The 102,313-nt window shown below is 42.0% G+C and overlaps 1 protein-coding gene across 1 annotated transcript; it reads right to left on the reverse strand.

Annotated features, from left to right (window-relative positions):
• Nucleotides 1–18,994: 18,994 nt before the first annotated feature.
• slc5a9 (solute carrier family 5 member 9) lies at nt 18,995–72,644 on the reverse strand. The gene is made up of 13 exons (XM_041934831.1): nt 72,579–72,644; nt 68,815–68,886; nt 55,417–55,521; nt 47,255–47,419; nt 47,060–47,165; nt 44,533–44,613; nt 44,098–44,303; nt 37,680–37,815; nt 35,745–35,852; nt 25,715–25,865; nt 21,476–21,644; nt 19,718–19,933; nt 18,995–19,285 (listed from the first exon to the last, which is right to left on the reverse strand). Exons 1-13 carry the CDS (start codon nt 72,642–72,644, stop codon nt 18,995–18,997), a joined length of 1,872 nt encoding a protein of 623 aa, XP_041790765.1.
• Nucleotides 72,645–102,313: the final 29,669 nt, after the last annotated feature.

Raw genomic sequence — 102,313 nt, forward strand, 5'->3', positions numbered from 1 at the left:
TGGAAAGCATTTTTTCAGAGTGACTCACATAAAACCATGTTATCCTTGTAAAACATCCATATTTGAGTGTTTCTGAGCTGGAAACTTGATTTCCAGGGCTTCTGGCTCTGAATAACAGCTTTAGTAAAATTACGCATTTCACTGTGCTGCAGTTGTCAAAACAGCGTTTTCACAGCGAGAGAACGCCAAAATGAACATTTTCTGTGTGGAAAGCATTTTTTCAGAGTGACTCACATAAAACCATGTTATCCTTGTAAAACATCCATATTTGAGTGTTTCTGAGCTGGAAACTTGATTTCCAGGGCTTCTGGCTCTGAATAACAGCTTTAGTAAAATTACGCATGTCATTCTACTGTATGTGTGAAAACAGCGTTTTCAGAGCCAGAGAACGCCAAAATGAACATTTTCTGTGTGGAAAGCATTTTTTCAGAGTGACTCACATAAAACCATGATATCCTTGTAAAACATCCATATTTGAGTGTTTCTGAGCTGGAAACTTGATTTCCAGGGCTTCTGGCTCTGAATAACAGCTTTAGTAAAATTACGCATTTCACTGTGCTGCAGTTGTCAAAACAGCGTTTTCACAGCGAGAGAACACCAAAATGAACATTTTCTGTGTGGAAAGCATTTTTTCAGAGTGACTCACATAAAATCATGTTATCCTTGTAAAACATCCATATTTGAGTGTTTCTGAGCTGGAAACTTGATTTCCAGGGCTTCTGGCTCTGAATAACAGCTTTAGTAAAATTACGCATGTCATTCTACTGTATGTGTGAAAACAGCGTTGTCAGAGCCAGACAACGCCAAAATGAACATTTTCTGTGTGGAAAGCATTTTTTCAGAGTGACTCACATAAAACCATGTTATCCTTGTAAAACATCCATATTTGAGTGTTTCTGAGCTGGAAACTTGATTTCCAGGGCTTCTGGCTCTGAATAACAGCTTTAGTAAAATTACGCATTTCACTGTGCTGCAGTTGTCAAAACAGCGTTTTCACAGCGAGAGAACACCAAAATGAACATTTTCTGTGTGGAAAGCATTTTTTCAGAGTGACTCACATAAAACCATGTTATCCTTGTAAAACATCCATATTTGAGTGTTTCTGAGCTGGAAACTTGATTTCCAGGGCTTCTGGCTCTGAATAACAGCTTTAGTAAAATTACGCATGTCATTCTACTGTATGTGTGAAAACAGCGTTTTCAGAGCCAGACAACGCCAAAATGAACATTTTCTGTGTGGAAAGCATTTTTTCAGAGTGACTCACATAAAACCATGATATCCTTGTAAAACATCCATATTTGAGTGTTTCTGAGCTGGAAACTTGATTTCCAGGGCTTCTGGCTCTGAATAACAGCTTTAGTAAAATTACGCATGTCATTCTACTGTATGTGTGAAAACAGCGTTTTGAGAGCCAGAGAACGCCAAAATGAACATTTTCTGTGTGGAAAGCATTTTTTCAGAGTGACTCACATAAAACCATGTTATCCATGTAAAACATCCATATTTGAGTGTTTCTGAGCTGGAAACTTGATTTCCAGGGCTTCTGGCTCTGAATAACAGCTTTAGTAAAATTACGCATTTCACTGTGCTGCAGTTGTCAAAACAGTGTTTTCACAGCGAGAGAACGCCAAAATGAACATTTTCTGTGTGGAAAGCATTTTTTCAGAGTGACTCACATAAAACCATGTTATCCTTGTAAAACATGCATATTTGTGTGTTTCTGAGCTGGAAACTTGATTTCCAGGGCTTCTGGCTCTGAATAACAGCTTTAGTAAAATTACGCATGTCATTCTACTGTATGTGTGAAAACAGCGTTTTCAGAGCCAGAGGACGCCAAAATGAACATTTTCTGTGTGGAAAGCATTTTTTCAGAGTGACTCACATAAAGCCATGTTTTCCTTGTAAAACATCCATATTTGAGTGTGTCTGAGCTGGAAACTTGATTTCCAGGGCTTCTGGCTCTGAATAACAGCTTCAGCAAAACTAAGCATTTCACTGTGCTGCAGTTGTCAAAACAGCGTTTTCACAGCGAGAGAACGCCAAAATGAACATTTTCTGTGTGGAAAGCATTTTTTCAGAGTGACTCACAAAAAACCATGTTATCCTTGTAAAACATCCATATTTGAGTGTTTCTGAGCTGGAAACTTGATTTCCAGGGCTTCTGGCTGTGAATAACAGCTTCAGCAAAACTAAGCATTTCACTGTGCTGCAGTTGTCAAAACAGCGTTTTCACAGCGAGAGAACGCCAAAATGAACATTTTCTGTGTGGAAAGCATTTTTTCAGAGTGACTCACATAAAACCATGTAATCCTTGTAAAACATCCACATTTGAGTGTGTCTGAGCTGGAAACTTGATTTCCAGGGCTTCTGGCTCTGAATAACAGCTTCAGCAAAACTAAGCATTTCACTGTGCTGCAGTTGTCAAAACAGCGTTTTCACAGCGAGACAACGCCAAAATGAACATTTTCTGTGTGGAAAGCATTTTTTCAGAGTGACTCACATAAAACCATGTTATCCTTGTAAAACATCCATATTTGAGTGTGTCTGAGCTGGAAACTTGATTTCCAGGGCTTCTGGCTCTGAATAACAGCTTCAGCAAAACTAAGCATTTCACTGTGCTGCAGTTTTCAAAACAGCGTTTTCACAGCGAGAGAACGCCAAAATGAACATTTTCTGTGTGGAAAGCATTTTTTCAGAGTGACTCACATAAAACCATGTTATCCTTGTAAAACATCCATATTTGAGTGTTTCTGAGCTGGAAACTTGATTTCCAGGGCTTCTGGCTCTGAATAACAGCTTTAGTAAAATTACGCTTTTCACTGTGCTGCAGTTGTCAAAACAGCGTTTTCACAGCGAGAGAACGCCAAAATGAACATTTTCTGTGTGGAGAACATGTTTTCAAAGTGACTCATATAAAACCATGTCATCTTTGTAAAACATCCACATTTGAGTGTTTCTGGGCTGGAAACTTGATTTTCAGTCCATCTGGCACTTCAAAACAGCTTCAGCAAAACTAAGCATTTCAGTGTGCTGCAGTTGTCAAAATAGCGTTTTCACAGCGAGAGAAGGCCAAAATGAACATTTTCTGTGTGGAAAGAATTTTTTCAGAGTGACTCACATAAAACCATGTTATCCTTGTAAAACATCCATATTTGAGTGTTTCTGAGCTGGAAACTTGATTTTCAGGCAATCTGGCACTTTAAAACAGCTTCAGCAACACTAAGCATTTCAGTGTGCTGCAGTTGTCAAAACAGCGTTTTCACAGCGAGAGAAGGCCAAAATGAACATTTTCTTTGTGGACAATATGTTTTCAAAGTGATTCACATAAAACCATGTTATCCTTGTAAAACATCCATATTTGAGTGTTTCTGAGCTGGAAACTTGATTTCCAGGGCTTCTGGCTCTGAATAACAGATTCAGCAAAACTAAGCATTTCAGTGTGCTGCAGTTGTCAAAATAGCGTTTTCAGAGCGAGAGAACGCCAAAATGAACATTTTCTGTGTGGAGAACATGTTTTCAAATTGACTCACATAAAACCATGTTATCTTTGTAAAACATCCACATTTGAGTGTTTCTGGGCTGGAAACTTGATTTTCAGTCCATCTGGCACTTCAAAACAGCTTCAGCAAAACTAAGCATTTCAGTGTGCTGCAGTTGTCAAAATACCGTTTTCACAGTGAGACAAGGCCAAAATGAACATTTTCTGTGTGGAAAACATTTTTTCAGATTGACTCACATAAAACTATGTTATCCTTGTAAAACATCCATATTTGAGTGTTTCTGAGGTGGAAACTTGATTTCCAGGGCTTCTGGCTCTGAATAACAGATTCAGCAAAACTAAGCATTTCAGTGTGCTTCAGTTGTCAAAACAGCGTTTTCACAGCGAGAGAAGGCCAAAATGAACATTTTCTGTGTGGAGAACATGTTTTCAAAGTGACTCACATAAAACCATGTTATCCTTGTAAAACATCCATATTTGAGCACTGTAAAAACTCAAACTCTTCCCAAGTGTATTTGTCTAATTTCTAGTCAAATCATTTCTTTACACTTAATATAAGACACAATCACTTAGAAGGTAAAATTTCAGTCAGCTTTTTGGACTTGTTTTTAGACAATATATCTTAAATATCTTAATAAGTGGAAGAATCTTAAAAACATCTTGCTTTGAGTCATATCTCATATGAAATAAGCTTTTCTGACATGTCAGAAAGTTTTTAAGCTACTGTTGTATTTCTTAAAGATGAACAATCTTGTTTCAAGAAAACAGACTCAACTTGAATTAAGACAAAGCTGCTTTAATGAAAACTGCAGGTCAACAGCATACCCAAGACACATGGCTAATAATGACTTTTGCTATAGATAACTAAAGTACAGTGTGGCTATTTTTTCTTACATTTTCAACAGACCATGTCCATGTGATATGAAATAAAAACAGAGGATAAAAAGCTGTACTTATGGTTTCTTCTCTGTTGCATTCTGTGCTGAGACTACACCACGTTAGTTCAAAAGTAAAAGGTAAAAATAAATACTGGCATCAACTGGAGTGTGTGCAGGTGACAAAACATTGATTCAGCTGAAATGCCGTCACTTGCTACAGACTCAAGAGTGATGTGTGATGATGTCTGTAAGATCATACTTCACTGGAATGTACTTGCTATTATTAAGTTGCACATAGTCGTATGGTGTATGATCAACAAGATTTTCAGCATCCACAAAAAGATTTGCTTGAGCAAGGTAGGGAACCTCTACTTCATAAGATAAATACTGCTCATTCCACCCAAAAGTAGAGAGAGGCTGACATTCAAAACAATACACTGACGCATTAACAATATAGATGTTTTTCACAAGTGCAAACTCTGGAGTATTATTGATGACATTAGAAATAATCAAAGATTTTCCACATGTGTGCTTATTCCCATGTTGCATAATCCACGGTACAGAAATGACATGTTCAACATGCTCCATTCCTAAGAAGTCTTTAATTTTCCCCTCTACATAGTGAACATTTTTCACCTCAGAGGCTGGGCCCATTTCAACCTCCCTTGAAAAAATTGGATGTTTCTCATGCACATTCTGACTACATTCATACAGTTGGTTGTGCTTCACCAGAGATTTACAAATATTCTTAAAACTACTTTTCAAAGCCCACTGTTTGAAAAAGCAATGCTTTGACTCAAAGCGCATACACATATGCCTCACTGTAGGACCTAGTGCCTTAATCTGAGAGGGAAGATGCAGCAGGTAGTGCTGTTTAGGAATAATATTTGAATCTGGAAACAGCTGTTTGAAATGTTTTAAATGCTGCTCTATTAGAAGCTTCAGCCTGGGAAGAGTTGAAAAAGCAATTATTGGTGAAAACAGAATTTTGACTACCCGTAAGAAGTTAAGTAGCATTTGTGTGTAATCATTTTCTCCAATTTTGTCAATGACAAATGGCAGGATCTTTAACAAAACAAGCATCTGTCCTGCTGACTGTTTAAGTTTATTGTCATTTGATGACAGTGTACTGACAGATATGGGGCAAGGCTTATCCCTTGCATCAATAGGAGAGTAAGGGAAACCAATTATTGCACTGTTGAATGTGTCTAAGTCCATATGTCCTGTAAGAACAAGATGCTTTAAAACACATTTGATTTCATATGGAGCAACACCTTCAAGAATAATATGCGTGATGTCCTGTGGGGTTTGATTGATTATATCAAAGTGAGGAAATTCTGTTAATTTGCTCCTCCTGTTTATACCATATGTGAGATAGCCATCGTCCTTTTAACAAACAAATCTTCATTAAATTGTTCCTGCATGTCTTCAAAGTTGCATTTGCAGTGCCTGCATTTACTGTAGGCAAACCCCACTCCTTCTTTAAATCCAGCCACTTCATGTTGAGCCAGAGTATCTCCACACACTGACAAAAGTGCGCCATAAATTGTCCTCTCACCATTTGCAGTGGCAACCTGAACACCATTATTCAGCTCAGTTAAGTCATTGTTAATCCTCTCAAATATCTTATCAATGCCACAATGGGAGAGATCTTTGATTTTACCATGGCAAGCAGACGAATGGCAGCAAGTCTTGATCTGTATTTAGGATTGATGTTACCTAAGGTGTAATAAATCAATAACAACTTGTTTTTGTTTCCAAGAGGATTGCATAGCTCAATTTCATCTGTATATAAAATTAACTGCATTGCTGTGGGAAATTTCAAAAACAGTGGGTGCAACTTAAAAATGTCCCCATCAGTGAAATCATACAAAAATCCATCCTTGCATGGCTGTGGCCCCTCGTCAATCATTGCTAGAATTTGTGGATGTGATAGCAGCTGCTCCAAACTTTTCACTAATGGTATATAGTGAAAACAATGGTCCATAATGGCAAGAACTCTGGAGTCTCCACGCTTCATATAAGATACTGTTTGTTTTGAGATAATAATCTCTGGTTCAACTGGTTGTAACAGTTCTTTGATGGTCTTATCCTGCAAATGGGTTGTAGCAATTTGACTGAAAGGGTCAACAAACTGGTCAAATACCCCCATTGCATCACTCTTTAATTGATCCAGGTCTCCAGAATGTCTCTCAATCACGTTATTCATTTGATGTCTTAGGTGCTCCAACAGTGCCGCTTGATATTGCTGCACTCCACTCACCATCTGGTTAACAGCTCTCTAAAGGAGAAGGAAAAGAACATCAAATATACAACAATACCAATAAATTAAAGGGGCACTACATTGTAAACCTCAACAAAATTCCAGTCAGCATGCAAACCCTTCCAATAAATATTGCTGGGTACATACAGCTCTAAAATTATCAATGTTTACCAAAACTTCAATGAAATAATACTGCCTTCTGCAGCTCTTACAGTTGGTTTTATAATGCGTTTACACTAGTTGGATCACAAGTGGACAGTGCTTGACACAAGTGAGTTCTGAGTTCATGCTGAGAAAATACACTGGATGAGCAGAAATATGTTTACTTGCAAATACAGCAGTCAAGTGAGAACCAATCCCAAGTGGTCACTTGAGAAGCACGTGGAGACATATTCTGTCAGGTGTTCAACTGCCAAACGTAAAGCTGTCCCCTTGTGAACAGATTAGCTTCATTGCTTTAAAGGTCACTATAATAATGCAGAACAATTCATTGTAAAACAATTGCACAATAACAGTACCTGTGTCAGTCTTTGGGTTTCTCTGGCTTGAAGAAGAAATGCAGTTGCATGTTTCGAAAGGTCAACATTCATGCAACCCTCTCCATGTTTTTGAAGTCCACTCTGAAACAGACAAACAAATATATCTGTTTAAACAGGGAAAATATTGGCATTGGTAGCTAGCTTTCCTCCAACGAAAGATATTGATATTTCCTATAATTAAAGATACAAGAGGTGTATTTTGAGTGATTGAAGTCTTTATTCCAGTCATGTAAAGCAACTAAAAAACAACACAGTGATTTAAAAAAATGAATTTATAATTTACATGCACTAAAAGGAGTAGGGAGAGCTATAAACTTATTTAATCTTATCCTTATTCACCACATACTTATTATTAAGAGTTCCCCTACTCATATCCTGAGCTTGTCTTATAATTACCAGTATAGTATTTTAACTTCTATAAATACATTTACATTTTTTTAATCCAATGACAGCACTTCTTCAAATCTATGCAAAGCCCATTTTCATCATTGTACTGCCTGAAATTTAAATCCTTATACATTTTTTTGAACTGAATTATGTGTGAACATTGCTTTTGCTCCATATTCAGTCTGTTCCACAATTTTCCCCCACATATCGTAATACAAAACATCTCATGGTCATTTGATTACTAGGAATTTGTAGATTTTTCATTTAATTTAAAATCCCCATCACATAATCTGTACTTCAAGTGTGGTAAAACACACATCCTCAATGCTTGTTTAAGAGTGTTAAAGGATATCTAATGTTTTTAAATTTTATTTGTATTTATTTACTCTTCATAATTTCGGGGTTTAAATGACTATCTATTAAGTGTGGTGGCTTTGAAAACTTAAAAACAAACAAACAAACAAACAAAAAACGACTTACTGTTTGAGTGAGGATGCTTGAGCCCTCCTCCATCACTGTTGGATGTCCTGCATCAACCTCAGCCACAAGGCTTTTTGCATTAGTTTGGTTGCTTGTGGCTGTCCTCTCATGTGCTCCTGGTAACCCATGGCGAGTCGATCCGACCTCCGTTTCATGAACTTGGAGAAGATGATGCGCATGTGTTCGCTTTATGTGATAGTAGAAGGAGTTATAAACCCTGTACTCATTTGAACAACCATCAATCCCGCACACCACGCGAAAGTCAGGGCTGCGACTGTGCATGGTGTTAATGTGACTCAGCAGTTGTTTCAAAGTCACTGCCACAAATATATAGCATAAGAAGCACCGCCAAATCATGATGGAAACAAGGACGTTACCCGATGGAGGAAAAAGACCGCGGTTCTGACTGCCGCAAACAACTCTGTTACTATGGTTACGGGTCACACTTGCCGGCAAAGGCATGAAGAAGACGGAACTTCAGGTGCTGCGATCCGTCTTGCGCATGCGCAGTTGGACCTTAGCAGCGACATGCAACGTCCATCTACGTGAGATTACGTCTGTTTCATGTCCTCGTGGAAAGAACTGACGCTAACCTTGAACGAGACTAAGACTGCAAGTAAGTTAAAACGCTATACCCAGTGTTTCATATTTTCAGTTTACATCATATAAGTTACCCTTTGAATGTTATGGACGTTTCAGTGTGTATTTTTTGCGTAACATTGCAGCCGAACAGAGATAGCAGAAGGCAAAGTAACGTTGGCTAAGCTAGCTTGCTCGATAAGCTAACAGCATGGAGGGAATTGACGATGTCACCCTGTCGGTTTTAAGGGGTAATGTATGCAAATATTTTTTTAAACAAGTTTGTGTAAAGGCTGAGGCTTGTAAATTCTATTTGCTTCTTATTAAGCCGTCTTGCAGTTTATTCGAATTTTAAGTCAGTAAACCGTATTTCACAAAGGCACAAGTCTAATTTTTGTGAAGTTAACAGTGAGTTAATTTTAATTTCAAAGTATAAACGACATTTTGAATATAATTCATAGTGCAGTTTGCTTGATATTAGACATTGTCTTCATAAAGCTGCGTGCCTGGTGTGTGTTGGAGAGTAAACAGTCTGTGACTGCAGTGAAAATAATCTTATTTAAAAGTTAACATAAATAAACAGGGATTTGAAGCAGAATAATTTGTCAGATAAATTTATGTTGTCAATTAGGAAATTTATAGTTCTCTTTTCAATTTTTGGACCTTTCAAAGCACTTAACTTATTGGAAATGTTCACATGCAGTTGCATAGGGCACACAGCGCTATTAGCTTGGTGATAAATGTGTAACTTTCAGAAGTAGTATTCACATTTGTTCATGGATATTTATTATTTTCAGTATTAAAAAATAACAAAATGTGCAGTTTCTCCTTGCTGGTTGTACAGATACATTCACAATAATTGCTTCTTTGCTACCCTTGTAATAATTAATTTGATACCATAAACATTTGGAGACTAGTCAACTTATGGCCCCAAATGATGACTGTTGGTGGACTAACATCAAAACAATACACAGCAACAGCCAAGGAGGTATCTACATTTCTATATGAATGGTTAATCACTTAAAGGGTTAGCATGAGGTAGCTATTTTAAATGAAGTGTTAATTATTAATAGTCTCATGCAGTTTCATTTCAGGGCACTAATTCATCTTGTTATGTGTTTCCTCCACAGCTGCAAACATTAGTGAGGAAATGATGGGCACCTTGTCTCGTGAAGACTTGCGGGATCTTTTCCCAGGCCCTGAGAACTTCTTACGGAGAAAAGCTGTCTGGCATTCCTGTCATGGTGTTGTGGAGGAGGTCAGTTTCTCACTGATATGACTTTAACTAGCCACCTAAATAACTTTGCAGCAGCACAGTGAGCTAATAGCACAGTCTTTTGATGGCATGGTGATTCAATTTAGATAGATTAAGTTTATCATTGTTGTTATTTTTTGTTTTTTGGAGCAGTTATTATTATTGTTGTTGTTCTTAAAATTTGGGATTTTATATTAATATACATTTTCTGTTTGGCCTCAGCGCATTCAATGTATAATAACACACAAATTGTGTTTGTGAAAATATTTCACATGTTTAAAACTAATGAACAGTAATTTCTCTTTCACAAAATAAAGTCTGGTTTATAGATTCATTTATAGGTATTAAGCGTCTTGATGCTGAGCTGCCATATCCACATTGCTGTTTTTATTTACAAAGTAAAAAGAAAATGATGCATTTTGCAGTTCATAATCTTTTATATCACAGGATCCTGGCTTGGAAGACTCAAAATCATCATGCTGTTCTTCAGTAAATGAATCACCCATGCAGCAGACATCCACTCCTGTGCACTCAACTCCTGTAAAGTACGCAACTCCTAAAAAGGTTGTGAAGTTATCCTTCCCAGAATATGTCTTGCACACCGACACCGAACTTGAGCAAGTCCGACAACAGTACTTCGAGTTGTCGAAGAAAGGTGAAGAGCGCACCTGCCACATGTCAAAGGACCTCAGATGCCGGCTCATCCGGAACACCATGACCAGTATGATTGCAATCTTGAGGGCAACAGGTGATGCAGAATCACATAGATACCCATCAAAACCAGAAATTACCGCAATGGCAAAAAGAATTGTACAGTACTACCCCATGCTGCAGGACCAAGGTATGAAGAATACATGGGTAAGTGAAATGCATCCTGTTGATGACCAAAGTGTGTCATGTTGGACACTTCGAGTAGCAGTTTGACAAATGTTTTAAATCTGTCTTGTGCAGGTCACTGTGTACGCACAACTATCCAAAAGATTGCAAAATGTGAGGTCCCCCCAGAAAAAAAAATCCAGATGGGAGACATTCAAAGAGGTAGGGCTGTGAATAATAGTTACTTTCATTAAGGATTCAGTAGTTTATCATTTTTTAGATGAATTAATCAGTTGTTTGGTCCATAAAATGTCATTATTTTGAAAATTGTTGATAACCTTTCCCAAAAGCTCAAGGTTACATTCTCAGAGTTCTTGTTTTTTTTCACAATCTTAAGACATTCAGTTCACTGTCATAAAGGACTACAGCAAGAAAAGACTTGCAGAAGCTAAAATCACATTTTGACATTTATGTAAAAAAAGAAAAAGATGACTCAAAATAATCAATAGTCTCAAAATACTTGGTGATTAGTTAAACAGTTGCCAAATAATTGATTAATTAACTTATCTTTGCAGCTCTACAAAGAGGTCTTGAGCAGTCGGACGACACTGATGAAATTAACTCAAGCGACTCAACAATCATACTGGATCGCTCCACAGAAGGGAGTAGTAGCTCAGACTCAGGCAGTAAAGAAGGAGGTAAGTTTTAACTTAAAAATTTCCCCACGTAAGGTATTTATTTGTGATGAATTAATAGATCGACATTATTGAGTTATTTAACAGTCTTTCGTTTCCTTGCACTTGTTAAGTAAGATTTGCCAGTTATCAGTCAGTATGGTATTGGCCCATATACTTGGGGCATCAAAACAAATTGCAGCTGAATCTGAAGCACTTAGACTCTAGCAGGCAACTATTTTTTACCATAACTGCTCATTCATATCAACAATGTTATGCATTAATGAATGATATTTTTTATTTAGGTTCCAGAATACCAAAATTATCCTAAGTGTGCTAATTATTCTGACAGTGGCATGTCTATGTTATGTTTTTAAGGAAAAAGAAGACCCCAGTGCTCATTTGAAGAAATTCCCTCTCCTCCCTCCAGTTCTGATTGTGAGTTTGTCCAACTGCTTTTGGCTGTGTGTGAGGGTGTGTGAATTTTATTACTTTTTTTTAAGTGAGGCAGATTGATGACAGTATGTACGCTCTATGCTCTGACAGCTATCAAGCCTGCAGATATTGACAGTCCAGATGCAGATAGTCCAGCAACCTTGGCCAAGCACTACAAGACCCTGCAGACCATGTGTAAAAGAAAAAATCCAAACCACCAGGATGTCGCTCATCTCCTAGATTTGGAATTTGGAGCCAGAAGAGCATTCATTGACTCGAATACTGTTCGTGAGGAAGACAGACATGTCAAGATTCTAGAGGCATATCCTTGTTTCAAGGACATTGGACACGTAAGTCATTATTGACTGTGCATAATTAAAAACATTGTACCACACACAATGTTTTATATAGCAATAACCTCCTCTTAAGTGATGCAATTATATATGTGTGTGTTGGTATATTTCATATCTTAAATGTTATATTCAATATTTCATAAGCGATGGATGAGCTTCGACGCATTCTGGACAAGGATAATGGCAACTTCATTGATGAACTGAAGGGAAGATGGCACGACTTCTGCCAGAAGGTTCAGTTTTTCGGTGTATGGAAAAAGATGCTGAAACCTCCAATGGGAATGGACAAAGGTAAACAATTATGTTTTTATTGTTGTTTGTTATGGTGATCACGGTCAGGGCAGACCTTCAGGCATGTCAGTCAAGTTCATTTGCTAGTGTCTTCTCTTGTCATCTTCTTTTTCCATCTACGATGGCTATACCATCAGTTTGTTTGTATTGTTTTAAAGGAAAATACTGTATGTGTTGTATACTGTTCATCAGATTTTACTTTGTGCATTTTGTCCAAGTGTTTAAGTAATGAATCTTTTGCCTCAACAGCTGAACAGGCTGTTGAAATCCTACACCAGCTGCCATCACTGTTCCCCTCCACGTCTGCTCCTCCAAAGACGGTACGAGATGCGAGTGAGGCTCTGGTGCATGTCCTACAGGTGAGCTGTGTGAAAAATACAGGACCATTTTAACTGAAGTGCTGAAAATGCTCCCAATGCATTTCCTATTCCCATACTATATGTTCTTAGCCTTCAAAGACACATTTGTTTTTGAAAAAAGGACCACTGGGGTCACATAAAGTGTCACAGTATGTACAAAAATGAATGCAGTACATGGCAGCAGGTTTTGACACTTTATTGAAAATCTAGCCAGACTAGCCTAGCCCTGGTTTTTTTAGGGTTTTGGAGAGCTAGACATATGTGAACAGTAAATGTGCTGGGGTGGTTAGAAGCAGTGATTTCAGATAAAGCATTCTCCATACTCCAATTTTCATTACTTTTGCTTTGGAAAGTTGTATTTGATTAATAACAACCCTTTTGCTTTCCAGCTTAGGTTCAAAAGTACCAGAATGATCCTTGAAACAAAAGTGCACCATCCTGATATAGGGATGTCTTTGTTATGTGTTTAAGGAAAAAGAAGACCCCAATGCCTACTTGAAGAAGCGTCCTCTCTCTTGTCCAATCCTGATCGTGAGTCCATCCAACTGCCTCCTAGCGGTAGGAGATGTGCCAATAACTACATTTTCAAAAGACAAGGTCACCGAGGGTGCCTTATACCTATTGGCATACTATTACACACTACACCTTATGTACCCAAAGTGTGTAGCCACTCTGCTTTCAGTCATAGAAACAGAAGTCCTCTTGGACAAAATCCATGAGCAAGATCTCACGTCATCTTACAAAAAGAGCATGGCTGAGTGGAAAGCTTTTATTGGCCAATAAGGCATGGACTGTAGGATAGCGCTCGCCTTCTCCCTCTGATGCTGCTACAGCCCACATTCATTGCCATTGATTGTTTCTTGAAAGTTACCCCAGTGTTCATGTGAGAGTGGTCAATGGTGTTTACAGATGTTCATGTTAATGAACATTTCCAATAAGTGTTTGACCAAAACTTGTTCTAATGTTACAATTATCAGCACTTTGTATTGAGGATGAATATTACAGACTGAGCAAGAATTGGTGTGTCTGTGCTGTGAATTTGCCTGTGTAAGAAAAAAGATATAAATGCCAATGTAAAACTGTATCTTTTATACAGACCTGTGCTTATGGGACATTTTATTGTCGGGCAAATAAATTTGTTTGTTCAATGCAAGACTAGTTTTAATTTTTTCTGTCTTAAATTCAACACAGTTTTACTATTCTAGAGCTTACAATTGGGTAAATAGACTTGAGTTATGGATTAGTATGGCACTAAAAGTATTTCTTAATAATAGTCAGGAATGCAAACTTCAAGACAAAATGCCACTTTCTAATCTCATTTCAAGTAGCTTGCGGTCTTAAATCTAGATGAATGTCAATATTATTGGACTTAAAATGAGTCAAATACACTTGGAATGAATAGGATAACGTGGATGGTGCAGAGCAAAAAATGCTACTTTTGAGGGGAAAATACTACTTTAAAGCATTAAAAGCTTATAATGAGACACTAAATCAGCAAAATAGAACTTAGAATAAGTTTTCCTAGCTAATTTCAAGATCTCTCTTACCTTGTAAGGCTTAAAAATCGTGTCTTATTTTAAGAAATCTTATCAAGAGAATTTTCACTTGTTCCATTGGCAGATTTTTGTGTTTTGTGTTTCTGGGCTGGAAAACTTGATTTTCAGTCCATCTGGGACTTCAAAACATCTTCAGCAAAACTAAGCATTTCAGTGTGCTGCAGTTGTCAAAATAGTGTTTTCAGAGCGAGAGAACGCCAAAATGAACATTTTCTGTGTGGAATGCATTTATTCAGAGTGATAACATAAAACCATATTATCCTTGTAAAACATCCATATTTGAGTGTTTCTGGGCTGGAAACTTGATTTCCAGGGCTTCTGGCTCTGAATTACAGCTTCAGCAAAACTAAGCATTTCAGTGTGCTGCAGTTGTCAAAATAGAGTTTTCACAGCGAGAGAAGGCCAAAATGAACATTTTCTGTGTGGAAAGCATTTTTTCAGAGTGACTCACATAAAACCATATTATCCTCGTAAAACATCCATATTTGAGTGTTTGTGAGCTGCAAACTTGATTTCCAGGGCTTCTGGCTCTGAATAAAAGCTTCAGTAAAATTTAGCATGTCATTCCACTATATGTGTGAAAAAGGCGTTTTCACAGCGAGAGAATGCCAAAATGAACATTTTCTGTGTGGAGAACATGTTTTCAAAGTGACTCACATAACATAATGTTATCCTTGTAAAACATCAATTTTTTGAGTGTTTCTGGGCTGGAAACTTGATTTTCAGTCCATCTGGCACTTCAAAACAGCTTCAGCAAAACTAAGCATTTCAGTGTGCTGCAGTTGTCAAAATAGCGTTTTCACAGCGAGAGAAGGCCAAAATGAACATTTTCTGTGTGGAAAGCATTTTTTCAGAGTAACTCACATAAAACCATGTTATCCTTGTAAAATATCCATATTTGAGTGTTTCTGAGCTGGAAACTTGATTTCCAGGGCTTCTGGCTCTGAATAACAGCTTCAGCAAAACTAAGCATTTCAGTGTGCTGCAGTTGTCAAAATTGCGTTTTCAGAGCGAGAGAACGCAAAAATGAACATTTTCTGTGTGGAATGCATTTATTCAGAGTGATCACATAAAACCATATTATCCTTGTAAAACATCCGTATTTGAGTGTTTCTGGGCTGGAAACTTGATTTCCAGGGCTTCTGGCTCAGAATTACAGCTTCAGCAAAACTAAGCATTTCACTGTGCTGCAGTTGTCAAAATTGCGTTTTCACAGCGAGAGAAGGCCAAAATGAACATTTTCTGTGTGGAAAGCATTTTTTCAGAGTGACTCACATAAAACCATATTTTCCTTGTAAAACATCCATATTTGAGTGTTTGTGAGCTGCAAACTTGATTTCCAGGGCTTCTGGCTCTGAATAACAGCTTCAGTAAAATTTAGCATGTCATTCCAAAATATGTGTGAAAACAGCGTTTTCACAGCGAGAGAAGGCCAAAATGAACATTTTCTGTGTGGGGAAAATGTTTTCAGAGTGACTCAAATAAAACCATGTTATCCTTGTAAAACATCCATATTTGAGTGTTTCTGAGCTGCAAACTTGATTTCCACGGCTTCTGGCTCTGAATAACAGCTTCAGTAAAATTAAGCATGTCATTCTACTGTATTTGTGAAAACAACGTTTTCAGAGCGAGACAACGCCAAAATGAACATTTTCTGTGTGGAAAGCATTTTTTCAGAGTGACTCACATAAAACCATATTATCCTTGTAAAACATCAATATTTGAGTGTTTCTGGGGTAGAAACCTGATTTTCAGTCCATCTGGGACTTCAAAACAACCTCAGCAAAACTAAGCATTTCAGTGTGCTGCTGTTGTCAAAACAGCGTTTTCAGAGCGAGAGAACGCAAAAATTAACATTTTCTGTGTGGAATGCATTTATTCAGAGTGATCACATAAAACCATATTATCCTTGTAAAACATCCATATTTGAGTGTTTCTGGGCTGGAAACTTGATTTCCAGGGCTTCTAGCTTTGAATAACAGCTTCAGCAAAACTAAGCATTTCAGTGTGCTGCAGTTGTCAAAATTGCGTTTTCACAGCGAGAGAAGGCCAAAATGAACATTTTCTGTGTGGAAAGCATTTTTTTAGAGTGACTCACATAAAACCATATTATCTTTGTAAAACATCCATATTTGAGTGTTTGTGAGCTGCAAACTTGATTTCCAGGACTTCTGGCTCTGAATAACAGATTCAGCAAAACTAAGCATTTCAGTGTGCTGCAGGTGTCAAAATTGCGTTTTCACAGCGAGAGAACACCAAAATGAACATTTTCTGTGTGGAAAGCATTTTTTCAGAGTGACTTACATAAAACCATGTTATCCTTGTAAAACATCCATATTTGAGTGTTTCTGGGCTGGAAACTTGATTTTCAGGCCACCTGGCTCTGAATAACAGCTTCAGCAAAATTAAGCATGTCTGTCTACTGTATATGTGAAAACAGCATTTTCTCAGTGGCAGGTCAAAATGAACATTTTCTGTGTGGACACCATGTTTTCAGAGTGAATCACATAAATCCATGTTATCCTTGTAAAACATCCATATTTAAGTGTGTCTGAGCTGGAAACTTGATTTTCAGAGCTTCTGGCTCTGAAAAACATCTTCAGCAATACTAGGCATGTTAGTGTGCTTTTCTTGTCAAAATCTCACTTCCTCAATAAGAGAAGCACAACATGAACATTTGCTGTTATTAGTAAGTATTTGTAAAGGGAATCACATAAAACTATGATTCTTCCAAAACATCCACATTTGAGTGTTTCTGAGCTGTGAACATAATTTTCAGAGCTTCTGGCACATAAAAACAGCTTAACCAATATTAGTCATCTTAATGTCAGTTCAATGTGAAAATTGCAGTGTCTCAGCAAGAGAAGCACAAAATGAACATTTGCCGTGAGTAAAAAATATTTGCAAGTGAATCACATAAACCTGTCGTGTCTTCCCATAACATCCACATGTGTGTGTTTCTGAGCTTGAAACATGATTTTAAGAGCTTCTGGCATCATAAAACAGCTTCAGCAAAACTATGTTCCTTCGCTGTTAGTGTCAATATCAAAGTATTTCAGTCAGAGAAGCACAAAATTGTCAGGCCGGGACTTAGATCAGGACTCAGACGCAGAGATTTGAATTCACAGATCTTTATTAACTCAACCCAAGTTCCACTTCGCTGAGTGTCAAACAAATAGGCTATATAAATTATACTTGGCACAAAGGCTATAACTAGGAATGTAAAAGATAAGAAGCTAACAAAGAAACACAAAACGCTCACTAAGAGGATAACTATAGAAAATACTATGATAATAAAATAACAAACGAAAATCACTCCAAACGGAGGAAAACTCAAAGAACTATGATAGCGAATCTAGGTAAGGAAAACTAAGAAATCAAATACACTCCTGAAAAACCGAGGAACTAGAAAATAAACACAAAAACAGAAACAACAGAAAATCATTCTAATAAGAGGAATACAATTCGGCTAAGGTCTATGACAGGAAAATAAATCAGAAACTAGAATATCAAATTTACAAAACAAAAAACACTCACGAGGAGGAAACAAGAGCTTACGTAACAAGACTGTGGCTGTGGCAAGGACAAACGAGGAAGACAGGCTCGGGTGAATCGCCGACGGACAAAGACACACTGGCACAAGACATGGGAGACGCAGACTATTTAACAAGTGGAGGGTAATCAGGAACAGGTGGAGACAACAGGTAATCAGGGCGGACACACAGGACACATGAGGAAGGGCAGGAGAGTTAGACCTTCAAAATAAAACAGGAAATGACAAGACAAAAAAACCCATGGTGTGACAAAAATGAACATTTGCTGTGTTTTAAAAGTATTTGTCAAGTGAAGCAGATAAATCTTGTCCTTCCAAATCAAATTTCACAAACAGTCAGCTCAGAAGCATTCAAATGCGGAATCCTAACCCCTTTTAATATGGCATATGGTGTAATTACACAGGTGCTTTTTCTTGTTTTACTTTAAATGTGTGCTAAACTTCCCAAAGGAGCTTTCTAACACTTCTTGGAAGCTGCACTTTGCTCACTGGAGAGTGGTGTCAAAACAGGCATTTTTTTTCTTGGTTTGATATTGTACTTTTGTCTGTTGTGATAATATTTCAGAGGGATGAGAAAGTAGTGGATGATGGGTGAGGAATGGAAAGATGAGGGGAGAAATCTGGGTCATGGATAGATGGAAGGAGTGCAATGAGAGAACAGTGTCAGTTAAGACTCAAAAATCAAATCTTCATGGGGTAAGGTCCCAGAACACCCACTTTGCCACCTGATCAATTCTCAAAAGATCTAGTTATATTAGGGCCGTTCCTGGATTTTTTGGACCCTAGGAAGGCATCAAAGAACAGTTTTTTGTCCCATTTTGAAGTATTCAAATCTGACAACACATTTTCCCAATTCCCTGAAGGAGAGAATAAAAAAATCTCTTAGGTTTAGTTAGCTACTGACTGTAGTTATACATTAACAGACTGTTGATGCATAGAGTACTCATTCAGCATCGCAGGTGATTGGTCTAACCTCTCATTTAATCAAATTTTTTTCAACAAATGACCAAATGTCAGTCCAGTACATCAGTCTCACCTTACTGATTAACTTCTTCAGGATGTTGTGAAACCTGCACATTAGGCAAAGTATCCCCAGAGAAAAACATTAACAGCCAGCAGTAGCAGGGCATTAATATTGCAGACTCTTCTCCACAGTGGCTCCTCCTGCAAAGAGTTTAGTTCACTGTTTTCAGTCACTGGAGATACAGAGCCAGAGCTCGAACCAGTTAGACCACACAGCCACAGAACAGCTCTCCACCACCCAGAATCTGGCAAGCAGTCAGGGCTGAGGTCAGATGTACTCTGGGGCCCTCTGAGGTCGATCCGAGGTTCTTGGCTATATCTGGACCACCAGGTCAGCCTGTACAGCTGGACAGATGAGGAGATGATCCAACACATAAATGTGCATTAGTGTTTTGCAATAGTAACTGTTATGTTTAAACCCTAAACCTTATAGAAGTTGTGACTGTAATTGAGAGCAGCTCATGGTGCTTGTGTTGGAGTGCTGAATAATTCTATTTATATTTGGCAGTCTGGGTATTGTGTACAGATTATTGATTCTTTGTAAACAAAGTACTTGCAAGGTTCCACTCTGCCTTTGCAAATTTAGAGGAGGCATGCATTACCAACAGCCTTCATTTAAGATCGTGTGTCTCAAACATGACAAAATATGAATTGCAATTGTCAGACAGAGTTTTTATTCTCCAGTAATCTGTACTTATGTGCTTCTGTTTCTCATTTCATACTTTCATTAAAGGTGAGGACATAAATTAAATTAATAAATGACTGAATGTTCCTTACATGTTCTTTAGATATTGGGGGAGTGGCCAAACTGACAGCAACAATGATAATGCAGGTGATAGCCAACAGGATAAGAGCAAAGTACAAGTAGTGGACATCTGCCAGGATAGCAGGACGATGATCAGGCTGACCACAGGAAGGAGCTACAAAGGAGAATTCAAGAACCATGCGGCTCAGTCCCACCACTAGTCCAGTCATCAGACCCCAGAATGCACCCTGAGACACACATACACAAACTGTTAGCTGCACATGTTAATCATTGTTGCCATGATCACTGCTCTTTATATACACATGGGGACTGTGTAGGAGTGGAATAGGACTCCTGTTATTTTTCAGATGTTTACAAGTGTAAAGTGTAAGTGTAAGGTGTATGTGCAGCAAGTAATTTTAAGTCAACTATGGCATTTGTGCCTCACACCTGAGCAAGCAATGGTAGATTTGGAGTACAAAGAAATAGATTTTTCAAGCACATAAATTACATTTTGAAGACAAATTATATACATGCAAAAAATAATTTCGCTTCAACAAACCAAAATCATTTTATTGAGCATAGAATTATGCGCAATAAATATATTTGCATGTTTGCTATTATCCATATAAACGTGCAACACTAACTCCTCTCACTCAGTTTTACTCATATGCCCTCTCATAAACTGCACAGGAGCTCACGTTGTCACTAACACAGTGTCAGACAATGTCATCTGAACAGCGGCACCAAAATGTCACACCACAGCCACATGTAAGTAATATATATTGCTTTGGTTCACTAACATTCTGTGTTCCATTAACATTAATGAAATTCTGTTTGTAATTTAGTCTATAACATCACATTATTAGCTTGTCAACTGGCTACCTTGGTAGGTTGCTAACGATAGCTAATTGACAAAAATAGTAATTTTACCTTGCAGAACGCGCCAGTTCCATATAAATTGCAAGAACACAAACAAACTACGAGATCGAGGCAGCAGTAGAAAAAGCAACTCCCATGTTCTGCACGTAAAATTACTGTTTTTTCAATGGAGTCTGGTGGTTTTTATACTGTCAGAAATACTGACCAAAAATGTTTTTAATCGAGTCGTAATCGAACAACTCCACTATAGTCAGTTATTTTTTCATAATGCTTCCGGAATGCCGAAGTTCTACCAAAGATGGATCTAAATGGAGATGAAACAGCCAATCAGCATTTACCCTCTCCAGTTCTCTGATTAGCTGATTTTATGGCACATTGTAATGCTGTGCCAGGTTGAGCGCGTGTGCAGGCAAAGTTAAGCGTGCACGGACACAGAATAAAGAGGTTGAGAGAGAGAGAGGTGCAACATGTGTGCAGGGGTCTGCCTGTGCACCGAGCAAGAGTTTGTGAGAAGGCGTATGAGTAAAATGAGTTAGAGGAGTTATTGATCATTAATATGGATAACAGCAAACATGCAAATACATTTATTGAGAACACAGAACAGAATTTTTTGTTTGCTTAAGCGAAATTATTTTTTGCTTGCATATAATTTCTCAAAATGTAATTTATGAGCTTGCAAAATCTATTTTTCTGTGCTCCAAATCTACCATTGCTTGCTCAGGAATGAGGCACAAATAAAACGCCATAGTCCACTAATTATCTGCACACATGCACTCTCCTAACAAAGTGACTGACACTCAGCCCTGTGAATTTTTTTTCATTCTTAGGTTAAGGTCGGGGAAAGTGCCATGTAAGAGATTTGTTCTGTTGTGTGTATGTGTGTGTGAGAGAGAGTGTGCGAGACCTACCTGTTCATTGGCACGTGGCCAGAAGATAGCCATGAGGAATACAGCGGTAATGGGTGGAGCTAAAAAACTGGTCACTGACTGGATATAGTCAAACAGCTGTCCACTATTGGCTGTTTGGATGACTGGAATCCACAACAGACTAACACACACCAAGACCAGGATGAACACCCTGAAAATAGATGGAACGTTATTATTATGACATGTTTGGATAAGGTGACAAAGAAAGCAAAGCTTCAGGATGTTGTGTCTAGTCATTGCAAATGGCAACTGAAAGATAGAACCATAATTTGGCAAGTCTTTTGGCTCAATTTGTTTGAAATAATGTTTGGATTTTAGGAACTTCTTTAAGGAAAACTATGCATCAGACAGCTTAATATGTAATAAAATGGCTGAATCCCGCATTAAAACACTTTGAGAACTCAGATTTACCATTCAAACACCTAACTTATAAAAACTGACTGTCTTTGCTACACCAGCTATACCTAACATATAGCTCACTGGATGTCTTTGTGGTCATCCCAAACCCGAGACCCGACTGGGGACCCATATGAGTTTGGCTCCAGGTTTTATGTGGTCAGTCTGGTCTGGGTCAGTTACTGTTCTATCACTGCAGCTCTCGGCTCTGTTACACAGTATGTGTACCTGAGTACATCTGAAAACACCTGGCCATTATCAGACAGTGCTTGTCATAATGGAAGTGCTCTGTGTGTGCGGGTGTGTGTGTGTGTGCGTGCGGGTGCACTTTTCTCCGATGAGTTAACATCATGTCTCCAATTAAAATTTTACCCAAAATTGACAGAATAATATTAACACAAGACTAATTTAGTGCAATCAACAAAAAGGGAAAAAGACCTGTGAATCACTCCCAACACCAACTTCTGGCCCCAAAAATTCTCTATTATAGTGCAGTCAGGACACCTGAAAACTACATCAACTGGGCACTTTCTCTTTTTTTTTCTCAAACAATTTTACATTTGTAGTTAACATTATACAGGATTTCCAATACACTCTAGGGGCTGCCCGAACAAATAAAAGAAACACCAAATAAGGGGAAGCCTCAAAGCCACTTCTACATGAAAAAGTATAATTATATGTTAAACAGACTTTGTCAGTACACCGGAAAAAGTCTGAAAACCAGGCTTTAGTTGAGTTGAGTTAGAGAACTAGACCCTAATAATAAAATAACTAAAGATTCATGCTATAATACATTTATATGAATCTAGAACACTATAATACAATAACTGATAATTCTTTTTAAGCAATATGACATGACCATAGCAACATTTCGTCATGTGTGTTTCATATTGCCGTCCTGCCATTCTGTCAGACTGTTTGTTTGTTGTTCCCCTCCCTTCAAGTCCTTCAAGTGTTGTCTGTCTGCTGTGTATCTGTTGCCTGAACCCATGTAAATACAGCATAAGCTTGGATGTCCATTGACCTTAGAACCAACCATCGCTCTCACTGACAATCTATATGGGCTGGCACATCCTACTACCACCATGACTTTGCCTGCTTGGATGTACTGTCGGGTCCATAAATATTGGGTCATCGACACAATTCTCATCTTTTTGGCTCTAAACACCACCACAATGGATTTGAAATGAAATGTAACAAAATGTGCTTTAACTGCAAACTGTCAGCTTTAATTTGAGGGTATTCAAAATACAAATATTATCCAGATCAGGTGGACGGTGTAGGAATTACAACAGTTTGTATATGTGCCTCCCACTTTTTAAGGGACCAAAAGTAATGAGACGATTGGTGCTCAGCTGTTCCATGGCCAGGTGTGTGTTATTCCCTCATTTTCCATTATAAAAGGTCTACAGTTCATTTGTAGACCTCTGTCTACAAATGTTGTTGCTGTCATCTGTTGCTGTCATCTCCCAATATGAGATCCAAAGAGCTGTTACTATCAATGAAGCAAGCCATTATTACACTGAAAAATCAAAACAAACCCATCAGAGAGAGAGCAAAAACATTAGGTGTGGGCAAATCAACTGTTTGTTGATTTGCCCACACGAAATGTCTGAACATTTCCAAAAAGACAGGACCCACTAGTGAGCTCAGCAACAACCCAGAAAACCATGGAAAACAACTGTGGTGGATGAACGAAGAATTTTATTCCCTGCTGAAGAAACCCCTCTTTACAACAGTTGGCCAGATCAAGAACACTCTCCAGGAGGTTGGTGTATGTGTGTCAAAGTCAACAATCAAGAGAAGACTTCACCAGAGTGAATATAGAGGTTTCACCACAAGATGTAAACCATTGGTGAGCCTCAAAAACAGGAAGGCCGGATTAGAGTTTGCCAAACAACATCTAAAAAAGCCTTTACAATTCTGGAACAACATCCTCTGGACAGATGAGACAAAGATCAACTTGTACCAGAGTGATGGGAAGAGTGTGGAGAAGGAAAGGAAGTGCTCATGATCCAAAGCATACCACCTCATTAGTGATGCATGGTGGTGGTAGTGTCATGGCGTGGGCATGTACAGCTGCCAGTGGAAGTGGTTCCCTTGCATTCATTGATAACGTGACTGCTGACAAAAGCAGCAGGATAAATTCTGAAGTGTTTTGAGCAATATTATCTGCTCATATTCAGCCAAATGCTTCAGAATACTTCAGCGCTTCACAGTGCAGATGGACAATGAACCGAAACATACTGTAAAAGCAACCAAAGAGTTTTTTAAGGAAAAGAAGTGGAATGTTATACAATGGCCAAGTCAGTCACCTGACCTGAATCCAATTGAGCATGCATTTCAGTTGCTGAAGACTAAACTTAAGGGAAAATGCCCCAGGAACAAGCAGGAACTGAAGGCAGTTGGAGTAGAGGCCTGGCAGAGCATCACCAGGGATGAAACCCACCATCAGGTGAAGTCTATGTGTTCCAGACTTCAGCCGCCTGCAATTGAGTGCAAAGGATTTGCAACCAATTATTAAAAAGTGAAGGTTTGATTTATTATTGTTAATTTCTCCCATTACTTTTGGTCCCTTAAAGAATGGGAGGCACACATACAAACTGTTGTAATTCTAATACCGTTGACCTGATTTGGATGTAAATACCCTCAAATTAAAGTTGAAAGTCTGCAGTTAAAGCACATCTTTTCTTGTTTCATTTCAAATCCATTGTGGTGGTGTTTAGAGCCAAAAATATGAGAATTGTGTCAATATTTATGGACCTGACTGTATATCCACAATTACATTTTTTTTTTAAAAAAACAGCACAACAAGTACTTTTCTTGGCACTCACTGCCAAGAAAAAAATCATGAACGGGAACTCAAAAATATCCAAAAGCATTACACAATGGAAGTCCTGTCTGCCCAGTTTGACTCAACCAGGCCTCTGCACATCACAGGGACATGCACAGATGTTTTGAGGGGCTGTTGCTCTAACCTGAAAAAACCCTAACCAAAACTCTTCTATCTATATGCTAGCCAGCTAAAGAATCTTTCACACATAGTTTCCAGTCAATTACTGGGATAACATTTCAGGCACCTGCTAGTGATTGTCATGATTCACTCATGCAGCTAAATTGCTACATTAGGAACATTATAAAATATAGGGCAAGATCCAGTCCAGCAGATGGTGGTAATGCAACACTTTTGGATTCCAACCACCAAAACTCAAAACTCAAAAAAAAAAAACTCAACAGAAGAAGAAGATAGGTCAAGACTGGACGTGCGTATACATCAAATCAAATATTTCATAAGCTGAGTTTTGTGATCAGTTCATTCACTCTATAAAAGCATCTTTCATTACATGGACATAATCATTTAAATGCTTGTCCCAGCAATGTTATGGCTTTCACTCATGACATAGCTAGCGTTTTTCTTAATTGTTGCTAGGTCTCGAGGTGGGAAATTGGTGGTGCAGATTTCTCTGAATATTGATCTCTGCTCGAATCCACATGACCCCATGCAGGAAATGTTCCTGATCATCTCAGGGATTGACTGCATGAGCAGTTCTTTTCAGAGTGGGAATGTTGTTGATGGTTTGTAGCGGATTGGGAAATGTAGTGAGCCAGCCACAGAGGAGCAGGACGCACACAGCAACACACAGAGGCTACAGGCACAGTAGTACAGCAAGAGAGTACTTTAGAAGAGTTTTTTTTACACTCATATCAGTTTTTCAAATTTTGTGCAGGATTTGAGTCAGATCTTCTGGTTGTGTATTTTAAAGTGAAATCTCTGACCCCTTTATTGGTTTTCCAAAATGTATTAGTTAGTGTTTACTCCCCTACCTTCCAACAATCATAAGTTCCCTCTCTGATGCTTTAGGCCTTGCTTTGTGGTAGAGATCTAGTGTAAACAGAGTGGAGCTGCTGTTGAAGATTGAGGTCAGAGATGACATCAGAGCAGCTAACATCACTGCTAGCATCAGACCACGGAGACCTGTGCAGAGAGAACGGTCAAAAAGATGCTGCAGTCATGGTGAAACATCAGATTAATAATTTAGTTTACATGCAGCTATTCAGGCTTGTAAAGGTGTATTACTTTATTATTAAATAATCAATTTATAAAAAACAGTAATAATGCAGAAGCAAATAAAAGAACAGGAAACACTGACTGCTTTGGTTTGACTAATCAACCAAACAATTAAGTTCAATCCAATTTTATTTATATAATTCCAAATCACCGCAGGTTGTTTCAGGACATCTTCCATAAAGAGAGGGATGCACAGCAATGGCAATCATAATGACTAATAACTATAATAATAGACATGACTAATAATGAAATAGTAAATGATAGCAGACATATGACATACATGGTATGTTTATGTATATAGTATAAGTGTATATTAATGAAAGATTGTATTGTTATTATGTTAATATACGATCTAATAATAACAGAAATATGCCAGGTTGCAGTTGGTTTCTGGCAGGACCACTGCAGCAGGCAGAACCATGAACCACAATCCAGGTGTAGCCACGATGGATCAAGGTGTGTTGTCTATGTATGGATGTGTCATGTCCAAGAAATCTTGTTAGGTTATGTTTAGTTTTTGTCCTGTGTCTATGTTGTCTTGTGGCTTCCCGTCCTCTCGTTTCAGGCCCTTGACTTCCTGGTGTCCTTCCCGCCTGTCTGATTGTCTACCCCGCCCTGATTGTTTCCACCTGTTCCTTGTTACCTCATCTGTATATACAGACCTGATCAAAATCTTAAGACCAGTTGAAAAATAGCTAGGATTTACCTTTTGCACATTTGGATTTTAATGAGTTTTAAGTAGAGCTACAATATGCAAAAGCAAGAAGGGGGAGTGTGACAAAAAGCACTTTGAAAAAATAAGTCATTGAAAACAACAAGGCTGTTTATCAGCTGATCAAAAGTTTAAGACCATCGCTCAAAAAATTACAAAACAACTCTCCAAACCAGAACCAAAAATTTTCTCAGTAGGACTCAGTAATGAGTAGCTCCACCGTTCTTGTTAATCACTTCAAAAATTCGTTTGGGCATGCTTGATGCGAGAGTTTCCAGGAAGCTATTGGGAACATTGCTCCAAGTGGTAAAGATGGCTTCACAAAGGGCATCAACTGTCTGGAACTGATGGCCATTATTATAAACTTCCCTTGCCATCCCTCCCCAAATGTTCTCTATGGGATTTAAATCAGGGGAACATGCGGGATGGTCCAAAAGAGTGATGTTATTCTTCCTGAAGAAGTCCTTCGTTAAGCGAGCACTGTGAACTGCAGTGTTGTCCAGTTGAAAAACCCAGCTGTTACCACACAGACGAGGGCCATATGTCATGATGGATGTCCGCTGCAACATCTGCACTTAACCATCCACAGTTTAATGACCCTGCACCACCTGAAGCTCCAGTGCTCCACTGAATGAAAAAGCACCCTAGATCATGATGGACCCCCCTCCACTGTGCCGGGTAGAAAAACATGAATTCCATCATATGTGCCTTCAAAGTTCACTGTTATGAATTCCGAAAAATGCAGCCATACTCCCTTAAAGGACTTATAGCAGGTATTCAGTTTCACCTGCCCTGTTTGGATCCATCATAATCAGCCCACTCGAAAACCCATGTGTTCATCTTCTGCTCCCTTAAGAGGGAGAAACCACAAGGCAATGACATACCCTTTCACTCTCCCACTCTTAAGAAATATGATCACTTACTTAAGGAAAAGGTTCTTATACAGGTTTACTATTAGAAACAGTTCTCACAGTTTTTTATTATTTTCTCAGAAGTGGTGAGTTCACTACACGCACAGAATATTTTGATGCTTCACAAGACCTCTAAGTCTGCTTTTTATCATGTGCTATCTGAGGAACCAACATCAGGCCAGCCAACAAGAGCCTCTCTTTGCCACTGAGGAGGGAAAAGCCATGTCCGAGGCAAGTCTCTGCCAATCCTGTTGGCTTCCGCCAGAACACTACACCAATCATTCTCTTAACATAGGAGCAGCAACAACTGCAGTATGCAGAGCTCCCATTCCAACTCTCAAGGCTGTGGGCCGTTGGTCGGCTGCAGACGAATGTTATATTTGGCTTGAAGTGCAAGACATATTCTGTGTTCAAAAAGCTATACGTAACTTGTGATTGCTAATTTGTTCTCATAAATGTCATAGGTAACCACATGGACTCTTTTAAAAGTTATTAGTTAACAACAAATAACAAATTGGTCTTGCTGCATTTCAATTTGTCTATTTTGCCCTTAGCAACTTCTACTCACACTTCCCTGTAAGCACGGTGTAGGTCAGGAAGGCTGTTTGTGGGTCTCTGCTTATAGCCTTTCCATGTAGGCACATGAAACAGCAGAGAGGTGCTCTGTTTGCTTAAGGCTTTTCACATAAGCATGTGAAAGGATGCCTGAATTTACTTTGGATTATATAAAAAAATAATAATTCTTTGCGTTTTTGCTTTCAAATTGATCCTAAATTAAGAGGAGTTTGTCACAGCGTTATTTCTTGTAAGCCTTGTTCCTCTTTGTGAGTGTTTTTTGTTTGTAACTTTGATAATTTAGTTTTCTGTTTTCTTTTTTTACATATACCTTGCCGAATTGTTTTCCTCGATTACGAGTGGTTTTCTGTTAGCTTGTTTTGTTTGTTAGTATCTTGCTCCTCCAGTTTTATAGGAGTGTATTTTGCTTTGATAGGTTTCCTAGTTAGATTCGTGTTCTTGCCCAGGTAACTTTTCATAGCCATTGTTTTCCTCCTCCTTCGGGAACGTCTTTGTTTTACGTTTCATAGACGTAGTGTTTTTTCCTCCTTCAGGAATGATTTTGTTTTCCTTGTTCTTAGAGAACTGTTTATTAGCCTCATTTAGAGCGTTTTCTGTTTTCTTGTTCATTTATATACTTAGATATATATCAATAGCGATACCCTTTATAGAAAAAGTCTCATAACCTATTTGTTTGACACCTAGCGAAGAGGTTACTTGGTTGCCTGAATAAACATCTGTGAGAAACATCTCTGCGTCTGAGTCCTGTCCTGACAGTACACACTGGCCAGTATGGACTCAGCAGAGACCGACCAGCTCACCACCGCGGTGCAGGATCAGGAGGCTCGCCTCTCCCGCCAGGAGGAGTTCCAGGCCGCCATGGCATTGCAAATAGGCCAACTGTCGTCGCGGGTGAGAGAATTGATCGATCACCTCCGTCAACCAGCCCGAAACTCCGTGCCACCACAGTTCAGAGTTTGCCCATCGCTGGAGCGGGTACCAAGCTTGCTCCACCGGAACGATATTCCGGGGAACCGCGTCAGTGCAAAGCATTCCTGATAGACTGTTCCATTCATTTTGAACATTCTCCCTTTGCATTTCCCACAGAGCGATCTAAAGTCGCATTCATGGTCTCCCACCTGACCGAACAAGCAAGGGCATGGGCTACGGCTGAGTGGGATCGAGAATCAGCACACTGCTCCTCCCTCTGAGAGTTTAAGGAGGCTTTAAGTAGAACCTTAGACCCTGTGACAAATAGCCGAGAGAAGGCTAGAGAACTGAGCGGGCTAAAGCAAGGGCTGAGCTCGGTCAGTGACTTTGCCATTCACTTCCGCACACTGGCAGCGGAAAGTGGATGGAATTCCACAGTCTTGTATGATGTGTTCCTGAAAGGATTGTTGACATCCAAGAGATGCTGGATCTTCCCCCGGACCTGGATTCATTGATCGCCTTGGCCATCCGAACGGAAAATCGGCCCTCGAACTCAAGCAACGCCGAGCCTGCCGATTGCCAGAGGTCATCTGGTCGAACGGAGCTTCGACACTCGCCATCGGCCCCTTTTCCGTCCTCCTCCACCGAGGGGAGTAACGAGCCCATGCAATTGGGTCGGGCTCGGCTGATGCCTGAGGAGCGCCGACGCCGACTGATGGAGGGTCGGTGTTTTTACTGTGGGGAGTTGGGTCATCTCAATGCTGCCTGTCCCTCCAAGAGACCCAAACTCTGCTCCCGCCAGCAGCAGCGCCACGAACACTCACGCCGATGCAGGTACCGCACCACCACCACTGACTTAAACACGCTCGTGGACTCAGGGGCGGATGAGAGCCTGATGGCCTGGGCTTTGGCTGCGAAGCTGGGGCTCAAGTCCGAGCCCCTGGCTACTCCTGTCCGGGCAAGGGCCCTTGATGGCAAGGAACTATTTAGTATTACTCATGCCACAGAGCCCCTGGAAACACATATCCAGGGCTACAAAGACACTGTTTCTGTTTCATTCTCCATCACAGACTCTCGTTTTGGGTTACCCTTGGTTGTGCAAGCACAATCCACACATAGACAGGAAAATGGGATTAATTAAGGGGTTGGGTGAAGACTGTGAAGACAGAAATGTCATCTGATTTCGGAAAATAACGTTCCAACAATTAACCATGTTTCTCTTCATGTTGCCACAGACCCAGAAACCAATCTGAACAACGTACCTGCCTGTTACCACCACCTAAGAGAAGTTTTTAGCAAGTCTAAAGCCTTGTCACTACCCCCTCATAGACCTTACGACTGCGCCATCGATCTGATCTCTGGTTCAACCATTCCCAAGGGCCGTCTGTACTCGGTCTCCGGACCCGAGAGAGCTGCCATGACCGACTACATCCAGACATTGCTTAAGGCAGGTCTGGTACGCCCCTCCTCGTTTCTGGCTGGAGCGGGTTTCTTTTTTGTGGCTAAAAAAGACGGGTCCCTTAGACCGTGCATAGACACTATAACAATAACAATATTACTATAAAGAACCGCTATCCTCTCCCGCTCATGTCTTCCGTATTTGACCAGCTCCAGCAGGCTAAAGTTTTCACCAAGTTAGATCGGAGTCCCACCGGACCAGTTAGTCAGAGAGGGAGATGAGTGGAAGACAGGATTCAATACACCCAGCGGTCACTATGAATACCTGGTCATGACTTTCGGACTCACCAGTCTTTCAGGCTGTGATTAATGGTGTACTAAGAGATTTCATAGATCTGTTTGTTTATGTGAACCTTGATGACATCCTAATCTACTCTCCAGACTTAGAAACTCACAAGAAGCAGGTTACAGCAGTACTCCAGCGCCTGTTATCTCATCAGCTGTATGTTAAAGCAGAGAAAAGTGAGTTTCATGCTGAAACCATCTCCTTTCTGGGCCTCATTGTAGCCCCTGGAAGAGTACAGATGGACCCAGCTAGAGTCAGCGCTGTGGCCGATAGGCCCACCCCCGATAGGCGCAGGAAGGTTCAGCAATTCCTCGGATTTGCGAACTTCTATAGGGGGTTTATCAGAGGCTTCAGCGCAATAGCGGCTCCTCTGCATGCTCTCACCTCCTCCAAGGTCCAGTTTTCCTGGTCACCCGAAGCTGAGGCAGCATTCCAGAGACTCAAGACCCACTTCACCACAGCGCTGATCCTGACCATGCCTGATCCCCAGCAGCAATTCGTCACGACTCTACGACCCTGAGCCCATTGCCAAAGAACCTGAGCCCATCCTTCCACGGACCTGTGTGGTAGGAATTGGCAGATAGAAAATGAGGATAAGCAGGCTAACGGAGTGATGCCGCCACCTAGTGGGTGCCCCAAGAATCGGTTATTTGTCCCAGTTAATCTGAGCCCACAGATGATCCACTGGGCTCACTCTTCCCTGCTTTCATGCCATCCGGGGGTTCGGTGGACGATGTTCGCCATCTCCCGGAGATTCTGGTAACCTAGCGAAGAGGTTACTTGGTTGCCTGAATAAACATCTGTGAGAAACATCTCTGCATCTGAGTCCTGTCCTGAGTCCTGGCCTGACACCGAGGTGTGTGTTGAATATGCACAAACCGGCATTAGAGGAATGCATGCGCGATTCGGCTGCTCCAAAGCAGTATGATGCGAATTCGCGACAATCGGCATTAAGGGGTTAACAGAGCCAAACTGCCAAATGTAATGTATACTGTGTATTAACCTTCCCATCGCCCTTTGTATCCCGTATACACCCAGTGTCCTTGCACTGGGTCAAACTGACCCACACTCCAAGGATAATACGGATGAGTATAATGATCATGAAGAAGAGGAGAAGGCATTGGCACAAGCCGGGAAGTACAGGACCTCTCGCTCCCGATCGCTCTTCTCCCGCTGCTGTCGTGTAGAGTTCTCCTCCTCTCGCTTCTGATTCCTCTCCTCTTCCTTCCTTTGCTGTTGCTTCATCCTCCCGTCCCCTCGCTCTCGCCGTAGTGAGGCGCTCTCCTCCTCCTCCTCTCGCTCATGATCACTCTTCTCCTGCTGCCTCGTCCTCCTGTTACTTCTTATTATTTTTCTTCTTCATCATTTTCTTCTCCTTCTTCTTCGCACGGCAAACTGGAAAAAAGCTGTTGTAGGAACCTTTGAAGGGTGAAACCTCACACTGTCATGGTTGTAGGCTGTAGGCTTGCAGTGCGATTGCAGAGATGGGTATTGTGGAAGGTGGAATGTGGAATGGGTACCGTTGGTAGGAAATGTTAGTACGTTTTTCCACTCCCTTTTTTTTTCTCCTCCTGTCCTTTCCACGACAGCTACTTGGAAATGTGCTAGGAGAAAGAGCTCTCCAAAAAAAGAAAAAACACAGAGCCAAGACAAAAAAGAACACAGAGCCAAAAAAAGATGAAAAATATGTCCTCCTCCCCCTGCCATCTCTTGGTCCTCTCATCCTCCACTTCCTCAGAGTGAGAGCGGGGTTTGCCTCGTGACAGAGATGTTGTTTGCGGCTGCTGGCCGCTTCATGCTCTCCTCCTTCTCCTCTTCTTGCTTCATACTCACCTCTCATTGCTTTTGCAGTTTCTCTGTCCTAGTTCGCCTCGGGATGGAGATGTTGTTTGGGGCTGCAGGCCGCTTCATGTTCCTCCTGTTTGGAGAAAGAGTCCCAAAAAAAAAAAAAAAAAAAAAAACAACACCGAGCCACAAAAACAGAAAAAAAAAACATCCATTTCCTCTGGCTACCGCTTCCTTGTCCTCTCATCCTCCGCTTCCTCAGAGTGAGAGCTGGGTTCACCTCGTGAAGGAGACGTGGTTTGTGCTGGCCGCTTCATGCTCTCCTCCCCCTCCTCCTCTTCTTGTTTCATACTCACCCTCGTTGCTATCCTCCTCCACCTTCTGCCTCTTCATCTGAGTCAAAGCGATCTCTTCTAAGACCTTTTTTTTGGCAGGGGCAGAGAAACGCCTCGCGGTGGAGACGTTTACAGCCGCTGGTTGCCTCGTGTTCCTCCTCCTCCTGTTTCGGTTCCTCCTGTTCCTCCTCCTTCTGCATGTGCTGTGCGTCAGCGCCTTCTTCGAGCCACAGGGAAAGAACCTTTTGGAAAGGGTACCCGAGAACGCTAAGGAAGTCTTTGCCTGAGACGACGAAGAGAAAGACAAAGACAGAGTCGGGCCTCATCCGCCGCCGAGGCGCTCCGATGCTTTCGGCCTTGACCGTGCCGTCCTCATCCCCCTTCTGTACGGAAGCGGAATAGTTTCACAATAGACTGAAGAAAAGCAGGTTGATGTGCGTTTTTTTTTTTTTTTTTTTTTTTCAGAATTGTATTCCCAACACTTGGTGTGATTAGTTGAATATTCAAGGTTTTGTGAAATCCTTTTCTCTGTCTTCTCTTGTGAGATGGGTTTGGCTTCTTCAGAAGCCAGTGGGAAGGACTGGATAATGTATCAGGAAAATACTTTCATTTGGTCAGTTCAAGCATCAGTCTATTTGGGATTCCTTGTTAACTTCTTTCTCTACTCTTCCTAACAGGCCTCCACCATTGCCTATGCTATTTCTGCAATTTCCAAGCTCAAATTCACAATATCCTATTACAAATACATAATAATTATTATAATTTCTTGGTTCATAGGCTCATATCATGACACTTGTTAACCTCAAGGTTATGCTGTAATAATAAAGTTTATGTTTTCATAATTTTCTTGAAAATTAATTATTTTATCATTTCACCATTTTTAATCTCTCAAGTTAACTACATCTGGTCTTCTGCTCTAAAAATATCAAATTTTGTAATCTGCTTGGACACTGATTATTGTTTTTGTATATATATATATATATATGTATATATATTGAGTACTTGAATGATCCTAGGAGCTATGTTGTTCAGGGCTTATTGCCCCTGGTAGGGTCTCCCAAGGGAAACAGGTCCGAGGTGGCGTTATCAGGGCTGGGGTTGGGGCTCGCAGGCGAGTGCCTGGTGGCCTGGGAACAGGTGCAGAGTACCTGCCCTTCTTGGAGTCCGTGGGAGGGGTGCTGGAAAGTGCTCCGACTGGGGACTCCATTGTTCTACTGGGGGACCTCAACACTCACGTGGGCAGCAACAGTGTTACCTGGAGGGGCCTGATTGGGAGGTAAGGCTTTCTGGATCTGAACCCGAGTGGTGTTCTGTTATTGGACTTCTGTGCTAGTCACAGTTTATCCATAACGAACACCATGTGGCACCAGGACACTCTAGGCCGGAGGTCAATGATGGACTTCTTGGTTGTGTCATCTGACCTTCGGCCGTATGTCTTGGACACTTGGGTGAAGAGAGGGGCTGAGCTGTCAACTGATCACCACCTGGTGGTGAGTTGGCAGAGGAGAAAGCTGGACAGACTTGGCAGGCCCAAACGGGTAGTGAGGGTCTGTTGGGAATGTCTGAAACCCTCTGTCAGAGGGGTTTTCAACTCGCACCTCCAGGAGAGCTTTGACCAGATCCCGAGGGAGGTTGGAGACATTAAGTCCGAATGGACCATGTTCTCCACCTCCACTGTTTTGGGGAGAGTCTGATTTGGGGACCACAGGATCTCATCTCTGCTTTTTGCGGATGATGTTGTCCTGTTGGTTTCTTCGAACCAGGTCCTCCAGCATGTGTTGGGGCAGTTTGCAGCCAAGTGCGAAGTGGCTGGGATGAGAATCAGCAACTCCAAGTTCGAGGCCATGGTTCTCGACCAGAAAAGGGTGGCCTGCCCCCTCTGGGTTGGAAGAGAGCTCCTGCCTCAAGTGGAGGAGTTCAAGTATCTTGGGGTCTTGTTCACGAGTGAGGGAAGGATGGAGTGTGAGATTGACAGGTGGACCAGTGCGGCAGCAGCAGTAATGCGGTCGTTGTACTGGTCCGTCATGGTGAAGAAGGAGCTGAGCCAAAAGGCAAAGCTCTCGATTTACCAGTCAATCTACGTTCCTACCCTCACCTATGGTCATGAACTTTCGGTCATGGCCGAAAGAACGAGATCTGAAATGACTTTCCTCTCCAGGATGGCGGGGTGGTCCCTTAGAGATAGGGTGAGGAGCTCTGTCACTCAGGAGGAGCCCAGAGTAGAGCCACTGCTCCTCCACGTCGAGAGGAGCCAGCTGAGGGAGCTTGGGCATCTTTTTCGGATGCCTCCTGAATGCCTTCCTGGGAGGGTGTTCCGGGCATGCCCCACCAGGAAGAGGCCCCGGGAAAGAGCCAGGACACGCTGGAGGGACTATGTCACTCGGCTGGCCTGGGAACGCCTCGGAGTCCCCCCGGAAGAGCTGGAGGAAGTGTCTGGGGAGAGGGAAGTCTGGGCATCCCTGCTTAGACTGCTGCCCCCGCGACCCGGCCTTGGATAAGCGGAAGAAAATGGATGGATGGATATACTGTATGTATATATATGGCCAGTCCTTGGTTTTGGACAAACCTTCAAAGGGTTGTTTAAGGGTTTAACAGTTAGGTTAGAATTAGGTTTAGACTAGGGTTAAGGTACGGGTTGCGGTTAGGCATTTACTTGTGATGGTTAAGGGTATGGTAAGGTGCTAGAGAATGCATTGTCATTAAGTGCCCACCCAAGAATAGTTCAAACAGAAGTTTAAAGTTCAAACATATGTGTGCGTATGTATGTGTATATGCGTGTGTGTGTGTTTGTGTGTGCGTGCATGCGTGACTTACCCACAGGCATTAGCTCCACAACTAGTTTAGGATAGGCGATGTTGGAGCAACCAACTGATGCTCCACACACACTCTGACACACTGCTGGATCCACACAACCTACCTCATCTACAAACACACATGCACACAACACAAGAAAAAGAAAAAACAAGAAAAATGGGCAATTACTAAGATTTACTTTTGTAAGATACCCTGCCACCATGGATGCCATCCTACAAAGTGAAGATTATGTCTGGTTTTAAATATATTACTTTTGTCTGACAATTATATTTACCAACGTATCTGCACTGAAAGCTGTTAAAGAAAACATCAGTGCATTGATTTCTAAGTGCTTTACATAGGCAAATGGATTGCTTGAGGCTCTCAAAGTTATTTTGCCTTTCATCCAAAAGGTTTCTTTTGCTGTAAACACTGGTGGGTAGTCCCAGACATGTATCCTCTTGCAGGATTATTCACACCTTTGTCGTTGAGGTCACATGTGAGTCTTTGATCCCCTCAGCCTTCATGTGAAATATTACAGTCACAAGTCATGGTGTGAATGAATGTTAAGCCACTTGGGAAGGGATGTCAGGACTGCATAGTAAGCGAATTACAAGTGGTCTCCTTTGTTGAGTGATCGTTGTAGAAGGCTTCTTTCACTCCTCTTTCAACCCATTGGTCTTCTTTGGCTAAAGTCTTTACATTACTGTCCTCAAATGAGTGTCCCTTGTCCTTCAGATGCAGGTAGGGTCTAGACCTGAGGTGCTGGCTATCCTGTGTTGTGCTATGCACAATAAAGCAGTTGTTTTGTTTGCCTAATGGACAAGTCTGTTCATTCCTTGATGCATTGGACTATGTACACTACATTGCTCTACTTACTGAGTACTGAGTAAGAGTATTAAATACTGATCCATATGTGGGTGTTTTACTTTTCAGTGGCACAAGGCAAGGCACGAGCCACTTGCCTCTATAGCTCAAAGAGCTATAGAGCCACTATTGTAATCTCTCGCATTTTTTCTTCTTATTTTTCATATTCCGCCAGAATTTCGGCACGTAACTTGTCCCGCAGCTTTGAGAAAACCCTCGCAAACTATATATCAAAACGTGCAGCTCGATCAGGAATGGTGTGCTATGTACTTATGACAGGATTCGTTAATAATTCGCAAAGTTATTCGCTAAAAAATTTTAAAAATGAGTGGGAAATTTCCTCAAATTTCAGCCTTTTTCAAGTTTCCGCTGCCATACTTTCTCTTAGAGGCTTCATTCAAACTTTAAAACGTAGATAATTTTGTTTGCTCACAATGAACCTCAGCTCACTTTTTGATATCTCTTACGGTTTTCGATACCTGACCATCTGAAGACCATAAAGTTCCTGGATCAGGGCTCTGCTCTTTACTTCTTCCATATAGATGTATATGACACAACACAGGAGAGCCAACACCTCAGGTCAAGACTCAGAAGTCCACCTACATCTTAAGTACAAGGGACACTCTCTTAAAGACACAAAGAGTGAACTGATGGTTTGAAAGAGAAGTGAGAGAAGCCATCTGGCTTAACACCCGATTTACACCATGACTCATGACTATAACATTTCACATGATGGCTGGGCGGGTAAAAGACTCACATGTGACCTCAACAACTCCCAAGTTGTGAACAATCCTGCAAGAGGATAAATGCCTGGGACTCCCCCTCCAGTCAGTTAGAAGAAGAAGCCTCTTGGATGAGAGATGAAGCGTCTTCTACAGTCCCAAGCAAGTCTAGTTGCCTTTGTAAAGCATTTAGAAGTATCATGACTGAATGAGAATCTTCACAGACATCAGTGGATTTAATTTCATGCTCAGTTCAAAGAATTTGGGTGAAAATATGTTTGGGTACATGAAAGTATTTTGGTTGGTTAAATGAGGTCATGATCAAATCAAAATGCATTTGATATTACACTCCAGAAGGCAGACTGACCTGGGAACAGTGCTCGGCTGATCATGCCTGGCATGACAATGAAGAACATGGGCAGCAGTTTTAGGTAGCCTCCCAACACACTGCCTGCTTTGGCATGAGAAAAAGACTTGGCTGACAGAGACCTCTGCACTATAACCTGCAGACAAACACAAACATACAGGATTTGTCTTTGACATAATGCATTCCCTAGTCTGCACCCCTAACAAGCACAACATACCTTATCTGAAGCTTTACCCTAATCTCATCTTTGTGAGGACCAATTTCAGTTTTAAACCACTGTATTGATGACATTTGTGCACTATGGTCACTCCACTCCACACTTTTTAAAAGGACACTTTGAAGGCAAAGATTCGGTTTTAAGGTTAGGGTTTAAGGTTAGTTTAGGTTTAATTTCGGATGAAGCCCACGCATCATTATGATGTCATGGTTGCAGTCATCATTATTATTATTACATTGCAGTTCTCTCTCTCTGGCTCTCTCTGTTTCAAACATTCACTCAGTATCTCACCATGGGGGTACGTTGTCCTCAGGAGTCCAGTACCATTATACCAACCCTATTGGCTGGAAGTTAATAACTGTACCAAGAGGAGGGACTTCCTATCCTTACAAAACGGGATTATGCAGCATCATCATCTTATTCAAAACTCTCTTCTCTCTCTTTTCACTCTGAGAAATCTTTGTGCCGAGCAGCTAGCAGGAGTGTTCCTGTTCTCTTCAATCTGCTCCTGCAGCTGTCTATGGTTCCTGAGTGCCTCAAGTCCTCTACCATCATGCCAGTACCTAAGAAGACATCCATCACCTGCCTGAGTGATTACCAGCTTGTGATGAAGTGATTTGAGCGGATTCTTCGCAGGTACATCAGAGGCTTCATCCCCAGGGACCTAGACAGCCTTCAGTTACAGAAGATGCTGTCTCCATCATCCTGCACACAGTCCTGACCAACCATCACCCTGCACACAGCCCTGACCAACGTGCAGCTGCCCAACACCTACGTCAGGATGCTATTTGTAGAGAGGTCAGCTTTTAACACTGTAATCCCAGACAAGCTGGCGCTGAAGCTACACGCAGCGGGTCTGCCTGCATCACTGTGCCACTGGATCAGAGACTTTCTCACCAACAGGCCTCAGGTGGTGAGAATAGGGAACACACCATCATCCCCTCTGGTCCTCAGCACGGGCAAGCCACAGGATTGTGTGTTCAGCCCAGCCCTCTTTTCCCTGTTTACTCATGACTGTGCTGCCACACATCCCACCAACACAGCCGTGAAGTTCGTGGACAACACTACAGCAGTGGGTCTCATCTCAGATAACAACAAGACCCACTACAGAGAGGAGATACACCAGCTCACCCAGTGGTGTTCAGCCAACAACCTGGTGCTGAACACAGGGAAGACCAAGGAGGTCATTGTGGACTTCAGGAGGTCCAGAAAGACAGATCACGCCCCCTTCTTACGGACAGAGGAGTGGTGGAGCGTGTGGACAACATCATGTTCCTGGGCCTTCACATGTGATCTCTCCTGGTCCATGAACAGCCTTTGTTGAGCCTGCTGAAGAAGGCTCAACAAAGGCTCTTCTTCCTCAGGAAACTGAAACGAGCTGGACTCTCCTTACGGTTGCTTATCAACTTCTACTGGGCCACAATTGAAAGTATCCTCTGCCTTAGTATGACAGTGTGGTATGGCAGTTGCACGGCACAGGAGAGGAAACAACTGGCACGGGTGGTTAAAACTACACAGGACATCGTGGGCTGCCCCCTCCCTGACTTAGACTTTATATATGCAGGCCAGGTCAGGAAGAGGGCAAGAGCCATCCCCACAGACCCCAGCCATCCGGGCCACAGACTGTTTGTACCGCTTCCATCAGGAAAGCAGTACAGGAACATCTGCACCACCACCAACAGACTGAGGGACAGCTTCTTCCCCAGAGCATCAGAGCTATCACCCCCAGCAGCCCCTCACCAGAGTGAGAGACTGTGAGGACTATTAGCCACTGCACACTGCACTTTGTCCACCTTCACCTCCACTTTCACCTGCACCTTCTGAGTACTTAACATTTAAGGACACACACACTTACCTAATAAATAAAAGCTAAAAAATAAAAGCACGTCCTGTCAGTGCTGTCCACATGAATTCTAAACTTGCCATTAGCAGGTATTTCTCACTTAAATACTCTAACTGGCATGTTTAAACTTCTGTAAACCAACTCACAAAATAAACATACACCATTTCAAGAACTGTAAAACTTAACACACACACAATCAGAATGGGCTTTATTGGCCAAGTATGATTGCATACACAAGGAATTTGACTGATTTAAACATGCAGTGAATATACTTGCATAGAAAAAAGGAGAATGGAAAAGACAAAAAACAAGAGACTGAATAATAATTTTAGTGCAAAAATCTAGAATAAACTATATAAAAATATATCAAAAGAATAATGAGGCAATAAACAATATACACCAAATTAAAATTTACAGTGATAGGTGTCAGGAAGGTTGGGGTTTTAAGGGGGAACTAAGGGGTAACCCAAACGCAGACACAATAGGGCACTGATATAACTTAACAAATTTATTTAACAAAAAAAAACCAAGGAAAACCAAAATTCAGAAACTACTAAGAAACATAAACTAGGGTAAATGGGCTTATTCAGAGAACGATGACCTCACAGGGAAACATAGAACAAACACAACACACTAACACAAAAACACAAACACGCAAATACAACGGGGCATGGGTAAGACAAAAACAACACTAGGAAACACCGGCAATGAGGCATAATGGGTCTGGGGGAAAAAATTAAACAAATATTCCATAATACCTGAAACACACTAGGGTCTGTGGAGAAACATGAAGGGACAAGACATGGGAAGGGAACTGAGTTTACACAAGAAAATGGTGGACAAACATTTACAGGACACGGGGCATGGTTAAAGACAAAGACAAAACAAGAATCACTCTTACGTGGGCTGTGGGTTGACTAGTGACAAAGACAACACTAAGAAACAAAGGACAACACTCACTTGGCTCGTGGCAGGGTTAGAGACAAGGACAGAACAAGGAAACACTCACATAAAACATGGCATGGATTTGAACAAGACAACACAAAAGAAACACTTACATAGACTGTAGAATGACAAGGGACAAAGACAAAACTAGAAGCAAACTTACATAGACGGTGGGAAGGCTTGGTAACAGACAATACGCAGGACAAACATTTACACAAATGCAGCAAAAGCAAGAACAAAGACAAACCAAAGCGACACTCACATGAAACACGGCACGGATATGAACAAAGATAACACAATGAAGAACACTCAATATAGGGCTATGGCTATGGCTATGACTATGACTATGACTATGACAAGGGAAGCGCAGACAGCAAGGTGACGAAGACAGCGAGGTAGCACAGACAACGACCCGACAAAGACAGGGGGGAAGACACAGACTTAAATACACAAGGAGAGATCGCAAATGACACACGGGTGACACACATCAGACAATCACAAGGGAGGGAAAACACAGGAAGTAAAGTAAACCAAGAAACATAACATAACCCTTCAAAATAAAACAGGATGTGACAAAAACCAGGCAAAGACAACACACAATGGGAAACTTAACAAAAAACTGGCTTGCAAAGCACGGGTCATGACAACAGGAAATTACCCCGCTTTTATTGGTGCAGTTGGTGAGAGGCAGGGGTAGATGATGGGAGAGAGACGTGTTAGGAATCACCACTCTTTGGCATGTATAGAGGCAGATTAGGGCTCCAAGGTTCTTCACTGAGAATGAATCCTCTTTTTGAGCACAAGTATTGTGTTTAAATTAACTATGTTGACAGTGAGTAATGAATGTACAGTGCATCAGGAAAGTTTTCATAGTGCTTCACTTATTCTACATTTGGTTATGTTACAGCCTTATACCATAATTGATTAAATTCATTTTTTCCCTCAAAATTCTATACTCAATACCCCATAATGACAACATGAAAAAAAGTTTTGATTTTTGCAAATTTATTAAAAATAAAGATCTAAGAAATCACATGTACATAAGTATTCACAGCCTTTGCCATGAGGCTCAAAATTAAGCTGGAAAGGTACACATATGTCTATATAAGGTCCCACATTTGACAGCACATGTCAGAGCACAAACCAAGCATGAAGTCAAAGGAATTGTCTGTAGACCACCGAGACAGGATCGTCTCCAGGCACAAATCTGGGGAAGGGTACAGAAAAATTTGTGCTGCTTTGCAGGTCCAAATGAACAAATTGGCCTCCATCATACGTAAAAGGAAGAAGTTTGGAACCACCAGAACTCTTCCTAGAGCTGGCTGGCCGTCTAAACTGAGCGATCGGGGAGAAGGCCTTAGTCGGGGAGGTGACCAAGAACCCGATGGTCACTCTGTCAGAGCTACAGTGTACAGCAGAACATTCCAGAAGGACAACCATCTCTGCAGCAATCCACTATTCAGGCCTGTATGATAGAGCAGCCAGATGGAAGCCACTCCTTAATAAAAAGCACATGGCAGCCAGCCAGAAGTTTGCCAAAATGTACCTGAAGGACTCTCAGATCATAATGAAAACCTGCCCCAGAGTGCTCTTGACCTCAGAATGGCCCGTCTTTCATGTAACCTGAACCTGATCCAGCCAGCAGCTGGCCCTTGAGGGACTCTGATCCACCTCAGCTTCTCCTGAAGTCCACTGTCATCACAGTTTTGAACCTGTTCAGCTCCAGGTTGTGCACCAGAGGACCAGTTGTTTGTAGTCCTGTCTGTTTGATGGGTCTCCTGAGGGTGTTGCTGGTGTAGAAGGTGGTCTGGTTGCTGTATGTGCTTTTCCCTAGCGTCACCTGCTGCTTCCTGTCAGAAAAATTGGGTTCCACTGGCACATGGAGGCTGGCAGAGTGAGCTGGGTGAATTTTGAGTGGGATGATGGTGTTGAATGTAGAGCTGAAGTCCAGAAACAGGATTGTTGCATATGTCCTTGATGTCAGACAACAGGGTGCAGGGCCTGTAATCTTTAATTCTGACACTCATCAGTGTTGTCAGCTACAAAGCTGTCCTCCATCTTTTTGGTGTAGCACCACATTGCTACTTTAATCTCCTTTGTCAGTGTGTTTCTGGCATGGTTTTCCAGGACTTTGTCTCTGCTTCTGTAGGCCTCCTTCTTAGCTCGGCGAAGCTGCTCAAGTTTAGCCAAGAACCATGATTTATTGTTGTTGTACGCGTAGGCTTTTATTTGGCACACACAAGTCCTCACAAAAACTAGTGTTTGATTTCACAATTCATCCAAAACAAACACTCCAATCAGTGCAGTCAAAGCAGACCTGTAGTTCCAGCTTTGTGTCAGTGTCCTCTTTTCACAGTCTTAGAGGAGTTATATATATATATATATATATATATATATATATATATATATATATATATATATATATATATATATACACATATATACATATTACTGTGCAATAGCTTCCTTGCTGTAGTCACTTGATCTCATCATTGCAGTTGCTACCCGTGTGCAATTTGTCTGTTACTTTATCCGTTTCTGGCAGTATATTTTATTGCCATTTTTTTTTAGTTCTTGTGGGAATATGTTTGTTTTTGTATATATTTTCATTTTCCTTATATATAGCCCCTTGTATAATATGTAAGTATATATATATATATATATATATGTATGTATATAGTTAGCTTTTATTTTGTTTTTTGAATTTCTCTATTTCTGTTGCTATTTTCTTTTCCAACTGCTATTACCTGTTGCTGTAATACCCAAATTTCCCCGGCTGAGGATTAATAAAGTCTTTCTTATCTTATTTTGGCAGTTCGTGGCTGAGATTTGCTATGTTGAGGAAGAATGAGCAGAGACTCTGGATGTTTCAGCTTTCTGTTTGTAATCCCATCAGCCCTGTAACGCAGTAAGGCAGTGCTGAGGTGGGATGTGAACACTGACCAGAGTGAATGAGGAGAACTCCTGTGGTGAATGAAAGCATTTATGAATATTGTCTCTGGGTGAGGGCTGCATTATTTCTTCAACACTGTGACATATACACCAACTTTTATTAATGTAGAAGCAGATTCTGCCTCCCCTTGTTTTCCCTAAAAGCTGTTACACAACAAAGCCCAGAAGGTGTAACGCAATGTGTGGTGATTTGCTATGTTGAGGAGGTCTCAATTAAGCACATATATATCCATATATTCTATGGACTACATGCATTAGTGTATGAGGTGAAGTCAGAAGCACTGACCAGGGCAGAGTTGTGCACTCTTTTAAAATGACTGAAAACAGGATTTTAATGTGATTTAATTTATTTCTAATCTATTATTCATTGCAGCAGTAGCAATGCTCATGATTACTTTTTAAGATCCCCACCTTCAATCCATAATTTTATGGAGTACATGTATTAGTGTAGGTAAAGTCACCTGATCTGTGCACCAGACCCATGTAGCCAGAACAGTGAGCCCAAACACCAGACCTGGCCAGGGTAAATCCCCTAACACTGGGTCTCTGAACAAGTGGAAGGCATCAGTGCGAGGTAGGTGGCACGTGGTGTTGGCAAGTGTCACTGAGGGAACAGCTGACATATAGTGCTCCACAAGGCCCTCATACCAGCCAACTTTGGAGAATGCTGGAACACACACACTATCAGTTATCATCAGTCATTCGAAAACATAATGCTTCAATCAGCATCATTATCAGTCACCATAGGCCCAATATTTAGTCATAACTTCTTTAACAAAGGCCAAACAAAGGACTGAGAATCCTTCATTAGGCTACTAGTATTTTCACAAAGACTGTTTCAAACACGTTGGAACCTTTATTGACCATGTGTGTGTGAGAGAGAGTGTACACCTTACCTATGAACATTAGTGCAAAGGCTCCTCCAACCATGATCAAAGTCTGGAGTGCATCAGTGTAGATCACCGCTGCCAAACCACCTACAGACACACACACACACACATTGTTGTGCACAATGTGTCTGAGTATTAGGACAATTCAAACAGGCCTATATGAAGCAGCATTCAACAAGAAACTGACAGCAGTTTATTTTTATTTTGGAAAACCATTCATTTCACATTCATCACTTTACATAGCATCCCGATTACTGCAAGTGGATTCACATTGCACTGTTAAATTAAAAAAATTGCTGTACATTCAATAGCCATTTTATAGCTTCACTCTTCCACAGGCTCTCTTTTATAAAAGTAGTTTTAATATAATCACATTATATTCTCACTCATGTATTCTATCAAGTCATCTAAACTCTGACATTATAGTTTTAATGTACTCGGTCACTCATGTCCAAATTCTTTTTGGTATCCTTTATTTCATTTATCATTTTTATCCATCCATTCATCATCTGATTTTTCCTTCAGAATGCACTGTGGAGGTGCTGCTACATAATCTAACATGCCTATGGCACAGATTCTGCCGTCAGTGTTGCTGGTGCAGTTTTGTTAATGAGATATCGTCCAAAGTAGAAAGCTGGAGAGTCTTGCATGGAAGCAAAGAACAATCTGGCACTGAGTGAGTGTGGAGTGGACAGGTGGGCGTGGCTGGCAAGGCCAGGGACAGTGGAAAAGTATTGGCTGGGCAGGTGAACAGAAAGGAAGGGCAGCAGGTAAGAGAATGAGGACACTGTGACAAGGTCATACCTTGTGGCCCTCTCAGGTTACAAGTATATAAGAACCATCTGGCTGCAATAGACAAGTCTGGCCTTCCAGGCAAGTTTAAGGCATGGATCAACCAGCATGCAATTCTCCCGCTGAGCCTGTGGCCCTTGCTGGTGTATATCATCCAAGCGTCAACAGTTGAGGGCTTTAAGCGGAAGTATCTGGTGCTGGTACTGAGGTCAAGACAGGAAGAAAGTGGAATGGCCAAGTTGTGGTGGAGCAGGCTGAGTCCCACCTCCGACAGAGGATGCTTGTGGGCCAGGTGGCCTCTTGGTAGAACAGAAAGTGAGAGCAGGTATGGAGGAGGTGTGTGCCACTAGAGCTGTGGGAATGCATCAACAAAGAGCTTGGACGTGATAGCAACAGGAACTGGACCACTGGATATCTTGGTCCGAGCTAGACCCCAGTGTATCAGGTTCCTTGTCCTTTCAGTCACATGCTTCCAACTCCATCAAACCTCTTCTGCTGGGGCACAATTGAGACTCCTGCTTGAGCCCTGTGTTATTGGGCTAGGACACATTCTCAGCTGCTGCCCGAAAGCCCAGGGAGAGGGCTGCTATTGTTGGCGGCATGACCAGGTGCTGAAGACCATAGCTGAAACCATCTGCTTCATTGCCCATTCCAAATGGCAGAAACCAGCACAGCAATTCATCCCTTTCATTATGGCTGGAGAGAGGCCTATGTTATATACATATACTATACACAAATACACCATCTACGTATGTACTATGCGATATATTCTATCATATGCCGTTTTTTATTTTTCCATAAACTGTTCAGTCGGTCACAGTTCAGTCACTGGAAGAATGTGAAAAAGATAGCATTTGTATACTGATTTTAATTGACTCTCCTTACAAAATTAATCTAAAAAATGTAACAATATTCCATCCTTATTTGTAATTTTTCATTATTATACTAACCTTAACTTAATCTTCTAGGTTAATAACATTATTGATCAAAAGCTATATTGACTGACCCTTTGGACTTTTAGAAACAAATTAACGGGTTATCCTTGAGAGGAGCAAAACAAGCAAAAAAGTATGTTGACTCCTTTATGATGTGGATGTTGGGCACAAACGTTGGCAGTTTCTCTTTGAAGTTTGCCTGTCTTGTAGTACGGGATGCATGTTTCCCAGCTCTCTGTACTTCTCTCCCAGGTTTGCTGTGGCAGTTGCTCCATCAGTGTCTCTGGGGGCCTGATGATCTCCAGGAACCCCTCCTCAACAGGTCCTTAATCACCTCCTCCACAGTCTCAGGTTTCATCAACGTCTTTGACTCTTGGTCGTGCTGGATACAGGATTTGGAAATGGATTTGTCAGTCTTTCAGAACCTTCCAGACCTCTATGTATTCCCTTCACTTTTGAGAATGCAAGGAGTATAGTGTCCACTGTATCCACTGTTACCCCCTTTCACTTCACACTTTTTGGGGGTTTTAAATCATCTAGACGCTGCAGCTGATTGGACTGGTCTGATACGACATCATACAGTTTTATATCAGAACAAATAACAGATTCAACTGAGATTGTATTTGTGTTCTGATTCACCATTCAGTAAATGTAGGTCTAATTAATGAAGGAAATATAAAACAACTTTCAAGAGTTTTTTCTTTTCATTGTCATGATAATGAATTAAAGGACAAAGAATTGTGTGTGTGTGTGTGTGTGTGTGTGTGTGTGTGTGTGTGTGTGTGTAAGCATGTATGTGTGTTTACCTGCCACTGTGTAAGCAGCAGTGACCAGCAGCAGTATGCCTGTGGACAGATAGAGATCCCAGCCCAACGACACTTGGATGAACAATGCCCCCGAAAAGATATCTGTCTGTGTAATGCACACATATTTCAATTGTACACATGCCGCTTATATAATAAACGTAAATATCTTTGTGTGTGTGTGTGTGTGTGTCTTACAGATATTTTAGTGAACATGTAGAGGATGAGTGACAAAACAGACATGTATATGCGTATTCTCTGGCCTCCAAAACGTTTGGCCAGATATTCAGGCATGGTCACGACTCCACCAGAGATGTAGACTGGGATAAAAATCCAACCTAGAGCCACCAGGATCCATGCTGCCTACACAAACACACAAACATTCAAGTTACAACAAATTATTGTCAGCAATATCTGCCACTGAATAGTTTTTTACTTCATTGTCAATTTATTGAATAGTGTAGTGATTGTCACATCTGCCTCTCTGTCCTCCTTCTAACTACATCCCCCAGATCATCAGTGTTGCTTTGTGCATTTGCTTTCCAGCCTCTGTAATGCAACCTGAATCTGTACCTGGCTGCCACTACTGTTCACCTGATACTGTGCATATAACAGCAACATATAAAAGTGGCCAGGTTTTTCACCAATTCCATCTTTATAGGAGGGTGGCAATATTGTCAGAAGGCACGTGGGAGACACTGAAGTCAGTTGGAAGAAGGACCTGCGGTCTGACAAGACCTAAGATGGGCTTTCCACCCATAAAATTGAACACCATGTTTGGCCTAATCCAATCATCATAAAATGCCATTCCCAGCATGAAGCATGGTAGTGGCAGCATCATTCTGTGAAGGCACCTGAACCTAACCTTGGCAGCAGGTGCTGGAATGGTTGTGAGGGTACAGAGTAAAATGAGTGCAGCAAGATATAATAAGGCTTTTCACTCATGATCACCCCTTCCTTGTGGTGGAGGGGTTTGTGTACGCAAATGATCCTAGAAGCTTTGTTGTTTGGGGCTTATTGCCCCTGGTAGGGTCTCCCAAGGCAAACAGGTCCTAGGTGATGGGTCAGCCCCCAATGATGGAAAAAACAACTACAAGGAAGACTACGTCGCCAGGACTGGCGTTACTGGGGACCCACCCTGGAGCCAGGCCTGGTGTTGGGGCTCTCCGGTGCACCTGGTGGCCGGGCCTTTGCCCATGGGGCCCGGCCGGGCACAGCCCGAAAGAGCGTTGTGGGCCCACCCTCCAGTAGGCCCATCACCCGCAGGAGGGATCAGAAGGGGCCGATGCGGTGGGATTTGGGTGGCAGTCGTGGGCGGGGGCCCCGACGGCCCAATCCCTCGACTCTGAATCTGGCAATGGGGACACGGAATGAAAGGAAAGTACAGTAGTACCGGCTAGAGTCAGGCTCACCTCCGCACACAGTCTGGGTTCTGGAACCCAACTCATCGAGTGAGGCTGGACTCTCTTCTACTCTGGAGTTGCCCGCGATGAGAGGCAGCAGGCTGGTGTGGGCCTGCTTATAGCCCCCGACCTTAACTGCCATGTGTTGGAGTTTTCCCCGGTAACGGGAGGGTCGGAACCTTACGCCTTCGGGTTGGGGACAGATGCCTCACTGTTGTTTCGGGCTATGGGCCGAGCAGCTGTGTAGAGTAACGTGGGAGTCCATGTGAGGGGTGCTGGAAAGTGGTGTGACCATCATTCTAATGGGGGACTTCAACACTCACATGGGCAGCAACAGTGTTACCTGTTGGGAACATCTGGCGGAACCCTCTGTCAGAGGGGTTTTCAACTCGCACCTCTGGGAGAGCTTTGAACAGATCCTGAGGGAGGTTGGAGACATTGAGTCCGAATGGACCATGTTCTCCACCTCCATTGTGGATGCAGCTGTTCAGAGCTGTGGCCATAAGGTCTCTGGTGCCTGTCATGGTGGCAATCCCTGAACCCGGTGGTGGACACCGGAAGTAAGGGATGCCATCAAGCTGAAGAAGGAGTCCTATCGAGCTTGGTTGGTTCGTGGGACTCCTGAGGCAGCTGACGGGTACCGGCAGGCCAAGCGTGCTGCGGCCTGGGCGGTTGTGGAGGCAAAAACTCGGGTATGGGAAAAGTTTGGGGAGGCCATGGAGGAGGATTACTGGTTGGCCTCAAAGAGATTCTGGCATACCATCAGGTGCCTCAGAAGGGGGAAGCAGTACCCTGCCAATACTGTTTACAGTGGAGGTGGGGAGCTGTTGACCTCAACTGGGTATATCGTCGGGCGGTGGAAAGAATACTTTGAGGATCTCCTCAATCCTGTTGTCACACCTTCCGTGGAGGAAGCAGGGGTTGGGGACCCAGAGGTTGGCTCATCCATCACTCAGGCTGAAGTCACTCAGGTAGTTCGGAAGCTCCTCGATGGCAAGGCAACGGGGGTGGATGAGATCCGCCCTGAGTACCTCAAGTCTCTGGATGTTGTAGGGCTGTCTTGGCTGACACGCCTCTGCAACATTGCGTGGCAGTTTGGGACAGTGTCCCTCGTTGCATGTGGGAGGTGGTTTGGGAGTATGGAGTTCAGGGCCCTCTACAATGGGCTGTCCGGTCTCTGTATGACCGGAGCAGGAGCTCGGGGTCCCCCCGGAAGAGCAGGAGGAAGTGTAGAGGCCAGCTCTTTGTGGCCGCTATAGCCGCGGTAATTTATTGTTATTATTGTATTGTCACATCAAAGTGGGCGGGTCACGTGGTAGTGGTACGTCAGCATCAGAGGTGGTATAGTCAGCTGTTCACCTGCTATTGGGTTTTTTGAACTGAGAGGGGGTGAACGGGAAGTGCTACTTTTTGCCGCTTGATTTTGTCATTGATAGAATTCTTGCTTTCTGATGTAAGTGCTGTTGTAATCACTAATAAAAGCACGAAACAGTATACTTTTGGAGCAGGTGATTCATTCAACATAAACTTCAGCCAGGCGTCGGGCATGGTATGTTTTTTCCCTAATTCAGCCTCTCGGCGGCTACGTGGATCAGGATAGTCACCTATATTTGTCAGCAAAAAGCCGCAAGACAAAACGACGGATTGGAGCCTCAGGATCGCTTTGGGACGCACCTCATGGAGCAATTGGATAGTTGGATTCATTGATCCCATCGCGCCCGCGGCCACGTCTGAGAACGCAACAGGCGGACATCCTTCGCTGTGTCTGTGTCTTGTGTGTATGTAACCCGTTCTGTTTGGCTGTGATGTTGGCTTGTTGGAACGGTTTGAACGAGTTAGTGCCGTGTGGAAATCAGCGTTGTGGATGAGGTGTGTTGGTGCGCGACGCTGAATTGGCTTGTGTGATGTAGTGCCGTTTCGCTGGAAGGCTGCGGCCTGGTGTGGCTTTTGATTTGGCTGGTTTGGCTTGGATTTTCTTTGTAATTAATTTGTGTGTGGTAAAATGAGTGGTGTTGAGAAGACTGGTGGAACTGGTGGCAAAGAGGAGAAAAGAAAACCGATCCTCACTGAGAAAGCCCTTATGAATAAAATTGAATCAATGCAAAAGGAGTGCAAAAGGAAAGTGGATGATATAAAACGTTTGATATTGTCCACAAAAGAGCTCATGAAGGATGGGAAAAATGTTTCACTTGTGAAATCACAGATTGATGTAATTGTGCAATTGTCTGAAAATGCCACTGCTTTGCATGACTCTTTGTTGCCTTTAATTTCAAGTGATGAACAAAAAAGGCAAAATGAATGGTTTTCAAGAATTTACAAATGGAAAGAAGGATTTGTTCAGGAAGCCTGGTTTAAACTGAACACTGGATGCTTAAGCAAAGCTCTGTCAGAGACCCAGGTAGCTGGAACACTCCAGCAGGAGGAGGCCTTGGAAATGGAAACACAGCTGGATATGGAAGGTGGAGGAGAGCATCAACTTAACCAAAACCTGAATCCTCAAATTGACGATCAAGAGGAAATGGCTTCTCTGCAGCAAAATTGCCAAAATGATGTCGAGGATGAAATGATACAGCTTCACCAACATCCTCAAACCGATTACCAGGATACAGTAGCACCCACGGACAGCATATCAAATCTGAGCAGCAAGTTGAGTGGTTCAAGATCTAGGGGTTTCTTCTGCTGCTTCTGCGCGTCTCAAAGCTGAGGCCGAAATGGCTGCCTTGTTGGCTCGGCAAAGGTTGTTCAAAGAAAAGCATGCTCTTGAAGAACAGGAAGAGCAATTAAGAAAGCGGAAAGAGCAACTTGAGCTGGAGGCTGAGATAGCAGCATCAATGGCAAAAGTAAAGGTTTTCGAATCCTCTAGCTCAAGCGTTCACAGTCGTAGGGATCGGAAAAAGGATGGCATGGAGTCATATTTTAAAAAAGGTCTCAACATTCCTGCAGAGCCCTTCGTGCCGAATAAGGGTGGACAGTATGGACAGATGCTGCCTGTAACTGTGAAGCTAAGTCCACACTTTGGAGGTGCAAGGCCAAAGTCACCTATCAGAAACAGAGTTAGTTATCTCCACCAGGGGCCCCCAGTGCTCCTAAAACCAGACACTGCAGTCCCTAATGCTGCAGCGCCCCCTGTGTCTCAACATGAAGATGTGCATGGCCATTTTTCCAGCCACAGCAGTGAACACAATATTATGTCTATATTGGAAAACCAGAACAAAATGACATCAATATTAGTGCATCAGCAAACTCTTGCCTCACTGCCAAAGAGGGATATTCAAATTTTTTGATGGCAATCCTTTGCAGTACTATGCTTTTTTGCAGGCCTTTGAACACACCATAGAAGCAAAGACTCAGGATCCTGTGGACCGCCTGTTTTATCTGGAGCAATACACCAGTGGGCAGCCACAACAACTTGTTAGAAGCTGTCATCACCTAATTGATGGTACAGGATATGCCACAGCGAAGGCTTTACTACATGAACATTTTGGAAATGAGCATCATATAGCATCTGCTTACATGAATAAGATATTTTCATGGCCACAAATTAAGTCAGAGGATACAAAGGCTCTACAAGCATATAGTTTGTTCCTGTGTGGATGTCGTACTGCCATGAAGGATGTATATAATCTGTGTGACTTGAACACACCAGCTAATATGCTTGTTGTCGTCAAGAAACTGCCCTACAAGTTGAGGGACAAGTGGCGAACAGTGGCATATGATATTCAGGAGAAGTGCAGCAGAAGGGCCATGTTTTCTGATATTGCTTTCTTTGTTGAATGGCAAGTGAAGGTGGCCATCGACCCCATATTTGGAGATATACAGGATCCTCCGACAGTTGGTGCAAGTAAAGACAGTGGCAAAGTAAAACCTGTTCATCGACCAAAGTCTAGAGAGGAGTAGTTTTTCCACGACTGTTACGACACTTGAAAAAGGGCCTCATTCAGAGAAGAGTAGTGTCAAAGATGGAACTGAGAAGACTTGTCTCTACTGTAAGAACAGTAAACACACGCTGGATTCGTGCACTCTATTGGAGAGAAAAGCGCATAGTGAGAAGATGGAGTTCCTGAAAACTAATGGAGTTTGCTTTGGCTGTCTGTGCATTGGGCATGTCAGTAAAGAGTGCAGGAAACGTCTCTCATGTAAATTATGTGGCTCACGACATCCCAGCATGCTGCACATCCATCGGAAGGAAAGAGAAGCAGAGGCAGAGAAAGACAAGACCGAATCAGCAAGTGCTGTGGACAGTGTTCTTGTTAAAGTGAACACCGGTGGTCTCACTGGGGCCGGTGATCGGGACTGCAAGCTTGCCATCGTGCCAGTCAAAGTGAAGTCGGCAAAGGTCAAAAGGTTGTGGAAACCTATGCCTTTTTAGACCCAGGAAGTTCAGCCTCTTTCTGCACAGTGGGTCTGATGGAAAATCTGAATCTCTCTGGGAGGAAAACGAAGATTCTTTTGCGCACTATGGGCCAAGAGAAAGTTGTGGAGAGTTGCGTTGCCTCTGCCTTGGAAGTTGCTGGATTGGACAGTGACACATACTGTGAAATGCCAAATATTTTCACACAACGAGAAATGCCTGTTAACAGAAGCAACATTCCACGTCAGAAGGACCTGGAGAAGTAGCCTCATCTGAGACATGTCCATCTACCAAAAATAGACATGGATGTGGAGATGTTGATTGGTATGAATGTGCCCAGAGCGTTGGAGCCCCTGGAGGTCATCAGGAGTGTGGATGGAGGGCCATATGCTGTGAAGACCATGCTTGGCTGGACTGTAAATGGACCACTTGGCGACTGTGGTGATCCTCTAATGTGTCAGCCTGGAGTTTTCATCAACAGAATTGCTGCTGTCACACTAGATGAGCTCTGGAACCAACAGTTTAAGACAGACTTTCCTGAAAGTAGTCAGGAGGAGCAAGCAGGGTTGTCAAGGGAGGACCACAGGTTTCTGGAAATGGCTGGAAAAACTGTGAAGCTGGTGGATGGCCATTATAGTGTCGCCTTACCTTTGAGGGACAGGAAGGTCAGCATGCCGAACAACCGCAAAATTGCTGAGCAACGCACCACCAGCCTGAAAAGGAGATTCATCAGGGATGCATCATTCCACAAAGACTACACTGCATTCATGAATGACCTGATAAAAATGGATATGCTGAGAGAGTGCCACACTCAGATCTGGACCGCAGTGACAGCAAGGTGTGGTATACCATCCCCAGAAAAGGAAGATCCGCGTTGTTTTTGATTGTGGGGCATCATACAAAGATGTGTCGCTTAATGTGCATCTTTTGCAAGGAGCACGCTGATTGGTGTCTTGACCAGGTTTAGGAAGGAGCCCATTGCTCTGATGTCTGACATTGAGGCTATGTTCCTTCAGGTTCGTGTGTCAGAGGAAGATGTGGACTTGTTGTGCTTCCTTTGGTGGCCCAATGGAGACTTCCAAAGAGATATGGCAGAATACAGGATGGTCGTCCATTTGTTTGGCGCTACATCATCCCTGAGCTGTGCTAATTTTGCTCTACGGAGGTGCGCCGAAGATAACAAGGAGCTTTTTAGCCAGCAGGTGTTTGAAACCATCATGCACAGTGTTTATGTTGACGACCTCCTGACCTCGGTAGCTTCAGAACAGGAAGCTATGTCTCTGTATCAGACTTGAGAACCATCTGTGCCAGGTGAGGTTTTCATTTGACTAAATGGAGCAGCAATGGTTGTGGTGTGCTGACAGCAATACCAGAGGAGGAAAGAGCAAAGGAGGTTAAGGATCTGGACCTGGATCAGGACGTCTTACCAGTGGAGAGGGCCCTGGGGGTGAGATGGTGTGTACAGTCTGATATCTTTAAGTTCAGTGTAACCATCAGAGACAGACCGTTGACCCGAAGAAGAATTTTGTCAACCGTCAGCTCTTTCTATGATCCTCTAGGGATGCGTAACTTCATCCCTGGGGACATAGTGCTTATAGTGGATGATTCTGCACCTCGGAATTCCTGGATTATTGCAAGGATTAAAGAGGTAGTGCCAGATCGAAAAGGATTTGTATGGCAGGTACGCATCAAGCCCCGGACCAGCACTCTCTGCAGGCCTGTGACCAAGATTTGCCTTCTTCAGGAGTCTGAATTGTGAAGTCTGTTTTTTGTTTTTTTTGGCTTCACCTTAGTATGTTTTTGCTTGTTTGACTTGACTTTAGTGATTATTCACTCTAAAGAAAGGACAAGTGCTAGTAACCTCTGTCCTGACATGACTTTTCTTGACTTAAAGGGAGAATGAATCAAAGAACTCACATAATTGATGATCAACAATTTGGATTCAGAAGAAAATCATCTTGTGTTGAAAAGAGCAAATACTGTAAGAAAGAGGGAATTGCATTGTACTGTTTATTATTTTTTATATTATATGAATTTTGATATGGTTAATATTCTGTAATTATTACTCATTGCTATGTATTGATGGTAATAATTAGGGGCCTGAATGTGGCATGGCCAGCTCTTTGTGGCCGCGGTAATTTATTGTTATTATTGTATTGTCACATCGGAGTGGGCGGGTCACGTGGTAGTGGTACGTCAGCATCAGAGGTGGTATAGTCAGCTGTTGGGTTTTTTGAACTCAGAGGGGGTGAACGGGAAGTGCTACTTTTTGCTGACCGCTTGATTTTGTCATTGATAGAATTCCTGCTTTCTGATGTAAGTGCTGTAATCACTAATAAAAGCACGAAACAGTATACTTTTGGAGCAGGTGATTCATTCAACATAAACTTCAGCCAGGCGTCGGGCATGGTATGTTTTTTCCCTAATTCAGCCTCTCGGCGGCTACGTGGATCAGGATAGTCGCCTATAGGAAGTGTCTGGGGAGAGTGAAGTCTGGGCATCCCTGCTTAGACTGCTGCCCCCGCAACCCGGCATTGGACAAGCGGAAGAAGATGGATGGATGGATGGACTCATTATCACCACTGATCCCAGACCATATTTCTTACATTCCATTCAAATGCCCCAACAGCGATGCCTCCAGCTGCTCCTGTTCCCGCTAGACCAATAAACAAACCGCTGCCAACATTACTGGACATCAGAGACGCTCCAATCTGTAAACACATACAGATAAAACATGATAAGAGGAAAAGCTGATATTTACTTAAAAATTTAATTCTTTAGTTGAAAGGTTTCGTTGAACAAAGTTGAATTTGTAGAATGTTTGAAAACCATTTAAATTACAGCCTGTGTAATTATTTAGTACTTAAAATAGTTACACAGTGTGCAATGTAAAATATCAATAAAATATTTACTGCGAACCTATACTGAGACAAATATTTAAGCACAGGGGACAATGACAAAAGATTAGGGAACAAAGGGATAAAGAGAGAGTACCTCTGTAATAATTACCGGCCACTTTGATATTATTACTGGGTCACATGGCAGAAGAAGTGGTGGAAAGGGGTAAGAGTGTTGATATTGCAAAGAAATTAGGCATGACATAATTATGTTCACAAATGGTAAATAGACTGGTCTGCCGACCACTCAAAGTGCTTTACAACACGAGCCAAATGCACCTCTGACTTCTCATTGGCACGACAATGCAGGTTTTTGTGGTTTTCTGGTTTTTCTGGTTTTAAAACCTGCCTGAAGCCTTCTGCTCCCATACTGTCTGTGTCGTGCATTTTGAGTCCTGACTCTCGAGCCTGGGAATTGTGTCAGTTATGTTCCCAGGTCCCACATCCCAGATGAGTGAGCGCTGACTCCAGAGCAAGCCCATGTATTTGACTATTTTAATGTCAGGCTGGGAGTTGAGAGATGAATTACACATATCTTACTGTTAAGTTTACTGCCAAGAAAGCAAGACAAGTTACTTTTTTCATTCTATGTATGGTACAATAAGTCCATCTCATTTATTTGCTTAAATAAATGATTGAAATTGATTTGAGTTTGTATAGTGCTGCTGTACTAAAATGCACCACCAATTGGAAGTTATTGTAATGCATATTAAATGCATTTCTATAAAATCCTCTGAAGCCATGGTTGCACCATTGGCCTCGTAGCCAATTTCAGCCAAGGAAAAGCATTTAGGGACCTATGTGTACAAAACATCAAAGAGCTGCAAGAAGCAGTTGTCCCATCTGAAAAACAGGCGTGGAAAAAAAAGGAGCCACAAGGTTGAAAAAGGGCTCGAAGCCCTCCCTATAGTGCTATTAAACCTGAAATCCACTCCAAATGCAACAATGAAAGTCAGCCCACATGAGATTTTGACAGGAAGAAAAATGCCCTGTCCATTTACTGCTGCACCAACAGACAGAGCAACTGGATCCATAAGACACACAGTGTGACACAAGACCCTTCAGAGAGAACATGGACTGAGGTTTGGACTGACTTTGGAACCTCACTGACTGATAATGACTACAACTCTGGAAATGAAACCCTACCAGAGACTGGACAGACCTCAACTGACAAAACCCTCCAAAAAAGACTCCACTAGTTGAGCCCCAGATGGCTCCATAATTCGAGCCCCTTAAAACAATGTCTGAAAAGTTAGCAGAACACTCGGGGTTAGACAATCCGCTAACTGATTGGCTAGACAGAACCTTTGGCAAGTGAAAAACTTTTATTATGTCTGTGTTTCTTTCACTAGTTGTAGCAGTGACTGTGTTAACCTTATGTGGATATTGCTGCATACCTTGCAGGCACCTCTATCTAAAGTGTATTACCACAGCCAATTATAAATTCCCCACCTCCTTATCAATTATAACAGCATGCAGTTGAAATTGTTCTTCTGGTCTCCCTCTCTGAGCCTGGAGAGGATGAGACTGAAGCTTACAAGGATGTTGACGACAACGAAGACTGCTGTTTGTAGTCCTGAACCCCTATAGATATACTGATTTTGATAAGGTTACCACATACCCCTAGCATTGCATACACATAGAGGCATGAGACTCATAGTTTTCTCTTATGATTACTGCCTGCCTATTTGGGCTAACCTATAAAGGTAGGAGGAACTGTGTTGACGTCAGGTGTTCAACCCGGAAGGGGCAAACGGTCTTTGACCGCTGTGGCACGGAGGGATTACTGCGAAGCTGTGTGTTTGGTCTTCCATATTTTTCACGATAAGAAAGCAATAAAAGTATTGTATTATTGTATTACAATATAGTATAGTATTATTACAGGAGAGACGGGGGAGGAGCTACTTTGCTAATGCTAATGCCAGCTGTGGAGCATCGGACCATCGCATGGCGCCCAACGCAATGCAAGGAGGTATGTGTAGCGCTACACTCTTTGATGGCCATCTAATTTGTGTGCACACATAGATATAAATCCAATGCATTGGTAACCGGCGCGCTGCTAGTAGACCCGGTAGTGTGACTAGCAGTTTTGAAACTCAGACTCAAAAACGGGTGGTTAAACTGACGGCTAAAGCGCTTGCCAAAAAATTGGACAGGTTGCAAAATGGCAGAAAGGCCAAACTAAATAAAGCAACTACTCTGAGAAATGTAATTCAAAATTTAATGTCAAAAGGTGAAAACACCAAGGTTCAAAATGCTCTTGATGATCTGATTGAAATGTGTGAAGAAGCAAAATGCATGCATGATTCTGTTGGTTTTGCTGCCATGTGATGAAAGAGAAAAACATGAAATATGGTTCAAAGCCAAAATGCTTTCAAATGATGAGTGTATTGCCAATGTGAAAATGTGGATTTCTTCCGATGAGAGTAATGCACATGAAAATGATGTTGATGATGATGTAAATCCAGATGACAGTGTTTCAAATGTTGGTAGCAAGCATTCAAGCCAAAGGAGTGGTTATAGTGGAAAATCAAGTATCACGTCCTCTGCTTGGATTAAAGCTGAGGCACAGAGAGCTTCACTCATTGCCCGCATTGCAGCTTTAAAAGTGAAACATGCTCTCGAAGAGGAGAAACAGCAGCTGAGAAGAAGGAAAGAGCAGCTGAAGTTGGAAACTGAGCTAGCTGCCTCTGCTCCTAAGTTGGCAGTACTACAGGCCTCTAACTTGAAAGGCACATCTCAAGCACCTTCAAATGGCATGAATTCTTATGTGGAAAGGGAACAAAGGAAAGGGGATGTCAGTGTCTTAAACCCAAAGGCAAAGGAATTCAAGCCTGAAACCTGTAAATCAACACAACAAAATGACATGACAAAAGTGTTATTACTGCATGATAACACAATGGATGTGCATTCAAAGGAAACAGTTCAATTGTTAAAAAAGATTTCAAATCCTCAACATATTCCCAATCAACAGCAACAGGAAAACAATCGCCTGGGATTGTGACCCTTTGCAGGATCAACGTGCAACTGCTCACATTAAGGATGAGGAAGTAAAATCCGCATATCCCCAACCAGTCAATCAAAATCCATCTGGAGACCTTCTTTCCATCATGCAGAGGCAAAATGAAATTACAGCAGCTCTGGTACAACAGCAGCAGTTACTGTCTCTACCACCAAGAGATATCCCCATATTTGATGGTGATCCTCTCCAATACAGAGCCTTCATTAAGGCCTTTTAGCAAGGAGTGGAGGGAAAGGCAGGAAAAGCGGATTGTCTGTACTACTTGGAGCAGTTCACTAGAGGACAACCACGGGAACTGGTGTGTAGCTGTCAACATATGGCTCCTGAGCGTGGCTATGCAGTGGCAAAGGGTCTGCTAAAGGAACATTTTGGTAACCAATACAAGACTGCAACTGCGTATATGGAAAGGGCATTGGCCTGGCAATCAATAAAATCGGAGGACATGAAAACACTCCAGGCCTATTCTTTATTCTTACGCGGCTGCTGCAATGTAATGGAGGAACTGGAGTACATGCAGGAGCTTGACATGCCTTTAAACATGAGAGCCATCATTTCGAAGTTGCCATTCAAAATGAGAGAACGATGGAGAACTAACGCTCACTGATCTAGCTTCAGTGATTTGGTCACATTTATTGAGCGTCGTGTCAGCATTCTTTCTGACCCTCTGTTTGGTGACATACAAGATCAATCAATTAGTGCCACTGGGAGCAAAACATTTACCACCACCATGGAACCACCTGAAGAAGTTAAAGAGCCAACATTTCATCCAGGGAAGGCTGAACGTGTAGGATGCCTCTGCTGCTCTCGGAATCACTCATAAGAGGAGTGTAAGCAGTTTAAGGGAAAGAAGCACAAGGAAAAACTTCTCTTTTTGAGGGAAAAGGCGGTTTGCTTTGCTTGCTTATGCTCTTGGTCACATGAGCCAGGATTATGAGAGGCGCTTGACATGTCAAGTTTGTAGTCAAACTCATCCCACTGTGCTTCACATCAAAAGACAAACTGCAGCTCTGGAACAGGAAAGAGAACCATCAAAACATTCTGGTTCACTCACAACATGTGGACATACAGGGGCCAGTAAGGACCGGTGTGTGTTATCCATCCTTCCTGTAAAGGTCCAAGCATCAAAGGGAAATCACATTATAAGTACTTAAGCCTTCTTGGATCCTGGCAGCTCAGGCACATTTTGCTCCGAACATCTGATGCAGAAGTTGAATGTTACAGGAAAACGAACAAACTTCCTGCTGCGTACAATGGGACAAACAAAGGTGACTCCAGCCCACTCATTATTTCGTGTAGAGGTATTTGGTCTGAGATTATCACACAGCAGAAGATGCCAGTCACTACCGATGACATGATTATATCTGAGGACCTGTGTAAGTGGCCATACTTATCCAAGGTGCACATCCCCAGCATAAAGGCAAACGTTGACCTGTTGATAGGAACCAACGCACCCAAACTTTTGGAACCATGGGAGGTCATTAATAGCCAAGGTAGTGGTCCATATGCTGTTAAAACTGTGCTAGGATGGGTGGTTAAGGGACCGCTGGATGGAGGCAGCAATATGGACCCAGAGCTTCACTCAGCTACAGTGAACCGAGTGTCTGTGTGTAAACTGGAAGAAATGCTGGCAAACCAATACAATCAAGAGTTCAACGAAAGAAATCTCAAGTTTCTTAAAATCGTGGAAAATTCAGCAGTTCTTAAGGAGGGAAAGTACTGTTTGAAGTTGCCCTTTAGGAAAGGAGAGGTTTCTCTGCCTTAGGTTAAAGGCTATGTTGTTGGAACGAAGTCTCCCAAGGAAGCATTTAGAAGCTTCTGTGGTGGATCCTTCTGAGACCTCTAGTCAGGATGATTCTGCAAAGGGAGAGAGACAGCAGATCACATCTCAGCCCAGGAGCAACATGTTGACACTGGATGAGCTAGTGAATGCAGAAATTGTGATCATTTGCTTTTGCCAGCACCAGAGGTTCAGCGAAGAGGTTTCCAGTTTGTCATCAAAAAGAGCAACTGTGAATCGAGTCCCATATACAGGTTGGACCCAGTTTTGGGGGATGGACTTTTGAGAGTCAGAGAAAGATTGAGCAGGGGATCAATGCCAGAGGAAGCTAAGCATCCACTCATTGTCTCCAAAGAGCAGCATGTTTCTATGCTCATTCTCAAACATGTACATCAAAGTCTGGTCCATGGAGGGCAAAGTCACACTCTGTCTGCTGTGAGGAGAATTATTTTGGATCACCAATGCCAATTCAGCAGTTAGGAAGATTGTTGCTGAGTGCGGCTTTTGTAGACGCTATAATGGAAGAGCAGTGGAACAAAGGATGGCAGATCTTCCTGAGGCAAGAATCCTTCCTGATCTACCACCATTTACCAACACAGGAGTAGATTACTTCGGACCAGTCAAAGTGAAGAAAGGAAGAGCAACCTGCAAACGCTACGGTGCTATATTTACCTGTATGGCCAGCAGGGCTGTTTATCTAGAGGTGGCACCTCTAGATAAACCTCTAGATTGCGCCTCTTTGACACTAAATCTTGCCAAATGTGACTTCAGCAAAGCCACTGTCACCTATCTGGGGCGACAGGTGGGCCAGGGCCAAGTCAGACCCCTTGCAGCTAAAGTATCTGCCATAGCTAATTTTCCAGTCCCGAGCTCGCGTAAAGCACTTCGCCGCTTCCTAGGTATGGCAGGATACTATCGGAGCTTCTGTCGTAATTTTTTCTCTGTTGTCCAGCCCTTGACTTCGCTAATGAGTCCCAAAGTCGACTTTGTATGGTCCCCTACTTGTCAACATGCTTTTGATAGCGCTAAAACACTTCTTAGCCACACCCCGTCCTTGCAGCTCCCGACTTCTCCCAACCATTTAAACTGGAGGTGGATGCCTCTGCCGTGGGAGCTGGGGGTGTCCTTTTGCAGGAAGATAGTGATAACACACGGGGTGTTAAAGTTTAATAAACACCAAATAAAATATTCAACCATAGAGAAAGAAACACCTGCTTTATTATGGTCACTCCAGCATTTTGAAGTGTGTTTTTTTTTCATATTTTTTGAAGCGCATGTACAACCACAATTAGCAACTCATGCGGTGGGCACTGATCATGCAGGATTACAACCTACAGATTCAGCATAAAAGGGGTTCTGAAAACATTATTGCTGATGCGCTGTCCAGATCATAACGATGACCTTGTGATTACTTCTGTTTTTGTACCAAACCTTACTGTGTGGGTTTGCTTCTGAAGGGGAGGGGTGATACGGCCGCTGCGTATTCTGGAGAAGTTACCCCCCCTTTCCTTAGTATGCATTAGTGTTTGTGTGTGTTTGCGTGTGTGTGCATTGGAGTCTGCCCTGCTGCTCCCAGGATGCCTTGCGGCGGAAGCTAATTGAAGCTTGGATCTCCTGACTCCGTCCACCTGCGCTCATGGCAGCACAAGAACAAGCCATAAGCACAAGAGTCATCGAGGCCAGGATCTACCAGAGTAGATCAGACCCAAGATGCAGACTGTGCAAAGCCCCTGAGACAGTCCAGCACATAGTAGCAAGATGTAAGATGCTAGCTGGATCAGCATACATGGAGAGGCACAACCAAGTGGCTGGGATAGTATACAGAAACGTCTGCAACCAGTATGGAATAGAAGTACCCAAATCCCAATGGGCCATACCACAGACAGTGGCTGAGAGCAACAGGGCCAAGATTCTATGGGACTTCAGCTTCCAGACTGACAAACAGCTCCTGGCTAACCAACCAGACATAGTGGTGGTGGACAAAGAGCAGAAGAGGGTGGTGGTAATAGATGTGGCGATCCCAGCGGACGCCAACATCAGGAAGAAGGAGCACAAGAAAATTTAGAAGTATCAAGGGTTGAATGAGCAGCTGGAGCGGATGTGGAAGGTCAAGGCTAGCGTGGTCCCTGTGGTAGTGGGGGTACTCATCAACATCAAGGAACAACATCTGAAGCCTCACTCCAGAAGAGCGCAGTCCTAGGAACAGCCAAGACACTGCGCAGAACCCTCAAACTCCCAGGCCTCTGGTAGAGTATATATATATATATATATATGTATATATATATATATATATATATATATATATATATATATATATATATATATAAAATAATCAAATCAATATATATCAGGGGTGGGTGTAACAATACACAAAAATCTTGGTTCGATACGTACGCCGGTTTTGAGGTCACGGCTCGGTTCATTTTCGATACAGTATTTCGTAACAAAATGCAAAACCTAGATTTACTTACTTACTGTTTTATACAAACAGGAAAATGAAATAAATGCAAAGTGCTGCCTGGTAGTAAGTTGAATAAAATTCTCAAATAAACAACAGATGTGTGAAATATTATTTAAAAAATAAACTCCTTGTAATTAGCTTTTAACAAAACAAGTAAAGTGCAGCAATAACAGTTCCAGCATGAAGCCCTGATCAGTTTTACACAACCGAAGTGTTCCCAAGCAGGAGACTTTAGCGACAGGGGAGGGTCTTCAAGCTCCGGTTTACTGCTCGCAGTAGCCATCATGCGCACGGGCTGCACGTGTAGCTGCGGCAGAACATAAAGAAATGCAACTTCCGGCCTGTGAACTCACCCATGCACAGCCCCGTACCGAACCAAACGTCACGTACCGAAACGGTTCAATACAAATACATGTATTGTTATATATATTAGGGTGCATCAAAAAACACAATTCTTGAATTTTGATATGGCTGGGTGCTTAAAGTGTTCCAATATGTTGAAACAACACATGCAAAATATTATTCCAAAACATTATTATTTAGGGGTGCCACCGCACATCTGTTTTGTTGGATGAAGTGGTAAACAGTGCTCAACGGTTGCCATAGAGATCTGAGGTAAGCAAAGACTGCAGCTCAAAAACACTGAGGTGATTTTATGTTTTTGTGTTGTTATGTATATTCTTATTACATATTACTACCATATTTGTAGTTGTTTCTTTGTATATTTACATAATTTGAATGAAATGTCATATTTATAGGTATTTGGTAGTCATTGCATCTAGCTAACATTAGCTAGCCACAATCTCCCAAGCCAAGTGCTCCAGTAAAGCTGCAGCAAAACAATTGAAGAAAATGGAGTGCAGACTTGATGCCACATTTCCGCTGTGGCCTCCAAATGTTGAGAAGCTGACTGATAACCCTGAAGACCTAGCTTTCTTGGCCAGCATAAAGACAGACAGAGTTGCCACATTTGGTGCATTAGATAAAAACCTGCAGCTCAAGCTGAAGCGACGAGAGGAGCGTGCCGTTGTGAAAAGGAGCTGGAGAAAATGATGGCAATGTCCAGCTTGGTGTCGGAAAGTGATGAGGAGCAAGAGGATGATAGTGACACAGTCTGTCCACCATCTGAGGGCAAACCATCCCTCAAGTATAAGAAGACTGGAACAAACGTCTTCATTCCACATGACATCCTTAGCCGACCAAGTGTTGTGTCACTGGCTACAAGGTTGAAGATGTCACCAATGCAACAGGCTGCCTTCACACGTGGTGATTGTACACATCTCTCTGCATCCTATGCAACAGCTGACCGTGCCAGACGGCAAGTGTTGGAGACAATTAGTGAGGAACAGTACAAGCAGTGGACACCACCTCCACTGTGCACCCTACACTGGGACAGCTGGTGAACACCGATGCTCAGCAATGTGCACCAGTTGGAGGAGTGTCTTACAGTGGGGGTCGGAGATGCAGAGTGGCTGAAACTGCTTGGTGTCCCGGCGCATAAGAAGCAGGCCGATGAGGCATGTGGAGCGATTATTGCCGATTGACATGCAAGTTGCTGCAGGATTGGTGCTGTACTGACCAGGTTGTCAACATGGCATTTGACACCACTGCATCAAACACTGGCCATCTCACAGCAGCCTGCATTGCCACACAGCTCTCACTGGGCTGACCACTGCTTTGGTCTGAGTGCAGGCACCACATTGGTGAGGTCCTCCTGAACCAGGTTTTCGCAGACCTGACGGTGGAGTCATCACGCTCACCAGAGGTTACCTTGTTCACATGTCTGAGAGAGAACTGGAACCTGTTACCACAAGAATCCAGCAACCAATGGTCCCGCTACATTCCTGGCAACACAGAGCAACCATTCCTGGGCAGGTTACGTGCTGAACTTGTCAGGTGCGCAAAAGAAGTGATTGACTACATTGACTACTACATGGTGAAGAGCGGACTCCTGTGACCTTCCAACAACCGGGAGCGCTCCACAGGGCACGATGGATGGCCAAGCTGCTCTACACTCTCAAGCTGGCCTTGATGGAGCAACACACCTCATTGCTTCCCCAGAGCACAATCACCATACGGCAGCAGGTGCCGAAAATTCGGCAAATTTGCCAACTTAATCACACACATCTACGCAAAGTGGTGGCTGACCTGTGAGAAAGCTGTAGATGCTGCCTGGAATGACCTCACACTCTACCATCACCTGCAGACATACAAGGCTGTAGATGAAGGCCTTGCGACATCAGCACTGGAGAGTCATCGCTGGTAACTGACAGGTGAGATGCTACCCCTGGCTCCCCACCCTCTTGCCAACCACCAGCTTGGCTGACCTCGCCAATACAGATTGCTGGTTTGGGATGCACCAGCTGCACATTGATCCAGCATTTCTGTTTTTGGATGTGAAGGAATGGGCTACCAATGCTGGGTTCAAAAAAAGTCAGGTCAATGTCCATGCAATGAATGTGGTCAATGACTGTGCCCAGCGTGGCGTCAAGCTCACATCTGACTTCGTCGCAGTGTCCAGGAACGAGCAGCACCTGCAGAATGTGCTGCAGGCAGTTGAACATGACCGCAACCAACAGCCAAACCTCCGCTGCTGCAAACGCAAGCTAATTCCTGAATAGGAATCTCTCTCAGGTGGCAGGTGGGGAGACATATCTGGGGGGAGATGCACTGGTGATGTTCAGAGTTCAAGTTGCATTTCCTCTGTCTCCCCCTGTTGATGTTGCTTAGTGGAGTGGAGTCTGGCACAGACTGAGCAATTAAGATAGAAATTTAGTTAATATTAGCTCTAATTCCTGTGAGTTGCTAGTGAGATAGCCACTAGAAGGGGTTTGTTCCTTTAAGTATGTCAGACAGTATTGCCCCGTGTTTAACAATAAAGTGTTTAAACTTTATATGTGTGTCTGTCCGATAATCCATCACTGCTGCACAAAACTCAGGGTAAGGCTATGTGAACATGTCCCACTGACAGCCATTTATCTCGTCTATAGGACAAAAAAATGAAGAATCTTGAAAGTTGAATTCTGAGAAATGCCCAAGTTGCCCAAAGGCTAAACAAACTAATTCTACTTTGATATCCCTATAGAACAACAGTACTGTATAGAAGTTCACTGTACTCAACATTTCCAGGTCACCTTTTTGGCAATTAGACTAAATATTGCACATTTTTCGAAATGTTAATTTATGTTAATTGGAACAAAATGCAATGCCAGCCAAATTGATATGATGAAATTAAAATTTCCCATCCAAATTTGATGCCCCCTAATATATATATATATGTGTGTGTGTGTGTGTGTGTGTGAGTGTAAAATAATTAAATAAAATAAAATAATCAAATCAAAAGTCAGCAGAAGAGGGGTTATATATGAAATCGTAATGCAAATGAAAGCCACTGCAATGGTACAACAAGACAGGGGAAACAACATTGAACCCACTCACTCTTAACCACACTCTCAACCTTGTTCTGACATATGGTGTTGAAATTTAACGTTTAATAATCTCTTCACAGCGTCCTCTTTTCTTGGCCCATTATTTAATAACTTTTGAATTATTTGAATATTGAATATTTGACTACATGCCATTCGGCAAGACAATCCTACACTGTCTCTCTGACAGTGCTGTATCCAAGGAAGTGATTACATCTGCATTTAATTCAATGCCATGTCTTAATACAACAGATGACTTCTATGCTAACTCACTGTGTATGACACTGACCTGCCCCTCTAAAAAAGAAGATAATAAGCAGAGGAATTTCACTCGATGGCATACACCCAAACCTGTAAATTAAAGCAAATATCATGAAAACTTGAAATGAAACTAGGCAACTAGGCTGCTTAAAGAACTTCTATACCTGATATGATTAACCTGTCTTTATCAACAGTCCTTGAAAGAAAGTGTAATTAAAATTCTTCTAAAAAAGCTTCTCTTGATGCAGGGGTTTAAGCCAACTATAGACCTATATCTACCCCCCCCCCCCCCCCCCCCCCCCTCACTAAAATCCTAGAGTAGTCGCCAATCAGTTGTGTGACTCATTTTATGAGTTTAAAGTCAAAGTCAAAGTCAGCTTTATTGTCAATTCTGCAGTATGTACAAGACAAACAGAGAATCGAAATTGTGTTACTCTCAACCTCTGTGACAAGACATATATTAAAAAGAAATAAAAGAAAGAGAGTTTAGTATTGCAAATGTATATGGTAGTGCAAAAAGAAAGAAGTTAGCTTATCCACTGGTGGAGATTAAAGTGTCTGTGTGTGTTTTCCTGAGGGGAGGAGTTCACATCAGTGAGAGAGTTTGTAGAGTCCAGGGTGTGTACGTGTGTGTGTGTGTGTGTGTGTGTGTTAGTGTGTGGTGGGGGTGAGGGGGGGCAGCAGGGGGGCGGGAATTTCAGAGTCCAGGGTGTGTGTGTGTGTGTATATATGTGTGGGCACATGTGCGTGTGAGTGTGTGAGAGTAGGGGGGCAGCAGGGAGTTATAGTTCAGGTTGTGTGTTTGTGTGGAGGAGGGGCAGAGCAGGGAGAGAGTTCAGCATCCTGACAGCCTGGTGGACGAAGCTGTCCCGCAGTCTGCTGGTCTTGGCCCCCAGGCTCTGCAGTCTCCTCCCTGATGGCAGCAGGCTGAGGAGGCTGTGTGACGGGTGGGTGGGGTCTCTCACAATGCAAAGGGTGAGGCGAGAGGTGTAGAGGTCTTGGAGGGAGGGGAGAGAAGCACCGGCAATCTTCTCAGCTGCTCTCACGATGCGCTGGAGGTTCTTCCTGCAGGACGTGGAGCAGGCACCATACCACACGGTGATGCTGCTGGTCAGAGCGCTCAATGGTGCCTCTGTAGAAGGTGTGCATGATGGGGGCCGGGTCTCTAGCTTTCCTCAGTTTGTGGAGGAAGTAGAGGCGCTGGTTCACTTTTTTGCCCAGCGATGTGGTGTTGGTTGTCCCGGAGAGGTCCTCAGTGATGTGCACACCCAGGAATTTGGTGCTGCTCACCCTCTCCACTGTAGCAGCATTGATGGTAAGAGGGGTGCATCTCATCACCTGCCATTCCACAACCTGCTCTGCTGCTTCTACTGGCTCCTGCTCCACCTTCATCTACCCTCACCCTCCACCATCCAGGAGCTTTTCCTGCCCTCCATTCCAGTCCATCATCTCCGGCTCTGTTGCTAATCCCCAGTGTGCTTGCACCTTACCATTTCTGTTTGTCCTTACAATAAATCTAGGTAAGGGATTTTGTGTTAGTTATTTAGTATCTCCGTTTTGGTTAGGTTAGGTGTTAGGTCGTTCACCCTTATAGTTGTCCACCAGCCTGTTAGAGGACTGTGTTGGTTTTCAGTTGATTGTATTTTGTTTTTTTCCTATGCCTGACCTGCATAGTTTTTTTTGTTGTAAATAAATCTTATACATATTGCCCTTCTTGTGTCTGCACCTGAGCCTCTGAGAAACATGGAGTACATGCATGTGACACATGCATTTACTTCATGTTTCAAGAACAGCTTTCAATTTACTTTAGGTACACTTGAATAGGCATTTTTATGTAAATTTTGCTGGAATGGTAAAGAGAAGGGAACTGCACTAAGATGGTTTAAGTCCTACTTCAGAGATCAATTTGTACATGTCAGTGATGATTCCTCCCTGCAAGCAAAAGTTAGTCACAGATTCTCTCATATCTCACATATTTCTCCAATACTGACGTCTCTGCACCAGCTCCCTGTAAAATCTAATATATAACATAATATCTTTCTCCTTACCTGCAAAGCCAGTATAGTGTGTTGTCAAAGACACACAGAATGTAGCATATAGCACATTAGCATAGAATTAAGAACAAAACATCATGCACTCCAGTCAGAAGTTTGATACTCACAGGCCACCAGGTCATTGAACGCCCAGCCAAGAAGTAACCCCCAACAGTGTTGCGACTGGCTCTCACTGATGACTATAGAAGGGACAGAGGTAAAGGTTAGGCCACTTAAAACAATACTGGAAATGGATGAAGTCTCCTATGCATACACATTTACCATTAAAATAAAGTTCATTTTCTCATGACTTGGGCAAATCCCATGACAGGGATGCCTGGTATGATCTCTTAGAATTGATTTCCCAGAATTGCTATGTTCTTCATTAATATAATCTTCATAAATATTTGTATCAGGGCACCATTCTGTTAAATGGACAAAGACTTTAGGGGGTACAGCAGGACAATGTTTTGTTTCTTTTGTGAGTACCTGCTTGTACTGATCACTTGCACTTTCTATCTTCCTGCTTTGTTATTGGGTTGCCTGTGAACCAGGACAAGCAAATATCATGCAATTATCATATGGGGTTGGAATAATGAGAGGACCAGTTTTCAACAAATGACTGTATTTCCATTGAGCAGTTGAGCAGTTGTTGAGTTGAGAGTGATTGAGGCTGAGTCATTTGTGCTCGTGATACTGTGTCAAGATAAGATAAAACTTTATTGATCCCATGCCGGGTAAGATGTGACAGACAGCAATAAAAAGGAATAAAAAATATAAATCAGCTATACATTATGTATCTATGTACACTATATACAAAAAGAGTATTAAAAATAACATTGCCTTGAATAATTAAATTGCATAGTATAGTATAGTATAGTATAGTATAGCATAGTATAGTATAGTATAGTATAGTAGTAATAGTATTTACTGTTGCACAGTAAAAAATATGTAACACAGTAGAAAAAGAACACAAAAGCACAGTAAAAAAAAGCAGTATTGCATAAGTTATTTGCACAGATGTAATGTATATTAATAAATGTTGAACATAAATAACACACTAGTGCAAACAGTAGGTTTGTGATGTTGTAATATGAAATAACATCAATGTGCATAGCACATAAGTACAGTGTTTGGGCCTTAAAAGAATGTTGTTTTAATTGAATCTGCTTTTTGAGGATTTTTTCTGAAATGACTTTAGCAGAAATATTTGAGTTTTAGGACACCCAATTGTAAGCTCTAATTACAATGAATTCAGTGCATTTCTCATCTCTGACTGAATTATAAAAACTAGAATTTTACACAAATGAATTTGTGTACACTACTGTCATGCCTGGGACATACTCGATATTTGTTTTCAGTCTGGGACTTTGGCATCATATTCTTTCAGCATGATCCAAACGGGTTTTGTTTTGATTGAGACACTGAATTTGATGGATTTCTTTGTTGTTTTGTTGTTGCTGTTATGTTAAATGATGGTGACACTTAAATGTTTATGTTGGAGTTAAACAGTCTGAAAGCCTTTGGAATAAAGGACCTGCAATAGCGTTCCTTCTTACACAGTAGATACAGCAGTCTGTTGCTGAAAGAGCTGCTTAAGGCCCCCACAGTCTCATGCAGGGGGCGAGAGGAGTTATTCCATGACTGATGTCAGCTTGGCAAACATCCTGCTCTCACCCACCTCATAGATGGTGTCCAGAGGGCAGTCCAGAACAGAGCCAGCTCTCCTGACCAGCTTCTACAGCCCAAGCAGAACACTGCAGAGAAAATTGCAGATGCACACTCCAAAGAACCTCCATCTTCTCAGCAGATGGAGTTGACTTTGTCCCTTCTTGTACTGGATGTTTGTGTTGTTAGTCCAGTCCAGTTTGTGAGGTGAACACCCTCTGTCAAACCCTGGATGCTCACCGGTGTAGTTTGTGGCACGTTGTTTATGTGCAGGTGGTTCAGTTCACACCAACGTTGACAAAGCTGGTGATGACCTGTACCTTGGTACCTTGTACCCTGTATTCCAGTTAATTCCCCTGTGATACACTTCCAACGATGACTGTATCATTAGAAAACCTCCGGAGATGACAGCTGTCAGTGTTGTGTCTGAACTCCGATGTGTACAGGGTGAAGAGGTAAGTAATGTGCACTGTTCCCTGCGGAGCCCCTGCGCTGCAAACTACCACATCAGACACTGGTCTGTTCGTGTTGGTAGTTAGTAGTGGTAGTAGTCTACTCCAGCTCTCTCCAGCTTCCCCCTGAGCAGTGATGGCTGGATTATGTTGAAAGCACTGGATAAATAAAAAAAAACATGACCCCCACAGTGTTCCCAGTGCTCTCCAGGTGTGAAAAAGCTCTGTGCAGCAGGTAGATGGCCACATCTTCTACACCAATGTCTGGTTGGTATGCGAACCTTAGAAGGTCCAGCTTGCGGCTCACCAGGTGACAGAGGTGGTTCAGTATAATCCTCTCAATGGTCTTCTTCAGGTGAGAAGTTAAGGCTACTGGCCTGAAGTGGTTGAGCTGTCTGGGGTGCACAGTCTTTGAGAATGGAACCACTCACGAAGTTTTCCACAGGGCTTAACTTTCTCCAGTGTGTGGCTCAGGTTGAAGATGTGCAGAATGATGCCACAGAGCTGATCTGCATAGTCCCATCAGGACCTGCAGCCTTCATGCCTTCATCTTTCTGAGCTCCTTCTTCACCTGATCTGCTGTTATGGAGAGGCTCAGGGGGAGGAAAAGGGGATGGCCCCTGTTGAGTGATGTGGGGGAGAGGTGTATGTAGTCTTTGGTGTGGAATGGAGTGGAGTGGGATTTAGTGGTGTGAAGAGGGAACTGCTCATGCCAGGGATGCTCCAGAGGAGAAGGAGGTAACACCATCAGGTCAGGTCAGGGGATTGAGTAGGAGTAGAAACAAATCTGTTGAAAAACAGATTCAGTTAATTGACCCATGCCCTGTCTCCAGATTCTGGGCACCTCCCACTGTCACTGGTGTGGCCAGACATGGTTTTCAGGGCTCCCTCCAGACATCTTTGGTGTTGTTGTTCTCTGTGGCTGTCCTTGCCACTCCTTTTCAGTTCCTTCTGCACCCTCCACAGATAATTTTTTTTGTCCCCAGATCTAAAACCCTCTTGTTCTCATTCAATAGGGCTTTTACTTCCAGGGACACCCACGGTTGTATTTGGGAAACACTTCCTGCGTGGTTCCGGTGCCAAAGACTGTGCATCCCAGGGACCCTAACCACTTCAGGCTTTTTAAATTTTTGCAAGGATTTGTTTTTATTCTTCAGTCAGTGTGTTATTTGAAGTAATGTTCACTGTGTAAAATGGAACGGAGCAATTTTTTGGTGCTCCATACTAAATATTGTTTGAAATAGAATTATAGAAATCGTTTTTTGTTGAGTGTGCTGTCTGTTCTTTACGCTTACTGAATTGCTTTACCCACAGTACAAATAGTAACATTTTTGAAAGGGCTTTGATCCTGTTACAAGATGATCACAATGACTGTTTCTACACATCCTACACATCCTGATTCATTCCACCTTTCAGGTGACCTGGATTATGAAAGAACATATTTAGCATTTATAGAAACTTGTAATAAAAAAAGGGCACTCTCACCTGCTCATGAAAGCTTTCTAATTTTTTGCATAAAGAAAAGTGGGACTTTTTGAGGCCAAATTGGCTCTTTGTCAAGGAACCTTAGCATACAGAATATCGCCTTCAAGCATCTTTCGGGTTGCTTTAATTGTAATCATGGGGTCAAAAAAGAGTTATTAGTTAAAATGACTTTAAGTGAAAACACCTTTTCACCTGAGATAGGCCTTAAGATATTTTTTTTAGATATTATTAAAACAACTGTGTGTCAATGCAAGCATGAAATGAGGTGAACCACTTCCAGGTCTTACCCAGATTCCAACCACCATGACAAAGGTAAAGTAGACCACAACCACAGCGATGTCAGCAACTTCCATTCTGAGATGAGTGCTGGGAGGTGCTGCAGTAGTGAACGCAGAGGAGCTGCTACCTGTATGCAAGTACAGAAGAGAACTTTACTATGGTAGCATTTTCTTGTCTTTGGCATATGTACACCATATCCAACTGTTTTGTTTGTTTGTTTTTTTGTTTGTTTTCTTTTAATCACTTACTAATGCAAACTGTCACTCAGCAAGACCATAGATGATGCCAAAATGTCAGATGTGACAGCAGTGGAGTTGGATTTCCAGTGAAACAAATTACACGTGTAGTCCTGCCTTTGCCACTGCAGAACAAAGTTCTGATTGAAACCATTAACATTCTGAGACGGTTAAATACTGTGTTGTAGGATGTTTGAATTCTTTAAATTAATCAGAATTGTCCGTGGTGGGTCTAAATTTCTCTAAGTCAGCCTGCAATACTCATTTAAATCATAATGTCATGTTGAAAGTGTCACAAGTCCTGGGCTGTCATGCAGAACATACAATTGCCTTTCCCTTTTTTTTCCTTTTGAGTTGTCTGAAACACTGGTTACTTTCTCTTTTACTCCCTGAAAAGATTTTACTTTTTCTCAGTCATAGTCATGGCCTATTGTGGCGTGTCAGTTATTGTTGTGGTTGTTAACTGGTTTTATTCTGTTGACTAGTTCTGATTGGCCTTTGAGGGTAAAAACGACTTGTCCCACACTTAGTTCTGCAACTGTGAAAAGTGTGTTTAAGACCCAAATGCAGTACCACCAGTACAATGAGATTTCTGATGTTGACTTAAACTTCAGAATGCAAAAAAAAATCCCATGGCAAGCCTAGCCTTCCACATCAGCCCTCGCAGAGGGCCACAGGTACAGAGAATGGGAGAGAGGTAGACGGAGAGAGCAGTAGAGAGAAAAAGAGACAGGGATGCACAGCAATGACAATAATAATGACAGCTATAATAATAGACATTTGACTAATAATAAAACAGTATATGATATTTAGCGTAATATATAAGTATATGGTATACTTGTGTGTGTATATATATATATACAGTGCCATGAAAAAGTATTTGCCCCCTTCCCGATTTCTGTGTTTTTTGCATATTTAAAACACACAAAGGTTTCAGATCATCAAAACAATTTTAATATCACACAGAGACAACCCAAGGATATATAAAATGCAGTTTCTAAATGATGATTCAATTTATTAAGGCACAAGAAAAATCCAAACCTGTCTGGCCCTATGTGAAAAATTAATTGCCCCCCCTTGTTAAATCACAAAGTAACTGTGACTAACCACAGTTTTGGGAAAGCTGAGTTCAATTTCACAGGCCACACCCAAACCTGATTGCCACCACCTTTGTTGAATCAAGAAATCACTTAAATAGAATCTGTTAGACAAAGTGAAGTAGGCAACAAAATCTTAAGAACAAACGCATCATGCCACGATCCAAAGAAATTCAAGAAGAAATGAGAAAAAAGTGACTGAAATCTATCAGTCTGGAAAAGGTTACAAAGCCATTTCCAAGGCTCTGGGGCTCCAGCAAACCACTGTCAGAGCCATTATCCACAAATGGAGAAAACTGGGAACATTGGCAAACCTTCCCAGGAGTGGTCGACCAACTAAGATTACTCCAAGAGTGCAACGACAACTCATCCAGGAGGTCACAAAAGAACCTAGAAAAACACCAGGCCTCTCTGGCCTCAGTTAAGGTCAGTGTTCACGACTCCACTATAAGAAAGACACTGGTCAAAAATGGCATCCATGGGAGAGTTCCCGGGCGAAAACCACTGCTGTCACAAAAGAACACAAAGGCTCGTCTCACATTTGCCAAAAAGCATCTTGATGATCCTCAAGACCAGGACAACTTGCTGTGATTGACGGAAAAATTAATTCTGCTATTTACCAGAAGATCCTGAAGGAGAACGTCCGGCCATCAGTTTGTGCCATCAGTTTGTTTGTATGTATATATACATATATATACATATATATATATATAGGGACTGCAGTATTGGTGAACTAGGTTCACCAATACTACATATGTATATGTATATATACATATACATATGTATATGTATATATATCAACGATCCTAAACACACCAGCAAGTCCACCTCTGAATGGCTCAAAAAAAATAAAATTAAGGTTTTGGAGTGGCCAAGTCAAAGTCCGGATTTAAATCCAATTGAGATGCTGTGGTGTGACCTTAAACGGGCAGTTCATGGTAGAACCCTCCAATTTATATATATATATGTATATATATATATATATATATATATATATATATATGTGTGTGTGTGTGTGTGTGTGTATATATATGTATATATACATTTATATATACATATATATAGGGACTGCAGTATTGGTGAACTAGGTTCACCAATACTACATATGTATATGTATATATATGCATATATATATACATATATATACATATATATATGTATATACGTATATATACATATATATACATATACACGTATATATGTATATATATACGTATATATATGCATATATGTATATATATACATATATATATATATATTAGGGGTGCAACAATACATGTATCTGTATTGAACCGTTCGATACAGTGGTCTCGGTTCGGCACGCCCTATTAATCGAACGATACGCAATTGCATATTTTTAATTGACTTCTGACTAGGCGCTCCGCGCTGACCTCAGTGGATCTGCATTCGACTACTCCAGGCTGCATTGTTGAGCACAACTCCACTGATTGCGCTCGCCTCCCACACTCTGAGTTGAAGTTGCTGAAACAAAGGCTACATGCGAGGCTAGCTCATTGCAACATGGCTAATGCTTTAACTGAAGTCGAAGACCCTCCATCATCCTTTAAATCTCGCGTCTGGGAGTACTTTGGTTTTATGTTAAGTATGACCCTGATGGAAAGCGCTTCGTGGACAAAAATGCAACGGTATGTAGCAAGTGTAACACGATGCTAAACTACGTCGGTGGAAATACCTCAAACATGAACATGCATTTACGCCGACATCACCCCAGTGTGACAACAAGTGAAACCAGACAAAAACAACAAGCAGCACACTTGGTACTTTACTCGAGTCATTTACACAACCATTAGCACAAGATTCAAAGAGGGCAAAAGAAATCGACCGGGTGACTTTTATTGCTGTCGACATGCGACCCTTTTCTGTTGTGGATAACGCCTGGTTTCAGGAAATGCGGCAGACACTTGAGGCCCGTTACAAGATTCCTTCACAAACCTTGTTCACCAATACTGCAGTAACCTGCTTTGTACAAGACCAAAGCCCAATTAGAGACAGCAGCGTCCGCAGCACCCACTGTTGCTCTGACCTCAGATGGCTGGACATCAAGAGCTACACAGAGCTACCTGACTGTTACTACACATTATATTACTGCGGAATGTGATGAAAAGCAACGTGCTTCAGACACGCCTCCTCAACAATCACACTACTGATGATTTAGCCAAAGGTCTGACAGAAGCTGTGGAAGATTGGAAGTTAGTGCGGCCAAATGAAACTATACCTGTGACTACTGACAATGCCAGGAATATAGTTAATGCTGTCACAGCTGCTGGGCTGGGGCCACAGATTGGATGCTTTGCGCATACAATGAATCTGTCTGCTCAGAAAGGAATGACAGTGCAGCAGGTTTCCCATCTCCTAGCAAAGATGAGAAAAATTGTCACCTTCTTTCACAGAAGTACAACAGGAAACAGTGTGTTGAAAAGAAAGCAGCAGTTGTTGCAGCTTTGTGAAAACAAACTCATCCAAGATGTTCCAACCAGGTGGAACTCCTCCCATGATATAATGGAACGATACCTCGAACAGCAGTCTGCAGTGTATTCTGCAATGACAGACAGCACTGTCAAGAAGAGTATGAAGAACATTGAGTGTCTATCTCAAGATGACCTGAAACTGGCTGAAAATCTTGTAAAAGTCATGAAAACCCTGAAAACTGTGACAATCATGATGTGCGAAGCATCATCTCCAACAGCATCCATGATCTTGCCACTGAAAATGACCATTCTAAACTCTATGGCACAGTCAGATGATGACAGCCCAGCAGTGAGAGATGTCAAAAAAGCTACACTTTGGATCCGCGATTGTCCATGCGACACTTGGATGATGCCACTCACCATGAGTCTATGGAGCACTCACCACAGAGATTGTGGTGATCATTCAACAAGTAAGAATAAATATTTTACTATTTGAAGAAATTTTATTTTTCTAGTGTATGAATTGTTGATATTATTTAAATTAAATATGATGTATTTGTTTTTATTTAAATAAAGGATGTATATTAATAACAAATGTTAACATTAACAAACATTTTTGTTGTTTGTTTCTTCAGGACCAAGCCACAGGCCCCACCGAAGCAACCATCTCCACAGAGACTCAACCAGCAGACTCATCACTTTCATCATCAGCATCTCCACCAGAGAAGAAGTCAGCCATGAAGAAGTTGTTTGGTGAAAGGTTCGTGGCCCAAGAGCCAAGGACCAGGTCTGCAGACGAAGTGGCAGAAGAGGAGGTGAACTTGTACAAGTTAGCGGACAGCATTCCCGCAGATGGTAACCCACTGAGATGGTGGAAGAAACATCACAGCTCGTACCCTCACCTTGGCATTTTGGCACAGCGTTACTTGGCTGTACCTGGAACCTCTGTCCCCATTGAGAGGGTGTTTTCCACAGCAGGTGACATTGTCACAGCAAGCAGATCTATACTGTCAGCAGAAAATGTGGACATCCTATTTTTTCTGAAGAACATGAAAATTGAGTAAAACAGATTTGTTTTTAAGAGGTCCTTTTATTTAAGTTGTTCATGTTTTATATGCAGCTAAGTTTATTAGTAGCACTCCAGAAGAAGGTGAGATGTAGTTCCACCAGAGAAATATTTATTTTATAAGGAAATAACTCTGTCGTTCTACTGGGGGACTTCAACGCTCACATGGGCAGCGACAGTGTAACCTGGAGGGGAGTGATTGGGAGGAACGGCCTCCCCGATCTGAACCCGAGCGGTGTTCTGTTATTGGACTTCTGTACTAGTCACAGTTTGTCCATAACGAACACCATGTTCAAGCATAAGAGTGTCCATCAGTGCACGTGGCATCAGGACACTCTAGGCTGAAGGTCAATGATCGACTTTGTGGTCATGTCATCTGACCTTGGGCCGTATGTCTTGGACACTCAGGTGAAGAGAGGGGCTGAGTTGTCAACTGATTACCACCTGGTGTTGAGTTGGATCCACTGGCAGAGGAGAAAGCTGGACAGACTTGGCAGGCCCAAATGGGTAGTGAGGGTCTGTTGGGAACGTCTGGCGGAACCCTCTGTCAGAGGGGTTTTTAACTCACACCTCCGGGAGAGCTTTGACCAAATCCAGAGGGAGGTTGGAGACATTGAGTCCGAATGGACCATGTTCTCCACCTCCATTGTTGACACAGCTGTTTGGAGCTGTGGCCGTAAGGTCTCTGGTGCCTGTCGTGGCGGCAATCCCCGAACCCGGTGGTGGACACCGGAAGTAAGGGATGCCGTCAAGCTGAAGAAGGAGTCCTATCGAGCGTGGTTGGTTCGTGGGACTCCTGAGGCAGCTGACGGGTACCGGCAGGCCAATCGTGTTGCACTGGACCACACTGGACACACTGGACCAACTCTACACCCTCCACAGGGTGCTCGAGGGTTCGTGGGAGTTTGCCCAACCAGTCCACATGCGTTTTGTGGACTTGGAGAAGACATTCGACCGTGTCCCTCGTGGCATTCTGTGGGAGGTGCTTCGGAAGTATGGAGTCCGGGCCCTTTGCTACGGGGCGTCCGGTCTCTGTATGACCTGAGCAGGAGCTTGGTTCGCATTGCCGGCAGTAAGTCAGACTTGTTCCCAGTGCATGTTGGACTCCGGCAGGGCTGCCCTCTGTTCATTATTTTTATGGACAGAATTTCTAGGCACAGCCAAGGGCCGGAGGGAGTCTGGTTTGGCGACCACAGGATCTCATCTCTGCTTTTTGTGGATGATGTTGTCCTGTTGGCTTCTTCGAACCAGGACCTCCAGCATGTGTTGGGGCGGTTTGCAGCTGAGTGCGAAGCGGCTGGGATGAGAATCAGCACCTCCAAGTCCGAGGCCATGGTTCTCGACCGGAAAAGGGTGGCTTGTCCCCTCTGGAGAGCTGGAGGAAGTGTCTGGGGAGAGAGAAGTCTGGGCTTCCCTGCTTAGACTGCTGCCCCCGCGACCCGGCCCTGGATAAGCGGAAGAGAATGGATGGATGGATGGATGGAAATGTTATTGTTTAGTATGCTGCTGAGAATATACCCCAGAAGATGTGTATCATATAGCTTTTATTTTGTAAAGACCAATTTTTTGTATTATTGAAGATGGGTGATTTCTCTATCAGATAAATGTTTTTTTTTTATCATTCTTATATTTTATATGGTGTTTTAGTTTTATACGTTTCTTAGTATGCACAGCAGAACATTTGTCAGAGCTGCACCAGATATGTTCATTTCTCAATAAACAAGTAAAAAAAAAAGGCAAGGAAATTCCTCTTTTTTGTATCAAAAAGTATCGAACCGTGACAAAAACGTATCGAACCAAACCGTCAATAATGTGTATCGCTGCACCCCTAATATATATATATATATATATATATATATATATAGAGAGAGAGAGAGAGAGAGAGAGAGAGATAGATAGATATGCAAAGAGACCATCGCCTCTGACAACGGTCACATTGTCTAGACATGCAGTTCATGCGGAGGCTCAACCTTGTATCTGCCCAGAACCAGTTCATTGTCCGAGCCTTCCACATCCCAGGTCACAAAAAAGTCCTGACTCACTTTCTCATTCTACAAATTAAGGCAATTGGCTCCAATCTTCAAGTGGCCCCAGAGCGGGTGCATTTAGTCACTGCTTCACAAGATGCGATCCTCAACAGCATTGCCCTGCAAACGCTCTCATCACATCTGGCTTTATGGAATTGTATTAAAGCTTTCCACGCCTACCTCAGCTTTTCATTCACTTCTCTTGATGTCTCTCTTGTGACGACATAAATTTAAAACAAGCTAGTCAAGTTTCCCCCCAAAGACCCTCTGTTTGTCTCAGAAACAGGCCAAGTGGCCACCTGCTTCTGGTTTCACCTCCACTTTCAGCAAATCTTAGCCAGATCCGGAATACATCCTGAACATGTCATAACGTTGCAATCTAAACAAAGGCAGAGCTGGGGCAGTTAATAAACATATTTAAATCATATTTCAACAAAACCCAGACTTGTCGGGAGGTGACGTCAGTGAGTCCAAAAGGGAGCCAAAATAAGTCAAAAATATGAAAAACAAACAAACAAACAAAACAAACAAGCAAAATTCAGTGAAAAATAAAGCAAAATTCCAAAATCTCATGAAGCACATGGAAAGTACTCAGGACAGACTGGAATACATACACAAGGTAAAATCATAATCTGGCAAAGGCAGCGGGACAACCACTGTCTTAAATACACTAGGGAGGACTGATGAGGCACAGGTGAAAACAAATGAGGGACAGGTGACACAAATCACAAGGTCGGGAAAACAAAGTAAGATGAGCAAAAAAGATATCACATGAAATAAACTTTCAATATAAAACAGGAAATAACAAAACTAACAGTCAAAACCACAGGACAGTATTAGTATCGTGTAGTAAAGTACAGTAACATTGGCGCTGCCTCTACTGCTTCTGGGCAGGGAATCCCTGACCACATCAATAAAATTGTTGGCTACTGGTCTTCTTCATCATACCTCACATATATCTACAATGATCTGAAGGACATGCAAAATGCCCATATGCGGCTTTCCTCTTGACCTTCCTTTTGACCATCATTGTTCTCCCCTTCCCCTTTCCCCTCCAACCTTCACCTACCATCCCCTCAACCCTTCATCCCTTCATCTGTTGAGTGCATTGTTAAAGCTCGCCTGGTCTCAGGAAATACACTTCAACCCAATGAAAAGAACGTCTAACTATGTGAAGAAAAAATACAAACTAATACCTTATAAGTAGGCTCATCAACTACATTTGATTGCGCTGGAAGATACTGCCACTGGTGACATTGTATTTGGATAACTGAAGGAGCTATTTAGAATGTCTGGCTTGTCATTAGACAAAGTCAACCTAATCATCACAGATGGTGGTCCTGTGATGGTTGGCAAAGCAGGGGTATGGTGAGCAAGTGGGAATCTGAAAGAGGTTATGGACAAAACAATGATGACAATTAACTTCATCATGGAATTCAAGTACACATCATCACTTGTTCCAGAAACTTGAACTGGAATCTGAAGCTACTCATGATGACCTCCTACTCCACAATGATGAGCGCTGGCAGAGTAAGGGCAAAGCCTTGGAGTGCTTCACTGTACTCAGGGATGAAGTTGTGATTTTTTTTAAGCAAAGCAAAGGAAATCAGATGCTGACCACCTATTTACCATGCTAGACAGAGAATACATGTGCAACATTGCATTTTTAGCCCACATATTTTCCTATTTGAATGCTGGACGTTACCACACACACACATCCACATTGGACTTTACCACACACACACACACACACACACACACACACACACACACACACACACACACACACACATCCACATGCTGGACCCAAGTGTGGACAAACCGACTATTGCACACTGTTATTTTGCACAACTGCACTACTGTATACATATTTAACTGCTTGAATGTTTATCTTGTACTACAGATATTTATCCTGAATAGCCAGATGTTCAGATGTTATCCTGTATAGCAAAATGTTAAGATGTTTATACTGGATAGCTTAGTTCTTTATTTTTATTTCACTATTTTTTCTTATATTGTTATTTTGTATTTTGTATTGTATTTTTGCCACTTACTTGTAAGTAGTTCTTGTCATTACTTGAAAGTAGTTCTTGCCATTACTTGAAAGTAGTTCTTGTTTTCATTTTGCATGCCCTTGTGTGTCCACCTTTTGAGCTGCTGGAACTGCAAATTTCTCCTTGGAGATGAATAAACTATCTATCTATCTATCTATCTATCTAGCCGCCACTTAATCTGCAACTACAGGGGACATAACAATTTGTGGTTGATTTGGTAACAAACTTGATCTGTTGTTATCAGGAAGGCTGTGGCACTTCAACACACGGAAGACAGGGCACTGTGACGAGAGTATGAAAAAATTCTTCACACAGTTGAGGGAGAATTTTTCCGCCAGATTTGATGACTTTGACATTTTCGGGGATGTCACTGAATTTGTGTGTGATTCATTCACGATCAGTCCAGGTGGAGAATTCTCTGCTAACGTGAAAAAGGTGATGCTGTTGGAGAAAGTGGCAATTCAAAGTGAAGTAGTTGACATCCAATACCTCCAGCCAAATGAAAGTGGCTCTCTGTGATGCTGAAAGCTTGAGCATTTCTTCGTTGGCTTGTCCGGAAGACAATAGAACACTGAAGATGTTGGCTATGTATGCACTCACCATGTTCAGGTCAGCCTACACATGTGAATCTGCCTTTTCAAAGTTGAATACTATCAAGACGCATGAGAGGAACCAACTGTCAAATGAATCTTTGGAGGACTGCTTGCGAATAAACTGAACAGCTGTCGAGCCTGATGTTCCGAAGGTTTTGGGGGAGAAATTTTATTTGTCCCATCAACCAAATGTAAGTATGCCAGCCTTAGGATTTTACTCATGTGATTCATTGTTAAATTACATGGTTTACCTAATTTTTTATTGGATGTACAGATGATGATTTCAGATAAACCTATCCTAGGCTACCGCTATTCAGTGCACAGCCAGTGAAGTAAGATGGACTTATAACGCCTTTAAAAGCCACGGGTTGAACACATGTTTGGTAAATCTGTCTTGATAAAATTCTTTCCATATAAATTGTTTTTGGGGTTGCTTCAGTGTAGGAATTTAGAAGAAAGACGTTAGCTTAATTATATTGGTGGGATGTCAAAGTTTGAATCTGATTCAAAACTGACACTATATTATCCAAGTGATTCAGCTCCAGCTGAAAGCAGAATTTGTATCCACTGATCTGTAAAATACTGGAAAAGATTCAGTGCCAATAAAATCATTTCTTAAAATAACATCCTGGAGGAATTTCAGTCAGGCTTTTGAACATATCTCAATGCTGAAACTGCTCTTACTCTTACTAAATTAATCAGTGATCTCAGAAATGACAGACTCTGAAAATGAAAAGGAAACAGAAAATAAGGTCTCAACTCTTTTACTTCAGCCTTGGAGATCATGTATGTATCATATATATGACATCTGTTTTGGGGTTGCACAAGGGGGGTGACTTGATCCATTACTGTTCTTACTATACATGCTGCCACTTATTAGAGACCACAATGTATGTGTACAACTGTATATCTCTGCTGAAGCAACTACAGCTCGCAGCTGCAAACTTGATTACTGTCTCTTGGCAATAAACTGAGAAATGAAAAATAATTTCTTAAGTTAAATGAGGAAAAAATGGAAATCTGGGGAAACAAGATACATTGGTAAGTTAACAATTTATTCATTGAACAAACCTCAGTAGTGTGTGGAAGAACCATACACAGCCACAAAAGCCTGGTACCTCCTCTTCATGCTGGTCACAATCCTGGTCACACACTGCTGTGGGATGACATCCCATTCTTCAACCAGCATTTGTCACAAGTCAGACAGCGTTGTTGTGTTAGTCACTCTGACATGAACAGCACGCCTGAGCTGATCCCAGAAATGTTCAATGGGGTTGAGGTCAGGGCCACTGGCAGGCCATTCCATCTTCTCCATTCCCTAATTCTGGAGGTAGTCTCTGATAAATCCTGCTCTGTGGGGGCGAGCGTTCTCATCTTGGAGGCTAGAGTTCAGTCCCAGGCTGTGGAGATATGGGATGCCACCGGTTGCAGAATCTAAACTCGATATCTCTCGGCATTGAGATTGCCTGGCAAGCCTCATTTTCCAGTAAGGGAGATGTCACCCCACCCCATCACACTGCCTCCACCAAAAGATGTTACTAAATCCACATCTTCCTCACACTTTGACCCTATGATCCAACTGCCGTAGGAAGAATCTGGGCTCATTACTGAACATAACATTGCTCCACATGTTCAGGTTCCAGTGCATGTGTTGCAGACACCAGAGCAAACAGGCCTGAGGTCTGACATCCCTCCTTATTTGGAACTTGGCCTTCAGTTTGGAGATGGTACTAGGGCTCACTACAAATAATGCTGCAACTTGGTTTTGCGGAAGACCAGCTTGAAGTTGCGGTATCACACAGGCCCTATCCAGATCAGTCAAATGTGGCATGGCGATTCTTGGAGCAGACACCAACTGACCACTGTAGCAGGTAATACTCATAGGTCAAAAACTGACATAATTTTCAACAGAGTGCATCTCTTGTAGGAAAATTAACTAAAAGAAATTTGCACAAAAGAAACACTTTGTTGAATGTGTTCACTAACTCAGCGTAGGATTCAAGTAAGCAAAAACATTCCAGAGTCGCGTTAGTATCAACCAACAGGCAAACAAAAAGCCCAACTAGTTGGCTATGAAGAACAAAGCTTGAAGCAAGCCAATTGTTGCGAACAGAAAAAGTCACGTAATGTATGCTTACGTTGCAATGGCAGTCATTTTTAAACATCTTCCAAGCTTGATTTCAGTTTGCATCACCTGACTCTTTCAAGAAAGGGAGCATTCTGGTTTGGGCTTTTCATGAGTATTGCTTGTTTGATCATGAGTCATGAGCAGACCTGTCAACCCTCCTGTTTTTCCCGGTAGGCCCTGTCCTCCTGTTTAAAGTTTCCCGTATTTTTACTTTTCTAAAGAAAAAATAAAAATAAAGTTGGCTGTAATGTTGACAGTTGGCATAATAACCTATATGATGTGTTTTCTAAATTCTCTTCCTGTACAGCAGGTGGCAGTATGTAGAACATTAGCTGGTAGTGACGAAAGTCATCCACTCAAACAATAAAACAAAAAGAAGAAGACGGATGAACGTGAGAGGGATGAGTTACCTGCCAAAAGGCTAAAAGTTTGTGCAAGTATCTCACCAAATAGGAGGAGACTTACCTGTATGTCTGTCAAGTCACGCTTTGGTAAACCATGCCACACAAATTTTATTGTATCACACGGGGATATTTTAAAGTGGTTAAGTAGTGGTGATTTTAGGATTCACTGTGCTTTACCTTGTCTAAATGTAGTGGTAAGGGTGGTGGGATGGTTCATATTTGCAAATCCAACAACTTGTTTTTCCTCTTGTTCTATCAAAACAATATACTCATCATCACATGCTTGTAGAAAAGAAGCCAATGAGTAGCCATGATTGCTAGCCACAAATCGCTCATGTTATAGAACCTATGATTGGAACTATGCTTTTTTTTTTTAACAACAAGAATTTTTGAGTCCCCTTGAGAACCTCTCAAATCCAGCAAAAAGTTTGACTGCTCTCTTCACCATCATGGTGACGTGACCGGTCTTATCAGAGCTAAGTCCAGTCAGAGCTCAGGGGAAGTGCAAAACAAACACTCTAAAAGTGGACAGAAATTATTTAGTTACAAAACTAATGTTACTACAAGTGAGCAATGTTATTATGTTACTGGCATTAATGCTGAATAGAAAAAATATTACAGCAAAATAATAACAGTATACATGGTCTGTTTACAGGGTTGACGTTTGATTACCATCTGAATTATTATCCTACTTCCTGCTATTTAATCCAGAGTTTGCTGTTAATACAGCTGGTGTATTGAACAGCCCAGGCAGGCATGTAATGCCCAGTCCTGTAGGGAATTGCTGAATTGCTAAGTTTTAGCACTTATCTGTCTGAGTTATAGTTTGTTTTTCTGCTTTCCCCTGTGTTCCTGTGTTATATGGTCTGGAAAGCTGTTTCAAAAATCTGCTTTTGACCCCCATAATAATACAGTTGTTGCTGTAAACACAGCCATCCATAGAACTTAAATACATAGAAGTTAAAGAATTCACAAACCTGTAGTGTGACCAACTGACATGTTGATTCCAACCTTCCAGTGTTGACTACTTATAGAATTCCAGTGTTTCTCCTACGTGTGAGTTCTTCTGACTCTGTGTAACAGAGTTAGTCGATCTTACTGATAAACCTGACAGAGGTATGTGTAACCTGAAGCTTAATTATTAATCAGCTTGTTATTGAGACAGTAAAGCTTCACTGGTTAGCCATAACACCTTGTGTATAAATCTTGAGTCAACAGTGACAAACACGGCAGGGGGTCGGTTGGAATGGTAAGGATAAAAAGTTAAATAAACATATTGCAAAGCTTACAGTGTTTTGTTTTTTTGGTTTGTACATTCAGATATAGAAGAAACATATTGTTTGATATGGAGTCAGTTTGGCTTTTTGCTTAAGAATTTGGATTTGTGTATATAAAGTTACAGTAGGTCAGAATAATAAGCAAATGAATCAAATAGACCTACAAACAGAAATTCATGTCATATTCAGTGAATCCGGACAATTTTATTTTTCCAAAGTAATATAAACTGTGGATTGATATGATCAGCAATAAATCATGATAATTTACTCTCTGAGCTCTCCACAAAAGGTGCAACTTACATCATTGTTGTTCTTGGGTTTCAGCAAGTAATTTTATAGTTGGATAAAACCTGTGAAATACAGAGCTCCTAAAGGGACATGGTAAAAAAAAAAAAAAAAAAAAAAACTTTCTCGTGAGCACGAGAAAGTATCGCATGTGCACGAGAAAGTATCTTGTGATACTAATCCGAGGCTAATCCAGTAGCCACCCTGGTCTGCTTCAGACCCGGCTTTATTAAACAGTAAATGTCTGATTTAACCAGATGGTGAAGTGTCCAATGATTAATTGTGTGTGTGTGTGTGTGTGTGTGTGTGCGTACTAATAGAAGATTAAGCCTATATGATTTGTAAGACTTGTTGTAGGCCTACAGTAGTTTTCGAAGAGGGTGCAAACAAAATATTAATCAATGATGATTGAATGTTACGGCTGTCAAATATATGTAAGGCCTGAGCAATATATCAATATTGTATTATAGCATAATAGTTATCTTTTCCTGGTTTTGAAAGCTAACACAGCATCACAATAAAGTGATGTAATTTTCTGAATTTACTAGACTGGTCTAGCTGGTAAAACTTAGTATAGAATAACTGAATTGGCTGCAAAACAATAAAACAAGAATACAACGCTGAAGTTAGCCTCTAATTTTCCAGCTTCCAATTTGGCACTTAAGGAGAAAGTTAAGGGGAAAAAGTTAATTTCTTACCCAAAAGGTCTCAGATCAAGAAGTGTGAAAAAACAAGAAAAACAGACAATCAGTGGATAAACAATCGCACCGCATCTTAAGTTAGTTTCCCCTTAACTTTCCCCTAAAGTGCCGAATCGGAAGCTGGAAAATCGAAAGCTAACTTCAGCGTCATAACGAGAATCATCATATTGGTGATTGTATGCATCAGTATTTTAATTCAAGGCTTAGGCAAAATATCCATTCCATCAAATATTCAAAAAGGCCATATCGCCCAGCCCTATGTGTCATGTCCAAGAAGTTATGTTAAGTTATCTTTTTGTCCTGTGTCCATGTTGTCTTGTGACTTCCTGTTTTATTGTGAAACCTAACTCTCCTCTCGTTTCAGACCCTTGACTTCCTGGTGTCCTTCCCGCTTGTCTGATTGTCTACCCCACCCTGACTGTTTCCAACTGTTCCCCATTACCTCATGTGTATATATTGTCTGCGTTTCCCTTTGTCCCGTGCCAGTTCGTCTTGTCTTGTGCAGTCTGAACCTACGCCATTCCATGCCACGTCTTGTTACCAGGTTTTGTATTTCTTTGTTACTTTGTCTAGTTAAATCCCATAGTCTGGCCTTGCTTTATTTTGATTCTTTGCCTTGTCTTTTCCTGTCAGTCATTTTCCTCGTAAGAGTGATTTTGTTTTCCTCCTTGAGAGCGATCTTTAGTTATTAGAATAGTTTGTGTCTTCCTCTGTAAAGAGCGATTTATTTTGTTACTTTGTCATTAAAGATTGTTTGTTTTGCACTTTGTCTCCTGAGTTGCGCATTTGGGTTCAAGTCCTAGTTCGGTAGTGACACTATGTATATGTGCGTATATATGTAAATAATGATAGTCTGTACATATCCATTCATATATTCACTGGTGATGAATGATAGTTATACAATTACATTCACTCATTCAGAGATCCAGTGCAGATATCTAGAGACAGCTGCTCATTATTTTATTTTACCTTCACCTGGCTTTTATGATTAAAGCTTTTTTAATTGTCTATTCTGTCATTCCAGATACTGAGGCAACTGTAGCTCCAACAGCATTTTTACATATTAAGAAGAAGCAGCTTAAGCTCCGTGAGGCCAAGAAGAAGCAGCACACACTCACAGAAAAAATCAGTGACCTGACGAAGGAGAGAGACCCCCTCTGCCAACAAGTTGGTCAAAGTAAGTAGGCCTAACACCTTCTTGGAAAAAACGTGTTTGCACACTTGACAATGATACTTGGGTGCTGTGTAAAATATATATGCAGTTGAGTGGAAAAAAGGCCAACATTTCACGGTGACAAGACCTTAATCAGGGCATGAGTGTTTTATTACCCAAACAATACACATGTACAGTTCATACCTGGCAGATAATATTTGTAACACTGATTGACAGCAGACACATCTGTCCAACTGATGAGATCACAATTTGATGAATCAGTGAAACTGAAGGTCTTAATAAATGTAAATGTTGATAAGAATGTATGCGAGTTGACTTGTTTCATCATAGTTAGTAATGCATTTGGTATTGTATTTTCTATTACGTTGTATATACAGATGATGGTGGGACAGTTGACACATCTTCCTCAGCCAACTCGTCTCCTGTTGCATCTTCTTTCTCTTCATCCTCCAGTCCATCCAACTCCTCTTCATCCAACTCCTCTTCATCCAGCATCATCCTCATGAACTGATTCTTCCGATTTAGACAAGAAATCGAAGAAAAGACGCAAGAAGAAAAAGAAGCACCACCACCAGAGTCACAAGAGAAAGGACAAGAGGAAGAAAAAAGAGAAGAAAAGAAGGCAACATGGCAAGCAGAGAGGTAAGTGTAAAGAGAGGAAGGCAGTAAGGCTGCTCCCCTCATGTGTGTCAGGCATGTAGACATCACGTCTGTCTGTCTCTGTCTGTCTCTCTGTCTGTGTCTGTGTCTCTGTCTGTCTGTCCCTCTCTCTCCCATTAATTAACAGTTTACAAATGACCTGTTAACTAGTTATAACGGATAGTTATTATAAAGCGTTACCGATCTGCTCTCTAATTTGAGATGGAACTGCATTTGTATCCATCTAAACTGAACATTTGATCAGACAATTCTTCTGCAGTTCACCATGCTTTATTCACCCAACATTCTCAGTTGTAAAGTTTTGCCAGGAACTATGTAGAAGCTATATTTTGAATTTTGGATTATTTCTCCCTGGGAAAAGGATTGAGCTGTCACTATGTGCACCCTGACTGTTACAGACTTTAAGAACATTTGCAGTGATATTGTGCACAGAGTTTTTCAAGGTACTTGGCAGAAAGGTTTTGCTTGTTATGGATAACCTTTAGTAGTTCTTGTGTGGATTTAGGTTGTCTCAGTTGCCTCTGTGTCTTCAAGTAATCCCAGATTGTCTAGGCTGATTGTTTGTTGATGAACAGGAAACGAACAAAATCACAAAAAAGAGAAACAACATGAAAGAGGAATTACATTTTTATCAATCAATCAATCAAAATTAATTTATATAGCACTTTACAACACTCAAGGTGACCAAAGTGCTTTCCAGTTAAAAACAAACAGTGAAATTAGAAATGAAAAACAGATTAAAAGAAAGCAACAATAGAACTTTATTCAACAACATGCTTGACAACTCGACTGTTACTGTCTGTATGTTAACCTCTAACAAAAAAAGCCATGGGTAGCCATTTGAAATGGTACTGTGTGCATCAAACAGGTATTACTTTGTTGAATACTGAACGTCTTTCTTAATAACAATTACATAAACATGTGCATAATATGAAAATGAAAAATGATGTTCACCTATGAGAGCAGACTTTTCTGACTTGTCAAAATGAGTCTTCTGGACTTAAACAAAATGTAAAACTGAGTGTACTGACAAATATTACAGCAACATCATTAACAATAATAAAATAACAAAACCAAAAAAATGTCAAAACTGTTTTTTTAGTTTGAAGTGTAATACGGCAATGTGATCAGATAATGCATCTGATTTTATCTCCTCTCCTTGTAGAACTTTTTTTTCTTAGTTTTAATGTTGTTTAATGAATGAACAAATAAAGTTTTCCAAACGTAAATCTGTAGAAACAGTTTGTTTCAGACAAATACCATAACAATGCCAGTAGAAGAGGAACATGTGTAAGACGCCTTACATTCATTACACAATATCCATTGTAAAGCAATCACCTGACAGGACATTGTCACCTCTTGACGAAATTGCTGTAGGTGCATGGCAGAGGTGTCAAAAGTATTCACACTTACTACTTAAGTAGAAGTATAGTTACTGGGGTTTAGAAATACTTTTTTAAAAGTAGAAGTATCAATTGAAGTTTTTACTCAAGTAGAAGTACAAAAGTATTCAGTTTCTAAACTACTTTTTAAGTAAAAAGTAAAAGTATTAAAAGGGGAAAAATGCCATTGAGGACATTTGCGTAGATTATGGATGACAGGGCAAAATTGACTCAAAGAAGATGGTTTGCAAGATAATAATAATAATAATGATTACTACTATTACCATTTTCTCTACTGACTCAACATTGTACAGTAGTACTGTATGATAACATGTGCTGTTTTTTAATGTGCATTTATGAATTGAGACCAGTGAAATTACAACAGTAGTTGCTTCCAAATAAAATACATGAATGAAGAGTTATAATGACTTATTGAAATGGTGTAAAACTTCATACCTCAGAATTAGGTTATCAAACAATTGTCTTTTATTGAAAATGTATTAGATTAACAAACCAGCATGGGGTCCACGAGTGTCAAAAAAAAATAATTCGACATTATTACACTCGACCAAATGAATGCAACACACAATGGAGTCACATCAGAGCCCTGCTGCAGCACAAACACTACTAGACCACACACACACACAAACACACACGCACACACAACACACACAGCCCATTCTCAACTAGAACCAGAGCATGCAGCTCATAGAACAGAAACTGCTGGACATGCACGCACACGTACACACTAGTTACCAATCGGCCTTGTCAGTCGCAAAAGGAACAAGTTCTCACATTTTTTTGCACCAATGCATGCCCTCCTTGGCCTGAAGATCACCCCTGCGACACTAAACTGTCTTTCACAGGCAGCTTAGGCAGGGAGTGCCACATTGAGCTTCTGTGAAAGTTGCAGCACAGCTGGGAAGGACTTCAGTGCTGGTTCTCCTGGGCACCCCAGGTATGCCTCCAGCTGCTCCGCTCCAGCCTTCTTCAGGGAAGAAAAGAAGTCGTCTTCCTCTGATGATGAAGATTTCCCACCAATGTGACTCGCAGCTTGACTATCGAGGTGGCTTCTGATGTAGTCAAGGCCTGGAGAACAAACGATAACTGCATTGGCAGGTTTGGCTCTGCAGCAGTAAAGTCCGTTTCCCCACACAGTAACTATACTTCTACTTAAGTAGTAAATGTGAATACACGATTAACTTACTGAATATTATTACGCATCGTTTATGCGTAATAATATTCATTAAGTTGATCGTGTAGCAGAGGTCGCGCATTAATTACGCGATGACCTATGTCGTTTAAAACAATATACGGTCAAATAACTCCTAGCAAGTTTAAGACAAATACCAACTTTCACCGAGCCCACTAACCAAAGTTGGAAACAATTAATTTTGCCCTACTGCTGAAAAGTAAATCGGCCGCGTCTTGGCATGGACCTAGCCATAGCACGCATTGCAAATTTAGCATAGTCAAAGAAGTTACCATGACTTTCACTGATACCATTGAGCTGATTAGAAACTTGAACTTACCTCAATGTGTTTTTTTCAAGTTAGACGGCGAGTTCTTGAACGCCATTATCTCACGGTTACTGGGTGCACAGAGCTTGCACAGCATTCAGCAGGAGTTGTTGTTCATGCCAACAACTCCAAACGTCACTGACAGGTAAGGCCAGGGATGCTTTGGTGCCTGGCTAACATCCTCGTTTGTGGTCGAAACTTCGGCCATTTCGTTTTCGGTGTTCTCTTCTCCTGACATCTTCCAGGCAGTGTCGAATCTTCTAAACAGGATGCCTGAACATTATTTGCGTGTGCGGAGGGTGACGTATGGAATTTCCCCAATGATCTCGATTGTCTTGTTTCTGTTTTTTTGGATGATGCGGATGATCTGGATTGGATGTTGTGTTGGTACTGAAGACAAGTGTCAAATAAAATGAAAGGGGTTTACGAAAAACGCAAATTCAAAAAGGGGAGTAACGAGGCTATTTTTATAAATGTAGCGAAGTAAAAGTACAGATAAATGCTTGAAAATGTAACGAGTAGAAGTAAAAAGTAGGTTGACAAAATATTACTCCAGTAAAGTAGAAAGTCCCAAAATTTCTACTTAAGTAGAGTAACGAAGTATTTGTACTTCGTTATTTGACACCTCTGGTGCATGGTAACTCAAGAACTGCTCCACATGTGTGTGTTACTTAGATTGTGTCTGTGCACAGCACAGTGGATGCTGTGCAGAACCGTAAGAAGATCTCCATTTTTCTTTGGTCGATGCTTCTCACATACCGTAGCAGGTGGTTAAGAGCTGTCTGCTCCTGTGGATTTAGGCTTTCAGTTGATGGCTTTATCATCTTGGCCACTTTCTTGTTAGTTGGCCGCTTAGATTCATAAAGCTCCATAATGCTTTCTTTGGATATGAGTGTTGGCACAGCATTGTGGCAGCCTGTACATTGTCTTTAGAGGGCAGGCAGTGTGAGCCCATTTTTGAGAAGACATCAAGTAAGTCCTCTTCAACAGTTTCATCAATGTTGCCCTGTAGTGCTTTTTCAAGTGATGCACGTTCATTCTCTGAAAGAAATCTGGCAAATGACATCATCAAGAGTTCTTCATCCACTGAACTAAGTCCTCAACAACAGGCAAGAACAAAAGCTGGTGAAAGCCTGATTGGTATGATTTTGTGGTCCAGGTATCCTTTCAACCACACTCTTCCAAGAGTTTACCATGCTCTCTCAGAATAGTCTGGTCTTAGTCTGGGTACTTGTTCATCTTCCCCCTCACACTATTCCAAGAAATGTTCCCAGAATACGGAGTATACCTCTCTTGACACACCATTATGTAGTTTGTTTTTAGTTCACATGTTGCCTTAGAAGTTGCCTGCATTTTGTGCAGGTGTTGTTTTATGTGACATTTAGTGGGGATAAAAGCTTAAAAAAAGATTATTTTTAATGTAACGGACATTGAGTGAAATTCTTTGTGGAGGGGAGTTAGAAGGATGTATGTCAGTAAGCTGTAATAATGTAAATGTCTCCCACCAGCTTTACATCCAAAACAATGACATGTTCTCTAAAGGAAGGATTAGATGTGATTTTTTTTTTTGTCCACAGCTTTCTCATTTTCGAACTCCATTTTTAGGTTAGCATTCAGTAGTTTTGGTTCCATGAAGATATTAAGGACACCTTTAACTATGTTAACTCTTCTTAATTTCACAAGGACTTCTTTTTCAAATGGGATTGCTTGATGACACAGGTCCGTCATTCAGTGTAGAGTGCTGCAAGATTTTTTTTAAAAGGTAATTAGGTGTGATTATTGATCAGTCAGTTGGTTATTGGTTATTATATTGGATGAAAAAGTAATCTAAAACATCAGCTTGGTGTGAGAGAACTTAGGATGACAATTTTTCACTGTACATTTTATCGACAGAATAATGAATAGGGAAAACTCCTTAAAAGAATCAATAATGGCAGCAATATTTTTTGCAGCACTTTTAGAAATGACTCTGTTCTACACTGTACCTGCATACTGTTGAAGTCATGTGGATGCCAGGGAAGGGTGGAGTCTTGATTATCACCATCCTCATCACAAATGGGTCCAAAGTTTACTTCAATGTCGTCAAGAGACGCTTGAATGGCAAGGGCAAGAGGGGAATCCGACTCGTCACTTAACAACTGGTCTGCATCTTGATTTGACACAGGCATTAAACAGTGGTCCTCAGATTCCTGCCTACTTGTTGATTGCTGAGTATGATTGCCAACATTGGAAGATGGTGGATGCAGAACGTCAACTCAGGAGTCGCTGGTGTTGATTGACTGTTTGGTTCTCCTCTCTGTTGATAATTAAATGGAAAAACAAAACCATGTATGTATTGTATTTGCATCATCTGATCAAATCAGTGGAGCTCTCTGGATGATCCACTCGATGATCAGTTTCAGTCCTCAAGTAATGTCGTCTCCTGGTTTTGTTCCTCAAGGATCATTGCATGCATTGTCCTAGTCTATAAAGAAAATTATAGGCTTATTCATCCATGATTGTCCAACTGTTCAAAACATGTCTTTCTGAACTTATTGTGACTGAACATGCACATAAGTGGAGAGAGAAGTAGAGCAAATATGTTGTTGCAATATGTTTAGAAAATTGTTTTTAAATCTCTTGACCTCTGGCGACTCAACTATCACCCCTGATTCAGCAGATAAATATTATACAATATCTAAATAATATGTATTTTGCAGGCGTCGTGTTCCTAATAGATTTGACATTGAGTTAGAGACAATAGATTTATCCTCCAAAATCACTGGTTCTGGTTGTTGAATATCATGAGAAGATTATTTTGGCCAGATCCACAAAGAATGAACTGGGCCTGCTAATTGTTGTGTAGCGTTTGTGCCCACTGTCTGCCCCTTTTAATGCCGTCTACTTGAGAAACCCATATTTAAGAACACAAATTGGTCTATACTGAACATTGAAAAGAGCACAAATGCCCTACATTTCATGTCTTTAATGTGCAACGTTCCAGAATCACAAACTAGCTATCATGTATCTGTAAAATAATAGTATCCTACATCTTTGACATAATCTACTAAGATTTTCCTTCATAACCTACAGCTATTAATATGACTCAGGCTTGTTAGATCAATGTCTGAATCATACAATATTGTTGTTCAGTTGTCACTGAATGTATGGATTTCACAAAAACATCCCCACTGATATTCTGTTTGTTGCCCACAGCGTTTTAGAGCATCACAAGGCATGTAATCACGAATGTCAAACTCGAAGTCGTCCACTGGTCCTTTGGATGAAAATTCATTTGGATAAAAACAAGCCCTTGCCCGTCTCCAGCAGTTCACCCATAGTTACTGATTTCTGGACTGACAGGTGCCGTGTTCCACCTCCATTTCTTGTTTTGATCTGGTGATACGTGGCATTATCATATGGAGCATCCCATTTCAGCGCGCCGGGTGGCTTTGACTGCATGTTTATTGTCAACAATACCAGAGCCTTCTGTGTCTCTGTAGGCAGAAGTTTTCCGTTGTTCCCCGAGCCTGTCTCTTACTCTCTGCATGAGAGCAGACTTCATTGACTCCACTCCATCTGACTTTTTGTTTGTCACAGTTCTTTGACGACAAAATGCTCTGAGTGCAAGTCTGTCTCCATATCGCTTGATATACTGTTCTAACTCCTCATCTGTCATAACAACTATGACGTTGATGTCGATCTGAAATAAGCAAGGCACAATCAAATGCTTGGAAATTACATTAACATAGCAGGTAAAGAAAGCTAGCATCATTATCCTAGACATCTATTGCTTACTTTATGTCAGTAAGGTTAACATCTATCTTTACCTTATCATCTTTTAGTTGGTTAATGATGCTGTCAGGTATATTACGTGTTTTCATGAAAGAGAATAAGTCCACCTCAGCAGCCATTCTTCGCCCGTGCTTAAACCGAGGTTTCTCGTATGCACAAGATTTCTGGTGCTCATGCGATACTATCTGGTGCGCACGCGATACTTTCTGGTGCTCACTAGATCCTTTCTTGTGCGCACGAGAAACGTTTATTTTTTATTTTTTTAACCATGTCCCTTTAGGGCAGCCATGTCCAAACTATTCCATAAAGGGCCGTGTGGCTGCAGGTTTTCATTCCAACCAAGGAGGAGCACACCAGGCCAACCAATCAACATCAAGGGATCCCTTAGTTATCAGCTGAAAAGTGAGATCAGCTGATTAAATGAGTCCAGCCTGGTGCGCTCCTCCTTGGTTGGAACGAAAACCTGCAGCCACACGGCCCTTTATGGAATAGTTTGGACATGGCTGCTTTAGGGGCTCCGTAGTGAAACATTTTAAAAAGGATATATTTTTAAAGAAAAAAGAAACATATGCAGCAATAGCCAAACTGGATTTTTGTCTTCCTCTTTTGCCATGAAAAACAAATTTTCCCATGAGGAGTGAAGCTATGCTTGTAAATTAAAAACCATTCCAGTCACATTTCTTCATGGAATGGAATGGAGAGATCTCACGCTCCCCAGAAAGCATGGTTTGTACCATCTTTTCTTGTCACGGAACTTCACTCCAGATCTGAGTGAAGTTCAGTGTGGACATTGAGGTAAAATGAGTGAAGTCCAGTGTGGACATTGAGGTAAAATGAGACAGTGGGTAAATTGACCCATCCCCTTTTTCTAGGCAAATGTGCACATTTGTTGTCATGTGACCATAGATTCAGAAGGCACCCCTCAATTCTAATTGGCTGTGATGGAGAGGAGAACATGGGAGGTATGGTATTTATTTACACAAAAAACGTTTTGCTTGTCCAGTTTCATTTTCAGAGAACTAAAGATTACCCTGAATTGGAAGGTTTTTTTCCCAGATGATGGCTATGGAGCAAAGTGACCCAAATACCATAAAACATTTAAGTACTCTCAACACTCAGTGTGTTGAGAGTACTTAAGATGGGCTTGGAGAGTAGTCAGGTGATTGGTTTCCTCTGGCTTAATTGATAAATATAGCTGGGTGTCATCTGCATAGCAATGAAAATTTATGGAATGTTTCCCAATAATGTTGCCTAAAGGAAGCATATATAGGGTGAGTAGAATTGGTCCAAGCACAGAATGCTGCGGAACTCCATGACTGGCTTTAGCGTACATAGGGGATACATCAAACTACAAACTGAAATCATTCTGAAAAGTAGGATTTAAACCAGCTTAGTGCAGTTCTCTTAATGTACCAGAGGATGAGCAGTTCAACCTCCCGTCTATATGCACACTCGTCACTGTCTTGGATAAGGCTGATGACCGTTGTGTCATCTGCAAACTTCAGGAGTTTAACAGACAGGTCTCCTGACGTGCAGTTGTGACACCTACAAATGTATGGTCACAATTGTAAGAACATCTTATGTCTTTGTGTGTGAAAAAGGTCACATTTAATTTATTTGTGCAGTGTGTTTAAGTAACGCTATAAAAGGTGCAGTTCCTAGTTGGTAGTACCTAGCTGGTTGTAATAGGGCTGCGAGGCATTTGGTCCTCAGACAGAGGACAGCCTGCCGAACAAGTGCAACCATTGTCTCACGTCTTCCTCTTTTCCTGTATTAAACAGGTTAGTATGTGTATTATTTCATCACAGGACATTTCAGGACTTTTAAAACCTTGCTGATGCGTTTTGGTGAAGGTGGATGTGGACAGTATTATTTTTGGGCATGTTAGAAACTTTTAGAAAGTTTCCTGATGATCGTAATGGCAGCTCCCGTGTAAACGGTGAAACATAATGGAGGCCCTCCGTTAAGATTTTGTTTTCTTTGTTTTGTGGCTCCTCGGCAAATATACTTTCTTCACACGTTAAATAAGGTTGAGTGAAATTATATGAAATAAAACTTTGGCAATTTTGCATGGCCAAACTGTTTTCTGTTATTATTGTGTTGTGTTTATATTTCATATGTATTTCTAAAATCAGTAAATTGTCAAGTAGGCTAATTACAGTGTTAATGCTACTGGTTAAATATATTCTGCGCAACAGTAACTGAGTGTGAGTAACAGTGCACATTGAGAATTTATTTATTTTCTGTGTAGGGCAGACGTGTACATTCATAATTAGTTATGTTCATCCCAGCACTTTGTTTTATTGACCTGTGTGGTTATATAGATGCTGTGTGAGTATGATTTTTGTTAAATAATGATTTCTTGTGAACTGTGAATGGACGGATATGGTTTGTTGAATTGAGTATTTGAGAGACTTATGAACTGTTCATTAAAGACAGAGGACAGCCTGCAGAACAAGTGCAACCAACGTCTCACGTCTTCCTCTTTTCCTGTATTAAACAGGACACCATACCTGCTACAAGACTTGAGGCCTGTAACAGAATTTTGGAGGCACCGCTGGGATCAGCATCTGACGAGGGGTGATGCTGATCTAATCCACAAACCCAAGGCAGACGTCGCAGGACCAGCCGGTGGAGCAGCAGCCAGGCGACTGAGGCAGCTTCGGGACCACAATTGGCCGAGGGGGGACCCTAGCTGGAGGAGTGCTGTGCAGCTTGCTCGAGGTAACTGGACTGTGAAACCTTGCTGACCGAGAGACAATATGGAGGACGTTGAACGAAAAGAACTGACCTGGAAAATAAAGAAGAGTCTCCATGCACTTACCGCAGAGGAACTTTTCCAGATTGTTGAGGCCATCGCACCAGTGCCAGACCTTGATCATTCAGCTGATGAGGAAATTTTGGTTTTATTATATATACTCCTACCTGAATTGTAAAACCTTGCTTTATTTAGAAGACCAGGGGTTTTCCCACTTGTTGTCTTTGAAAGATGCTATTAATGAGCTCATTTCCAGTCATGACAGTGAAGTTAGTCTGCCTACAGTGAAAGAGGAGGAAGTTGTTACACTGACATCCACATCCACTGTAGCAGCTAAACAGACAAGAGTAGAGAATAATTTTGCAGACACATTTCCTGTTCAGTCTACTGACCCGCAGGTAGTTGAGTATGAAAAGCTAATGGCTAACTATGAAGCTCTGGGTAGGAAGTTAGCTGAGTTTAAGACACCACCAGTACAGCTTACACCTACCTTCACTGTTATACAGCCATCAGACACCGGACCTGTGAGTAGAGGCAAGAGTCAGTCGACAGTAGATTTAAAACACTGCATGCCTGATAACATTGTCTCCCTAAGAGACCTCCCATTCCTTCAGCGCAGAGAGTTTTAAGTACACAGCGGTCAGGTTGGGGACAATACATCAGATATCACCTACCATGGACTATGCAAGCAGATTGATGAGGACTCAAAGTGAACCATTCAGAGGGAGAGATCATCCAAGGTGTGCTTCGCATTATTAAACCAGGACAATTTAAGGACATGCTGATCAATAAGGATGACTTGACCCTTTCTGAGCTTAAAAGTTTCCTGCGTTCACATCTGAGTGAAAAGAGTGGCAGTGAGTTGTTTCAGGAGCTGATGAGCACTAAGCAATATGAACATGAGAACCCACAGCAGTTCCTATACAGGATGATAGGACTGAAACAGAAAGTCATGTTTGCATCCAAACAGGATAACATGGACATTGAGTATGAGCCCCGCACAATTCAGAATGTGTTTCTACGTACCATTCACCAGGGCCTTCTCCCCAAATACAGTGACATTCGTAATGAACTGAAGCCTCTCCTGTCAAATTAGACTGTCTCAGATGAAGCGTTGATAAGACAGGTCAACAAAGTGTCTAGCGAGGAGAGTGAGAGACAAAGAAGACTTGGACATTGTCCTCGGCAAAAGGTAACCCGTGCCCACATTGCACAGCTAGGGCCTGACAGAGACAATGAAAAATCACCTGACAACAAGGTAAAGAACAAAAATAAAGCAATCGAAGAGCTGAGTGCAAAATTGGATGCTCTGACTAAAGTGGGAGAGTCGCTCTCAGCCATTAAGAGCCCAGAACACCAACAACCTTGTCAGTGTGCCCAAACCAAGGGAAAGCCCAAACTAAATTCAAAACAATATGGCTGCTCTGAGTGTGTCAAGAAAGGTGCTAGCTCGTGCAACCACTGCTTCACATGTGGACAGACAGGTCACAGGGCAGTTGGATGTCTCAAACGGGGCCAAGTCGAAAACACCACCCAGTCATCTGCTAATGCTCACTTCCTAGACAGGAGCACAGAGCAGTGCCCTACGAAGTCAGAGTTGCATACAGACGAGATGGCCTATGTCAAAGCTAATTGTGTGTCTCCCTCACTCATTAACACAGAGGCTGAAGCTAAAGAAAAAGTAGCTCAGTTGGTGGGGAGGAAATGTAAGGTCAAGTGCTACATTAACAGCTATGCAGCGGATTGTATATTGGACAGTGGAGCTCAAGTGAGTATCCTTGAGCGCCAGTGGGTAAAGACTTACCTCCCCGACCACAAGGTGCGACCACTGTCTGAACTCATAGGACAACAGACTCTCAATGTACCTGCTGTTAATGGTCAATCCCTACCATATGATGGTTGGGTGGGAGCAATGGTGACTCTCCCAGACAACAGTGACCCCAACCTATCAGTACAAGTCCCCTTCCTGGTGAGCAGTGTGCCCATGGACTCCCCCCTGATTGGTTTCAATGTTATCGAACAGCTGGTGTTAGGAACAAATGAGAATGTAAATCTCATACCAACCATTGTTAGTCTGTTTCGCAGTGCCATGAATCTCCAGGAAGACAAAGCCACCGCGTTGGTCAACTTCATCCAGACAAAGCTCACCCGTGATCGCAGTGTCAGTCAAGGTGTGCTGAAAGTGGGATTGCACGGTGTGATCATTCCGGCTGGCCAGGTCAGACATGTCAAGTGTAAAATCCCATCCACACTTAACATCTCCAACCCGCTTATGCTCTTCGAACCCTGTGAGAGCAATCCCCAGTTACACCAGCTGGATGTTGGCAACAGTCTCCTAGAGGTCTGTCAGGCTAAAGTCCCTTATGTGAGAGTCCCCAATGGCAACCACACCAAACATGATGTGACTCTGTCTTGCAAGACTGCTCTCGGGAGCATTGAGCCAATTTCCAGGATTGTAGAAACTGATGAACTGAACCCAACAAACACAAGTGTTGTCCAGAAAGTTGACAGGGATGAAATACCTGAAGCTCAGCAGGACAAAGGGGGTGATGCGGTACGGCAGTGGGACCCACCTGTCGATGTTACCCACTTAAGTGAGAAACAGCAAAAAGTTGTTAAGGAAATGTTACGTCAAGAGTCTGGAGCATTTGCACAAGATGATGATGATATGGTGTGTATACCCAGCCTGGAAATGTCCATCACCCTCAAGAACAGTACTCCCATCCAAAAATCGTACTCTTCCATCCCCAAACCCCTTTACAAGGAAGTGAAGGAGTACATTGATGCCAGAGGATGGATTGTGAAATCCAAGTCCCCTTACTCAGCACCAGTGGTCTGTGTGCGAAAGAAAGATGGGACGCTCAGACTCTGTATCGATTATCGTCTCTTGAACCATCGCACTGTCCCTGATCACCATCCTCTACCTAGAATTCAAGACCTCACAGACACTTTAGGTGGGTACATTTGGTTTTCTATTCTAGACCAAGGGAAGGTGTACCACCAAGGGTTCCTCACTGAGGGGTCCCACCACCTGACTGCTTTCATCACCCCCTGGGGTCTTTACGAGAGGGTGCGGATACCCTTCGGGCTGACCAATGCACCTGCTGCATTTCAACGCAGCATGGAAGAAATGCTTGCTCCCCTTCGAGACGAGTGTTGCATTCCATACTTGGATGACATTCTGAGCTACGCCAAGACATTTGAGGACCACGTTGAAGGGATGAGAAAGGTCCTGAGAGCCCTTCAGAGTCACGGAGTCAAGCTTCGACCCACAAAATGTGACCTGTTCAAACGAGAAGTGAGGTATGTGGGACATTTGGTCTTAGCTGAGGTCTCTGGCTGTGTGCGAGAAATTCAGGGATTACTTATTTTACGCCCCACATTTTACCATCTACACAGACAATAATCCCTTGACGTATGTCCTGAGCACTGCAAAGTTGAATGCAGTTGATTTCAGGTGGGTGGGAGAGCTGTCAGATTTCAGATCTGACATTCGATATCGACCCGGCAAAATCAATGTTGATGCCGACACTCTGTCAAGATGTCCCCTGGACATTGCCACATACGTCACAGAGTGCACAAAGCAGCTCCCCAGAGAGGCTGTCACAGTCACAGTGTTGCGGATGCTGCGAACCCTCAGTGAGGAAAAGAAAGAAAGGTGGAGGGACTACCTACCTCAGATTGTCCATGCATATAACTCGACACGCCATGAATCAACTGGGTATTCACCTTTCTTCTTTCTTTTTGGCCAACACCCACGTTTGCCCATTGACCTGCTATTCAGAATGTCCACCAATGAGGAACCACTGACAGCACGAGGCTATGCTGAGAAATGGGTCGGGTGCTTGTGGGAAGAAATATTATGACCAACATACAAGAGGAGTTGTGCTGCAGCAGGGAGATAGAGTGCTAGTCCGCAACTTGAGTGAACGAGGAGGTCCTGGAAAGTTGAGGTCTTACTGGGAGAACACCATCTATGTGGTGAAAGAACAGATCGGTGACAACCCAGTCTACAAAGTGGTCTCAGAGATGGATGGGAGCAAATCACGCGTCCTGCACCGTAAACTGTTACATCTTGTCACTGACCTACTTATTGACCTACCTGCAACTGAAAAGCAGACTAAACCATCATCAGAGAGGAAGAAAAAACTGAAAACAGCTCACAAAGAGGCAGAACC

The sequence above is a fragment of the Chelmon rostratus genome, chromosome 4 (assembly GCF_017976325.1).
Source record: "Chelmon rostratus isolate fCheRos1 chromosome 4, fCheRos1.pri, whole genome shotgun sequence".
Lineage (NCBI taxonomy): Eukaryota > Metazoa > Chordata > Actinopteri > Chaetodontiformes > Chaetodontidae > Chelmon > Chelmon rostratus.

What these genes read in the sequence shown, in the direction of transcription:
- slc5a9 (XM_041934831.1), bottom strand. Translation starts at nt 72,644, where the DNA reads ATGGAAGTTGCTGACATCGCTGTGGTTGTGGTCTACTTTACCTTTGTC. An exon ending in TCATGGTGGTTGGAATCTGG is followed by an intron (nt 68,887 to 72,578) that starts GTAAGACCTGGA and finishes TCCCTTCTATAG; the next exon opens with TCATCAGTGAGAGCCAGTCG. An exon ending in GGGTCTGGTGCACAGATCAG is followed by an intron (nt 37,816 to 44,097) that starts GTGACTTTACCT and finishes GTTTGTCTGCAG; the next exon opens with GTTATAGTGCAGAGGTCTCT.